The following is a 144,179-nucleotide window of genomic DNA, read 5'->3' on the forward strand; positions in this document are numbered from 1 at the left end:
AAGATTTTAGAAGGAAAAATGCAAAGTTTAAAAATACCTACCTCTAGGGACTTTCCTCATGGCTCAGGGGTTAAGAATCCGCCTGCCAATGCAGGGGACACAGGTTTGAGCCCTGGTCCGGGAAGATCCCACATGCCGCGAAGCAACTAAGCCCATGAGCCACAACTACTGAGCCTGTGCTCTAGAGCCCGCGAGCCACAACTACTGAGCCCATGTGCCACAACTACTGAAGCCTGCGTGCCTAGATCCTGTGCTCCACAACAAGAGAAGCCACCGCAATGAGAAGCCCACGCACTGCAACGAATAGTAGCCCCTGCTTGGCGCAACTAGAGAAAGCCCGCGTGCAGCAACAAAGACCCAATGCAGCCAAAAATAAATGAATAAATTTATATTAAAAAAATAGCTACCTCTAAGTGATTTGTGGGGAGACATACTTAGAAAATTAAATATTTTAGAGAATTACATAAATTATATGACTTCCCTAAATTATACAATGTGTGCCTTGCTTTTATAATAAAAGATCCATGAAAAGTAAGTTAACTCAATAACTTAATTTAGTTAAAGACTTTAGTTCAAGATTTGCACAAATATGACCTCAGAACTCTATTTTCAAATTTTTCCTAAACGGTTATAAAAAAAAGTGGCAGCAACAACAACAAACCCATGACATTGCTACTTTTATTATCCTCACTTTATAGATGAATAGATGATAGAACCAAGACACAGAGAGGTTCAGAAAGCAAGATCAGTCTTCCAAGATCACAAAGCAAGCAAATGGTAGAGCTGGGATTTCCACTGAAGCCTGTACTCATCATGCTATATGTACTGCCAGTACTGGTTTGAAGGATAGTAAGCCCAGAAACTAAACAGGACTTGGCAATCAGAGGACTCGTCTTCATATATCAGCTCATTTACTACTTACTAGCTGGTTGATCCTGGTTAACTTACTTGTATAAAATATCAATTTCCCAATCTAAACAATAGGCATAATAATGCTAATTTTAGAGCAACCTGGTGAATATTACATGTGAAAGTCTCTAGCCATTATAGAAGTCTGATAAATGTTAGTTGAATCTGACTATAAATTAAGTGCAATTATTGCTCTCTATCATCTTACTTGGCCATTTTACTAAAGAAGATATAAAAGTATTTTTTAAGCTAAATATTGGACATTTATATTTGAAGAGGTGATAAATGCATATGGTATCACTTAATCATCTTTAAATTATATTTACAGGTGGGGGAATCAGTATACTTTTACCCTGGCTTTGCTTTTCTTTTTTTACTTCCAGTTATTTATATTTTTATCATTTCTGTATTCAACCATAATCCTCACTTTTTTGGTTTTAGTTTCTACCAATAAAAAGAATTAATACTTGGGCTTCCCTGGTGGCACAGTGGTTAAGAATCCACCTGCCAATGCAGGGGACACGGTTTTGAGCCCTGGTCCAGGAAGATCCCATGTGCCGCGGAGTAACTAAGCCCGTGAGCCACAACTACTGAGCCCACGCTCTAGAGCCTGCAAGCCACAACTACTGAAGCCCGCGCACCTAGAGCCCATGCTCCACAACAAAAGAAGCCACAGCAATGAGAAGCCCGTGCACCGCAACGAAGAGTAGCCACCACTCACCACAGCTAGAGAAAGTTCTCATGCAGCAATGAAGACCCAATGCAGCCAAAAATAAATAAAGAATTAATTTTTAAAAAATGTTCTCAAGAGAAAAAAAAAAAGAATTAATACTCATTGCCAGTCAGTTTGCCATGGTGTTTCCAGGCACCTCTTGGTTGGCTGAAGTTTGTTGTCTAACAGTTTAAAAAATAAATGATCTACTTTATTTTCCAGCTTTATTGAGATAGACTATAACATTGTGTTAAGTTTAAGGTGTACAACAGGATGATTTGATATATGTATATATTATGATCTAACAGTCTTATGAAGAAGAATTGATGGTAAATATATTCTTTGGGTTCTTGCATTTTCAGACAATTTTTTTCTAATGGCCTTTATGATTTGCACAATGGTTTGGCTAGGAATGCAATGTTTGGGTCACCTTTCTTTTGGCCTCTGAGGGAACTGCTCCAACGTTATTTAAGAGTTGAATGTTTCTTTGTAGATATCTGAAACCAGCCTGCTTCCTTTCTTGTCATAGATTATATGATATTATGCCTGCAGGTTCAAAGGATTCTTTACTGTAGTATACAAAAATTTTAGTAAGATACATCTCAAAGTTTACCATTCTGTGCCCTCTCCCCCTTTTTTTGGTTTGGGATACAATATGCTCTTTCAGTCAGTAGATTCAACTCTTCTTTCTGGCAAGTTTTCTTGAAATTAACCCTAAGTATTTGTTATCTTCATTATTTCAGCCCTCTTTATTGTGAACATCAATTATGTACATATTATCTATCTTTTGCCCATCTTCCACATTCACTATTTACCTTCTAAAATATTTTGTCCGTTTATATTTTATGTTATTCGCTTTTCTCAGTTCTGTTCTTTATATGACTTACTGCATTTTCACCTGCTTTCGATATGCTTCTTGGCCTTCATTTCTATAGTATTTTTATCTTTTCTTCCTTGAGTTCCACCAGCTCATGTTTCATCTCCTTTTGTTTTCTCACCAACCTGAGCTCTTGCATATCAGTTAATGCTTTTTTTTAATTTTTAAAAGATTTGTACTGGGCTTCCCTGGTGGCGCAGTGGTTGAGAGTCCGCCTGCCGATGCAGGGGACACGGGTTCGTGCCCCGGTCTGGGAAGATCTCACATGCCGCGGAGTGGCTAGGCCCGTGAGCCATGGCCGCTGAGCCTGCGCGTCCGGAGCCTGTGCTCCGCAACGGGAGAGGCCACAACAGTGAGAGGCCCGCGTACCGCCAAAAAAAAAAAAAAAAAAAGATTTGTACCAATAAGTTTGACTGAATTTTTAATTTGTTTCCTGGCAATTATTTTTTCTAGTTTCCTTATCCTCTATTTTTGCTATTTTTATCCTTTTATTCTTACATTATTTTTGTAATGGCTGTGTTGGTTCTTTTTTTTAAATTTAATTTTTACTTTATATTGGATTATAGTTGATTTACAATGCTGTGTTAGTTTCAGGTGTACAGCAAAGTGATTCATTTATACATATACATATAGCTATTATTTTTCAGATTCTTTTCCCATACAGGTTATTACAGAGTATTTGAGTGGAGCTCCGTGTGCTATATAGTAGGTCCTTGTTGATTATCTATTTTTATATATAGTAGTGTGTGTATGTTAATGCCAACCTCCTAATTTATCCCTCCCCAACCTTTCCTCTTTGGTAAACATAAATTAGTTTTCTAAGTATGTAACTCTATTTCTGTTTTGTAAATAAGCTCATTTGTATCATTTTTTAGATTCAACATATAAGTGATATTGGTTCTTTTTTATTTTTATTCATCTTCAAATTATGTACATTCTTCTTAGATCAGCTATTTGCTGGAAGTTTATGTAAGGAATGGCCAGGCCATTATTCCATAGCAGCAGACATTTTCTGTATGCCTTAAGATCGGCATATGTGAATTCCTTGAGCATTCTTTCCCTCCTAAGATCAACGAGGATTAGCGCTGCAGGGCTGATAATAAGGCAGAGGGTCTCTGTTACAGTTGCCTCATTGCTGGTGCACGTCCTGTGCGTCTGGTGTTGTGTGGTTTATCATTCAGTCCTGCCTCCTCTGCTTCTCAGAGCTAGTTTGTGGATAGACAAGCTCTCACACCAGATCTCTCACCCTTTTCCTTATGTCATGATCAAGAGGTTGCTTGTTCTGAAATTACTTTTTTTGCGGGGGGAAGAGTGAGTTAGTTCTGACATTATTTTCTGAGAATGTGGAACATTAGGAATTTTCCTCTCACATCTTCCTTCATGCCTATTTGACCTTCACTCTTTTCGGTAGCCCTTCTGCTTATGTCCTGATTGGGGGTTTTATTTATTTTCAAGCACGGAGCTTGCATTTTGTTTCTTGTTCTACTTGCTGGTTTGGGGTGATTTCTGAGAAGGAAAAAGGAAAAATCCAAATTTATTGAAACTAGAAGTCTGGCTATAAACATAAGTGATTGCTTCTTGTTTGCATTCAGAAAATAATTGTGGTAAATCATTATACATCCTGAAGATTTGGGGGAGTTTTGGCTTGTTCTCAAACTGTTCCAGAAGGAAGCGGCTACACGTAACATCTATCTGCTTTTGCTTTTCACTAGTCCCTTCTACTTGTTCCTTGGATAGTAATTTCCTGGTTTCTATTCATTTATTTTCTGTCTTCTCTCACTTTCTTTTTATTCTATACGTTTAGATATAGTGCTGATTTCATGTTGATGAGTTCAAACAGAACAACTTAGAATAAAGATAAGATGGGTTGGGGAAAGCTACTGAAAATGAGGCACAAAGGAAGCAGGGGGGCCTTGACTTCTGCCACTTCCAAACAAGGACAGAAGATAAATCTGAGTTTTCTTCAATGGGAGCCTTGGAGATTTGCACTCAGGTAAACTGTGCTTGAATGGTCACAAAACAACTCCAATTTTGGAAGTATAGAAACAGAAAATCTCAACATCAAGAATTGATTTTTACAAAAATGTCAAAATAATCATTGAAGGACATCAGACTGTTAGGTATTTCACATACATTTGCTATTTAGATACTCTTGGATGGGCACTACATAATGTAAACTGACGCAAACAAACTGTCCAAATCAAAACCCAGAAATTGAGGGAAATTACCTGAGTATATATATATTTTAAATAAAATAAAAATCACACCTATTTTTAATCTTGAAATAATTATCTGAACTTCTTCATTCATGTTGAAGTGAATTTGTGGGCTACCCTGGGAAGCAGGTGATTTTGGGAAGGTCATCCTTTGCAGCCGGGGCAGACCAGGAGGAGGTGATGGCTGGAGTGTTGCTGACCTCACACGGTTGGGCAGCAAGTCCTTCCATGGAGGGAGTTCTGGGCAGTGCATCTCTGTGTCCACTACAATAAGAAATCTGGGGGCTTCCCTGGTGGCGCAGTGGTTGAGAGTCCGCCTGCCGATGCAGGGGACACAGGTTCGTGCCCCGGTCCGGGAAGATCCCACATGCCGCGGAGCGCCTGGGCCCGTGAGCCATGGCCGCTGACCCTGCGCGTCTGGAGCCTGTGCTCCGCAACGGGAGAGGCCACAACAGTGAGAGGCCCGCGTACTGCAAAAAAAAAAAAAAAAAAAAAAAAAAAAAGAAATCTGAACCTGCCCTGTCTTCTAGCAAGGACCCTGGCAAACTGGCAATGCTCTTAGCTGGCTTTTTACACTTTGTGATTTCTTTATCTTTGGGTATATCTTGATGCATAATCACCCTCTGGCCACCTTTTCTCCTGCTTCACTCTTTCAGAGCTCAATGTCACCAGCATGGAACAATGGACTGTTTGCTTTTTCTAGTAATTTGGTTGAATTCTGTCTTTGACAAGGAATCATATTCTCCTCACACTGGCTTAGCTGTTCTTGCTGTTACTGACAACTCCTGATATTTTCAGCACCATAACTCTTATCTTGTGTTATTGCTGATTTAATTCTCTCTTCCTGGGTTTGCTAAAATCCCTAACACCTGGTTGAGTGAAATACAGTAACTAGTTATAGCATGAATAAATTATAGTGTATGGTTAATAAAAACTCCTTAACTTCCTAGAGCCATGATCAAGAGGCAGTACAGAGTAATGTTTAAGAGCACAAAACCTGTGGCCAACTGTGATCCTGGGCAAATTTCTTACCTCTCTGTAACTCAGTTTCCTTATCTGTAAGGAGAGGATACTAACAGAATCCACTTCATAAGTTTGATGTGAGGACTAAATAAATTAAATATGATGCATTTAGGACACTACTTGGCCTGATATGTGTTGTTGTTGCTGTTATCATTATTCTGGCAGAATGGAAGGAGAAATGGAAACTACAAGTTTGGTGAGTCTTATCATGGATGTAAAATAAAAATCAATTGCTTACCGGCTCCTGCAAAATAAGAGACAGATGTCCATAAGGACATGGCACCCAATAACATCAAAGAATTAGTTTGGTCATAGATAAGTGAAAAATTTTTATAAGTAGATAAAAAATAGTTTTGGGGGATAGATTATTTGATGAACTCTTTCCAGTCATCTGTTAATTAACACAACTACAACTCACATATGACAAAGATAGTTTTAAGCAGAACTTAGTTTTCAAGTCCTTTAATCCTACAATTTATCATCTTCTTAAATTTATCTCATGATTTCTCTTTTAACCTTAAAGTTATTCTAATTATGAAATATTTCAAGTGTACATAAAAATAGTGAAAGTAATATAACTTCCTTCTTTTAAAATATCCATCATTACCATATCAACTTTTGCTATATTGTCTTTAGGTTTCTCTCAATCTCTGTTATTATCTCTTTCTCTCCTGTAAATTCTGCCACCTAAAGAACTTGTCTTATTTCAATGAGGCCGAACACCTTAGGACTTATACGGATCTCATTGGTACTCCTTCTTCGTCCCTAAGATTTTATGGCATCATTTTAATGATTAAGATTGCATAGCATTGTTGTTTTCCTTCCCAACCTAGCTGAAAGTTTTAATTAGCGAGTAATATTTCAAGTCTTGTTTAAAACCCCTTTGCTTCTGAATAGAACTATAAATTCCTTCACTTGGGGGAGGAGGAAGGATCCTGTTTGGGGGGGGGTTCAGTGGTACTTGTATCTATTTCTGCCTTAAATATCTTTACCTCACTTGAATGCTAGTACGTACTCTTCACCTCTGTGATAAACTCTGATATAATAATGTAAAGAAAAGTAATAATCACCTTTGGTCACTTAAGAGATGAAAAGAAGAACTTCATGTTGCTATGGATACTGGAGTCTTGCTGGCTGCCTCTCATCTTTAAAACACTAATATTGTAACATTCTAGCCTAAACTTCCCCTATTACAGTAATGAATTAGTTAAAGATATAATTATTTCAAAGCTACAAGGCAGGAAAATGCCACGGTTCCTGCAATTCATCACATATTTGATATAAAAGCTCGACAGTCAAAGTGAAAATATTAACTTTAGATTCAATAATTTGCAAATATGCTTAGGGCTGCCTTGAAGACAAATACAAAGAATTTACTAATCAACCCATTTGAAAGTTAGGCATGCTTCTTCTAAAATATATGGGCTCTTTACAGTAGAAGAAATGGGCTACATATTCACAGGTTGAGTCAATGATATATTTTTTTGGGGGGGTAATGGGGGAGGAAGAGAGGAATGTCAGAGAAAAAGTATTTGGATCAATAGATTGTAGGTCTCAGTGCAGTTGAAGAACTGAGGGAATAAGATGCTTGAACGGGTGCTCGGAATTAAGATTTTAGAGGGATTGCTTATTTGCAGTGACAAGGTCTAGGATTCAACCATGGGAGTAAGTGGCTGAGGTTTTATAAAGGACATGACCACTGGAGAAGAGGAATTCTGAGAATTTAGTGATAAGGATGTTGGAAGAGTAATATAAACAGATTAAATCACTAAGGGATAGTGTTAGATAGAGCCAGGAACTAAAATCTTCCAAGAATGAAGGTAAATGAGACTACAACAAAGTAGTATAGGATTATCTGATATTTTATACATGAAAGAACTGAGATCCAGAATTGTGAACCGATTACCCAGGGTTATACAAGTTCTTAACGCAGCCATACAACTCAAACTCAAGCAATCTGTCTCCAAGCTAAATGTTTTACCCACCATATCACACTATCAATCATGATAATTTCTGTGAATTCAACCCTGAATGAAGACAGGAAATATCAGGAGGCAGTAAGTTTGTTAAGCGTTGGGTGGGGTGATGATGAATTAAGTTTTTTGCAACTTGAATTTGAAGTACCTGTACCTGCGGACACTATAGTGAAGAGGGCTGTTAATTAATTGGAAGTTACACATTCAAGTAGAGAGGTTTCGTAGGCAATCAGAGATCTCAGAGATATTGCTTTGTGAGCCATCAGTCTATAATGGCATTTGAAGCAATACATTTGGACGAGATAAAACAGGGAGTGAATGGAGAGAGAGAAAAGAAGGCTAGCAAGAATTGGATACAACATATAAGAAGCAAACAGAGAAAATGGAATAATACAAGAAATTGAGAGATGAGTCTTGAGGGGATATGGGGATATATGTATACATATAGCTGATTCATTTTGTTGTACAGCAGAAACTAAGACAACATTGTAAAGCATTTATACTCCAATAAAGATGTGGAAAAAAAAAAAAACAACCTAAGAAGAATTTCAAGTAATAGAGAGTGATCAATTGCACCAAATGCCCCAAGGAGATAAAATGGGATAAGGAATGGAAAGAATACTTTGGATTTGTCACTAAGAAGGTCATGGGACCACATAATTGAGTTATTATTTAATGATGAATAATATTTAACAATGAATAATAAATGATTAAGCATTGGAATTTCAGGGATCAAGCAGAAAGTAGAAGAGATCAGTTATGATCAACACAGCTCTGCTGAATCACTGTCCATGAAGTCTATGGGAAAAGCTCTACCAGTCTTACCATCAAAGAAGTGTCACAACGAAGTGTCAAATGTTTGCAGATAATGAATTACAGAGGTATTTTCTGGAACAATTGTCCAAAAGATATTCCCTTAAATAATGGTTCAGTGGTAAGATAATTCGGGAGACTGATATCTAATTCCTCTTGGAAATGGACAATTTATTTTAGCCTATTCAAGGCTCTGAGAAGTCCTAAAGCAAAGCAACTCAATTTTGGTTAGTTCAGCTTTTCCCAGGAAAGAACTTTATCATCATCATCATTATTTGCAAAGTACCTTTTAACATTCTAAGATTGGCAATCTGCAGAACACATCTGGAAGAATGCCGATTTATAGTTATCAGGCCAGAATGCACTGTTGAAAAGAAAATACTTCGTCATTAACTTATTTTGGGTATGAAAATTATGACTAAGAGACATAGAGTACTAGAGCAACCACTAAATTTAGTATATTTTCTTCCTAATTGCACCCAAGAACTAAACATTAATGTTTTCATTGGTTATCATTGTTATCACAATTTAAATTCTTAATAAATCAGTTTTAGGTCAATAAGATTATAAATACTTTAGTCACTTTAAGTCACTTCAAGTCATTTTCTGCATATTAAGTTTACAATAATGATTGTGTTGGAAAACTCATTAAAGCGCCTTGATTTAAGCTCACAATAACAGACTGATCAATTCAGATAAAGGAAAACTAAGCCTCGACCCGCCTAGAATTTTGATCAGTTTTTGCCATCAGGGGGAGAATACACTCTTCATCTGAGGCTGTCTGAGACTTCCTCTGGGATTTATAGGTGGTCCCTAGTTCCTATATTAAAGAAAAAATGACATCAGAATTATTTGTGACTGACATTCATCAAGTGATGAATTGATTGGCACATTACTAATAGCATATCTAATTAAGAACATTCTTGGTGATGACAAATGACATAATTATTGAATTTAAACTGCCAAAGAGAGAAATGGCCTTAAAGCCCTTATCAAAGGGAGATGTTTTTAAACGCTTTCCTTTGGAGATGAAGAGTTATTTGAACAATGGAAATTAACTTAAAACATAAGAAATTTTGTGATTATAAACTTCTGGTTATACATTACTTTGTCATACACTACAGATTAGGTAGGTTGTTGTGAACGTTCATTTCTCTTCTCTTAGCAGTGTTAACAGAAATATTTTAGGGAAAATCTGGGTAATTTTTTTTTGTTTCTAAGAGACATGAGATAAGTAAGAAGACACAGTAAACATTACAAATGAATGGGATTTTAAAAGTGGAACCCATCTTTGAAAGAGTAAGTTCTTCTTTATTTAATCCATCAAGAAATACTTATTGAATGCTTACTATGTATGAAACTCTGTTTGAGACCTGTAGTGTTAGAGAATACAGCAGTAAAATATTCAAAGTCCACATGCTTATGAAACTTCCATTCCAGTAAGGGAAGCAGACAAGGAAAAAAATATAGGTAATTTCTATAATAATAAATGTTGTGCAAAAAGTTAAGTAGGGTAAGTGAGGGAGGATAAAGAAAACGTTTAGGAACATCCTTCTCTGAGGAGGTGATATCTGTGCAGAGATCTGAATGGCGAGGCACGGCAACAAGAAGTTGTAGGGAAAGAGCCTTTTTGGCAGAAGGAAACGTGTGGGAAAAGGCCCAGAGGCCCATAATCTCAGAGTATGTGAGGAAAAGTAAGAAATCCACCATGGTTGAGCTTAAGTGAGCATATAGGGGTGTGGTAAGAGGTGAGCTTGGAGAGGTAGACAGGGCCAGGTCATGATGGCCATGGTCAAGAATATGGAGTTTGTTCTAAGCTTGAGTGGAAGCCATTGGTCAGTTTTAAAGCTGAGGAAAGGGTATGATCTGATTTATATTTTTAAAAGACCCCTTTGAGTGCAGAGTGGAGACTGGACCACAGGAAAAAGCACAGAGAGAGAGGAAGCATGTAGGGACCAAGATGGTAACAGTGAGAAGTGACCAGATTGGGGATCTATTTCAGAAGTACAGGTGACAGGCCTAGCTGCTGGATTTTGGTATGAGGCCTGAGGAGAGAATAAACAAGGATTATGGCTCTGTCTGGGCCTGTGCAATTTGGTCCATGATGCAGAAACAGAGAAGATTAAGATGAAAGCAGGTTTACACCAAATGTTAAAAGAAAAGTGATTTCATTAACACAACTAGGGAGTCCCTAAAAATTCCTTAAGGATGTTTTTGTAAAGTTAACTCACTTTCACAAAGAAACCCCACTAGAATTTAATTATGATAAATGTCTTCACTGGAGTAACAGGTGGCAAAAATGTATATTCAGGTTAGAAGCTGCTATTTGCAAGGACTTTTTTTACTTTGGGAACATAAGCAAGAAAGACTAACTAGCTCATCATAAGGTATAGATTTATATCTCTTAGTATCAGAAAGGCTTCAAAGTCTTTTGTGTATATCCTCTCAGCAAGCTAAATTGGATAGCATTTTCAGTAAATATAAAAGAGTTTACTTATACTTAAAAAAAAAACAAAACTATTCTCCTCCACGGACATACAACAAATCAGCAGCTAGGGACTGTTACCTGCCTTTAAAAATAAAAGTAGCTATATTCATGCTGAATGCTATATGAGTAAGAATAACTTGCTAACCTCTCTTTTTACCAAAAACATGACAAGAACAAATTAAAGAAACAGTGACTGGAGTTAGGCACAGAGACAGAATTTTTGGCAGTAAATCAGTCTTACAAACAAGTAGATGCTAGCAAGAGCCACCTAGACTAGATTATAAGGAAACATTTTTATATGGCAGGTTGATAAAGAAACAAACTTTATCTCCTTAGAAATCTTTTCCTGTAATTACTCATACATGAGAGAGGAGTGGGGAATAATTCAGTTTATCTGAAAATACACCCAAACTTTCTTCAGTAATGCCAACAGCTTCAGGACAAGGTTTGAGGGACATTATATTTGTTGAAATAATCTGTAAAATACTGTATGGAGATTGCTTAGTGTATAAGCAAATTTCAGCAACTCTTTTATATGGTAAGTTTTGAATGTCCCTCTCATGATTAAACCAATAAATTGAAGTATTTGACTTAAATTGAAGTTTTGACTTAAGAGATGGACAATTTTTTGTTAGGTTTGCCAAGTCCATGCCAATGTTAATTTTTTTCTCAGTTCTATGAAGTTTGGGTATATGACTACCTCCCATAGGACATGACACAATAAAAATAAGTATCTAACTTTTCATGGGCTTACGGCTTTAAAAACAAGTAAACAAATCCTGCATGATCATAGCTTTTTGTTGAATCCATTGCATGTTATTTGTTTCCAAATTGTTTTTGTAAGTGCAACTGAATTATGAAGTGTTAAATTCTTTGAAGGTTAAGAAATTGTTGGAAAGCGGAATGCAAAATTTTCTGGAATGACCACCTCAGAGACTGAAGACATAAGGTCTGTTGCTTTTCTCTAAATTTACTGCAGGCAGTAAACGTTAATCAGATCACCTTGCTTAGCTCTGGTCAAAAATGTGCAGTATACACATATTTTGAAGAAAAGAACTACAAGAAAGAGAGAAAGTAGATTTTCACTGCAAAGTGTTCCCAGTAACAGGGGACACTGCCACAAATTGTGATTTCAATTTTCCGAAACGCCCACTGGCCAAGTCAGTACGGAAACAAATTTGTTTTCTATGCTGTGTGAATTCACAACTCCCATTAGACTTGTAGAAGCAATCTCGGCTCTATTACACAGTGTATGATCCCAAGAATAGTCAGCCACTCCAAATTGAATTAATATTCAAGAAAATGTTCCTATTCATCACATTATACATGTGATTTATTCCTTTATAGCAATTCCATGTTTATTGCCTTGCTTTTATATCCATTGTAAATGTATAATAGCAAACTACTGGTTTAATTCAGCATAAATTATTGGATAAAAATCTAATTGCACTTTGATTATATAAGAGAGTAAGCCAGCTCAAGATTGTGTTTCTTTACATACAACCATCTTTAGTGTGGTGTTAAGTGCCTAATTAATTCATACATTTTATGCAATGAATTAAACAATCTTCTTAGTTGTGTCTGTGCCTTATTACATTAAGTGCTTTAATAATCAGAACTAGATTTTCAAAAGAGTGCTGTCAAATTCTCATTACAGAAATTTGTTCCCACCTGATTTTTTCAAAGCTAGCATAACGTTCTACAGATCTGAATGGCCAGGTAACTCCATCTGGGCAGCCTTCCTCAGCAAGGCTCAATGAAGTATTTAGATTGACCTGTTGGCAGGCAGTACTGTCTGTTGTATGGTAGCACCTCTTGGGTGAAAAGTTAGGCCAGAGGTGATTTTCTCTTTTCAAAATATAAAGAATGGTCTACCCCTGTCTTCTTTGCAAATATCATATGCAATGAGGTATTTGGCTTGAAACGTGAACATTTTGATTCTCATTTGAGGCCATAAAGCTGAAAACTTGACAACCCTGATAATTACTGCCAACCAAGGAACCTTGCCATGCTTTAGAAGATGTCAAAGGGCAGGGCAGCCAAAAGACTTGAAAAAAGTAATCTTCGAGGTAGAGTCAAGGGAAGCACGAAGGTGGGTTGTATAACAATCTGGTTCTGCTTTCTAGTATTAGGGAAAGGGACCTTGCAGGAAGAAAGCCCAGAGGATGGGCATAGGAAATCACCCTGTGAGGATCTCTAAACACAGTTTAGAGTGAGCCAACTCCTGATTACAGTTCTAAGGAATATCTGACTGCTTATAAAAGGCTTAACTAAACTAATTGAGGGATGTGATGGAATTAGACTGGGAAGCTGTGCGCTATCCTATCTTTGAGAGTTGCCAAGGAAACTCAGAGGATTGAATAGGGTATCTATGGGGCAGGTTTTTAAAATGAGACCTGGAGGAGGTAAAGAAGGGGGAGGAGTAGAAAGAACAAACAGCTGGTATTAAACAGCAGCTAAAGGCAAGAGGACCGGAGGCTCAGCTCGTGGATAAAGCTGACTGGGCCCTGCTACTCATGGTGAGCCTTTGGAATTTATACATGAGAGGAATTCAGCAAGTCACTGGCTGGTTTCAAGTAAATTCTGGACCAAAAAATATGCAAGAGCAGGGCTGCATATGAAATACAATAAGGTAATCATACTCTATTGTTATTATTGATTGTACGTCTCCATTATTTTTCCAATCATCTTTCACGTGTATTCATAAGAATACTGCATTTGAAGCAGACAAAAAGAAAATTCCTAGAAACAGGTCCACATTTCAATCAACCAAGATAATGAAAGATAATTTAGTACATCTATTTTGCTTTATCTTTCTCCCCAAATTTGATATCAAAGTGTTTTACTGTAACAGAGTGCATATCTAGCCTTCAACAATTTCCTTTCCTCAAATTAGTACTGCCAAATACCAAACCCAAACCCCCTTCCTCTCCCCGATTCCCCCAGAGCCATGATGTGTTTTGTGTGGAAGTGTGTATATGTTGAATATTTTTTTCTGGAGTTTAAGTCAATTAAAAAATAAATCTCACTTCTTTTAACATGGAATAATTATTTGTGACTATTTAAAAATCCAATCCATTTTCCTGAGACTTATTTTCAAAACAGCTTTTCATAGGTGTGTAAAATTTTAATTAACTACTGTGCAACAATGCCTATTTAGAGCCTTTGTAAAAGAATTTGATTTTAGCGCTTCCCTGGTGGCGCAGTGGTTGAGAGTCCACCTGCCGATGCAGGGGACACGGGTTCGTGTCCCGGTCTGGGAAGATCCCACAGGCCGTGGAGCGGCTGGGCCCGTGAGCCATGGCTGCTGAGCCTGCGCGTCCGGAGCCTGTGCTCCGCAAAGGGAGAGGCAACAGCGGTGAGAGGCCCGCGTACCGCAAAAAAAAAAAAAGAATTTGATTTTAAGCAGCTAGTCCTGAAAAGCATGCAGCCAAATAGAAAAGTTGATGCTGGGCTTAAAATGTGCCCTCTTTGCCATCATCTTCTTATTTTGAACCTACCTATGCCAATTTGGTCATACACAGTGCATGAGTTCTTTTGAACAGATACATCAATAGTATCCACTAATGAAGTTTTGAACTGGTGGAGCACTACTTATGCTACCATAATTTGGCAGCGTGCTGACAAATGTTTAACAACTATCTTTGAAAAATGTATGTGTGTGTATGCATGTGTGATAAAAGATGTGAAGAACACTTTTCACAAATAATAATAAAATATATACTTTTCATTATGGTAGATTGCATTGAGCTAATTGAATCTCATGGAATGCCTCATAGATTTGGGCCACACTCTTGCATCTGCAGCCAACCTAGGGTTTCAATTAACGAATGAGTAGATCCCTCATGAATATTAGTTACTACTTTTGCTTTTGTTAATGAGTATTGCAGAAGTGAAACACTGAAGACTTATGTTGGAAGCTCATTTGACCATCTGTGACATGTTACTTTGCTGAATCAGATGTGTTTTCAAATACTGGAAGAATAGTTCTTTAATTTTTTGTCCTATTTATAGTGTAATGGCTACAGATGTGAAAAACATTTAAGTTTAATCTGCATTATTAACATTCTCTGCATCATTTTCTTAAACAATAAAATAGTAAATCAAGCCCTGATTTACAGGAAATTACTGATAGAAATATGGATAACAGAAACACTTCTTATAGTAGACATCTTTGAAGAACAGTCTTCCTGATTAGAAGGCAAGTGGGCCAAGCTACAGACCACTTATTGTTTTCAGTCTCAGGATTAATGCACAAGCTAAACAATACATACATAATATCACACTGTATATGTTAAAGTATTTTAATGTGCATTACAGCTATTGTAACACTGTCGTTTAATATCACAGAGATTTATAGGTTGTTATGTGTCAACATGTTTGTAATTAACTACACATGCAAAGAATGGGGTACAAGGTCCCACTTTATAAAAAGTGAAGTGCTGCATATTGTGGAGAGTAATGCAATAGTAATATGTACTTTTGTAAAAGAAAAAAATAAAATATGGAAGCATATAAAGTAAAAAAGTGAAAGTTACTACCTCCTTGCCCAGTGCTCTAATCTTATTCCTCAAAGGTAACCACTTTTAATAGCTTATGTGTAGCCTTTAAATTTTTTTCTGCCCACATAGATATTTTGATTAGATTGTATTACAGTATGCTTTACTTATTTTATTTATTTATTTATTTATTTATTTATTTATTTATTTATTTGCCTGAACCACGTGACACGCCGGATCCTAGTTTCCCAACCAGGGATCGAAGCTGTGCCCCCTGCAGTGGAAGCACGAAGTCCTAACCACTGGACCACTAGGGAATTCCCAGGTTTACTTATTTTTATTAAGATAATACTACATTATTTTTATCTTTAAAGGGACATGTAATATTGTTATGCAACATGTGTTTTTTCTGTTCATATTATATTCTTCTTGGTCAGTATATATAGCCCTACTTTATATTCCATAAGAGCTGTGAAATATTCTATAGCAGTAATTATTCTCCTACTAATAGAAGTTTAATCATTGGAAGCATTCTCTTACCAATAGAAGTTTAGGCTTCTTTCAAGTTTTTAAATTTTTTATATGCCTTTGGCTTTTGCAAAAAAAATACAGCAATAAATATCTTTGTGCATATATGTGTAGTGTGTGAATTTCTATAGGAGATAGAATCCTAGAAATAAAACGTGCAGGCTTCCTCAATCACTGATTTTTGTTTGTTTGTTTTACTTGAATGCATATATATTTACATATCTGGGTATCAGTAGGTTTTATATTAAAAACATAACACAAGTTTGGGATTACCAGATATAAACCACTCTACATAAAACAGACAAACAACAAGGTCCCACTTGTACAGCACAGGGAACTACACTCAACATCTTGCAATAAACCACAAGAGAGAAGACAAAAAAGTACACAAGGTGTGTTTGTGTTCTTAGACTTCATCCAGACAAATATCTGTTAAAACATTTCCAAGGAACCAACCTTCTCTCTTACTACTTCTAATGTCCAACTCTTCTCAGATATTGTTTCTCAGATCCGTAAAATTTACCATCAAACATCAGAAATGGACACACTATAGTGAATTGACATTAACACCATTCTTCAGATATCATCCTGATATATTTCCAGACTATTCTGCTAGGGGAGGGGAAGCATCACAACACGTAAAACTTTCAATCCTAAACTAGTTGGTTAGTAACTTAGTTTGTCTCAAAAGGATTCTCAAAAAGCCCACAACTGGTAAGATATTCCCTAAATTACTCCTCTTAAATATGGGTTTTAAATTGCAATAGAATCTATACAGTAAAATGTCAGAAAAATAAACAAAAAGAAGGCAAGAAAGAGAGTGTACTGCTTTAGAGATATTAATGCACTTATGTGCCTTTATCTCTGATTATGACATTATCCAGAAGTATCAAGGATTATACAGATTGCCAACATTTTTTAAGGCATGTTAAAGATTTCATTTTATTATTTTTTTACTGAAGTATAGTTGATCAACAATGTTGTGTTAGTTTCAGGTGTACAGCAAAGTGATTCAGTTTTTTATATATATATATATATATATACGTTCTTTATCAGATTCTTTTCCCTTATAGTTTACTACAAAACATAGGATCACATATTTCTTATTTTGCAATTACTGATGCCATGTTGGGATCAATTCTAGTTTTGTATACAAATATTTGCCAACCCACCATCCCAGGTAGTTAGCAGATATGCTTCAAGGGTACCCCATTTGTTGAGTTCATAGAGTTCCATATTATTTGGCTTTTGAAAACTCTGGTTCAAAAGCTTTGATTCTGGAACTCACATTTGCTATAGATGCTTTCATTAATGACTTATCTGACCATTAATTTTAATAAATAAGTGAAATGATTTTTTAAACTATGTTTATTGTTAACAAATCAGAGTAAAATGAATTCTCTTTTTTAAGATTTTTTAAAAAAAAGATTTATTATTTATTTACTTAATTTATTTTTGGCTGCATCGGGTCTTAGTTGCGGCACGCGGGATCTTTCATTGCAGTGTGCAGGCTCTTTGTTGTGACGCGCGGGCTTCTCTCTAGTTGTGGCATGTGGGTTTTCTCTTCCTCTTTAGTTGTGACGCACAGGCTCCAGGGAGCATGGGCTCTGTAGTTTGTGGCACACGGCCTCTCTAGTTGAGGTGCGTGAGCTCAGTAGTTGTGGCATGTGGGCTTAGTTGCCCCATGGCATGTGGGATCTTAGTTCCCTGACTAGGGATCGAACCTGCATCCCCTGCATTGTAAGGAAGACTCTTTACCACTAGACCACCAGGGAAGTCCCTAAAAGGAATTCTTATATTTCAGGGTCCATTAGCATATCTTCAGGGTGAGACTGTCAGTGTCCTACTTACTTGGGAAAAAAGAATGTGTGTCTATAAGGAATACTTTTAATTAAAGTGGAGAAAAACATTTAAAATTGTTCCAGTAGCAGAGATTATTGTTTGTTCACAGACTAGATTCTGTAATAAATTCTGTGATTTGCTGAGTTATGAACAGGTACGTGTCTATTATTCTGGTGGTAACTTTCAGAGTTGGAACACAATAGCAGAGTATTAAGCCATTCAGAATTGAGGCTACTGCTGGAGTCTGGGGCAGGTGGATTCTCAAGTCTTAGAGAATTTTATACCACCTAAATGCATGACTATCTGGTCAGTTTGTTCTTATAAAACATGTACAAATGTCACAAATATATGGCATATTTCTTTTTATTAGATATGTTAGCATTCTTATTTGCAGTTACGATAAATGATTTGCAACATAAACTTGCTTCACATATATTCAGTGGTGTTATTCAAAGCTTAATTACATGTTTTAATTTTTTATAAGGCATTCTTTTCTGCTACCTTGAAATACTCAGACTGTTTAAACCCAACTAAGTAGAAACTAAGTCTGGCTGAGACATCTCTGATGCGACCTCTTTTGGGTGACAAGGAGTGGGAAGTGTGCGTGTGTGTGTGTGTGTGTGTGTGTGTGTGTGTGTTTACATGAAGCTACTGTGTATCTACTCAAATTGGTGACTTTGAAAATCTGAAGATGTTACGATCTCTAATATGACAATAAAACTCACTAGTTAGTGCACACTCTTAAGAAATGGACCAGAGTATGAGAATACAGACACCTGGCACCATATGATATGAAATATTCACTGAGGGGATAGTCTGATAAGGTTAACAGAAAGAACTTCAAGAATTCTAGAAATACAGTTCACAGGCACCTTCAACCACTGATCATGTGCTTATTTATTTTGCGATCAGGGAATCATCCTGGTTTCAACTCTTACCAAAAACTTATTAAGTTTTTGGTTAGAGGACAAAGAATGCTCATGGGATCTGGATTGAGCCTTACTGATCTCAGTTTCTATCAGTTTATAGTTTAGAGGGAGAGTCAAGAGGCTAAATTCTTGAGCCGCTTTTCTTTCCACAGCTGGATGAGCTCAAACTTCTGATCTGCAGGCCTTACATTGTACTGTCAATACAGAAATGAAAGGAAATCACTCGGGCTCTCACTGAGCTGGGAAATCTGTACAGCCAAGCAAGGAGATAAGAGAATTACGACCTAGGAAGACCAGGGTGACTCTTCATCTTTACTGAAAGGTCATCTGTATTTGCTTTATAAGTGCAGCAGCCAGACAGTTAGTGAGACAGAAGCTCCTGAAATATGCTTTCTCACTGTTTAAAACATTTTATTCTTTTTGATCAAAACCATTTACGTGTTTAATTTTGAGGACAGTAGACTGTAGGTTTTAGGAAGGTTATGAGAATATCTGAATTGCCCCCCAGATTTCTAGGACCTGGCACAAAGTAGGTGTTCAATGATTACTAATGGGTGAATGAATGATGGAAAGGAACTGCATCTTTCCACGAGTGAAGTGTTGAATAAGTATTATCATTGTGGTTGGCAGTCTCTAGGCTGGCCCTACTGATCTCTGCTTCCTGGTATTCACACCCGTTTGTAATCTCCTCTCGTTGATTGTGGGCTGGATCTAGTGACCTGCTTTTAGTGAATAGAAGACAGCAAACGTGATGGAATATCACTTCCGAGATTAGTTTATAGAAAGACTGTGACTCCTATCTTGCTTGCCCAGTCCTACTCCTCAGAGCCCTCATTCTGGGGGATGCAAGTTAACATGTCACGAGTAGCCCAGTGGAGAGGTGCATGCAGCAAAGAGCCGATGCCTCTGGTCAGCAGCCACATGAGTGGGCGTGCACGCACAGCCTCCCCTGTGGAGGCTTGAGATGACCACAGTCCCCGCCAGCACCTTGACTGCACCCAATTAAAAAGTTGTGAGATAATAAGTGTTGTTTTAAGCTACCACATTGCTGGGCAATTTATTATAAAGTAATAGAAAGTCAATACAGTTGAATTGATTAGCTATATTGAATTCATTAGTTGTAAAAACTCCATTTAACTGCATAACTCCTGAAAGACATTGAGAGTCTGTTGAGAAATATAATTCTTCTATTTCAAACTTATTTTAACGGCCATATAGTTAAAAACCAAATTACTTCACTCAAAATCACAAATTACTTCAAATAGTTAAAATAGGGATATTTACTCTGAATTTCTTCATCAAGAATAAGAAGTAGAAACATCTCGATCTTCTCACTGTCACGTGAGTAACATTCAGATCAAGGTGAATAATATACTTATTTAGACATTTATCACCTTCAACGAACTGAACTGCACCCAGACATTCAGATGGAATCCTCATGCAGGGCGCTGTGGTGAAGGTCGCGGTTGGTGGTATCAGACTGCCTGAAATGGGCTGTAAAAATAAGTGAAATATAACATAGGAAGGAGTTACAGAGATCCCATGCTCTGATGGTGAATGAAAAATCCACAATTTCACTTTTTCATGGAGTTTTCTCAAGGAAGTTCCATTTTTCATGGTCTTTTCAAATACTTGGTCCCTTGTTTTGATGACATTAGTGCATTTCTACATTCACAAAATAAGTGGACAAGCTGTCCACATCAGTGCCTCTTTACAACTTTAAAGAAAATTATCAAAATTATGCAGGCATATAGTTCAGAGTTGCACTGTCATATGAGGTAGCTCTAGCCTTCAGTAGCTACTGAGCACTTGAAATATGGCCAGTCCTAATTCAGATGTGCTGCAAGGATAAAACACACCCTGGGTTTTAGACTTAGTACGGAAAAAGAGACTTAATGTCTCTTTAATAAATTTTTTGGTAATGATTACTAGTTGAAATATTCTGGATAGACTGGGTTAAGTAAAACATATTATTAAAGTTAATTGTACGTGTTTCCTTTTACTTTTTCTTAAATGTGGCTACTAGAAAATCTACACTTACATATGTGGCTCTCATTATATTTTATTAAAAGTACTATCATACTCTCTGAGTTTAAGGAAAATAGCAGTATGCCTCCCTCTTCTCCACTGTCTCCACAATCTTCACTTTACGCATTTTTACCTCTTTTAGGTAATTCATCTGGGTGATTTGGTAATTGTGACTTCTTCTCTAAATAACACACTTTTGTTGCTACTTTTTGATTTTTCAGTCTCAGGCATTATCTCTTCACATCCAGTCCCCACTCTGTTCTCCCTCAGTCCCCAAGGATTATTTCCCAACCCATAGCAGTATTTGCATCATATGAGAGCCCCATTCACAACTGTGGCAGATGGGAAACCATGACTGAATGTCTTTTCTATACAATTTTTTGTTTCCCTAGGACTGATGAGTCTTCTTGCTTTTCATTTGCCATTTTTTCTATGTACTTATTAATAGTGTAAGCCTCAGACCTTCTGCCAGTTTTCTAGATCTCTTCTTAAGATGCCAGTTGTGGGGCTTCCCTGGTGGCACAGTGGTTAAGAATCCACCTGCCAATGCAGGGGACACAGGTTCGAGCCCTGGTCCAGGAAGATCCCACATGCTGCAGAGCAACTAAGCCCATAAGCCACAACTACTGAGCCTGCGTGCCACAACTAATGAAGCCTACACGCCTAGAGCCCGTGCTCTGCAACAAGAGAAGCCACTGCAATGAGAAGCCTGAGTACTGCAACGAAGAGTAGCCCTCGCTCGCCGCAACTAGAGAAAGCCCGCGTGCAGCAACGAAGACCCAACGCAGCCAAAGATAATAAATAAAAAATTTCAAAAAGCACAGACTCTTAAAAAAAAAAAAGATGCCAGTTGTGTCTGGTATTCTCTCAGAAGTCCCTCTCAGAGCCATCAAACTTACTCCCAACAGCACTGGGTTTTCTGTCTGGTGCACAGCTACCATCTGGGAGTCTTTCTTCTGCACCATCCTTGGGATTCCCCGTATCATGCTCCTCTGTTGGATCAACTCTTTTCTATACCAGGACTTCCTCTTTCTTGGTTTAGTTCCTCATTCTTGGTAGACTACATTTTCCAAAGTTTTTCAAGGAAAAGGAACAAGAGAGGTAAAGTTTTGAGATTTGTATGTCTGAAAATGTTTTTACACTGATTGGGAGAGTTTGACTGTGTAGAATTATATAGAACTTTCCTTTTGAATTTTGAAAGGCTTGCTTAGAATTTTCTAGCTCCAAACTGCTGCTATTGAGAAGTCTGAAGTCATTATGAATCCATACACTTTGTGACAATATTTTTTTCTTTCTCTGGAGGCTTAAAGGATCATTGTTTTACCCCCCAGCATTCAGTCATTTCTATGTACTGTGGCTGCACTGATTTGGTTCTACTGTCAACTAATGGCTGTTGCTTCTTCCTGGGATGCCGCTACCCCCAGATCTATTTGGCTGCCTCCCTCTTCTCTTTCTCAGTGACACCTACTGTGATCACTCTCAAAATAGCACTCAGACTCCATCCCTGCACCAGTATTTCTGATCCTCCTTACCCTGCTCTGTTTTTTTTTTCTTTTCATGGCACATACCACATTATGTCATGAGGTCTATTTCCCACTTCATTAATTTTTAGTTTAGCCTAATCTGCTGTTTAATACATCTATTTTATTTCAATTATTATATATTTATTTCTAAAAGTTATGTTTTTTCAAACATATTTGGTCATTTTTGATGGTCTCTTACTCCTAACTTATCTTTTTTATTCCTCTTTTATATCTTTTAACATAGTAAATATATTTACTTTATATTCAGTATCTAATGATTTCAGTGTTTGAAGTCTTTGTCTGGTTTTGTTGCTTGTTGTGGCTCTTGACTCCTATTTCCTTGTGTGTGTTCGTTGGTAATTATAAATTCTTAATTTTTACAATTCTATGTAGGAATTCTGGGAGGACTGGGTGCGGAGAGAATGAGCACTTACTTCTGCTAGGGTCCTGAGCGTACTACATCATCTGTTTAATGCTATTTAATGAGATACTTCTTGGCATATTTCAGGACCACAGAGACATGTGATTCTAGGCCTGTGTGGGCTGGTTTGTCCTTGCTAAATCCCACAGACTTTTTTTTTTTCTGTTAACTAAAACAGAGATTAGACAGTTTTCTTTTTAGTCCACCATTGCTAAAATGGTTTTCGTACAGATCAATTTGTTTTCATACACATAGTACTACCAAAGTCCCAGCTTTATGGAGGGTGGGTTCAGATGTTTTATCTGGCTCTGCACAGGTGCCTGAGGCTCCAGGCTACCTGCACGAATCCCATCGATGTCCTCAGGTAATGCTGCACACTCAGTCTTTCATACCTGCTGGGGTTTCCTGCTTCTATTTTGCTCCTGGCTGCAGGGGATAGACTGAACTTTTTTTAGACACTAGTCCATCAATTAAAAATATATTCTGGGCTTCCCTGGTGGCGCAGTGGTTGAGAGTCCGCCTGCCGATGCAGGGGACGCGGGTTCGTGCGCTGGTCCGGGAAGATCCCACATGCCGCGGAGCGGCTGGGCCCATGAGCCATGGCCGCTGAGCCTGCGCGTCCGGAGCCTGTGCTCCGCAACGGGAGAGGCCACAGCAGTGAGAGGCCCGCGTACCACAAAAAAAAAAAAAAAAAAAAAAAAAAAAAATATATATATATATATATATTCTGTATGGCATTTTTAACACTTCACACGTAAAGAATTTTAGGATTATTAGTGTACCATAATAATGGAAACAAAACACTGGAAAGAGAAATACAAGACGTTTCTTAAAAGCTATGAATATTTATCATACATATATAATGTAAAGCATAATGTACATAATATCCATGCTCCCACCAACCAGCTTAAGAACTAGAATGTTTTCAATATATTTGAAGCTCCCTGTTTGCCTTCCATGATTAAATAACTCTCCCTCCCTAATAGAGGTATCAGTTATCCTGAGTTTTGTGGTGACATTTGTTTTTCTTAAGAATTTCTATACTACTGTGAGTATCCCTTAAAAATAATGTTTACTTTTGCTTGTCTTCAAACTTTACATAAAAATCATACTGGTAAAATTTATCTGCAACTCACTTTTTTTTTTATTTGTTGAAGATTGTTTGTGAGATTCTATAAAAAGCTTTTTACTTCCTCAAAAATAAACTAACCATTTATTCACAGAAATGTCATGTCAATGATAAAGCAGCATAAAACAAATAATTACTAGAGGCCTCGGGAATTTCTGTGTTTTCCTTTTATTGGAAATGAAAGTTCAGTTGAAAAGCTTAATATTGACTAACTCTTCCCCTAATTAGAAAAGAAATATTTATCATGATAACATGGAAAGAAATGCAAATTCCTCTGTTGCAGCAGTTTTATATTGTGTTTGTTATTCTTCTTCCTACAAACCCAATGCCAACCACACAATTCCAGATGAGTTAAATAATGTTTAAGTTTAACTTAGTTTTAAGTTTATAAAACTAAGCAGGAATTGAAGTAATAAATAACACCATCGAGCTGCTTGTTTGTTTCTACACACACACACACACACACACACTCAATGTTAAACTGTTAAGAATTTTGAATGGGATAAAATGTGTTTGCTTTCTAAACAGGCTTAGCAATCTAACATTTCCTTTCTTTGTTTACTTCTGTTTTGGGGGAAAGGCTGAAAAAATTCCTTAAAGAATTATACATCTTAGAAAATCCACCCTCCCCCCCTTCCCAGTCTATTATCAGATATCCGTGAGTTAATTTCAGGGATGATAAGAGCCAAATGCAGAGAACACAATCAAGAGGGAAACATTACTGGGAAAAATGTCATCATTTCACCAGAAGAGAGAGTGTGAATTCTCAACATTCTGGAGAATTTCTATCGCATCTTCTATACACTAGTGAGTGACTAAGACTCAAGCAAAAAGAAAACAGAAAGGGAGTGCTAATTCCTTTTTTGTTCTGCTATAGGCAAATGCCATGCCTTTTCAAATATGTGACTAAGGTCTATCTACCACTCATCAGACCAGGAGAAAAGGATTTTCATGAAAAACAGAGGCCAGATGTCATAAACTACAATGAGGTATAGTCTGCCTTAAACAAAGTAGGTACTTAATAAATGGTTTTTTGCTTTAATTAAATTTCGAGTGTCCATTCATATTTTCACCTACAATTGCCTCTTAAACATACACCCTAATACAAATTCTGTACCATAAACATTAAAACATACTTTATAATTCTCCCTAAATGCCATTTAATAAGGGTCCTATCTTTACAGAGCTTCCTTAGCATCAAATTTATCCATGAGTATTTCTGGGGTATTGGTCATACTTTCAATTGTTGGAAGTTATAATATTTTCCTGTGGATGTTATCATCTTGACAGTGCTTCTGAAACACACAGTATCCATATTATTTAGCACTACTGTATATTGCCTTCTATTTTTCTGTTTTTATTTGTTCATGCTTTCACTTTTCAGTCAGATACTCAGTTTCCCTCTGCTTTCTAACTTATATGCATTAGCTACTTTCACTAAAATATTGTTGGTCACCCTATCACCTCCCCCCCAATATTTACTGAGCACCTACTATATGTCAGACATTGTTTTGAGGGCTCAGGGTACAAGGGTAAGAAAGAATCTATCTTTGACTTAGTATTTACTAGCGATTAGGGTCTGCAAAATTACATATTAACATGAATACAACTGTCCAATTGAAATACCCATGGGTTCTACCTGGCAGAGAAAGTAACCCTAAATTTTATGGTTTCATTGCCCTATAGGATATAATCAGTTTTGTGTCTAACATAGTAAATTCATTTCAGCATGCCTTTTCTGAATGATATATAAGCATTTATTCTACAAATTCTTCTTGGAAAAAGCTTTATCATCTTTACTATTTTCTTATTAATGAGGTAAAAATTTAATGCTAATTCAGGATTGGTATGAGAGTCTTGATTTTGACTTTCTGAAAAGTATAATTTGACCTGAGGATGAAAGAGAAAACTTTTCTGAAAAAGGAAGGTTTGAGTTCAAATCTAAACGACAAGAAGGAGACAGCCATGTGAACAACTGGGACACAATCCTCTAGGGAGACAGAACAGGATGTCTCAAAGCCTGAAGCAGGAATTAGTGTGGAGGGTTAAAGGCTCAGAGACCTGTATGGAGCAGAAAAGCAGAGGAGTAGGAGATGAGTTCAGAGGACTAGTCATGCGGCAATTATGTAGGGCTCTGGGGACTATGAATAATGACTTCAATAAATGTCTCCTAAAATTATATTATCAAGGAAATCTCAATTCATATGTGCTTGCTTTCACACCTAAGGTAAGTTCTTCAATCCCTTAAAAAAATTGAGGTGGGGGGAAAAACATAAGGATTTGCACAAACAAAAGAAAGAGAAAAATAGAAAAAATATTTCCAATTAAGAAAATGTATTGAATCACGCCCTCTGAGATAATGCTTTCATTTAAATTGAGGACTCAGGTGGGTGCAAATATTCCTATAGGTCCCCTTTTCTTCCTTACTTTTCTCAGTAAAGAAGAGAAACTCCAGAGGCCAAATTATCAGAGACTCATGGAGGAGAAAATAAAAGCAGGGTTCTGTGACCAATTCTGTCCCTGATTGATTGTGTTTTTAATGGTGTTTTAGCTTCCTCATCTCTACATTGAGCATGAAATTGCCTAGAGATCTGTGTGATTCCTCTGTGGAAAGGTTTAAGACAGATAAATTAGCTGTAAATCATCTTGAATTTCTAAGAGAAATAGCCCAGACTCTGTGGATTAGGGTTTGTCTTTTTCCACCTTGCTTTGCCTCACACAGTGAGGGGAAAAACAAAGACAAAAAAGGGCAACTCTAGTTCCTTATTCTTCCCTCCTTGTGACCAGAGGGTTCTGTGCTGTTAACATTTCACTTCTTAATTTACGAAAGTTCATAATATTGTGTCTGTTCTATATGGTTTTCTTTCAGTCATTTGTCTTATTCTGCTAAGAAAGAAAATGCAAAGAACTAACGTAAGATTATGGGGTATTTTTACTTGTTTTTCACTCGCCTTATTATTGGGTCCTGATCTTTTGGCAAAGTTTATTTTCAGTTTCTATTTTGTTTTCCCAGTATTGTGGAAAGGTCTCAACTGTCACCCAGATGGCAGAAAGCCACCAGAAAATCCAAACTGGGGAAATCCTAGAGTTGAAAAGAAGACTTTTTGTTTGTTTTTTTTTAAGAAAACCTTACCAAAGTAAACACGCCCAGGGATACTCTTGTTTGCTGGTAAGGAGATCTGTAGAAAATTCTGAGATAAGGGATGGCAAAAATAAGAAAATGCAGGCATAATTAATTATCAGAATATCAACTGATGTTACAGATGTGTCAAAGCCCAGCTTCTGGATGACATACATATTAGCAAACTATTCTATGTCTTGCGCGCCTTTAATTTTATTTTCAAGAATTCCCATGACAATGTTCAGATATCCACAACCACACTGACACATTTCATGCCAAAACTGGTTTAGGAATTCTGCAGATCAAAGGAGGAGGGGATGCTGCAGTGGAGAACAGGCACTTCTAAAACATCTCGCAAGGGTAAGTTCAGAACTGCATGGTCTTTTGAATGCCGTCTGGGTGTTGACAAGAAGATTCAAATAGATTCTGTAAACAGTGCAGCCTTGGGAACGGCACACATCTTGAGAAGTAATTTGAGTGGCGTATATTTAAGACAATCCATTCATATTTGAGCAAAACCAAGCAATTTATATTTCCTGGATGTCAGCTTGAACGGGAGGCTGGAAGAATGGTGATGCGTCACTCTCATTTTAGATAAAAAAATCACGGGTAATCATGTATCTACACATCAATTTATGTCACAGAAATACGCCACATAATAGGACCTCCATATGCTGCTGTTGATGGTATAAATTGTTACAAACTTTCATGGAGGACAATTTTGAATTTACATCCAAAAGCTTAAAAATATTTATGATCTTGGACTCAATTTCTCAAGAAAATAGGAAGATAGATGTTCAGGATTGTATTACTTATTTATTATGCTGCCATTGTGTTTACAACGGTGAAAATCGGGAAAGAGCCTATCAAACCAGAAATAGAGGAATGATAAATGTGTTTCATTCACACTGTAGAATACTTTGAAGCATACACAAATGATAATAAAGATTTATAATTATTGACATGGAAATATATTTTTACATTTTAAATGATAAAATCAGGCTACAGAATTTTCTCGATACATACGCAAGGCTTACTAAGCTATAACCCCTAAATTAATCCAGGAGCAGTATCCCTCTTATAGACTCCAGACCCAGAATGGAATACAATCTTCATTCATGTCTCTCTCTATTTTTAAAGAAATACAAATACTAGGACCACAGCAACTGTTATTAACATATGGGATCCCCAAATCTCAGGAGTCTCCTGCTCTTCTATTAAGCATAATTTTCTCACTCGTGCAACCTATTCTTATATCTTCCCAACCTCTACCACAAAATTCACAGTCTCTCACAGTATACTCAGGACACTTCCTGTCTCCTGGTGTCTAGCACCTAAGGGGAGAAGTTCCTTCGGTTCTGAATACTCCCATCAGACCGATTCTAGCTTTTGTGCTTTGTTCATTTTTTAAAACCCTATTTAGATCAAAAGAGGGACAAGAATAGGTCTATACCTGATCAGTCTCCTAAAAAGACAGGCCTGGGGCTTCATAATCAATAATGGAATATATTTTTCTTTCTGGGAGCATAGCAAATATTTGTTTGCAGTTATTTAATTGAAGTTTTTAATGGCCAAGATATGCCTTCACTAAAATAAGTGCTAAGAAATAAAATGGTACATCAACAAATTTAAGAGTATAGAAATTATCTCAAGCATCTTTTCTGACCACAGCAGCATGAAACTAGAAGTTAACCACAGAAAAAGAAATGAGAAAAAAAACGATTACATGGAGACTAACAACATGCTACTAGAAATAAAATGGTAGTGTTTAAAAATAAACTCTTCAGAAAAATATATGGATGCTTTCCACACATGAAATTTAGGAAAACTAAGCATGGATTTAAAGCCATGAAAGGAACAAAATATTGTCTTCCCTGCTAACATAGGTCCTTAGTTATCCTACAGATCTCACGTGCCATCCCAGGAAATATTTAAGCCCATTTCAATGTTGATACGTCACTGAATTGCTTCTGTGAACATAAAGCCCAAATATTACAATGCTTTGTTCCAGTTGAGTTCTAATATGCATGAAAAATTAAACTCTGCTACAGCACATGAAGATTTCAAAAAATATTTATGACTGGATCAGTCTGTTGAGAATAACAAAACATGTGAAATGTGCAAATTACCTATCCTCTGGTTAAAAACTGTATGTGCCTTTAAATTTATTGGAGGATTTAGGCTACAGACAAATGTAGGTTTTCAACATATCTGATCCATAGTAGAGTCCAAAATTTTTATTCTGTTTTTTTTTTCCCATAGGTCACTGTGTTCAAGGTATAGTGCATATGTTTAAAAAATTATGAAATAAAATTATTGACTGTAAACTGATTTCAAGCTTTATTTAGTTTGGAGTGGAACTGTGGTGTGATTTGCAGCTCAACAAACTCGAGGAATTCTCTGACTCCTTTATTACAAGCCAGATACTTTGAACTCTCTTCCTTGTAAATAAAATGGTGTTCCAATACCTCTATTTTAGGGTTATTATTGGGATTAAATGATATAACATGGGAAAGGGGTCTAATACAGTGTTTGACACTTAGTAGATTCTCAATAAATGCTAGTACCGTGTCGTTTTTTATCATCGACTTCAGTTAAGTTATTCCAACAAATATGATCACTTAAAATATATGCAGGGGAAAAAGACTCATTTGGATAAGCTTGAAGATTCAAGCCCCAAGTGCAGCAATAAATCAGAGTTTGAGAGGGTTATTCAGGATTCTAGCAATTTCATGGATCTCTGAAGGCAACAGATTCCAGGATGGAGAACCCACCACATGGAGAGTGTACTCTCCCTCTAGGGTCCCGTGCACAAACAAAGGTTTGCATACAAATGAGATAACTCACATTTTTTGAGCAATCTTCACAATTTTCCTATAAATCTAACTCTATTCTAAAACAAACACTTTTTAAAAATACACTCTGAGAAAATGACCCTAACTGAGAATACACATACACACACTTACACACACTTACACACACTCCTGAAGGTGGAAAAGTTTAACAGTGAAAATTTGGAAATAAATCATGTCTGAAGAATTATGAACATAACTGAGTGATCCACAAATTATAGGAGATACCATATTGTCATTAAAGATTCAAAAAATGTGGAATATCTTGATATATAGAAAATCATTCATAAATGAGATGTGAAAAAGTAAAACACATAATAGCATGTTTACTCTGGTTATAAACATTTCAGAAGATAGCCATATTCACATTAAAAATAATTTTAATGTGAAAATGTAATAATGAGTTAGTGGCATTTCAAATTTGTGGACATTTTCTGTGGATATATCAAGTAAAATATTCTTAAATATTCCCTTATTCACATGGAAGCAATCCTCTCCTCATTCAGACTAGTTACTCTGAACAATTGTTTTTCCTCAACCTAATTGTTAGATTCTCGAGAGGAAGTACCCTCTTTTATTCTATGATACAGTCACCCACAGCGCTTACTAGCTCCAGGCCTGGAATAAAGTAAGAACTCAGTGAAAGGTCATTAAATAAAAATTTAAATATAATCTGTTTGTTAACCTTAAAACCTTTTCTAGACTTTTTTGTTCAATATCATAAACATTTTTTAAACTTTAAATTTTATTTTTATAATATACAAACAGAAAAGTACTCAAATGTGTTCAGCCTGGTGAATGTGGTAGATGTAATTATTGCTTACCAAATATGCACGAATTCTCCCCTTTTTTCCCCCACAACCTTCATGGGAGAAGGATGCTCCCCAGCCTTTGATGTTGGGCCTGGCCATGTGACAGGCTTTGGTCAATGAGATGTTTGTAGACATGCTGTGAGAAGAAACTTGCAATAGGCCACACAGTTGGGTTTGACTTTTGCATTTTTCCCATTACATGAGAAAAATGTAACTTGGGTAGCCACTGGTTCCTAGCAATGAAAGACACATGAAACAGACCTGGTCCAACCCTCTTCTGGAGCCAACTTGGACCCAGCTGAACCTCACCTAAATCAAGCACTAATCCATAGATCCAAGAGAGGGAAATAAATGATTATTGTTTGGTGACACTGAGTTTGGGAGTAGCTTGTTACACAGCTTTATTATGACAATTACTGATTGATGCAATTGATGTTGCACTGAATCTGTAACAATTTAAATATAATGATATCTTTGTGTTGAGTCTTCCAATTCATAATTGTGATTTATCCTTCTGTTCACTTAGGTCTTCTTTAATTATTCTCAATACTTTGTGGTTTTCTGAATGATTATCTTAAAAATCATTGATTATGCTTAGATTTTTTTTATGTTCTTGAAAATGGCATATTTGAAAAAATTCTAATTGAATATTTTTGACTGGAATATAAAAATTATACTATCCAGCAATCTTGCTAAAATTTTTTAGAGTCTAATCCTTTATTTGTAGGTTATTTAGGATTTTCTATGTACAATCATGTTGTCTATAAATAACGAGAACTTTATTTTCTCCTTTGCAACCTTTATATCTTTCATTTCTTTTTCTTGTCTTTTTGCATTGACTGGACCTTCGACAGAATGTTTAATAGAGGTGGAAAGAGTAGGTATCTTTTATTTATTCATGATCTGTCACCGGTTGGGTACCCTCAGAAACAGATCTTGAGATGGAGATTAGTGTGCAGAAAATGTGTTAGGAGTGGTCTTGGGATCTACCCACGTGGATGGAATGGAGTCATAAGGAGGATTGGACTGAGAAAGAAGTTGGGCTATGACGTGATCTCAGACAGTGCCTCAGCCAACCCATGAGGAGCTCTGAAGCAAGGTATCTCTTTCAAGTTCCTCCAAGTAGGGGAAGAGTACCAGGGTTTATATCTCTGTATTAACCAGTGATTGGTTGAGGACTCCCCAGGTGAGGAAGGTGATGTGACTTTGGATGAGGTGACTCTCTTCCGTCAGTACAATTTCTAAAGGACGTGGACAGCTAAGGGCTCTCTGCTGGAAGTACTTCCAGAGGCTGTAACGGAATGTATAATTGTCCTTTTCCCATTATTTCTGAATTTCAGCTGAAGGTCCCAGTTGAGCCTAAGCAATGGCAAATCACATATTTTAAAGAATGACATTTCCATGAGGGCTGGCTAAATGTTACATAGGCTGTTTGAAGTAGTTTGTGTCTACTACTTCAAACAGCCTATGTAAGAGAATGAGAGAAATTTAAAGAGAAAAGTTTTCTATGTCATATTCTTCACTCCCTTAAGACAAGAGACTTTCTAAAGAGATTAGTTTTTATTGTTGATGTTTTGTTTGTGCTGGTTTTTATTTCTTTCAAGGGAAGAGAACGGAATTTTATTCCCCAGCTGGATGCTTATTAAACTGCATAAATGTATTGTTATGCCTTATGCTACCCTTGCTGAACTTCAGAGCATTTGGAAAGGTATATTGACATAGAGACTGGTACCTGCATTTGGTCTGGGGAATTTTGAAGTCTGAGGTAGGTTAGAGCTGTCCATTATAGCAGGAGGAGCAAAGAAGGCAGTTTTGGTATGAGTAGCATGAATGCAAATTTCTACGGGTCAAGTGAATCCATTGAAAATAGCCACTTCAGCCATCTAGGCAGGATCCTGTAGAAGGAGCTGGTTTGTGGAGTGTAAAGGTCTTAGGTCAAGGAGTCTGCAGGTTCACCACGGAGATGAGGGTGGAGGGTGCAGAGCTGAGAGGGGTCATGAGAAGTCAGCAGGAAAGGTCATCACCTGTGTTAGCAGATGGTGCCCTGCAGAGGTCCTAGAGGGAGTCTCCAGACAAACCTCAACTGTTCTCTAGGAAAGAGCCTGCATTTAGAACCTGCCATAATTGAGGACACAAGTGGCTTATAACAGCACCAGACAAGTAAGACTTTGACCTTTTCCTTTAACTCTCTCTCCACCAACTATTCTCACCTTCCAACTCTCTTCCACCCCCATGACCCTGGCAGTGCCAGTACCAGGTCAAATAGGAGAGGAAGAATAAGAGGCCAACAAACTTTCTCAAGCCACAGATCTGACCTGAGATGATGGAGTGGGGGCATAAGAGAGTAGGGGTGTCATTGTGGGAGTAGATACTGAATTAGATATGGTATTAAAATTTTGATTTAGTGTTAAACTGTAGTTTTCTAAACAATTACTGAATCTATTCACGATATTGCCAAAAGGTAGAAAAGGGTGATCTAACTTACTGCTTAAAAACAATGAGAGAAAAATACAGCCCTGATTCTCCACTAAAATCAGACAATAACAACAAAGTAATAATTAGTAAAATTAATCACAAACCTTTTTTCAGGGTTTTACCTTTTATGGAACACTTCCATGTGGTCTAACTTATATACATGATATTCTTGGTCTTCCTCAATACAACAACAATCAATATTGCTTTTCTTTCCACTACAGGATACTGAAGTAATCTGTAGCCTCTTCTAGAATGTTCTTCCTTCTATTTTAGCCTAGGTAATTCTTGCTATTTCAGAGCCCAGGTCAAATGTCTTTGCCTCAAGGAAGCCATCTCTGTCACCCTCCAGTCAGATTTACTTATACTATGCTTTCATAGCACCCACTGTTTCCACTTCATAATACTCTTCACAGTTTTCCTTTAAAAATTATGTAATTAATTAGTTAACACCTGAGGGCAGGGCCCTAGCGGATCTTACTCAGTATTGATTTTCTGCTACCTACCACAGAGCCTTCCTCATAGCAGGGGCTCAACAGATATTAGCTGAATAAAAAGAGAAATGATGGAGGATAGAACCAATATGTCTTGAGATTCCTTGTTCCTAAGAAGAGTTTCTTTGGATTTTGCGGTTGGTAAAGTTGCAGGCCAAAATGTCTTCATGATAGTGGACATTTGTGGCTGCATTTGATGTTTTACTATGGCCTATTAAGAGACACTGAACTGGGCTTCCCTGGTGGCGCAGTGGTTGAGAGTCCGCCTGCCGATGCAGGGGACGTGGGTTCGTGCCCCGGTCTGGGAAGATCCCACATGCTGCGGAGCGGCTGGGCCCGTGAGCCATGGCCGCTGAGCCTGTGCGTCCGGAGCCTGTGCTCCGCAACGGGAGAGGCCACAACAGTGAGAGGCCCGTGTACCGCAAACAAAATAATAAATAAAATAATAATAATAATTTAAAAAAGAGACACTGAACTGGGTTGGGAGGATCACCACTTGCCATGAGGTGGGTACAGGAAGGAGGGAGAATGTAGATGACTGAGGAGGGTGGGTCACAGGTGGACTTGTTATTTTATTTTATTTTTTGTTAGACAGCATCTCTATTCATTAGTAAGTCCCTTCCACCTTCATCCTTATAAAGATAATGGGATAATGATATATATATTTTTAAAGCAGGTTCTTTGGTCCCTTTGAAGGAAAGTGTTATGTAAGTCCATGGTGTTATTTTTGCCTAATCAAAGGGGAAAGTGTCAGGCTAACATCAAGGACAATGCTTTTGATAATTTTTTAAAAGGTTATGCATGCTACCTTTTATCCTGCAGTCAATTAGACATCTTCTTTTTTAAACATAAAGCTGAGAAGCTGATATTTCTCTTTTTAATGACATTTTCTTATTATGAAAAATTGAGCATATTTTCTCATGAATTATTAGAAAAGATCAACCACCTATCCATAAAAACTTTTAAGACCACTATATCCCCTCCCTCCTGGCATTTTACAACATTTAAATTAGCTTGGTAATATTTTAAAATTCTACTCAGTTTAGAGTGTTTCCAAAAATACATAAATAAAGGTTTACCCTGAGGCTTCCAATTAGGCTAAAGCAAGTTTCATTTCACTGAAATGTTACTTCTTCTTTGACTTTTGAATATGATGATTGTTAAAAAATCTTTCTAGAGTCACATTATCATCCACTCATTTTCCTTTCTAAACAAGTTGGCTTTTTAATCTTCATTTGTTGATGGCTACTTTTGAACTGATCAACTAAGTGGTACCATAGAATACAAGAAGGAAGGCAGTTAACTGAATTAAATTTCAGGATACGTAGAGCAAATCATTATGTCGTACACCTAAAACTAATACAATATCATGTCAATTATATCATAAATTATTTCAGGAAGCCTCCTAGAAGTTTAAAATATAAATGTGGTCAATGCCCTGTGTGTAAACTAAATGCAGCACCTTTAAAAAAGAATTAAATTATTTATTTTTATTGACAATGACATTGATCCTAGTGGCCAATAATTACATGACCAATCATTATAAATTATGATATAATATTCATTTATTTAATCATGAATAAGTTTATAAGCCAAAACATATGAGAAGTTTATGAATAAAGGGAATACTTTCCCTCCGTTAACCTGGTTTAATTATAATTATGAGCCAAGTCTTTCTTGTGAAGGTAATCAAGGCACACTACCAGACCTGTCAGAATTCCAGAGATGTACCTGGCTTAGATTCAGGCTGAAAAGTTTGGTCTCAACCATGAATTTTCACAATGAGCAGAACAGGGATCAGCATCATATTAACTTAAATATTAAAGGTATTATGACTTTATAATGTGTTCCCCAAGCTGCTAATACTTAATGGATGGATTAAAGTCATTATTTAGAAAAAAACTGATCTTGTGAATAATATTTAATTTCCCACTCAAGGATATGGTATTGCTCCTTATTTATTCAAGGCATTTATTTTTATCTCTAATGGAGTTTTTGGCTTGAGCCTAAGCCAGTTACTCTTTTGGAATTCTGACCGTTTTGGTGGTACCTGAGAAATTAATGGGCAGTCTGCCTGAGGCTTAACTGCATGAGAGAATGAGACTTCTGCTAGAAGAGAACTGATTCTCAGAGAAGAGGGTGTCAGGCAACTAGTGAAATCAGTAACAAATCCTTGGACATAAATGAGGAACAGTCACGACTGAGAGGTCTGCACAAAGCACAGAATTTATCTCCTGTTCCAGCCATGTTCCCTTCCCTCAATTCTTTATTCACATCTAAATTTCCCAGAGGAGACACTCTGAAATTAAAAAGGGAAAATACTGTGTTCCTAGAAACTGCTCCAGTCATCAGATCACAAGCATATTTCTTTGGCACTCCTCTAATAGATTATAATCCCAAATGGAAGAGGGGTCTTCTCTAGTCTTCACCACAGAACACAGTGCACCACTGAACAGAGGACTCAGTGGGTAAGTAAGACTTGAATCAGTGGACGACGAAGTTGCTGGGCAACTCAGTGGAGGTGGCAGCTGTGCCTGGCAGGAGGGACAGAAGGACATTTGGGGAAGTGTTATACCCACCAAAGAAAGCCAGAGTACCCAAAGGAATGGTGGAGTTCAACAGAAGTGCAGTAACAGAAGAAGGGGCACCTGGAGGAAATGGAAGTGGGAATCTAGGACACTCACCTAAGGAAGCAGTTCCTGGAGGAAAACTGCTCGACTGCTGGTACTGGGAAGTGTTGAGGCACTTTCATTTAGCCTTTGGGGTAAGGGAAGAGCATCTCCAAAAGGAGGCAGAGCAGGAAGGGAAACTGCCATATGGTTGCTGGCTTCTCAGCTCCTGTGACACATTTCCTGGGGACTTCTGGATGGAGTGGGTGGAAGGAGGGGGACATTTTGCAGGAGAAAGAAATTCTGAAAGAGCAGGTGGGACAAGTGCCTGTGAGTGTGGCTTATTGATGTTGGTGAAATATAATGTTAATTTTGGGGTTGGCATCTTCTGGGGAAATAGGCCTTGGTACTCTAAGCAACTTTCTTCATAAAGTCTCAAATATCACGTAGGTTGGTTGGTTTGATTTTTGATAGCTACAGTAAGTTGGATTTTTTTTTTCTGGTTTTGTATTTTAATTATAGTCCAAAACAAACAAAAATTTGAAAAAAAATTATTGCAGCACATTGCAATAAAAAATAAAGAGGAGTCAAAAATTAATGTAAAGGTGAAAATTGAGTAGGAAATGAAAAGAGAATTATATTTTTTAAAAAACACAACAAAACTATGAGGTTTCACTATATGTTAACTACCACAGTTGGATGTAAAATAAGTTTTGAATATTCTGGTAGTCAAAGCAAAGAGAAAATTATGATAGGTTGTATAATACCTTTACATTTTTAGGTGATATTACCTTCATTTAAAATTACTGTTTAACTCTTTTTAAGTGTTTTCTCTTACAAGCAACATACAGACACATTTCGTTTAAAGAATTCAAACAATACAAAATGTGTACAATAAAGTAAGAATTCTACTCTCCTTCTCTGTCAGAAATACTTTTAACATATGATATATGTCCTTGCATTCTTTATTCTACATATTTTTTGGCTGTCAATACATAAAAGTGAAGTCCTAGAGAGATCTGTATGAGAAGGCTTCCCTGTAGGGGTTCTAATTTGAGTGAGCCTTGTCCTTGAGGGTTGTAGTTCATATGTATGAAAAAAGAAAAGGAAGATGATGACTAAAATGCTAATATTTTCTTTGCATATAGAAGAATAATGATTTAGAATTTTTCAAAGGTCCCTGTATATTTCAAATATTCTACATTAACTACGTATTACATTTTAAATTTAAAAAAACCCAAAGTGTCAATTTAAATAAATAATACCAGTCAGTTTCTAAGGGCACAGATGCAAAAAGACTTTAAGGCAGAGGCTTAAATTTTAGGCCAGTTGGCAATGCTTGGATGGTAAAAAATCTGTTAGAAGTTTGCATAAATTTCTTGGCAGTACTACTATGCTGAATACAGCTAGTTTCTCCTTCAGTTTTATGAATAACCTGATTTCTTAATAGTCAATTCACAGTCCCAGTTCAGGATTTATTTTTTTTCTCCATACTCAGATTTAGTTCCACACAAATAGATTATCCAAGCACTGAGGGCCCAAAAACCAACTTCGAAGTCATGGAACTGGAGATATTCTTTTATAAGTCTCCATTAACTCTGTATAGATCATATAATATCATCTATATCCATTTGTTAAAGTTAAATTCTTTACAACATATGTTTGCTGAGCATCTACTATGTGCTAGACACTTTGCTAGACACCAACAATATCTAGCAAAAATAGATAAACATATCTTGTTTCAAGCCTGGTGATAAAAATCAGTTGGATGAGTGAAGGTTAATACTTTGAGGGGCTCTGGCATAGACAGAAGCAAAAAAAACTGAAGAAAGAGAGCTCATATGAATTCTAGTAAGGTAAAATTGCCTGTAGCCTGGTTTATTTCTCTTTCTTAGTAACTAATATTATAGATTCTTCATTACAGGACTGGTAAAAATATTTTAAAATTAACAAGGTAGGCTTTATAATTTTCCAATGTGTTTGAAGTCCTAAATGTTATGCTTTATAGCTAGGCTTTGGATGTAGATTTTTCCTCTGTTAGTAACTGTTCTCTAGACTTTGAATCAAAATTTTCTCTAACAGTTTCTTTTTTTTTTTCTTTTTACTGATGAGCCTAAATTTGAAGCATAATTTCACCACCAAAGCCTCCTAGGCTCCATTCCACACCGCGATATAAGCTAAGGTCTTTCCGACAGCTCCATATTGTGGGTTGATATTTGTATAGCTCAAGTTTGCTGCATAGGTTCACAACCAAGCTGTGATTTGCATGCAATCCAAGTAGGGAGCTTGCTCCTTTGAAAAGAATTAAGATCCAGCTGAGAATTAGCTGATAAATACAAAAGATCTGCTTAACCAAGTAAAGTACTTAAAGGACGGTGAATACTTGTAAGAGTTTTATCCTTTTAATATTCATGAGGACTGATCCATGCAAGAGTTCTCTTAGGAGCTCCCCAAAATACTAATTACATGAAAGTAGGGATATTGGATCTGCTGCAGCTATTTTTTGGTAGATTACTTTGTAAAGAAGTTAACCCAGAATGAATGTTCTAACGCCTACTCAGAGTTCTAGCAACAGCAGTTCTTTTCCAGAAATCTGAGCTCTGAGGAAAGCATTTTCTAGACTTGCAAAGCACAATGGCTTGAAGAAATCCAATGAAACTCACTTTGTTTTGGGAAATATTTGCCGAGTTGCATTGCACTAGAACTATAAGATTTATGTGAGTTATAACAGGCTTGAACACCTGAAGAAATCCTTAGCGTAGATCTCTTTTTCGAAGTTCTAAGAAATGAGTTGGTTTTTTTTATTCTTTTAGTTTCATTAATTTTACAGTGTAAATGTGCTGATTCACTTCTGTCTTGGCAAGGGCTTGATGAAACATTTGTACTAATGTCATTTAAAATTGTGAACTTGTTCATCGTCTGTGTATTTTAAGCTTTACATCCAAATAACCTTTAACTTTGAAAACTTGAGGTGGTAGTGAAAATTAATAACTTGTAGCTTCTTGTTTAAGTTCTGAGATTTAATAAGTAGGAGAGATAAGGAATTACTCTTTACACCATCGTGACTGACTATTCTCAATCACTATTGAAAGCAGAACATATAGAAACAGAGGAAGGAAATAAACTTCTAAATAAGAGCTAATGGGGACTATGGAAATTTGTAGGATCCAGAATGTTTAACTGAGGTTAACTGGTTTCAGATTAATTCCTTCCCCTGTAAGTGATAAATAATTTGAATTTATGGATGAACACTGATATAAGTTTAGATATTACAAATGTAGTATGATTTCCTAGATAAATGAGGAGGTTTTCTGTAGTGAGCTGACCATCGGTCTGAAAGTGTGGTAAATTACTTTCAGGAAAATAGGGTCACTGGCCCATCGCAACATTTGAGCAAGCAATTTTAGGGGCCATGTTGTGAAAAGAAAGAAAAATCTTCAGAATTAAAATTTAGGTTCTAGGCTGTAATTTAATTGCCAGTCTGGCTTGGCAATTTGTTAATGGGCTCAGTGGGAATGTTTTAAGAATATGGATGAGAAAAGGGTGGTGCCTAGGGAACAGAAAGAAAATACCAGATGAGGTACAAGGAACCCAGGATTCAGTAACAGTAATGGAAGCTTAATCTTAAGAACTCATTAAGAATCTTATCTAAGTTCCTATTAACAGGCTTTGGAGACTGCCCAAACTCTTACATAGAAAGGAGGAAGGATAGATATGAATTACAATTGACAGTAAATAACTGATTTAAACATGTGTTGGCTGATACCTGTAATTACTACTTTAGATATTTTCTGTTGGTTACTTATTTTTTTAAAGCATGTATTCAACCATGATAAGTTAAATTCCATATGTGAGGTGATACGGGGAGGACCTATGATACCACAGCGTCATTTATTACTGTGGCTTTTCCCTAGCGCTTTTATGTGATCTAAATTCTGTGGCATGTTGGCAACAGTTCATGCCTCCTCTCACAGAGTGTGTGCCTGTGATGTTTGAGAGATAATGTGGTTTCGGGTTGTGAAATCTTACTTTCATCATGAATTTATGCTTTTCACCCACACCCACACACCCCTATCTCCAGTCATCCCAAACTGGGGACTGTTTCTCCAGGAACTGCTGACTTTTGTTTATAGTTTCCGTTGACTTCAAGTATCTTTGATAATTCATTTTCACAAAGTTTCAATCTGAATCAGGCTCAGACAAAGAAAGACTCTACTGCCTAGAGACTAGGAATCCTAAAGAGAGCTCTGAGTCTGGCCTGAGGGAAAAAGAAATTTTAGGGGCAAGAGAAGGCGAGGGGGCAAATAACAGGTACTGTCTGAAGGGGACTACCCCCGAGGGATCAGGCCTAACAAATGTAATCAAACATAAGTTTCCGTCATTCACAGGATGTGTACATGTGAATTTTCTCCTAGGGGTTTTCCTCTCCCTACTTTTTTTGTTACCTTTCTTACATGGCCTTTGTAGGTGTTGCTGTGACTGCCACATTATTGTTCTATGCTGAACTAAACAAGTAACACAAATTCCATGTTGATGTTTAGCTCATACCCTTCATTCCATCACTCTGTAGAATAGTCATGTAATTGAACAGAGTGTGTATAACTCTCTTATTTCCCCTCCTCACATCTTCCTTGCATTGTCCCAAACTCCTCCAGTTCTTGAACCATTTTAAATCTTTCTCTAAACCATTTCTAATCTTTCTCTTTAACCATTTTAAACCTTTCCTGATATAGGTCACTACCAGTGCCAGCAACTCAACAAAATAATGCTTTCACTATATATCACTGCTTTGTTTAAAAGCCTACTGACACTCCCTGTTACTTATAAGATTTGGTCTATTTTTCTTTTTTAAAATTCAGCCCTCCTGTGCTTACTAAAACATCTTTCTAGTCCTCTCTCCTACGACTTCTGTGGTTCTCTGACCTAGCTGATAATTAAAACCCCCTGGCAAACTTTTTAAAAGAGCAGTTCCCCAGGGCCTGACCTCTAGAGCTCGGTTTAAGTGGCCTGGGGTGTGGCCTGAAGGACAAGTATTTTTCTCTTGCTTTTAACTTATGTATTTCTAATTTGGAGCCAGGCTTGAGAACCACTTATCCAAGCTAGTGGTCCCAGACCAGTAGCATATGCATCACCTGGGAACTTGTTAGAAATGCAAATTATTGGACCCCACCCCAGATCTCGTGAATCAGAAACTGGGGGTGAAACCAGCAACCAGTAGTTTAACAAGATCCTGACATACTTCAAAGCTGTGCTGTCCAATATGGTAGCCACTAGCCACCTGCGACTATTGAGCACTTGAAAAGTGGCTAGTCCAAACTGAGATGGGCTATAATGTCAAGTACACAATAAATTTAAGACCTAGTACAAAAACAGGATGTAAAAGTGACATAAATGATATTTTAAATTAATCAAATGTTGAAATGATAACATATTGGGCAGGTTAGGTTAAATAAAATGTATCATTAAAATGAATTTTACCTATTTCATTTTTTAATGTGCCTGCTAGAGAAATTACATATATAGCTTGCGTTAAATTTCTCTTGGACGACACTGATCTAAAATTTGAGAACCACTGATCTATGCTATCAATATTTTCTATACAGACTTTTTTTCACAATAGTTTAACCAAAACACAGAGTGGCTTTTTGATTCCACACGTCCGCACCTTTCATGCATCATTCCCATCATTAGACCATCCTTCTTACCCCTCCATACTTGAACGACTCTGCCTGCCTCTTCCAGGCTGAGCTTTTCAGGTCTTTTTATTTCAGAAGTATCTCCTAGCCACTCTAGCCTATGACAGCTCTCTTTCTCTATTTTTGTAGTTCCCGATTCCAGAACGTAAGGGAGATTCATAAAGGGAACAATTATGATTGGAGAATTCATAGAAAGGGGGCAGCTGTGCTCAATCTTCAAGGATGGTGGAATCACTAAAAGGTGAAAGAGGAGGGTACCAGGCTGTCAGACTGAGGTAGCGAGGTCAGGAGTTCCTGGACATCAGAACCCATTCTCCCCCGCCCCCCGATTTGCATCCCCCATAGTGCAGGTCAGGGTGTGTCCCACAAGGTAGGAGCCCAACAGATATGTGGCTGGTGAAAGTAATGGACCTTAGAGGCTAGAGTGAGGGAAGGACAACTGCTAGAAAAGTGGATAAAAGCCACAGGATCCAAGAATGAGGCCTCTTTTTGAAAAAAAAAAAAAAAAAAATCTCTTCATGTTTCCATTTACTGAGATGGTGACAGAAAATTCAAAGGGTAATTGGTTTCAGTAACTTGTAGAGTTTTGTGATGATGGGAATAGGGTGGCAGTAGAGAGCGCATTTCATTGTAGTTCAGTAATACTTTAGGGGATTTTTCTTACATGTTTCCTATGTTCTATTTTACATCGGGTACAATTGGGTGTAAGAGAGACTAGATGACATCAAAACACTACTTTCTGCTCTGGACTCTACTGCCTACACCATGCAAGGCAAACCCATAACAGTGGAGGAGAGGTAATCCCTTCTCTATTCTATTTAAAATTCCACGATACTCTCGCCTTGCAGCATTATTCTACTTTCTCAGCATTCTCTTTCTTGTCATTTCCCACCATCATGTAATATAAAAACAGAGAAAAGAACGATGCTGTTAGGGTTGTGAAATGGGAGATTCTAAAGTAGAAAAATAAACACTAACCATGCTTCTCCCTATACGTAACTAGTTTGCTAACTCTCAGACCACTCTAGTACATGAATTCATTTCATTCTTTCTCTAATCATACAATTTTATAAAGTTAATGTTTAACATTTCTCAGAGAGAACCGTTTAAACCACCAGACATCCCAGATGCTTTAACAGTTGCTTCAAGCACTTCAAAAAGTTCTTGCATGAAAACATGGATTTGATCTTTGTAGGCTCCTCAGGGAAACAAGCAGTACTTTCTGAATTGATCAGAACTTTCTGCCTCCAGAATCATTTAATCCTCATTAATAGGAAGAGAAATATCTACTTGCGAATACTTCCTAAGACTCAAATAGTGATGTTTTAAATTCAATCAAGATACATGAGTCCCAAGACAACGAAGTACCTAGGTATGATACTATCAAGTTAAAAATTACCCATTTCTCATCACCACCTTGAAAAAAAAGCTAAAAAAAAAATGAACCTACTTGCAAATGAACCTGTAAAATACCACCAGCCAAGCATGAGATTGGGATAAAGCATTTCATCAAAATGTCTATAGATCATTTCTTTAAGGTGTAGATGAGTATCTTGCAAGTTATCACAAGGTGCACATTTTCATAGTCACAGTGGGGAGAAATATGATAATATCTTGCTAGATGTTTTATGTGATGAGGAAATGTGATCAATAAAAAAATCTAAAAGGGTAGATTTGAAATGCAGAAATCAATTTTAAGTGACGAATGAAAGATGAAATAAGTTATGTAGTTTCCAAAACCTGTGTGCTCTCTTGGTCTATTTAACTTTTTATACCTTTTTTACCCAACTGTCATTTTGGTTTCCATTTCCCAGGAACACTCTATGGTATTGCCAAGTTGTATTACTGACATAGGTTTTCAAGATCAAGAATGGCTCTATCAATTCTCTTTTCTTTTCCAAAGATGACTGAAAGTTGTAAGTCTCTCTGCCACCCTCCATCGCCCCCCCCCACAATTTTCTGTAAATAGAATTTTACTCCATTAGAAAGTAGCAAAGGTAAGAAGGTAGAGGGGATATCTGTATATCCTCATAATATTCACCAGAAATAATAATAAAAACTGTACTTATAAATCTACTTCCTTATGTGAAACAACCTTTGGGGTTGCAAATTGGCTCTGGAACCCCTGGTCACAACTAGTTCAGGTAGCTGCCACTTCAGAGACTCACTGTCCTAACCAGCTTTCCTTACCCAAATCCAAAGAATCACTAAATGCAGAAAATCTGATATCTGAACACTGTTCTCAGACAGTGGAGCTCACCTTCCTAAGAGTAGCTGCCCTCAGGTTCTCTAGGGGGTACCCAGTTAATCTTCTGTTGACTCTGAGATCTATTTCCCAAACTTCTCCTTCCCCGGATTGAATGGCAAGGAATGACGTTCCCCAGGCTCTTGGTAGGTTCATTTATCCAACTGGAGGCAAGATTGGGGTCAGGAGTAGGAAGATGGCAGTGGTGTTTTTCCTTCTTTTTTTTTTTTTTTTCTGATTTTCATGGCATTTATGGCAGCATCTCTTCCATAGTTCTGATTTCTGTCAGGCAGCCCCTCTTCCTGTAGTCCCAGGTCTTTCTAGTCAATGCCTGCCACGTCTACATCCCACAAAATAGCCTGGCTTGTGGGCTCTTATAATACCACTTCCTCTGATTGTCTCTCCAGGCCTAGGAATGATAGCTTCTTCCTGTTTTTGCCAAACTCTGGGTGGCCTCACCATCCCCTCACAGGTGTCTCTGTTTTCCACCAGCTGTTGCAGGAGATTCTCTAGCCCCTTCTAGGTCCCCTTACTGGCCTGGTGTACCCGTCACCCTGCTACTATGAGTTTTGACTGCTGAGAGCTCAAAACTAGTCCCTTTCTATGAGACTCGTCTGACGGGAGCTGACAGAGCAGCCACAGCCAATACTGATGGTTATGAAACACTGACCCTCTTTGTCAAGGAAGGGACAATTGTGTGGTGGCGTTTATGATCCAGAGCCTTCCCTCTGTATCAGGCCAAGGCTGTGCAGGACTCGAGCCACATATCCTTGCTTGGTTCTTTCTTTTCGTCTATCCCGATTTGCTCTCTCCCTCACAAGCTCTTCTTAACGAGCACACCTTCAGAAGAATCACATGCTTGTCACCCAAATCCTTGTCCCAAGCTGTCATTTCTGGGTGATCCAAACTGAGGAAGCTGCATAATTAAACCCCTCTGTTTGGAAGTCTTAGAGTAGTTTGTGTTTTCCTGACTGTGTCCTGAATGATACAGACAGCTAAAGGAACACTCAGCATCTCACTTGCTAGAAAAAAGCACAATGATAATACACGCTTGGGTATTCTAGTACAAAAGCCATCTCATACCCACTACTCATTTGATTGTCTTCACCTCTCTCTGAGGTACAGCTTCCCCTCATTGTCTCCCTCTAATCTCAATGGTTTTCTTTTCATTCCTTTAATATGGTATATTTTTCCCACCCCAGAGTAGTTTCCAAATGCTCTTAATTTTTCTGGAATGGGGTAAGGGATATTAGGTGAATTGTGTACACGACAACTCAACCAGGAGATAGAACTGGGTCATAAAGATTTTCTGAGACCCAGGACAGTGAGTTTTCTGTTGCCCCACATCCTTCTAATTAGGAAGCAGTGATGCAGAAAACAATTTTTAAAGAGGAAATTAACACAATCAAGTAACAAGGTATTGGAGGTTACACTGCTAACTTACTGTTTTGTATTGAGAAGTAAATTATCTCTCCTTGATGCTCCTTTAGGGACATTAGATCTCTCTGACAGGAAGAGCAGGGGCCAACATAAAACTTGGCCTCCTAGGGGAATTCTCACTGGCATCCTTATCTTCTCCTCCAGGCAAGGGAATATACCCACCAGTGTGATTCTGTGAGATCCCTGACAAGTGAGCTACTGGGTGGTGATCATACTTCCACTGAGGATGGCAGCCAACCACTGCCTCCCTCTCCACCCCAACTTCCATCATCATTCTGCTTACTCTCAACTTCAAATGGGTGAGCTCTGCCACGCCCCTGCCCCTTCATGGTTCTTTGATCTCTGTAACTCCACTGGCTTTCACATTCACTTACCCTTGTCATGATTTGGAGGTCTCTTCCTTTGAAACATTAAACTTCAATAACTCACCATCAAACCACAATCTCATATCTTTCCAGCTCTTACTTCATCACCCTAGCATACTCGTTAGTCTCATAAAATTAAATTTACTTGGTTTTTTTCCAATTTCTCATCAATTTGTCACCTTCACTTTGATCCTGACCTTGCTTAGACTCTATGATCTATGGTGTTCAACTATAAAGAGCACAGTAATCTATGGAGTTGAACTATCCTCTTGACAATATCCTCAGCTCCCATACTCTCTTTCCATCTCTACCCTCGTGGCAATATTCCAGCCTAGAAATCTACAATTTCTCTTCTCAGCTCCTATACCCAGGTAACTGAGTACTACTGAGGAAGCCAGTACTCACCATGGCACTATCAGCAGATAGACGTCTCCTATTTCAGTTGGACAATTGCAATCATTAAGTATGAAATTACCTAAAACATATGTATGCTCACACATCATTCCAGTCTGATGATGATATGTCCCTCCTGTTCAAAGTCAAATGAGCCCAGACAAGATATCCCCTCCCATGAGCTCACTGAGAACATGTACCATGTTTTATCCCTATTTTATTAATATTAGAACGTGGAACATGGTAGGTAGTAAGTGTTCTATTTAATGATTCACTCTCTTCTCTGCATTTTTCCGTAAGTTGTATCATATTTATTTATGTCTACCTACCTTACTAAGCTGTGAGTTCCTTCAGGACAGGGATTGTTTCTTAGTCATATTTTATCCCTTGTACCTGGCAATGTCTACAGCATAGTAGGTATGAGTGAACAAGGTGAGAGGAAATTAATACTTTAGTGACACAGTCATCTTTGTGTATTTAAATAATATTAGCTGTGTTGATAAATGGATATCTAAATGAGGAAATTAGTAACCTAAGTCCAAGTGTACAGTTATGATAGCTCAATGAGTTCTAAGTTGCTTTATTGCCAAATAAATTTAGATAATTATTTTCATCTCAAATTCAAGTCAATTCATTAAAAAAACTAATGAGATGATTTTTAGCCTGAGAATGATCTGAGAGCCCCACATTTTCTTTTGCCTGGGTTCCCTTTAACACCACTTGATAGAACTGAAGACACCTATGCACAGGTGTAAGTTCTCACCATGAAATCTACTTTATCTTCTTCTCTTTGATTATTTAGTTTAGTTGCTTATATAGTTTCCTTTAGGATACCCTGCTTGCTGTGTTTTTTCTTTCTTATTATCATAACATAAATCATCAAAGAATTATAACTCCTACTACCTAATCCATTATTTCAGTCTACTTACTGCTGGCCATTGCTCAATCATGCACACATAATCAGTGCTTAATCATGGCGCACACGTACACACACACACACACACACACACACACACGCACGCGCACATGATATAGAGAATAAAATTAAGATTTTGGCCCCGGACCTTCAAGATGGTGGAGGAGTAAGATGTGGACATCACCTTCCTCCCCACAAATACATCAGAAATACATCTACATGTGGAACAACTCCTACAGAACATCTACTGAACGCTGGCAGAAGGCCTCAGACTTCCCAAAAGACAAGAAAATCCCCACATACCTTCGTAGGGCAAAAGAAAAAACAGAGACAAAATAATAGGGACAGGACCTGAACCTCTGGGAGGGAGCTGTGAAGGAGGAAATGTTTCCACACACTAGGAAGCCCCTTCACTGGTAGAGACGGGGTTGGGTGGGTGGGGGAAGCTTCTGAGCCACTGAGGAGAGCACAACAACAGGGGTGAAGAGGGCAAAGCGGAGAGATTCCCACACAGAGGACCGGTGCTGGCCGGCACTCACCAGCTCGAGAGGCTTGTCTGCTCACCCGCCGGGGCGTGCGGGGCTGGGAGCTGAGGCTCGGGCTTTGGAAGTCGGATCGCAGGGAGAGGACTGGGGTTGGTGGTGTGAACACAGCCTGAAGGGGGTTAGTGCGCCACAGCTAGCTGGGAGAGCGTCTGGGAAAAACTCTGGACCTGAGACGCAAAAGACCATTGTTCTGGGGTGTGCGAGGAGAGGGGATTCTTTCTCTGTCTGACCAGAGAAGGCAGAGCACTGCTTAAACGAGCTACAGAGACAGGTGCGAGCTGCCACTATCAGTTCGGACATCAGAGACAGGCATGAAATGCTAACTCTGCTGCTGCAGCCACCAAGAATCCTGTGTGCAAGAACAGGTCACTATCCACACTCCTCCCCCAGGAGACTGTGCAGCCCGCCACTGCCAGGGTCCCGTGATCCAGGGACAACTTCCCCAGGAGAACACATGGCGTGCCTAAGGCTGTTGCAATGTCACACCAGCCTCTACCTCTGAAAGCTCGCCCCGCATTCCAATTATAACTACCATACCCCTCCCTCCCCCCAGCATGAGTGAGCCAAAGCCCCCTAATCAGCTGCTGCTATAACGCTGTTGTGTCTGGGTGGGTTAGAACAGAAGCCTTAGGGCAACCTACGCGAAGAAGTGGGGTCAAAACCAAACCTGAACTCCAGGAGCTGTGTGAACAAGAAGAGAAAGCAAAATCTCCCCAGCAGCCTTAGGAGCAGCGGATTAAATCCCCATAGTCAACTTGAGGCACCCTGGATCTGTGGAATACCTGAAAAACAAGAAATCAAACCAAAACTGAGACGGTGGATTTTGGAAGCAACTGTAGACTTGGGGTTTGCTGTGTGCGACTGACTTATTTCTGACTTTTACGTTTATCTTAGTATAGTTTTTAGCTCTTGTTATCATTGGTGGATTTGTTTATTGGTTTTATTGCTCTCTTCCTTTTTTTTAAATTACTGTTTTACTTTAATAATTTTTTATTATTTTATTATTTTTTTTACTTAAAAAAATTTTTTTTCTTTCCTTTTTTCTCCCTTTTCTGCTGAGCCGTGTGGCTGACAGGGTCTTTGTGCTCCAGCCTGGTGTCAGGCATGAGCCTCTGAGGTGGGAGAGCTGACTTCAGGACAGTGGTCCACCAGAGAGCTCCCAGCCCCCTGTAATATCAACTGGCAAGAGCTCACCCAGAGATCTCCACCTCAACACTAAGACGCAGCTCTACCCAACAGCCAGCAAGCTCCAGTGCTGGATGCCCTATGCCAAGCACCTAGAAGGACAGGAATACAACCTCACCCATTAGCAGAGAGGCTGCCTAAAATCATAATAACTTCACAGACACCCCAAAACACACCACCAGACAAAGCCCTGCACATCAGAAAGATAAGATCTAGTCCCATCCACCAGAAACCAGGCACCAGTCCCCTCAACCAGGAAGCCTACACAAGCCACTGAACCAACCTTACCCACGGGGGAAGACAACAAAAACAATGGGAACTACGAACATGCAGCTTGTGAAAAGGAGACCCCAAACACAGTAAGTTAAGCAAAATGAGAACACAGAGAAATATGCAGCAGATGAAGGAGCAATGTAGAAACCCACCAAACCAAACAAGTGAAGAGGAAATAGGCAGTCTACCTGAAAAAGAATTCAGAGGAATGAGAGTAAACATGATACAAAACCTTGGAAATAGTATGGAGAAAATATAAGAAATGTCTAACAAGGACCTAGAAGAACTAAAGAGCAAACAAACAATGACGAAAAACACAGTTAATGAAATTAAAAATTCTCTAGAAGGAATCAATAGCAGAATAACTGAGGCAGAAGAATGGGTAAGTGACCTGGAATATAAAATAGTAGAAATAACTACTGCAGAGCAGAATAAAGAAAAAAGAATGAAAACAATTGAGGACAGTCTCAGAGACCTCTGGGACAACACTGAACGCACCAACATTTGAATTATAGGGGTCCCGGAAGAAAAAGAGAAAAAGAAAGGGTATGAGAAAATATTTGAAGAAATTATATTTGAAAACTTGCCTAACATGGGAAAGGAAATAGTCAATCAAGTCCAGGAAGTACAGAGAGTCCCATACAGGATAAATCCAAGGAGAAACACACCAAGACACATATTAATCAAACTATCAAAAATTAAATACAAAGAAAAAATATTACAAGCAGCAAGGGAAAGCAACAAATGGCATACAAGGGAATCCTCATAAGGTTAACAGCTGATCTTTCAGCAGAAATTCTGCAAGCCAGAAGGGAGTGGCAGGACATATTTCAACTAATGAAAGGGAAAAATCTACAACCAGGATTACTCTACCCAGCACGGATCTCATTCAGATTGAACAGGGAAATTAAAACCTTTACAGACAAGCCAAAGCTAAGAGAATTCAGCACCACCAAACCAGCTTTACAACAAATGCTAAACGAACTTCTCTAGGCAGGAAACACAAGAGAAGGAGAAGACCTAAATAACAAACCCAAAGCAATTAAGAAAATGGTAATAGGAACATACATATTGATAACTACCTTAAATGTAAATGAATTAAATGCTCTAACCAAAAGACACAGACTGGCTGAATGGATACAAAAACAAAGCCCATGTCTACAACAGACCCACTTCAGACCTAGGGACACATACAGACTGAAAGTGAGTGGATGGAAAAAGATATTCCATGCAAATGGAAATCAAAAGAAAGCTGGAGTAGCAATTCTCATATAAGACAAAATAGACTTTAAAATAAAGACTACTACAAAAGACAAAGAATGACACTACATAATGATCAAGGGATCAATCCAAGAAGATTTAAAAATTGTAAATATTTACACACCCAACACAGGAGCAACTCAATACATAAGGCAAATGTGAAAACAGTAAAAGGGGATATCAACAGCAGAACATTAATGGTAGGGGACTTGAACACTCCACTTTCACCAATGGACAGATCATCCAAAATGAAAATAAATAAGGAAACACAAGTTGTAAATGACACATTAGACCAGATGGACTTAGTTAATATTTATAGGACTTTCCACCCAAAAACAACAGAATACACTTTCTTCTCAAGTGCTCATGGAACATTCTCCAGAATAGATCATATCTTGGGTCACAAATCAAGCCTTGGTAAATTTAAGAAAATTGTAATCGTATCAAGCAACTTTTCCAACCATAAGGCTACGAGACTAGATATCAATCACAGGAAAAAATCTGTAAACAGTACAAACACATGGAGGCTAAACAATATGCTAGTAAAACACCAAGAGGTCACTGAAGAAATCAAAGAGGAAATCAAAAAATACCTAGAAACAAATGACAATGATAACACAATGACCCAAAACCTAAGGGATGCTGCAAAAGCAGTTCTAAGAGGGAAGTTTATAGCAATACAATCCTACCTCAAGAAAGAAGAAAAATCTGAAATAAACAACCTAAGCTTACACCTAAAGCAATTAGAGAAAGAAGAAAAAAAAAAGAAATCCAAAGGTTTCTTTGGCAGAAAGAAAGAAATCATAAGATCAGATCAGAAAGAAATGAAGGAAACAATAGCAAAGATCAATAAAACTAAAAGCTGGTTCTTTGAGAAGATAAAAAAAATAGATAGGGCTTCCCTGGTGGCGCAGTGGTTGAGAGTCCGCCTGCCGAGGCGGGGGACACGAGTTCGTGCCCCGGTCCGGGAAGATCCCATGTGCCGCGGAGCGGCTGGGCCCGTGAGCCATGGCCGCTGAGCCTGCGCGTCCGGAGCCTGTGCTCCGCAACGGGAGAGGCCACAACAGTGAGAGGCCCGCGTACCGCAAAAAAAAAAAAAAAAAAAAAAATAGATAAACCACTAACCAGACTCATCAAGGAAAAAAGGGAGAAGACTCAAATCAACAGGTATGAAATGAAAAAGAAGTAACAACTGACACTGCAGAAGTACAAAGGATCATGAGAGATTACTACAAGCAACTCTATGCCAATAAAATGGACAACCTGGAAGAAATGGACAAATTCTCAGAAAGGTATAATCTTCCAGGACTGAACCAGGAAGAAATAGAAACATGAACAGACCAATCACAAGTAATGAAATTGAAACAGCGATTAAAAATCTTCAACAGGGCTTCCCTGGTGGCACAGTGGTTGAGAGTCCACCTGCCAATGCAGGGGACGCAGGTTCGTGCCCCAGTCTGGGAAGATCCCACATGCTGCGGAGCGGCTGGGCCCGTGAGCCATGGCCGTTGAGCCTGCGTGTCCAGAGCCTGTACTCTGCAACAGGAGAGGCCACAACAGTGAGATGCCCACATACCACAAAAAAAAAAAAAAACAAAAAACCTTCCAACAAACAAAAGCTGAGGAACTGATGGCTTCACAGTTGAATTCTATCAAACATTTAGAGAAGAGCTAACACCTATCCTCAAATGCTTCCAAAATATAGCAGAGGGAGGAACACTCTCACACTCATTCTACAAGGCCACCATCACTCTGATACCACAACCAGACAAAGATGTCACAAAAAAAGAAAACTACAGGCAAATATCACTGATGTACCTAGATGGAAAAATCCTCAACAAAATACTAGCAAAGAGAATCCAACAGCACATTAAAAGGATCATACACCATGATCAAGTGGGGTTCATCCCAGGACTGTAAGGATTCTTCAATATATGCAAATCAATCAATGTGATACACCATATTAACAAATTGAAGCATAAAAACCATATGATAATCTCAATAGATGAAGAAAAAGCTTTCAACAAAATTCAACACCCATTTATGATAAAAACTCTGCAGAAAGCAGGAAGAGAGGGAACTTACCTCAACATAATAAAGGTCATATACGACAACCCCACAGCCAACATCGGTCTCAATGGTGAAGAATTGAAACCATTTCCTCTAAAATCAGGAAGAAGACAAGGATGCCCACTCTCACCACTATTATTCAACATAGTTTTGGAAGTTTTAGCCACAGCAATCAGAGAAGAAAAAGAAATAAAAGGAATCCAAATCAGAAAAGAAGAAGTAAAGCTGTCATTGTTTGTAGATGACATGATACTATACATAGAGAGGTCTAAAGATGCTACCAGAAATCTACTAGAGCTAATCAGTGAACTTGGTAAAGTGGCAGGATACAAGATTAAGGCATAGAAATCTCTTGCATTCGTATTCATTAATGATGAACATTCTGAAAGAGAAATTAAGGAAACACTCCGATTTACCATTGCAACAAAAAGAATAAAATACCTAGGAATAAACCTACCTAAGGAGACAAAAGACCTGTATGCAGAAAAGTATAAGACCCTGATGAAAGAAATTAAAGACAATACAAACAGATGGAGAGATATACTATTTTCTTGAATTGGAAGAATCAACATTGTGAAAATGACTCTACTTCCCAAAGCAATCTACAGATTCAATGCAATCCCTATCAAACTACCAATGGCATTTTTCACAGTACTAGAAGAAGAAAATTTCACAATTTGTATGGAAACACAAAAGATCCCGAATAGCCAAAGCAATCTTGAGAAAGAAAAAGGGAGCTGGAGGAATGAGGCTCCCTGACTTCAGACTATACTCCAAAGCTACAGTAGTCAAGACAGTATGGTATTGGCACAAAAACAGAAATATAGATCAGTGGATAGATCAGGATAGAAAGCCTAGAGATAAACATAGGCACATATGGTCACCTTATTTTTGATAAAGTAGGCAAGAATATACAATGGAGAAAAGATAACCTCTTCAATAAGTGGTGTTGGGAAAACTGGACAGCTACATGTAAAGGAATGAAATTAGAACACTTCCCAACACCATACACAAAAATAAACTCAAAACGGATTAAACACCTAAATGTAAGGCCAGACACTATCAAACTCTTAGAGGAAAACATAGGCACAACACTCTTTGACATAAATCACAGCAAGAACCTTTTTGACCCACCTCCTAGAGAAATGGAAATAAAAACAAAAATAAACAAATGGGACCTAATGAAACTTAAAAGCTTGCACAGCAAAGGAAACCATAAACAAGATGAAAAGACAACCCTCAGAATGGGAGAAAATATTTGCAAATGAAGCAACTGACAAAGGATTAATCTCCAAAATATACAAGCAGCTCATGCAGCTCAATATCAAAAAAACAAACAACCCAATCCAAAAATTGGAAGAAGACCTAAATAGACATTTCTCCAACGAAGATATACAGATGGCCAACAAACACATGAAAGGATGCTCAACATCACTAATCATTAGAAAAATGCAAATCAAAACCACAATGAGGTATCACCTCACACCAGTCAGAATGGCCATCATCCAAAAATCTACAAACAATAAATGCTGGAGAGGTTGTGGAGAAAAGGGGACCCTCTTGCACTGTTGGTGGGAATGTAAATTGATACAGCCACTATGGAGAACAGTATGGAGGTTCCTCAAAAACTAAAAATAAAACAACCATATGACCCAGCAATCCCATTACTGGGCATATACCCTGAGAAAACCATAATTCAAAAAGACTCATGTACCACAATGTTCATTGCAGCACTATTTACAATAGCCAGGACATGGAACAACCTACATGTCCATCGACAGATGAATGGATAAAGAAGATGCAGCACATATATACAATGGAATATTACTCAGCCATAAAAGGAAACGAAATTGAGTTATTTGTAGTGAAGTTGATGGACCTAGAGACTGTCATACAGAGTGAAGTAAGTCAGATAGAGAAAAACAAATACTGTATGTTAACACATATATATGGAATCTAAAAAAAAACATGGTTCTGATGAACCTACGGCCATGACAGGAATAAAGACACAGACGTAGAGAATGGACTTGAGGACACAGGGAGGGGGAAGGGTAAGCTGGAACGAAGTGTGAGAGTATCACTGACATATATACCCTACCAAATGTAAAACAGCTAGTGGGGAGCAGCTGCATGGCATGGTGAGAATAGCTTGGTTCTTTGTGACCACCTAGAGGGGTGGGATAGGGAAGGTGGGAGGGAGATGCAAGAGGGAGGGGCTATGGGGATGTATGTATACGTACAGCTGATTCACTTTGTTAAATGGCAGAAACTAACGCAACATTGTAAAGCAATTATACTCCAATAAAGATGTTTTTGAAAAAAATAAGAATGCAAAAAAAAAAAAGATTCTGGCGCATTTACAATTGCCTTGTATACAAACTTCCCAGGTCTTTTCTAGATTTAAATAAGCCACAATCAAACCTCTAGATACTGCATTTGCTTATCTGAGGTCTCCACCCAGACCACTCAATAAATGTTCTTCAGGAATCTGACTTTTTTTTTTTACTGCAGAATAATCTCACCTTGAACTCCTACTTTACCACAAGCCTCTCAAGAATGTCAGATGAGAACAGAGCTCTTTTCCTCTTGTAAAAATCCAAGCTTCTGGTGACTTGTGAAACAAGAAACTATGCTCTTAGCACAAGGGCACTTGATGATTCCCCAACATAGTCCATCCTTGATTATTCAGGAGTGTAGGTATGTACTTCTGAGTTTTCTACAGTATATAATTCTAGGTTGAATTTTCCCTTTTGCCATGTACAGCTCTAGATTATCTCCCCTTATATCGTTTGTGTGTGGTAAGGGTTTACAAGCTTTAAAAACATTAACCTAGTAAAAATAAATTAGAGAGCAAATATGTTGCCCCCAAATCATACAGGACACTCAAAACCGAAAGTAAGGTGTTTGGTGCACTTCCCAGATTCCCCTTCAGGACGGAAGCACTCATTCTCCTAATCTAGAGGTCTATGGCCTGCTGAGCTCTCACAGCAGTCTCTCTCCAGGAATTGCCCTTGAGTGAAAAAGAGCTGTTTTGCCCAATGTTATAAGTAACCCACATCCAATGACTTCAGTGTAGGAAGTTACAAAACTGACCTCTTATCCTCTCCCGCCCCCCGACCTAATACACACACAATTTGGGTAGGTCATTCCAGTTTCAGAGCTCCCCACGTGATCAGCTGAGACCTCTGTTGCAACTGTTTTCAGTTTAATTTCTCCCTCTGCCAAACCCTGTTTCCTTTACACCCTTATGGGTGTTACTCCTGAGAGTATCTCCAAAAAACCACCTGGATGCAATTCTCCAGTTCCGGGTCAGTTTCTTAGGGAATCCAACCAAAGGTTGTTAATGCAATGAGAGATCCTAGAAAGGAGACTCTGATGATTTTGGAGCTGGGTCACCTACCAGTAGGCTGGCAATAAGGACCCTGTCACTGGTGATAGGTAGATTATGGGTAGCCCCTGGCCTACTGTAGTGGTGAAATTGTTAAACTGTCATAGGTGGTAAACTGGTTGGAGAACAGGAAATATCCCAGGCATTATAAAGTTGAGGGAAAAACATTAATTGTAAGAAAAGGGGAACCAAACGGCTCTTCCCAGCAATGTCTTTAAAGGGTAGCAGAATATGCCACTCCAAAATACTGTAGGAGTTCAGGACATGCCACCCTAAAATATGCCACTTTGGTATATTGTTTATTTTGAGCTGTAAGCACTTGAAAAACAGCAAATGCAGGAAGAGGCTTTCTCTGAACTCCCCTTATTTGCCTAAAGACAGATCCTCCAAAAGGGATTCAACTGTCATAGATCCCCTCCCTGGGAATTACATCCACCAGGGGAGATAGACTCATCACAGGAGAGAAGAATAGACGGTGACACTACACCCAGACAAACTTTGTCACAAAATATCATACCTGCCATCTATTCTTCTAAAGCCTCGTTCACCTTTCCTAAAAATTATTTATCTTCCCTAAGAGTCCCATATTCCCCACCCTTTTCTCTATTAAGATGGCATTTAAGTCTAGAATCTAAGTTGCCTTGGAAAGTTACTCATTTTTCCCTGAGTATCTACCATGTATACACGTTAAATTTTTGTTTGTTTTTCTTTTCTTAATCTGTCTTTTATTACAGGAGTCTCAGCAAAACTTCAAAAGGGTAGAGGGAAAATTATTTTTTATTCCATACTCATTGGAGAACAATAATGAAAGGTTGAGGGTGATTAATCATCAAGTTAGGGCAAAATATGAAAGTTTAATGGTCTCCCGGGTGGCTGGCTGTATATATATATATATATATATATATATATATATATATATATATACACACACACACACACACACATATATACACACATATATATATACATATATACACATATATATATACACGCCTCCTGCTGTGAAAGGGCAGAAAACCTTGAAGAGTTAATTATAAGGGTAGTGGATCTCTGGACAAAGTTGAGTTCTTCACCCCTGCAAGGCAAGTCTATTGTGCTAATGTTAGAGTTTGGTTAGGCAGGAATGAGTTCCGGAGACTTGTGATGGGGACATCTAAGTTGACACTAAGGAACATGGCCTAGGTTTTTCTGGACAGTCTGCTTCTGTATCAATGGCCCAATTCTCCCCATTGAAAATTATCATTCCCTCTTTGCTTGAGAAACAATTCAAAAGCCATTGTTTTGCAAAGAAATATGCAGCTTTCTCCCTTCCAATCTACCTACACCTTTTCTCCTGGCCACCAAACAATGAAAACTATAGTCAAGAGACAAGATGATGTGGTCTGGGAAGTGATGGGTCTGTTAAGGGAGGAAAGGACTTAGAAAACACATACTGTCAGGAGCTAGGAGGGTAGTCTGTTGACTTGGATGTGACACAGGACATAATATGCTGGCAAGGACTCTGGCAATCAGTGCCAGTGTGTTACTTGTAGGCTTTTAGAAGCCTGGAAAAAAGGGATGGCCCTTACTAATTGAGCTAGAAATCCCAAACTGCCATGCAAACAGTGGAAAGAGAGATCAAAAGGCTTAGAGAAGTGAACATGCTAGAGTGGATATGTTACATAAGGTCCGAATGTGTACCAGCTGCCTATGTTCTGTGGGAGGGCCCAGAGAACACACTATTTACCAATCTGATAGGAAATGTGCTGGTGAGAGAACAAGCATCACTGAATAACTTAGTGTCTTTCAGCAGAAGACCAATGCTCATGGTAGGTTTCTTCATAGCAATGAGGATGACTGGACCCCAACATAAAAAGGCAGGTGGTGGGGGCTTCCCTGGTGGCGCAGTGGTTGAGAGTCCGCCTGCCGATGCAGGGGACACGGGTTCATGCCCCGGTCCGGGAAGATCCCACATGCCACGGTGCGGCTGGGCCTGTGAGCCATGGCCGCTGAGCCTGCGCGTCCGCAGCCTGCGCGTCCAGAGCCTGTGCTCCGCAATGGGAGAGGCCCGCATAATGCAAAAAAAAAAAAAAAATGCTTTTTCTTATGATAGACTACTCTTTTAAACTTTGGATATTGGGGTAAACCATCTGCTAACTGTACAGACATAAAATTCTTAGTGCTGGGCTTCCCTGGTGGCGCAGTGGTTGAGAGTCCGCCTGCTGATGCAGGCGACACGGGTTCGTGCCCCGGTCCGGGAAGAATCCACATGCCGCGGAGCAGCTGGGCCCGTGAGCCATGGCCGCTGAGCCTGCGCGTCCAGAGCCTGTGTTCCGCAACAGGAGAGGCCACGACAGTGAGAGGTCCGCGTACCGCAAAAAAAAAAAAAAAAAAAAATTCTTAGTACTGACTTTGGACTGTGTAGAACATTTGCTTGAGGAACAAACCTTTTCAGGGATCAAAGAGTGAAGATGATACCAAAGAGTGGAGGTAGAGAGGTTAGGTGGCCAAGGCCCAGTGGCATAGCTCCTAAATACATTTGTACTCTAGTTTTACTAGTTCTTTGTCTCGAGTGAAGATCAGCAGCAATCGCAACTGTAAGAAATCCATCAATGAGCAGGTTTCTTGCCTTCCCTTGTGGGAGGGGTGAGAGCGGATGAGAAAGCACACAAAACAAACCTCTCTGGCTCATTTCCTACTGATTTCTAACTTCAGTTGTCGGGCAGGGTTTGCCCTGCCCCAAGTTCCATCTGCCCCCAGGCACTCAAGTAGGCTTCATAACTGCAGTATAGCTCTACTTTTCTCTACTCTCTAGGGCTCATATTCCTCGAACACAGAAGAATAAAATATAACTATGATCAGTGGCCCGCAATTCAAATGAGCCTAGCCTAATTACTTGGAAATACACCTTCCTTTTCTTTTGGGGCTAACATTAATTTGAACCTGGTCAAACCATGTCAGGAAACATTTTAAAAAAAATAATAAAGCCCTACCAGAAATAACTAATTATTGTATATACAAGAGAAGTTGAGCCTTTTTTTTTTTTTTTTTTAACCATTTCATGGAAATTCTGACACTTGTTTTAAGGATTAAAATAAATAGGGAATTGTGCCAGTCCCATTTGTTGCTGTTTCCTCGTGCTAGGAACAACTGTAGGTTCTGAGGAGAGTTCATGCTGTTTCTATATCCACGTTGCTAAGGTGATTTGGGGGGCTGAAAACACACTAGCAACTCACTCTTAATTTGTTTACAAAAGAATATGAATGGGTTTCACCTCCTACAGTCAGGAGCACTTCAGCTTCTGCCTAACTCTTTGAATCCAACTGTAGGGTGCAAGGTCATTACCAACCAAACCGCTCACAAATTAAGTAAAAACTCCTTCAGTTGTTAAGATACAATTATTCTCAATTCTCAGTACAATCTGTTAAATAGTCCCAATTAAGTAACTATTTAGAGCGCAAAGTGAAAAACAGAATCAACGTGAAACTAAGCGAAAAAAAAAGATCTTTCAATTCCAAAATGAAATGTGCCTTGCTCAGAGCAAGCACCTTAACCCCCAGTAAATCAAAATGGTTTAGCAGAACAGTTGGCTTGCTGGCTTCTGGGTGTGTGTGAATGTGTAGAGGAATACATTGTCATTTGTTCAAATAATCAGTTATTATTTCATACAATTGTGTCCTTTTGAACCTAGGAGTGCCGAGTGGGGCAGAGAGGGTGGTAACCGCCTGGGTTAACCTAAGTACGTAATACCAGAGAAACACAGTAAGGGACTAGAATACCGGCCACTGTTTTCCTGCTAATGGGATCTGTTTTATTGCTTTGTACAGTTCCTCTCAAAGCCTAGGCTTGTCTTTGTTCAAAACTGCATCAGAAACAAGGCTAATCATGGATCACTGATTCTGCTTTATGAGACAGATGGCAAAAAGAATCTTACCATGATGTAAGAAATAAAAATCATACCATGATATAGGAGAATATTATTATAAGAGGCAATATAGTGAAGTGGTTATGAACATAAACTCCAGTGCCCAACTGCCTAGATGTACCACTTTCTACGACATGATCTAGGGGCAAATGACAACTCATGTCCCGTTTCATCCTCTGCAAAACAGGAACAATAAAAGTAACTACATTATAGATGATTAAATTATAAATGATTTTAATCTGTTAATGTAAGTTAAGTGGAGAGTAAATATTATGACAGTATTTGTTATTTTTAATACAGATGTAACAGTTTAAATTCTTCAATTAGTATATAGAGAAAATTACCAAACACTTTAAATTCCAGAGCCAGTAAGTTTTTTTCTTAATAGGAGGAAAGTGCATTTTATATGGTTTTGACACAAATTTCTACCAAGACGTTTTGTTTCCCAACTCTTTAATCCGATGCTCTAACTATAGATTGACTTCTCAAACTACTTGATTTGCTAGAAGCTGAGTTGTATTGCCCACAGTAGATTAAAAACCTAGGAAAATCCACTAGGATTTTCACCTGCCTAGGATGACCACTTCACCTGCTCTTGCATTTAAGCTATTTTAATTGAGGAAAGGAATACAGATTTTATAGAATCTAAGAGATGAAAGAAATCTTAAAAGGCAAAACTCTACCCAATATAGGTGCCCTCGCTCACTCGTGTATTTATTCTGCTAATTTTTTAGTATTCCTTAAGGGCAAGGACCGAGCCTTATTTTAATTCTGTATATCTTGCCATTGATATAGTGCCTGCACTGAGGCAATGCTTATTTGGAATGGAATATATTTATTCCTCCATTAAGCACATATTGAGTATCTAATAAATGCCAACATGCGGATAAGCTATGGTGTTATAAAGATAAATAGAACAGAGTCTCTGCTCTTAAAGTGCTCACCATATCAGCATATTGTATAAAGTAACTAAATAGTATGTATTAAGTGCTAGACCAGGTGGATGGACAGGGTGTGGCAGCTTGTACATGAACTGCAGTGCTCTCCTTAAACTTTGGGAAGTGGGAAGGACACCCTCGGTCTCACACTTGCTCTCCAACAACCTGGCCTGTACCCTAGCAATGGTCAGCTCTGTAGAATTGCAGTGGGTAATTCCTAAGCATGACTTGACACGTAATGGGAGACTATGAGGATTTTGACAAGTCCCAGTTTCTCAGAGTTTTGAAATTCCCATATAATGTTGGTAAGAGTCAAGGAATGGCTTCCCCAAGTTTGGCAGGCTTGAAAGCCTGAGACGGTGGGCCTCAGAGAACTGTCCTTCAGCATCGGCCTTCACCTCTCCTAAGTGGTCCTTGAGGGTGTGCTTAGTACCAGGAAGCTCACTCATGGGTAAGGCAGCCCTTTCTACCATCAAAAGATTCTTATGTTAAACCTTTATCTTCCTCCTTGTAACTATCAATCATCAACACTGATTCCGCCATCTAAACAAGATATAAAATTAAGCCCTCTACAATATAACACATATTCAAACAAGAGAGAATGTCCCAATTATTATATCCCTTCATCTTTTATTAGATTAAATATTCCCAATTCTTTCAAACTTTCCTCATTGTAATTTCCATAGACTTCATCATTCCATTTTCTCTTTGAGGCACTCTATCGGTCAGTGATCCTCTTAAAATTATGGAACTTGGGACTGGACACTCTGTAGGGCTTCACACAGTACTGAAATAGGTTCATAGGAGGCCCAGGTTGCATCTTACATAACAGAACACAGAAGGTTTGCAGAAGGAAAATGGAAGCACTTTGAAAACTGTGAAGTCCCTTACAAATGCACAGTATAACTAATACTTTGTAGATTTTCTCTGGTGTTCTTTAAATCACATACATCAAAGGAGTTAAATGACTTTGTTCAGAGCCAGTGGCTCAGCAATACCTGTAATAAGGGAAAGTAACCTTAGTTATTTCTTAATTAAGACTCTTGTAGCATAAGGAGGTGTTGGGAAATTAATTTGACAGGCTAAATTAATGTGCATTACTTTAACAATTAACCCGGATTTATTCTGGAGAAGCTAAGCAAGTATTGATTCATTTCTCCAGCCTTCTATGAGTAATCACATTCAAAGTAAACAACATCAATTATTAAGAATCTGCTTTTGCATGGTAACTAACTTTATACTGAAAGAGTAAATGTCAAAACGCATTGGAAGAGAAGGCTTGAATTGAATATTTGATAACTTTAAGAAAATCTCACCAAAGCTAACTTATTTACAGTACATGTCTTAGTTTCTTTTTATATTACTTTTCAGAGAATTGTCACCCACATTTTAGTGCTAGAAGGAAACTCAAGGATCATCTGGCCCAATTCAAGAAAATATGTGGAGTTAAAGATGTTATAATTGTGAAAGTGGGATATTTAGTAATCAAACTAATTTTATATCACTGGTAAATTATTTTTTAGTTGGAACAATTAACACTTAGACATTAATACTTAATACTCAGTCATTATACAATATAATTGTGACTAAATTGTGGTTAAGGACCAATCCTAGTCGACCTTTACTACAGAGAAGAGAGCAAGGGAACAGTGATAGGTTAATTGTCCATTTCCTCGTTCTGATATTTGCAGTTAAGGGTCAGTTCTACTGGCCACTAAAAACACATCAAAATGATTTGTTGATGTAAAATAGGGTTGCAGTGTTGGGTGATAAATGTGGGGTTTTAATTTCTTTTTGTTTGTACTTTTCTGTATCATCTAATTTTTTTTGCATTGAATATATTTTTAATTTGAAAAATCACATGCATTAATATTTTAGGGAAATATATTTTGTTTCTGATCCTGTGATATAAATAGAAAATTAGGAGGTTACAAATGATTCATTATTAAAAGTCTAAGTAGATTATAATTTATTTAAGGACACTTTTTATTTTGGTATTTGGCCCTGTGGCCTGGTAAGAGTTGCACTCAAGGTACTCAGGTGTTAGTGCCTATGACGAAACCAGAGCCTTTGCATTGATTTTTCCCTCCCAGATTCAAGTCCTTCCCAGCCCCATTTTTCATCTCCATTTACAAATCAAAGAGGTAGAGAAGGGGCAGCAGGCTGCATGCAGGGTTGGTGGCTGCTGTGCACATTTATTTTCCAAGATGATGAGAGAGTAAATACAGATGGCTATATACAGAAACATTTGCAACAGTATTGTGGAGGAATTTTGGCTGATTTAATTATTGGTTTTTTTCCCCTATCTATATATTCTAATTTTTCCATATGGTAATACTATTTAATCTAAAAGTCAGTGAGAATTCTGTAAGATATGATTGAGAGCAGCAGTTCTATATACTGCTTATAAATGGCTTTTTAAATAGCTTAATTTTTATTATCTGCAATGTAGGAAGGATGCAAAATTTTAGAAGAGGTTGACATTAGTGATTTGCCTGTGATTACACAGCAAGGAAATGGAAGGACTCTAAAATAATTTTCATTAAATAAATACCTTTTCCTGACATGTTTATTTATTTTTAATCTTTTGCATATAGTCTTAAAAAAGATGATGCAATGCCATAAGAAATGAAAAGAGAAAGGCTGGAACCACTTAGCATTTAAGAATAAAATGCATTATACACTGTATTTTTTCATCAAAAACCAACATTTGCTCATTTTTTTCTCTAGTAAACATCCAATGCTAAATTGCTTTGCAAGAACTGAATTTGGAACAGTAAGATTTGAGGGATTAAAAACGTATTTTGCAAATTTATATTATAAACAGGAACAAAGCCGATACTGGCAAATGCTCAGGGCCAGAAAACACAGAGGAATGACAATGAATTTTGGAAGAAATGAAATCGGGTGGCTTGAAGAACATTCCTTTTTCTGGTTTTGATATGTAAGCTGATCTAAAGTTTTTTAAATAGATTAAGTTGAGCCGATTTACATTTATCGATATGATGAATGTTTTGTCCTTTGTAACAGAATTATGTTTACTATGTGACTTTCACTAAGTAGTCTCTTTTATTTTTTAATTAAACTTTTTCTTTTATATTGTAACGTTTTTGTGTTTAAGAAGACATATATGTAAAACTATTATTATCCTATTTTAATACTTTATTCAATGCTTAGTCCCCTTCCTAGTCAACTTTAGATAATTTCCTTTTATTTCTACCTATTATCTTTGCAGCACTCAATGAGTATATACTGTTTACTTTTTTCCCATTTTTATTTCTCAAATTTTGTTTCTTGTGGGTTTTTTTTTTGTATGTTACTTTGACAGAGCAAAGAATGTTTATATACTAAGTTTTCTCTCTCATTCTCACCTGTTATAGTCTTAGATCTATAATTAGTTGACCCTTGAACCACATGGATTTGAATTGCAGGGGGTTCACTTAGACGTGTTATTTTTTCCCTCTAAATTATACTACAGTACTACACCATCCAGAGATGGGTGAACCTGTGGATGTGGACCTGGCTTCGGAGGGCTGACTGTGAAGTTATACACAGATAGTCGGCACACCTAACACCTGCATTGGTCAGGGGTCAATTGTATATTTAATCTTCATTACTAGTTCTTTGTCTGGTTTCCTTAATCATCTCTTTGTTAAATGAAGTTCATCTCTTAGCAGATTCCCCAGGAAAGACTCGTGGGTAGTGTTAATATTTGAAGAACAGCTTGGCTGTGTATAAAATCCTTTACTTACCCCTTCTTTCTTTAAGTTTATGGAGTGTTGCACTGCTTTCTTGCTTTGGTTGTTGATGACAATAAGTTTCATGCCAACCTGAATTTCTTTTCCTTCTGATTTTTTTATTCTGCTTGGAAATCCAGAGGGTTCTTTCATTTTTAAAGTTCAATGATTTTACTAGGATATATCTCACAGTCAATTGTTTTGGTTTGATTTTTGGGAATAAAAGATGGATCTGGGCTTCCCTGGTGGCACAGTGGTTGAGAGTACGCCTGCCCATGCAGGGGACACGGGTTTGAGCCCTGGTCTGGGAAGATCCCACATGCCACGGAGCAACTAATCCTGTGCACCACAACTACTGAACCTGTGCTCTACAGCCCGCAAGACACAACTACAATTACTGAAGCCTGCGCACCTAGAGCCCATGCTCCGCAATAAGAGAAGCCACTGCACTGAGAAGCCTGTGCACCACGATGAAGAGTAGCCCGTGCTTGCCACAACTAGACAAAGCCCACATGCAAAAATGAAGACCCAATGCAGCCATAAATAAATAGATAGATAAAATAATTAGTTTAGCAAATGCAAAACTTTAATATATTGAATATGCTGTGCAATGTTTGTCACTCACTGTCAATAAAATTTGTTGAAATACTAAAGGTACCTGGATATGTAGCAGATGCTATACAAAACAGTTTAATGAAAGTAGACACTGTGTCTTCTGTAAGTTCAGTTTTACGGCCATTACTCAATGCTATATTTCTGAATATTCACAAAAGAAATTAGTTTATTGGCTTAGTATCAAGAAAAAGTGGTGCTTCTTCTGATAGTCTGATTTGATTTTCAACTTGTATATAATAAACTGTGCTATCATTCCACTCCTGTTTTTCTCAATTAAAAATTATAATATAAAAAGTTAATCTGAATTATAATTGTATTACTAAAACCAAACCTTTGTTCTTAAATAGAATTTAAAATAACTAGAGTTGAATTTGTGATCTATCCAAAGTTAATGAATAGGACTTTCTGGCATGCATTTAAAAAATATTAACTCCATATTCTCTCCATTTTTATGTCCCTGTTCTTGTTTTAAGTTAGCTCTTAGTAGCACATAAGACTCCTAGAAAACCTCAATAAATGTAAGCTAGCCATATGTTTTTCATATTTCAATATGTTTTATAGAGCTTTGTATGTTTTTTTCAGTCATTTAAAAAATGCATGGTGTAGATAGATGGAATTATTGAGTCATATAGACTCACTTTTGAAATGTGAATATGTTGAAGTAACATTTACTGGAACCAAATTATTCCACACTCTCTTATAGGGTGGCTTTCTGCACAGCACATTTGTATGAGAAAAGCAGGAATGTGGAGACTGGGTAATTTTCTAAAATGTAAGAATATTTTAGTTTTTGTTTTGTGAGTAATAATTAAAAAATAAAACCCAGCCAACGACGAATATAAATTTTAGCACAACAACTTTCCCAGGTCAGGAAGACTGGTAGCGATTGTTTTTCAATTTCCATTGCATGCTCTCTCCAGACTGATTTCTTCAAAGTGGAGGTATTCCACTTTTCCTTGGGGCAGGAAGTATGTTATAGGGGGAAATTTTTTTTTTTGGCTACTGAAATAGAAATCTGGATTCAACTTCTAATTTTGTCACTTCCAAGCTTCATGACATTGAAAAATTTACTTAATTAACCCCTTTAAGTTCCATTTCTGTTTTCATAGAAATGAACATAATACCTCCTTTACTTAGTGGTTTTGGAGATTAACTGAAAATACATGAAAAGTGATTAACGCAGGTTACATATGTGTTGGCTTACTTATCCTTTCTGCTCTCTGTGCATCCTTAGGAATAACTTTCAAAAGAGCTGACTCAGCAAACATGAGTTCCTATGTTATAGAGCTTGAGTTTATTATTACTTAAACCTGAAATGAAAGCAGCCTTATGGATGGTCCCCAATTCAGAGTTCCTTGCATTAATATTTTCATTGATCTATCCGCTAAGCAGAAGATAAACCCTCTAGGGGAGACTGTGTGACACCAAGCAGTGGCACTTATTATGATATTCCTGTATCTAATTAACTGGTTGTAGGAATAAGACATGTGTGTATCTGTGGTTTTGTGAGCCTGGAGTATATTAGAGAATCTAAAGTTCATGAACTAAGGTAAGAAATCAGAATGTAAGACATAATACTTGAGGATAAAACAAAAACAGAAAAACCCACACACTCTTAGTAAAAAACTGGTTGCTCTATAGCATCACAAAAACATCCACCTGAAATGGCTTTACATCTGTCTAGTCAATTATCGACTGTTTCATAGTCATGGTTCTAAAAAAAAATCACCAAATCTGTGGCCGACTCAAAACACTGCAACAGACTTCAAAGGCTGACATCCACCCATTCTCCTTCTGTAACCAACGCAGAATGTACTTTTGTATCCGACGAAAAAGTGCCTCCATCATAGTAGATATTCAATAAATATCTGTAGAGTATTTATGTCAGTTTCTAAGACTGACATCACTATGGTCATGCCTCAGTAACAAACATGTCTCAAAACAAACTCTTCCCTAAAACCCTACACAATATCAGCAGTTTGTTTTGATCAAATGAGATTGTGTCTGGCTAGCATTACTCTTCCTTACTTAAGAAAATGATAGATTAGCCCTGGGTTTTTATTTGAATTTTGAGTAGTGGCCTCAAACCTATCTGTTTTGATGGAGGCAGCAAAAATGCAGATTATTTTCAAGCATTTAAGAAACACCGAGATAATCATTCAAAGTTAGCATGCATTTCTCAAGAAAAGTCCAATCAATATAACTTTAATTTCTTTGCTGCTTCTGTTAATTCCACAAACATTTATTGAACATCTACTATGATGGAGTCACCATTCAAGGAACTGGACAGATATAGACTAATAATACATGCTTCATTCCTTCAAAGTCTTAGAAGATAGCAACAGAGACAGAATACACACGTAACTGTAGCAAAATATAAGGAGGGAGTGCTATAATTGAAGTCTATACAGCATACTAAGATAATAAAGAGGAAAGATTTGCTACCTTTGTCTATGGTGGTAGCTGTTTTGGGAGTGGAGCTTCACTGAGTAAATATCATTCGAGTTGCACCTTGAAAAGCATGTAGAAGTTGAGCAACAGAGACAATTGGGGATGATAAAATAGTACCTTCAAAGACTCAGAGCTATGAGCAAGTTTGGGATATTTATTTAGTGAGTGGGAGGAATTATGGATGCAATGATGAGTGAATGAGGAGGTGATAGTGAGAAAGCAGGCAAAGATATGATGGAGATAGTTTGTGGAAAGCCTCTTGTGAATACAGAATTGGAGAGGGGCAAGATTGAAAGCCAGGGTCCATAACTGACATGGCACAAGTCCCGAATAGTTTAATGAATGCCTGAGTTGAACACATGGAAGACGGGATGATGAGCTGGAGAGAGAAAATGATGTGACTACACAAGTCAAGAATTGCTGGAAAGGAATAAGGGTGTATGGCAAAATAAGTAATTTAATATAAGATATATTAAATTTGAGATACATTTGAATCACCTGGGAGAAGTTATTGAGAAAGCAGTTTATCTTAGGCTCAGGGCAGGAACTGGAGATATATTTGTCAGTTGCTGGTATGTAGGTGTGTTAAATTTGATCCTCTAAGAAGTAGTTGTCAAGATAGGATCAAGTATGCAACAGAACTATTGGGGAAACACTCATGAAGGAGAAGAAAGACAGGGAGATCCTTTAGACCACAATGCTGGTTTGACACCTGTGGTAAGAAGAGGGGGAAGGAAGGAGGTTTGTGTGGGAAGAATCTCAGACGACAGCACAGTCCCAAGAAAGTTTTCTCCAGGCTGAATGGCGTCCTAGAGCCAAAAGGGAGTCCTGTGTGCTGTAACGCTCAGCCCGCACTAGAATCTAACCACACTCAATCACTGGCTGGGAGCAGCCCACGGAAGCACGGCCTTGGTAGAGATGTGGTGGCTGACCTATAAGGGCAGCAGTTAGGGCTGTTAGTCAACTTCGCTCCTCACAGTAGGAGACTTGAGCAGCACATTTTCTTGGCTGCTGCAGTAAGTGAAAGGAGACTGCGTGAATAATATCACTCAAGGAGAGGAGTGAGCATGAGAAGAAAAGAAGTATGTGGGAAAGACTCTCCAAGTACCATCCTCAAGTGATTGTGAAGATGAATCAATCAAGAAGATCTAGGGGCTTCCCTGGTGGCGCAGTGGTTGAGAGTCTGCCTGCCAATGCAGGGGACGCGGGTTCATGCCCTGGTCCAGGAGGATCCCACATAACGCGGAGTGGCTGGGCCCGTGAGCCATGGCCGCTGAGCCTGCGCGTCCGGAGCCTGTGCTCTGCAGCGGGAGAGGCCACAACAGTGAGAGGCCCGCGTATCAAAAAAAAAAAAAAAAAAAAAAAGATCTAGAATTGATCAGAGTAATTAGAGCCAGGATCTAAGAGTTGAGAGATTCAAAAACTATGTCAACAGCATTAAATGCTGCACAGATGATAAATGGGATAGAGAAGTGAAATAAATAATTGGATTTAAGACTTGTGGGTCACTGATGACCTTGGGAAGAGCAGGGTCAGTAGAGGGATGTGATTATAGCAGATTATTAAACTTCCTAATGAAATCTACAGTGAAAGAAGGACAGAGACTAGCTTACCAGCTTAAGAGGAACCAAGGAGAGCAGAAGATTTTCTTTAGAATGAGAGGAGAGAAGCATATTTATTGAAGAAGAAAAAGCAGTCAAGGAAGAGGGGAAATTTGATGATGGACAGAATCAGTTTGGAGATGAATACAAGAGGGGTTGAATATGGTGGGTGACGATGAGTGTTAATATATATATAACGCTGTAGTTGGAGGAGAAAATTCAAATAAGTTAATTACCTGGAGTATTCATTTTGTTTTCTAGAAAGGAGTACTTTTTCTCCTATGAATGAAAGTGAAAGTTTGAGGAGTACAAAAACATAAAATGGTGACCTTAGTGAACAGGAAAGATATCTGAATAGAGGCAGATGAAAGCATTGCCCAGCAACACTGAGGACCAAGTTGAGGTTGGAAATGGTAAATATGTGATAAGTTCAAGCAATCCAGTTATGCAATTTTTCTCCAGCAGTGTTTGGCAGCTTTGAAGTATCTGTTGAGCAAGCAGATGGTTAGATTAATCATAGGTTAGGGACTGGTGACTCAGATGAGCTGCAAGGACAAGGGGTTGAGGGACTGGAGGATATAGGCAAGATTCATTGAAATACTGGTCCAGGCTAAGCAGGGAAGGAAGAAATGAAGCTACTAATCTGGGAGATAAAAGTAATGCCATAAATGATACATGACGCTGAATGAATTTTGTTCTTATAGGCAAGGTGTGTAAATGCATTTTTGATAATAAGTAGTAGAGTAAGATGAATTAACTATATTCTGGATGTAATGATAATGCATGGGTATTAAGCTGAATGGAACCATAAACTCTACAATTAACTCTCTTTAGTTCAAGATTTATGCCTGTAATTTAAATAAAGATATACTTATCAAAATGACAAAGGAAGAATCAATATTTAAAGTCATATTTTATGATAGAATGAAATAAAACTGTTTTTCTTAGTCTTCCTCCTCATAGTAAATGGCACTATCATTCCTAAGTGTTTAATCCAAAAAGATAGACACCATCCCTAAGTCTGTCTTCTCTCTCTCACATTACATATTCCAACATGGGCAGATTTTATCAGTTCTACCCTGAAAATGTATCACAGATTTTCCATATCTTACTATTTTTATACCACAATCCTAGTCCAAGCCCCCATCATCTCTTATCTAGGTCATTGCAAAAGCCACCTAACTGCTCTCCACACCTGGGTTTTCTCCCCTCACTCTATTCTCCACTGAGCAGTCAGAGCCATTCTTCAACAATGTAAGTCAGCTCATACCACTCCTCTGCTCAAAAGTCTCATTACATCTTGCAAAATCTCACACCAGTACCGTGTCTACAGTGCCCTGTATGAACTGGTTCTTGGTTGCATTTTTACTTCGCCCCCTACTACCTTCCACCTCACTCACTGTTTTTTGCTATACTGGCCTCCTTGCTGTTTCATTAATCATTTTTAATATTTTTTATGTGTTAAAATAATACATTTAAATTATGTTGGGTTATATAAAATACATTATTAAAATTGACTTGACCTGTTTATTTTACCTTTATATCGTGTCTAGAAATTTTTAAATTGCATATGTGCCCTACCTTATACTTTTATGGGACAGCACTGGCTGTTCTCCCTGTGTGGTCACTACCTCAGTGTGTCTTCTGCCAAGTGACTGACTAGTGGTGGGACAGGGCTGTTCTGGGGAAACAGAATCAGCAGTCAGGCAAAAGACCTAAATGTGGTACAGAGAAGAACGAGGGCAAAGTGAAACTCTCTAAGCACTTCTGTATCTGTCCATCACAGTATTTCCCTGCTAAGACCTTCAGAAATAGTGACCTCTATTTCTTCCTGTTTTCTGAATCTTATGAAAGTTCCTCTTTGGGCTAGTCTAACTCAGAACCATACACGGAAGGAGATGGTGGGAAACACAGTTCCCAGATAAACCAGCTTGTTGATGGAACATTGCAGCATGGCTTCTAAAGGAGGATTCCCTGGTCTGTTAGGGGTTTGGAAACCATTTCATAGGAAGAACTCTCTTATGGAACTGAAGATAATCATTCTGGGGTGAAGAGAGGATTCAAAAGTGGCATGTCACAAATGTTAGAAACACTGTTGTGTAGAAGAGGGTATTAACTTCACAAGTATAAGATCTCCAAATTTTCTCCACTTACCTCTATGGAAATATATAAATACTTTTACTGATTAAAAATTTCTCTCGTCTGTTTCAGTACTCTTCAAGAGTGAACATGCAGGAGTTAGTGAGACTCCAATTTCAATTCTACATAAAAGACAACTTTCTAACACCTAGAATTGTGAAGGGTTAGAGTAGACTGTTTCTAAAGGTGGTGAGCTACATGTCAACTGGAGGTATTCACACAGAAATAGGACGGCCATTTCTCAAGTGTACTAAAAAGGGATGCTTGAACCTCTCAAAAGGTTGGATTCAATGACAACTTAGGTCTTAGGTAAATCTAAAATTTTATGCTACACTAAATTTCATTCACCAGTATTCAATCATTTCCAACAACTGCTTAATTAAACCTGGGCTTTTCATTCTAGTCATAGGAAAATCTTTATTGCTTTTCACCAGGAGAGAGGCCTAGGAGTTAAAATCCCCATTCCTTGATTTTTTTCATAGCCTTGGTCTCCTGGCAAAACGTTTGTAGACTCTACATCAGAAGCACATCGTGGAGAAGCAGGAAGAACTGCAATCCTACAGCCTGTGGAATGAAAACCACATTCACAGAAAGACAGACAAAATGAAAAGGCAGAGGACTATGTACCAGATGAAGGAAAAAGATAAAACCCCAGAAAAACAACTAAATGAAGTGGAGACAGGCAACCTTCCAAAAATATAATTCAGAATAATGATAGTGAAGATGATGCAGGACCTCAGAAAACGAATGGAGGCAAAGATCAAGAAGATGCAAGAAAAGTTTAACAAAGATCTGGAAGAATTAAAGAACAAACAAACAGAGATGAATAATACAATACCTGAAATGAAAAATACACTAGAAGGAATCAATAGCAGAATAACTGAGGCAGAAGAATGGATAAATGCCCTGGAAGAGAGAATGGTGGAATTGACTGCCACACAACAGAATAAAGGATGAAAATAAATGAAGACAGCCAAAGAGACTCTTGGACAATATTAAACACAACAAAATTCACATTATAGGGGTCCCAGAAGAAGAAGAGAGAGAGAAAGGACCCGAGAAAATATTTGAAGAGATTATAGTCGAAAACTTCCCTAACATGGGAAAGGAAACAGCCACCCAAGTCCAGGAAGCGCAGAGAGTCCCAGGCAGGATAAACCCAAGGAGAAACATGTTGAGACACATAGTAATCAAATTGACAAAAATTACAGACAAAGAAAAATTATTAAAAGCAACAAGGGAAAAATGGCAAATAACATAAAAGGGAACTCCCATATGGTTAACAGCTCATTTCACAGCAGAAACCTCTACAAGCCAGAAGGGAGTGGCACAATATATTTAAAGTGATGAAAGGGAAGTGCTACAACCAAGATTACTCTACCTGGCAAGGATCTCATTCAGATTCAGTGGAGAAATGAAAAGCTTTACAGACAAGCAAAAGCTAAGAGAATTCAGCACCACCAAACCAGCTCTACAACAAATGCTAAAGGGACTTCTCTAAGTGGGAAACACAAGAGAAGAAAAGAACCTACAAAAACACACCCAAGGGCTTCCCTGGTGGCGCAGTGGTTGAGAGTCCACCTGCTGATGCAGGGGACGCAGGTTCGTGCCCTGGGGCAGGAAGATCTCACATGCCACGGAGCACCTAGGCCCGTGAGCCATGGCTGCTGAGCCTGCGTGTCCGGAGCCTGTGCTCTGCAATGGGAGAGGCCACAACAGTGAGAGGCCTGCGTACCACAAAAACAAAGAAACAAACAAAAAACACACACCCAAAACAATTAAGAAAATAGTAATAGGAACATACATATCAATAATTACCTTAAACGTCAATGGATTAAATGCTCCAAAAAAAAGACACAGGCTCACTGAATGGATATGAAAGCAAGATCCATATATATGTTGTCTACAAGAGACACACTTCAGACCTAGGGACAAATACAAACTGAAAGTGAGGGGATGGAAAAAGATATTCCATGCAAATGGAAATCACAAGAAAGCTGGAGTAGCAATAATCATATCAGATAAAATAAACTTTAAAATAAAGAATGTTGCAAGCGATAAGGAAGGACACTATATAATGATCAAGGGACCAATCCAAAAAGAAGATATAACGATTATAAATATACATGCATCCAGCATAGGAGCACCTCAATACATAAGGCAACTGCTAACAGCTATAAAAGAGCAAATCGACAGTAACACAATAATAGTGGGGGACTTTAACACCTCACTTACATCAATGGAAAGAACATCCAGATAGAATATTAATAATGAAACACAAGCTTTAAATGATACAAGACAGGAGATAGATTTAACTGATATTTATGGGGCATTCCATCTGAAAACAGCAGATTACACTTTCTTCTCAAGTGCACATGGAACATTTTCCAGGACAGATCACATCTTGGGTCACATATTAAGCCTTGGTAAATTTAAGAAAATCTAAATCTTATCAAGCATCATTTCTGACCACAACACTATGAGATTAGAAATAAATTAGAGAGGAAAAATATAAAAAACACAAACACAAGAGGCTAAACAATACGTTACTAAATAACGAAGAGATCACTAAGGAAATCAAAAAATACCTAGAGACAAATGACAATGAAAACATGAAGATCCAAAACCTACGGGATGCAGCAAAAGATATTTCAAGAGGAAAGTTTATAGCACTACAATTCTACCTCAAGAAACAGGAAAAATCTCGAACAATCTAACCTTACACCTGAAGGACCTAGAGAAAAAAGAACAAACAAAACCCAAAGTTAGTAGAAGAAAAGAAGTCATAAAGATCAAAGCAGAAATAAGTGAAATAGAAACAAAGAAAACAATAACAAAGATCAATAAAATGAAAATCTGGTTCTTTGAGAAAATAAACCAAATTGATAAACATCTGGCCATATGCATCAAGAAAAAGAGGGACAAAACAAAGATGTCACAAAGAAAGAAAACTACAGGCTAATATCACTGATGAACATAGATGCAAAACTCCTCAACAAAATACTAGCAAACAGAATCCAACAGCACATTAAAAGGATCATACATTATGACCAAGTGGGGTTTATCCCAGGAATGCAAGGATTCTTCAATATAGGCAAATCAATCAATGTGATACACCATACTAACAAATTGAAGGAGAAAAACCATATGATCATCTCAATAGACGCAGAGAAAGCCTTTGACAAAATTCAACACCCATTTATGATAAAAACCCTCCAGAAAGTAGGCATAGAGGGGACTTAAACATAATAAAGGCCATATGTGACAAAATCACAGCCAACATCGTCCTCAATGGTGAAAAATTGAAACCATTTCCACTAAGATCAGGAACAAGACAAGGTTGCCCACTCTCACCACTATTATTCAACACAGTTTTGGAAGTTTTAGCCACAGAAATCAGAGAAGAAAAAGAAATAAAAGGATTCTAAATTGGAAAAGAAGAAGTAAAGCTCTCACTTTTTGCAGATGACATGATAATATACACAGAGAATCCTAGAGATGCTACCAGAAAACTACTAGAGCTAATCAATGAATTTGGTAAAGTGGCAGGAGTCACAATTAATGCACAGAAATCTCTTGCATTCCTATACACTAATGATGAAAAATCTAAAAGAGAAATTAAGGAAACACTCACATTTACCATTTCAACAAAAAGAATAAAATATCTAGGAATAAAACTACCTAAGGAGACAAAAGACCTGTATGCAGAAAATTATGACACTGATGAAAGAAATGAAAGATGATACAAATAGATGGAGAGATATACCATGTTCTTGGATTGGAAGAATCAACATTGTGAAAATGACTATACTACCCAAAGCAATCTACAGATTCAATGCAATCCCTATCAAACTGCCATTGGCATTTTTCACAGAACTAGAACAAAAAATTTCACAATTTGTATGGAAACACAAAAGACCCCGAATAGCCAAAGCAATCTTGAGAAAGAAAAACGGAGCTGGAGGAATCAGGCTCCCTGACTTCAGATTATACTACAAAGCTACAGTAATCAAGACAGTATGGTACTGGCACAAAAACAGAAATATAGATCAACGGAACAGGAATTGAAAGCCCAGATATAAACCCATGCACACACGGTCACCTTATCTTTGATAAAGGAGGCAAGAATATAAAGTGGAGAAAAGAAAGCCTCTTCAATAAGTGGTGCTGGGAAAACTGGACAGCTACATGTAAAAGAACGAAATGAGAACACTCCCTCACACCATACACAACAATAAACTCAAAATGGATTAAAAACCTAAATGTAAGGCAAGACACCGTCAAACTCTTAGAGGAAAACATAGGCAGAACACTCTATGACATAAATCACAGCAAGATCCTTTTTGACCCACCTCCTACAGAAATGGAAATAAAAACAAAAATAAACAAATGGGACCTAATGAAACTTAAAAGCTTTTGCACAGCAAAGGAAACCATAAACAAGATGAAAAGACAACCCTCAGAATGGGAGAAAATATTTGCAAATGAAGCAACTGACAAGGAATTAATCTCCAAAACACACAAGCAACTCATGAAGTTCAATATCAAGAAAACAAACAACCCAATCCAAAATTGTGCAGAAGACCTAAACAGACATTTCTCCAAAGAAGATATAAAGATGGCCAACAAACACATGAAAGAATGCTCAACATCATTAATCATTAACGAAATGCAAATCAAAACTACAATGAGATATCATCTCACACCAGTCAGAATGGCCATCATCAAAAAATCTAAAAACAATAAATGCCGGAGAGGGTTTGGAGAAAAGGGAACCCCCTTGCACTGTTGGTGGGAATGTAAATTGATACAGCCACTAAGGAGAACAGCACGGAGGTTCCTTAGAAAAATAAAAATAGAACTACTATATGACCCAGCAATCCCACTACTGGGCATATACCCTGAGAAAACCATAATTCAAAAAGAGTCATGAAAAGAAAAACATGGAAGCAACCTAAGTGCCCATCAACAGATGAATGGATAAAGAAGGTGTGGCACATATATACAATGTAACATTACTCAGTCATAAAAAGGAATGAAACTGAGTTATCTGTAGTGAGGTGGATGGACCTAGAGACTGTCATACAGAGTGAAGTAAGTCAGAAAGAGAAAAACAAATACCGTATGCTAACACATATATATAGAATCTAAAAAAAAAAAAAAGGTCTTGAAGAACCTACGGGCAAGACAGGAATAAAGATGCAGACCTACTAGAGAATGGACTTGAGGTTACGGGGAGGGAGAAGGGTAAGCTGGGACAAAGTGAGAGAGTGGCATGGACATATATACACTACCAAACGTAAAATAGATAGCTAGTGGGAAGCAGCCACATAGCACAGGGAGATCAGCTATGTGGTTTGTGACCACCTAGAGGGGTGGGATAGGGAGGGTGAGAGGGAGGGAGCTGCAAGAGGGAAGAGATATGGGGACATATGTATATCTATAACTGACTCACTTTGTTATAAAGCAGAAACTAACACTGATTCACTTTGTTATGAAGCAGAAACTAACACATCATTGTAAAGCAATTTTACTCTAATAAAGATGTTAAAAAAAAAATGAAAAAGTGGGAGAGGACGCAAATCAATAAAATTTGAAATGAAAAAGAGAAGTTACAATGGACACCGCAGAAATACAGGGTGTCGTAAGAGACTACTATAAGCAATGCTGTACCAATAATATGGACACCCTGGAAGAAATGTACAAATTCTCAGAAAGGTATAACCTTCTAGGACTGAACCAGGAAGAAACAGAAAACATGAACAGACCAATCACAAGTAATGAAATTGAAACTGTGATTAAGAATCTTCCAACAAACAAAAGTCCAGGACCAGATGGCTTCACAGGTGAATTGTTTCAAACATTTAGAGAAGAGCTAACACCGATCCTTCTCAAACACTTCCAAAAAATTTCAGAGGAAGGAACACTCCCAAACTCATTCTATGAGGCCACCATCACCCTGATGCCAAAACCAGACAAGGATACTATAAAAAAAAAAAAAAATTACAGGCCAATATCACTGATCAATATAGATGCAAAAATCCTCAACAAAATACTAGCAAACAGAATCCAACAACACATTAAAAGGATCATACACCATGATCAAGTGGGATTTATCCCAGGGATGCAAGGATTCTTCAATATATGCAGATCAATCAATGTGATACATACACCATGTTAACAAATTGAAGAATAAAAACCATATGATCATCTCAACAGATTCAGAAAAAACTTCTAACAAAATTACATGCATTTTTGATTAAAACTCTGCAGAAAGTGGGCATAGAGGGAAACTCCCTCACCATAATAAAGGCCATATGTGATAAACTCACAGCAAACATCATTCTCAGTGGTGAAAGCTGAAAGCATTTCCTCTAAGATCAGGAACAAGACAAGGATGTCCACTCTCGCCACTATTATTCAACAATTTTGGAAGTCCTTATTGCGGCAATCAGAGAAGAAAAAGTAATATAAGGAATACAAATCAGAAAAGAAGAAGTAAAACTGTCACTGTCTGCTGATGACATGATACTACACATAGAGAATCCTAAAGATGCCACCAGAAAACTACTAGAGCTAATCAATGAATTTGGTAAAGTTGCAGGATACAAAAATAATGCACAGAAATCTCTTGCATTCCTATACACTAACAATGAAAGATCAGAAAGAGAAATTAAGGAAACAATCCCATTCACTATTGCAAAAAAAAATGAATAAAATACCTGGGAATAAACTGACTTATGGAGGTAAAAGACCTGTACTAAGAAAACTATTAGACACTGATGAAAGAAATCAAAGATGACACAAACAGATGGAGAGATATACCATGTTCTTGGATTGGAAGAATCAATAGTGTGAAAATGACTATACAAGCAAAGCAATCTACAGATTCAATGCAATCCCTATCAAATTATAACGGCATTTTTACAGAACCAGAATAAAAAACCTTATAATTTGTATGGAGACACAAAGGACCACAAATAACCAAAGCAATCTTGAGGGAAAAAAACAGAGCTGGAGGAATCAGACTCCCTGACTTCAGACTATACTACAAAGCTACAGTAATCAAGACAGTATGGTACTGGCAGAAAAACAAAAATATAGATCAATGGAACAGGATAGAAAGCCCTGAGATAAACCCATGCACCTATGATCAACTAATCTATGACAAAGAAGGCAAGGATATACAATGGAGAAAGGACAGTCTCTTTAATAAGTGGTTCTGGGAAAACTGGACAGCTACATATAAAAGAATGAAATTAGAACACTCTCTAACACCATACACTAAAATAAATTCAAAATGTATTAAAGACCTAAATGTAAGACCGGACACTATAAAACTCTTAGAGAAAAACAGAGGAAGAACACTCTGACATAAATCACAGCAAGATCTTTTTTGACCCACCTCCTAGAGTAATGGAAATAAAAACAAAAATAAACAAATGGGACCTAATGAAACTTAAAAGCTTTTGCACAGCAAAGGAAACTACAATCAAGATGAAAAGACAACCCTCAGAATGGGAGAAAATATTTGCCAATGAATCAACGGACAAAGGATTAATGTCCAAAATATATAAACAGCTCATGCAGCTCAATATTAAAAAAACAAACAACCCAATCAAAAAATAGGCAGAAGACCTAAATAGATACTTCTCCAAAGAAGACATACAGATGTCCAAGAGGCACTTGAAAAGCTGCTCAACATCACTAATTATTAGAGAAATGCAAATCGAAACTACAATGATGTATCACCTCAAACCCATTGGAATGGGCATCATCAGAAAATCTACAAACAATAAATGCTGGAGAGGGTGTGGAGTAAAGGGAAGCATCTTCCACTGTTGGTGGGAATGTAAATTGATACAGCCACTATGGAGAACAGTATGGAGGTTCCTTAAAAAAATAAAAATAGAATTACCATATGACCCAGCAATCCCACTATTGGGCATATACCCAGAGAAAACCATAATTCAAAAATATATATGCACCCCAATGTTCACTGCAGCACTATCTACAATAGCCAGGTCATGGAAGCAACCTAAATGCCCAACGACAGACGAATGGATATAGAATATGTGGTACATATATACAATGGAATATTACTTAGCCATAAAAAGGAAAGAAATTGGGTCATTTGTAGAGACGTGGATGGACCTAGAGACTGTCATACAGATTGAAGTAAGTCAGAAAAACAAATATCGTATATTAACGCATATATGTGAAATCTAGGAAAATGGTACAGATCAAGTGGTTTGCAAGGCAGAAATAGAAACACAGATGTAGAGAACAAATGTATGGACACCAAGGGGGGAAAGCGGCGGGGTGGTGGTGGTGGTGGTGTGATGAATTGGGCGATTGGGATTGACATGTATACACTGATGTGTATAAAATAGATACTAAGAACCTGCTGTAAAAAAAATAATAACAAAATAAAATTTTTAAAAAGAGTGCATCTTAATCTTTTTCCAGCTCTCTTTATTCTGATAAATATAATTTCTTTTATTAATGCTTCACTGTTGTTAATTGACATAAAATATATATTTTTATGAGTAATGTGTGCTCATTAAAGATAACAAAATATAAAAAAGAAAATAACATCGCAATGTCCACAATCCAGAAATAAACCCTCCTAAAATGTTAGTGTAATTTTTCCCAGTTTTTCAAGCAGATATGTAGACTATCTGCATAATTGGAATCATCTTATATACACAGTTGTATAACCTTTTATTTCACTTAACATTAGGTTGTAAGCTTTTCACTATATAAATCAACCTTCTTTAAAGATCTAAATAGTAATGATTGTATAATATTCCATTATGTGGACATTACAAAATTTATTTAAATATTTCCTTATTGTTGGATATTTAGGTTGTTTCTAGTATCTAACTTTTACTATTTAAATGCACAAATAACTCTTTCCTTAGTTCAGTACCTACCAGTCATCACTGACTTGTATTAGCTCCTCTGAATTACTATTACTCATCCTCTAAATTCTTCATTTATAATGTATATTCCTTTCCACTTCCTCTGCAACATGGCATAAAATGATTAAAATTTTTTTTCAGGTAACTCTAGATGCTTGTATTATGCCCTTTATTTTGATTATTTTAAAAACAGATGATATTAAGTTTCCTTAAATATATTGGTCAGAGTAGGTGACACAATAACCAGCTATTTATTATGTCTTGAGACTCTACTATGGTCTTTGTTAGGGCAATATGTCCTAAAGTGTGCCCCCGAAAAATGTAATTTAGTTCAAGGATCTTAGGAGAGATTAGAATCTAATAAGTCAATTTCTTAGATAGTCTTGAAAAAGAACAAAGGTCCCTCACTGGTTAAAATGTCATAAGATTAAGGAATATAATTGGGGCCTTAGCTGGGACTTTTCCCAATTCTAAATGTGGCTCAAGTAAGGAACTATTTCTCTTTTTGATGTTAAGGAAAAGAGTACATAAAGAGAAATGAAAATCTGGATGAGAAGAATTATTGAACAGAGGTTCTTGATAGTTACAAGCATATCTGTTATTACCAGACTCTGGACTTACAAGTTATGTAAACTTCTCTTGATTCCTAACAAAATGAGCACATTTTTTATATAAATAAATAAATATATATATCCTAACAATATATATATATATTATATATAACAATATATATTAACAATATAATCAATAATTTAAAAATATATACTAACAATAAAACAAACAAACGAAAAAGGAGCTTAATGTGACAGTGTAAACTTCAATAACACAATCAAGGAAAGAAACATAGATTCTGGAGGGGCGTGAAAGGTTTTGGAGAAGAAAGCCAGCATAAGTGGGGTTCAAAGTGCTTCCAAATCCAGAAGTCAGTTTGGTGCATTAACTAAATCCTGATATTCTCACTATATTCCCAGATATGCAGAAAAGCAAACTATAATTTACACTATCTTTTCTTGGATAGGGCCATGGTGGAAATTGCTACCAGCAATTACAGGTAAAATGAGGAAAGAAAAAAAGGAAGTTGATGCTCTCAGAAATAAAATTCCCACAGCTGCACTATGAACTTGGAAATTGGTCCAAAGCATAATGGTACTCTCTCCTTCCACCTTACCTCCTAAGGGAATGGGGTGCATCCCCAACCAGACTTACTAGAGATTTGGTCTAGGACATTGAGCCAAATCTCAGAAGAGAGACATCAGAACCCAGGCATCCTCCAACCCTAGCCTTAAGGAAAGTCTTAGGGAAAGTCTACTGAATGCAGAAATGAACACACCCTCAGATTCTCACACTACCTCAGAGGGAAAACAAAAGAGTTAGTGAGAGAGAGAGAGAGAGAATATGAATGAATGAGAATAGAGAGAAGTTACTTCAGTCACTGCTGCACAGTGTCAAATAAATGAAAGGTCTGGACATGGTCCTTCAAGTAGGAGGGAAAAGAAAAATAATGACATGGCAACTCCACACACTTGCTAAAATTATAAATAAGTAAAGAGATAATCAATCCAAGAAAAGAAAGACAGCATATACTTATGTTTATAATGGACATCTTTTTGGTGGTGGAACTCAAGAGCAATTAAAAAATATATTTTGTGTGTGTCTTTTCTTACATTGTTTGGACTTGTTTCTATGCACAATATATCCTTTTAGAAAATATGTGGGTTTTTTTTTAATGGAAGCAAATATTTAAAGACGCTAGCTATTTTTCTTTTTCAATTAAAGTATACAAAACATTTGTCACTGCATTTCTATGCCCTCTCCAGAATATGGGGGCCTAAATTAATCTCCAGGTAGCTGAAGGTGGCGGAAATCTTTCTCACAGTGACTCAGTTGTAAGCATCCAACAGTTCTGACACCAGGAGAACAAATAAGCAGGAATCCCTTAACTCAGATCCATAGCAGGATCAGGCTACCATGTGTTCCCTGCTCTGAATGCTGCATCCATTATAGGCTTCTGTTTAAAAGCCTGGATAGTGAGAACTTGTTTTAATTAGCCTCACAAGTTAGGAATCACTGAGTGCTCAATCTTTTCATTTCCAAACTTGCACCTAGCCTTGAGCCACTCCTGACTATACTGCCACCACTGTAATCCAACCAGCTTTTCCAATAGCGGTATTTCAGGATCCTCATTTGAGAATGCAAAGCACATTTCTCATGCCACACTTTTGCTCTCATTGTTTCTTTCTCCAAGAATATCCCCTTTCCACGTCTGCAGTTAGTGAAATGCACCAGACTTCCCGAGCTGAGCCCATGGTTCTATTTCCTTCAAGACTGTGTAACTGCAAAGGGATTTCTCCCTCTCTGAACAGTGGAACAATGCATTGCTTATTGGCTATGGTGGCATTCACTGGCTCTTAATTGCACTGGTATTTAAGTCTTCATTATGCTTTAACTTCCATACACATTCTCTTGGTTTTCTGTACTAGATTGTGTTCTCCCCCAGGGCAACTAACCACGGTTTGCTAAGAGTCCTTTACCTGCTCCCTCAAATGGAAGAGCTATTTCTGGGCTGGACAAATCTCAGCAGAGGGACAGATCCATTTTCAGGATGTCAGATGCCTGGAGCTCTGGGTGCCAGGCGCTGGCTCAGAAAGGAGGAGCAGGTTCACTGGCTGAAGCAATTATACTCCAATAAAGATGTTAAAAAAAAAAAAAAAAAAAAGACCTGAGGCTCAACCGCATGAATCTAATTGGTCCATAAATCTCAAAATCTTCAAGACCAAACCTTTCTCTTTTTATAGACTACAACCCTCCCTCAAAGCTGCATGTGTCCTTTTTTATTTATTTGTTCTAATTCCCCCAGGATAAAACTGTAATGTGGTATTTAGCAGCACTGACTTGGGAGGTAGATGCCTGGGCTTAAATTCCAGTGGTACCACTTGGTAGATGTGTGAACTTACACAGCTTGTTTACTGCCTCTGTCTCCTACTTTCCTCCTCTGTGAAACAAGGAAAATGATAATAACTACCTATTTGGCAGCTGCTTTACTGGGGTAGGCACAACAAGCTATGGATGTGCAAAATGAAAGATGACTAACTCTACTGGAGTTAAAGAAGTTCTAAAGAAGTTATCACAGAAGAATTGATGCTCAAATTATTATTCTCATTGATCACTGAGTTGATGTTAGGTTAAAGTACTTAGCAAATTGCAAATGCAATGTATTGAATACTATTATTACTATTGGTTTTGTCCTTGGTGATGGGAAGAGCTAGGAATTGGAGTGGGAAGAGATCCTTCATAGGCTGATTTGTCCAGGACCTGCACACACTTTTGGCTGGGTTTGGATTCCAGAGCCTCATGTGACCCTTTACATCGACGGTGCCAACACAGTACTTTGCAGAAAGTAGGGGTAAACCATGCTTGTTGAATACATCTATTATTGACCAAAACAAGCCAAACAAGTGGGATACATAGATTTGGAACAGGAGAGCCTGCCTGCCTGCCTGCTTACGTACCTACCTACCTACACACACACACACACACACACACACACACACACACACACACACACTCACTCTCTCTCTCTCTCTCTCTCTCTCTCTTCTCTTCTATCTATCTCTCTTTGGACTTTGTGAAAATCTGAAAAGACATGCTTTCACATTGAACTTAATTAGATTTTTTTAGACATCTTGCCATGAGAAATAAATAAAAAATACAACAGGCTTGTATTATCAAAACTCACAGATTTCTGAAAACATATTTTCACAGCTGATGAAAGCATTTGAGCAAATACCTTCACTTTTTGACTTATACCATATGAAACAGTTTGTTACATTTTCAGTTATTAAAATATATAATTCTTGAAATGTACTGAGTATTTTTCTCCTACATTTTACTATTCCATTTGCTTAAATCTAGAAAGGTAGCTCTAAACAGGCCTAATTCTTATAAACCAGGAAGGCAAACATAGACTATCTTTCAAAGTCTAGCACAGTTCTAGGCATACAGTTGGGGTTCAAGAAATATCTGATTAAAAATACACTGTTACACATACATACCCTGGATGCTATTTGGAAACAAAAGAATTATAGAACATTAGAGTTGTGAGGGATTTTAGATGTCATCTGATCCAGGTCCCTCGTTTTATAGCCTAAAACTGACAGCTCTGAAGTTATACAATGAAGGATTGACAAAACTTGTCCTCACACTCAATTCTCAGGCCTTTGATTGCAGTGTTACCTCCCTAAAATTATCTCAGTTTTGTGTGGAGAAACTGACATATCAGAAAATACTTGTAATCCAACATGACACTGCTGTACTGGAGGAATATATGACATATTGAAGTGCAGAGTAAAGGATTTCTGACTCTGTTGTGAGTGTGGGAATAAATGAAGTGGATTCTGGGTTCCTCACAGAAGAGGTGATGTTAATGGTGCCTCTTAATGATCAGGAGAAGTCTGATGGGTGAATTATGGGGAATAGGGTGAGAGTGAGGTGGGTTGGAAGGACATTCTAGGCAAAAGGAATGGAAAGTGCTAAGGCTTGGAAGCATGAAAGAACAAAGTGTAATGGAGAAAGGCAGGTCAGAGAGCATTTTATATGAGGAAGGAACTTTCTGTAGATTAAACTTCAAAGGATGGTGTTATTATGACCAGACCATAATGGACTCCATATAACATTTTTAAAGACTTTGATCTTTAAAAAGTGAACAATTTTAAGGGAAAAAAAAAAAAAAAAAAACAAGCTTGGTTAGGTTGTGTTACAGGAGGATTACTCTGGCTGCAATGAATGCATTCTGAAAGGCAGGACTGAAGTCCCGGAAACATATCAAGAGCTACTTAAACAAGTCAGGAAAAAGATGATGAGTGTTTGACTTAAAGCAGTGGTAATGGGACTGGAAAGGAAAGGCAGGTTTAAGAGGCCCTTGGGATATACCGTATGCTAACACCTATATATGGAATCTAAAAAAAAAAAAAAAGGTTCTAATGCACCTAAGGGCAGGACAGGAATAAAGATGCAGACGTAGAGAATGGACATGAGGACACGGGGAGGGGGAAGGGTAAGCTGGGACGAAGTGAGAGAGTGGCATGGACATATATACACTATCAAATGTAAAATAGATAGCTAGTGGGAAGCAGCCGCATGGCACAGGGAGATCAGCTCGGTGCTTTGTGACCACCTAGAGGGCTGGGATAGGGAGGGTGGGAGGGAGACGCAAGAGGAAGGGGATATGGGGATATATGTATACATATAGCTGACTCACTTTGTTATACAGCAGAAACTAACACAACATTGTAACACAATTATACTCCAATAAAGATGTTAAAAAAATAAATTAAAAAAAAAGAGGCCCTTGGAACATAGAGTTCACAGGACTTTGGCACCTATTAGAAGTGAGTAGTGAGGTAGAAGCCATAGGCCAGCATCATGCCGTCGATGTCCTGGAGGATAAAGAGACTGAGGGAAATTGCTGAATTTGGTGTGAAATATACTTGGTTCAAAATGCATATCTAGACAGAACTCTCAAGTAATCAGTTAACACTTCCAGCAGAAACTCAGGAAGAGAGTCTGGGTAGAACATAGTGACTTAGAAATCTGGGTGGGGGATGTAGATTTTTGAGGTGAACAGGTTGTGATTAAAGCCATTAGAATGGATGCGCTGTTAAGGGAGAGTGTGAAATCAAGGTGATTTATGGTTACTTTTAGAAAAATACCAATCTCCAATGATGTAACAGAGGAAGAAGATACAGAACTAGAATATTCTAAATTATTAATAAAAATCATCAAAAAGCAGCTTTATGATACCTCAGGCTAGAAGTTTACATAATTCAATGTTGAAAAGAAGTCAAGTATTGCAGTAATCTGTGTGCAGTCTTAATCACATACTGGATACATATTATGAAATACCAATTATTTAGAGTAGCTTTTGAAACGGGTCCCTTTCTAGCAGCGCACAATACTACAGTGAGTCACATTCCAAGGAATCATCTTCTAAAAACAATATCCCTGGTAATCATTAAGATGTCATCTTGAAAGATACAACCAATTCGTGCCTGTCTTCATCCTTGCCTATTGACAATCTGAGAGCACTGGACTACTGCATCCAACTTTGTATTCCCAGGGGCCATTATGAATAGTTTTCGAGTGATCACAAAGAGCGGGTGATTGAAAAACTACTGCAGCAGAGTTTTACACAGTGAAACAAAGAGTATTAGATTACCCGGAAAGAAGAAGGAAGAAGGTGGGATTTGAAGTGAACAAGATGAAAGAAAGGCATATTTGCAGATAGCCTGAGGATAGTTGACATCATTGGGAATGTTCCTCGTTCTATGAAGTTCCTTAATTTGTAAGTCTTAACTGAACCAAAGGACAGTTCCAAGAAAAGATACTTTTGCTATCTCTGTTTTTAATCCCAAGAAATCTCAAGATACCTCCAGACCTCTGCTGCAGTATTTCTCATTCAAGACTTCTTCACTCCTATCACTGGTCCCAGGAGTATCCCGTGGTGATATGATTGTGATGACTAAATAGGAAACTGATGCCATTGTTTCTGCCACTGTCTTCTCCAATGCATAGAGACTTCTCTTTCATGTGTTGCAGTGGACACTCTTTGTAGATCAGAAAAACTGGACCGAGGAGGCTCATGTTTAAAAGTAACCTAAAGGGTGTCATTGGAGACAACTGTAACCAGGCATATTGACTATTTTCATTGTTGCCATTGGCCTGTGTCTCAGGACCTTGAATGGTGGAGACATTATTACACAGAGATGTTCAGGATGGTGTAACTACAAGTCTTCATTTCAATGCTTTCATAAGTATTAAATGCATACATTAATAATTTTCACTTATCACAGGTAAATTTAAAATTGATCCACAAAAAATCATCTTTTTCAAGATTTCAAAGGACATAGAAATCTGTGAAGTAAAATACTTTTTACTTCTTAAATGCCTCTTACCCTCCTAATTCTAGTTTCCAGTATTATTTGCTATTAATGGAGTTTCATAAACATCATTTTGGGGTGTGTCGATAAATTAGTATGCAAGTAGTTTTTTAGGGGCGTATATATTAGCCACAAATTTTCTATGTAGTAAACATATTTACATAAAAATTATTTTAAATAAGTCCAACTAATTTGTTGAAATAATTCCAATGAGTTGGAACTGCTAGGACTAAGGATATCCAAAATTTATATTTTGAGCCAAAACTGCAGATTTTCCCCTAATTGTAGAGAGTCCTCATGAATTTTGTCCCCCAGTGTTTGAGAGTTCTGTTTCCTAAAACTATACAAACATTAGATTTTTGATCTTTGACAATGTGATATTACAAAGAAATTACTCTCCTTCCGTTATCGTTCAGCTGAGTCATCTTCATATATGCTTAATCCTGACTAGTCATTTGTTTGATTTCATTTTCCTCTGTGGCTTTTTTTCCCCTCTTGGAATATTAGTGTTTTCGTTACTGGTTTTTAAGAGCTCATTTATGACTAAGGATGTTAACCTGTTAACCATTTGTCATGCACTGCAAATGAAATACCATTTTTTTCTTCTTGTATAGAAGTTGTGTACTGAAATATAACCACGTTCTGTTTTTTTTAAATGCCATCTTGATTAAGTCAAGGCCAAACCCAATGTTAGTGCTAAATATTGTCTGCACTTCTGTTTCCTCTCATATTATTTAACTTATATTTTGACAGCCATTTATCCTAAATTATAATAGTATAATGTGCCACAGCAATATTGTTCTCATTGGAAAAGACTTGGCATCTGTGGATCTGAAAACATAAATTATGAAAGTTCTGTCATAAAAATGTAGTTTTGAGCAGTTTGGTGGTTGAGGATATTTTGATTGTCTCTTATTTTTACCATGTTGACCATGATTTACACTTTGATGCTACCAGAGCCCATGTTAACTAGTAAAAATAGAAGATAATTGAGAGTCAACTCTTAAATCAGAATAAAATCCAACTATTTTTCAGATTGTTTAAAAAGATTCCCACAGGTATGCCCACAATTTACAATTGCTAGGCACATATCAGTATAAAATGATGCTATATAAAAACATGTGGTCTAGAATGATTTTCCTCATTAAAATGTCACAGAACCTCATCAAGCTCATCAAAACTATATGGCTTAACATTTAACCTAGCAGTTTCATGATATGAAATATTACATCTTTTTGACATGTTTCTTAAAAAGATAGAAAAGTTGGAGAAAATTTCAATTGGGTGGGATGTCAGGAAATAAAATTCAATCAAAGACTCTTGAAAATGTTCAAGTCAGGATAAAACTGCAGATTATACTGCTCCAAAAGCTATTTTAAGTCACAGATAAACCTGGCTTTTAGCATTGGCAATTGGGTAATTTAAACTGCCTTAAGTGGTGACAAAAGAAAAAAAGAGAGGAAAATGCTGTATACAGGCCTAGAAGGCAATATTTTAAATTCATTAAAATGTGATGACAAAAACTTCATATATTTTTCAAGCTTTAACAAAATTACAAGGCACTCCTGCCCACATCTACAAGATGGCGGAGGAGTAAGACGTGGAGATCACCTTCCTCCCCACAAATACATCAAAAATACATCTACATGTGGAACAACTCCTACAGAACACCTACTGAATGATGGCATTAGACCTCAGACTTCCCAAAAGGCAAGAAACTCCCCATGTACCTGGGTAGGGCAAAAGAAAAAAGAAAAAACAGAGACAAAAGAATAGGGGCGGGACCTGCACCAGTGGGAGGGAGCCGTGAAGGAGGAAAGGTTTCCATACACTAAGAAGCCCCTCTGCGGGCGGAGACTGCAGGTGGCGGAAGGGGAAAGCTTCGGAGCCGCGGAGGAGAGCGCAGCAACAGGGGTGCGGAGGGCAAAGCGGTGAGATTCCCGCACAGAAGATCGGTGATGACCAGCACTCACCAGCCCGAGAGGTTTGTCTGCTCACCCGCCAGGGCGGGTGGGGGCTGGGAGCTGAGGCTCGGGCTTCGGAGGTCGGATCCCAGGGAGAGGACTGGAGCTGGCTGCGTGAACACAGCCTGAAGGGGGCTAGTGCACCACAGCTAGCCAGGAGGGAGTCCAGGAAAAGTCTGGACCTGTGTAAGAGGCAAGAGACCATTGTTTCATGGTGAGCGAGGAGAGGGGATTCAGAGGACCACCTAAACCAGCTCCAGAGACGGGTGTGAGCCACGGCTATCAGGGCGGACCCCAGAGACAGGCATGAGACGCTAAGGTTGCTGCTGGAGCCACCAAGAATCCTGTGTGAGAACACAGGTCACTATCCACATCTTTCCTCCTGGGAGCCTGTGCAGCCGGCACTGCCAAGGTCCCGTGATCCAGGGACAACTTCCCCGGGAGAATGCACGGCGCGCCTCAGGCTGGTGCAACATCACGCTGGCCTCTGCCGCCGCAGGCTCGCCCCAAACTCCGTACCCCTCCTACCCCACCAGCCTGAGTGAGCCAGAGCTCCCGAATCAGCTGCTCCTTTAACCCCGTCCTGTCTGAGCGAAGAACAGATGCCCTCAGGCGACCTACATGAAAAGGCAGAGCCAAATCCAAAGCTGTAGCTCAGGAGCTGTGCAAACAAAGAAGAGAAAGGGATATCTCTCCCAGCAGCCTCAGGAGTAGCAGATTAAATCTCCACAATCAACTTGATGTTTGCTGCATCTGTGGAATACCTAAAAGACAACAAATCGTCCCAAAATTCAGGCGGTGAACTTAGGGAGCAACTGTAGACTTGGGGTTTGCTTTCTGCATCTAATTTGTTTCCGGTTTTATGTTTATCTTAGTTCAGTATTTACAGTTTATTATCATTGGTAGATTTGTTTATTGATTTGGTTGCTCTCTTCCTCCATTTTTTTTTCTATATATATATATAGATAGATATAGATATATTTTTTTTCCTTTTTCTCTTTTTGTGAGTGTGTATGTGTATGCTTCTTTGTGTGATTTTGTCTGTATAGCTTTGCTTTTACCATTTGTCCTAGGGTCTGGTCTTTTTTTGTTGTTTTTTCTTTTTTTTTAGTATAGATTTTAGCACTTTTATCATCGGTGGATTTGTTTTTTGGTTTGGTTGCTCTCTTCTTTCTGTTTTTCTTTTTTGTTTATTTTTAATTTTTTTTATTTGTGAATTTTAGTTAATTTATTTTTTATACAACAGGTTCTTATTAGTTATCCATTTTATACATATTAGTGTATGTATGTCAATCCCAATCTCCCAATTCATCACACCATCCCCCCCTCCCCTGGCCACTTTCCCCCCTTGTTGTCTTGATTACTGTAGCTTTGTAGTACAGTCTAAACTCAGGGAGTCTGATTCCTCCAGCTCCGTTTTTATCCCTCAAGACTGCTTTGGCTATTTGGGATCTTTTGCACCTCCATACAAATTATAAGACTTTTTGTTCTAGTTCTGTAAAAAATGCCATTGGTAATTTGATAGGGATTGCACTGCATCTGTAGATTCCTTTGGGTAGTACAGTCATTTTCACAATATTGATTCTTCCAATCTAAGAACATGGTATATCTCTCCATCTGTTTGTATCATCTTTAATTTCTTTCATCAGTGTCTTATAATTTCCTGCATACAGGTCGTTTGTCTCACTAGGTAGGTTTATTCCAAGGTATTTTATTCTTTTTGTTGCAGTGGTAAATGGGAGTGTTTCCTTAATTTCTCTTTCAGATTTTTCATCATTAGTGTGTAGGAATGGAAGAGATTTCTGTGTATTAATTTTGTATCCTGCAACTTTACCAAATTCGTTGATTAGCTCTAGTAGTTTTCTGGTGGCATCTTTAGGACATTCTATGTATGGTATCATGTCATCTGCAGACAGTGACAGTTTTACTTCTTCTTTTCCAATTTGTATTCCTTTTACTACTTTTTCTTTTCTGACTGACATTGCCTGGACTTCCAAAATTATGTTGAATAATAGTGGCGAGAGTGGACATCCTTGTCTTGTTCCTCATCGTAGAGAAAATGCTTTCGCTTTTTCACCAATGAGAAAGAAGATGTTTGCTGTGAACTTTTATTATGTTGAGGTAGGTTACCTCTATGCCCACTTTCTGGAGAGTTTTTATCATAAATGGGTGTTGAATTTTGTCAAAAGCTTTTCCTGCATTTACTGAGATGATCAAATGGTTTTTATTCTTCAATGTGTTAACATGGTGCATCACATTGATTGATTTGTGTATACTGAAGAATCCTTGCATCCCTGGGATAAATTCCACCTGATCAAGCTGTATGATCCTTTTAATGTGTTGTTGGATTCTGTTTGCTAGTATTTTGTTGAGGATTTTTGCATCTATATTGATCAGTGATATTGGTGTGTAATTTTCTTTTTTTGTAGTATCTTTGTCTGGTTTTGGTATCAGGGTAATGGTGGCCTCACAGAATGAGTTTGGGAGTGTTCCTTCCTCTACAAGTCGTTGGAAGTGTTTGAGAAGTATGGGTGTTAACTCTTCTCTAAATATTTGATAGAATTCACCTGTGCAGCCATCTGGTCCTGCACTTTTGTTTGTTGGAAGACTTTTAATCACAGCTTCAATTTCATTACTTGTGATTTGTCTGTTCATATTTTGTATTTCTTCCTGGTTCAGTCTTGGAACTTTATACCTTTCCTAGAATTTGTCCATTTCTTCCAAGTTGTCCATTTTATTGGCATAGAGTTGCTTGTAGTAGTCTCTTAGGATGCTTTGTATTTCTGCAGTGTCTGTTGTAACTTTCCCTTTTTCATTTCTAATTTTATTGAGTCCTCTCCCTCTTTTGCTTGATGAATCTGACTAATGCTTTATCAATTTTGTTTGTCTTCTCAAAGAACCAGCTTTTAGTTTTATTGATCTTTGCTATTGTCTTCTTTCTTTCTATATCATTTATTTCTGCTCTGATCTTTAGTATTTCTTTCCTTCCACTAACTTTGGGTTTTGTTTGTTTTTTTTCTAGTTCCTTTAGGAGTAAGGTGAGATTGTTTATTTGAAATTTTTCTTGTTTCTTGAGGTAGGCTTGTATTGCTATAAACTTCCCTCTTAGAATTCTTTTGCTGCATCCCATAGGTTTTGGATCATTGTGTTTGAGTTGTCATTTGTCTTTAGGTATTTTTTGATTTCCTCTTTGATTTCTTCAGTGATCTCTTTGTTATTTAGTAACAGATTGTTTAGCCTCCATGAGTTTGTGTTTTTTCCATTATTTGCCCAGTAAATGATTTTAAATCTTATAGTGTTGTGTTCAGAAAAGATGCTTGATGTGATTTCAAATTTCTTAAATTTACTGAGGCTTGATTTGTGACCCAAGATATGATCTATCCTGGAAAATGTTCCATGCACCCTTGAGAAGAACGTGTAATCTGCTGTTTTCAGATGGATTGTCCTATAAATATCAATTAAATTTATCTGGTCTATTGTGTCATTTAAAGCTTGTGTTTCCTTATTAATTTTCTGTTTGGATTATCTGTCCATTGGTGTAAGTGAGGTGTTAAAGTCCCCCACTATTATTGTGCTACTGTCGATTTCCTTTTAGAGCTGTTAGCACTTGCCTTATGTATTGGGGTGCTCCTATGTTGGGTGCATATATATTTATAACTGTTATATCTTTTTCTTGGATTGATACCTTGATCATTATGTATTGTGCCTCCTTGTCTCTTGTAACATTCTTTATTTTAAAGTCTATTTTATCTGGTATGAATATTGCTACTCCAGCTTTCTTGTGATTTTCATTTGCATGGAATATCTTTTCCATCCACTCACTTTCAGTCTGTATGTGTCCCTAGATCTGAAGTGGGTCTCTTGTAGACAGCATATATATGGGTCTTGTTTTTGTATCCATTCAGCGAGCCTATGTCTTTTCGTTGGAGCATTTAAGCCATTCACATTTAAGGTAATTATCGATATGTATGTGCCTATTACCATTTTCTTAATTGTTATGCGTTTGTTTTTGTAGGTCCTTTTCTTCTCTTGTGTTTCCCACTTAGAGAAGTTCCTTTAGCATTTGTTGTAGAGCTGGTTTGGTGGTGCTGAATTCTCTTAGATTTTCCTTGTCTCTAAAGCTTTTGATTTCTTCATCGAATGTGAATGACATCTGTGCCGGGTAGAGTATTCTTGGTTGTAGGTTTCTCCCTTTCATCATTTTAAATATATCACCCTTCTGGCTTGTAGAGTTTCTGCTGAGAAATCAGCTGTTAACCTTCTGAGAGTTCCCTTTTATGTTATTTGTCCTTTTTCCCTTGTTGCTTTCAATAATTTTTCTTTGTCTTTAATTTTTGTCAGTTTGATTACTGTGTGTCTTGGCATATTTATCCTTGGGTTCATCCTGCCTGGGACTCTCTGTTCTTCCTGGACTTGGGTGGCTATTTTCTTTCCCATGTTAGGGAAGTTTTTGACTATAATCTCTTCAAATATTTTCTCCGGTCCTTTCTCTCTCTCTCCTCCTTCTGGGACCCCTATACTGTGAATGTTGTTGAGTTTAATGCTGTCCCAGAGGTCACTTAGGCTGTCTTCACTTCTTTTCATTCGTTTTTCTTTATTCTGTTCCATGGCAGTGAATTCCACCATTCTGTTTTCCAGGTCACTTATCCGTTCTTCTGCCTCAGTTATTCTGCTATTGATTCCTTCTAGTGTATTTTTCATTTCAGTTATTTTGTTGTTCATCTCTGTTTCTTTGTTCTTTAATTCTTCTAGGTGTTTGTTAAACATTTCTTGCATCTTCCTGACCTTTGCCTCCATTCTTTTTCCGAGGTCCAGGATCATCTTCACTATCATTATTCCGAATTCTTTTTCTGGAAGGTCGCCTATCTCCCCTTCATTTAGTTGTTTTTCTGGGGTTTTACCTTGTTTCTTTATCTGGTACATGCCCTCTGCCTTTTCATCTTTTCTGTCTTTCTGTGAATGTGGTTTTTGTACCACAGGCTGCTGGTTGGTAGTTCTTCTTGCTTCTGCTGTCTGCCCTCTGGTCCGTGAGGCTATCTAAGAGGCTTGTGCAAGCTTCCTGATGGAAGGGACTGGTGCTGGGTAGAGCTGCGTGTTGCTCTGGTGGGCACAGCTCAGTAAAACTTTAATCCACTTGTCTGCTGAGGGGTGGGGCTGGGTTCCCTCCCTGTTGGTTGTTTGGCCTGAGGCAACCCAACACTGGTGCCTACCCAGGCTCTTTGCTGGGGCTAATGGTGGATTCTGGGAGGGCTCACACCAAGGAGTACTTCCCAGAACTTCTGCTGTCAGTGTCCCTGTCCTCACAGTGAACCACAGCCACCCCCCCCACCTCTGCAGGAGACCCTCCAACACTAGCATGTAGGTCTGTTTCAGTCTCCTATGGGGTCACTGCTCCTTCCCCTGGGTCCCGATGCTCACACTACTTTGTCTGCCCTCCAAGAGTGGAGTCTCTGTGGCCCCAGTCCTGTCGAACTCCTGCAATGAAATCCCACTAGATTTCAAAGTCTGATTCTCTAGGAATTCCTCCTCCCGTTGCCGAACCCCAGGTTGGGAAGCCTGACGTGGGGCTCAGAACCTTCACTCCAGTGGGTGGACTTCTGTGGTATAAGTGTTCTCCAGTTTGTGAGTCACCCACCCAGCAGTTACGGGACTTAATTTTGTTGTAATTGCACCCCTCCTATGTTCTCATTGTGGCTTCTCCTTTTTCTTTGGAGGTGGGGTATACTTTTCGGTGATTTCCAGTGTCTTCATGTCGATGACTATTCAGCAGTTAGCTGTGATTATGGTGCTCTTGCAAGAGGGACTGATAGCACCAATTTTTAAAATTTTTTAACGATTACATTTTATTTAATAACTATTTTATTTTATTATTATTTCTCTTCTTTCTTTCTGCCTTTTCTTCTGAGCATGTGGCTGACAGGGTCTTCATGCTCTGGCCGGGTGTCAGGCATGAGCCTCTGAAGTGCGACAGTGGAGCTCAGGACACTGGTCCACCCTCTGGACCACCTCCCAGCACCACATAATATCAAACTGCGAAAGCTCTCCCAGAGATCTCCATCTCAACGCTAAGACCGAGCTCCACTCAATGACCAGCAAGATACAGTGCTGGACACCCTATGCCAAACAACTAGCAACACAGAAACACAACCCCACCCATTAGCAGAGAGGCTGCCTAAAATCATAATAAGATCACAGACACCCCAAAACACACCAGCAGACATGGTCCTGCCCACCAGAAAGACAAGATTCAGCCTCATCCACCAGAACACAGGCACTAGTTCCGTCCACCAGGAAGCCTCCAAAACGCACTGAACACACCTTAACCACTCGGGGCAGACACCAAAAACAACGGGAACTACGAACCTGTGCCAGCGAAAAGAAGACCCCAAACACAGTAAGATAAGCAAAATGAGAGACAGAGAAACAGCAGATGAAGGAGCAAGGTAAAAACCCACCAGACCAAACAAATGAAGAGGAAACAGGCAGTCTACCTGAAACAGAATTCAGAGTCATGATAGTAAAGACGACCCAAAATCTTGGAAATAGAATGGAGAAAATACAAGAAACGTTTAACAAGGATCTAGAAGAACTAAAGAGAAAACAAACAACGATGAACAACACAGTAAATGAAACTGAAAATTCTCTAGAAGGAATAAATAGCAAAATAATGGAGGCAGAAGAACGGATAAGTGACCTGGAAGATAAAATAGTGGAAATAACTACCGCAGAGCAGAGTAAAGAAAAAAGAATGAAAAGGATTGAGGACAGTTCTTAACGACCTCTGGGACAACATTAAACACAACATTTGAATTACAGGGGTCCAAGAAGAAGAAGAGATAAAGAAAGGGACTGAGAAAATATTTGAAAGATTATAGTTGAACACTTCTCTAATACGGGAAAGGAAATAGTTAAGTCCAGGAAGCACAGAGGGTGGCATTCAGGATAAATGCAAGGAGAAACATGACAAGCCACATATTAATCAAACTATCAAAAATTAAATACAAAGAAAAAATATTAAAAGCAGCAAGGGAGGGCTTCCCTGTTGTGGCACAGTGGTTGAGAATCTGCCTGCCAATGCAGGGGACATGGGTTCAAGCCCTGGTCTGGGAAGATCCCATATGCTGCGGAGCAACTAGACCTGTGAGCCACAACTCCTGAGCCTGCATGTCTGGAGCTTATGCTCTGCAAAAAGAGAGGCCGTGACAGTGAGAGGCCCGCGCACTGCGATGAAGAGTGGCCCCCACTCGCCGCAACTAGAGAAAGCTCTCGCAAAGAAACAAAGACCCAACACAGCCAAAAATAAATAAATTAATTAATTAAAAAAAAAAAAGAAGCAGCAAGGGAAAAGCAACAAATAACATACAAGGGAATCCCAATAAGGTTAACAGCTGATATTTTCAGCAGAAACTGTGCAAGCCAGAATGGAGTGGCAGGACATATTTACACTAATGAAAGGGAAAAACCTACAACCAAGATCACTCTACCCAGCAAGGATCTCATTCAGATTCAACAGGGAAATTAAAACCTTTAGAGAGAAGCAAAAGCTAAGAGAATTCAGCACCACCAAACCAGGTTTCCAACAAATACTACATGAACTTCTCTAGGCAGGAAACAAAAGGAAAAGACGTACAATAACGAACCCAAAACAATTAAGAAAATGGTAATAGGAACATACATATCGATAATTACCTTAAATGTAAATGGACTAAATGCTCCAACCAAAAGACATAGACTGGCTGAATGGTTACAAAAACAAGACCTGTATATCTTGCTGTCTACCACTTCAGACCTAGGGACACATACAGACTGAAAGTGAGGGGATGAAAAAAGATACTCCATGCAAATGGAAATCAAAGGAAAGCTGGGGTAGCAATTGTCATATCAGACAAACTAGACTTTAAAATAAAGACTATAACAAGAGACAAAAAAGGATACTCCATAATGATCGAGGGATCAATCCAAGAGGAAGATATAACAATCGTAAATGTTTATGCACCCAATATAGGAGCACCTCAATACATAAGGCAAATGTTAACAGCCATAAAAGGGGAAATCAACAGTAACACATTCATAATAGGGGACTTTAACATCACACTTTCAGCAATGGGCAGATCATCCAAAATGAACATAAATAAGGAAATACAATTTTTTTTGTTTTGTTTTTGTGGTACACAGGCCTCTCACTGTTGTGGCCTCTCCCATTGCAGAGCACAGGCTCCGGATGTGCAGGCTCAGAGGCCATGGCTCATGGGCCTGGCTGCTCTGCGGCATGTAGGATCTTCCCGGACCGGGGCACGAACCTGTGTTCCCTGTATTGGCAGGTGGACTCTCAAATACTGTGCCACCAGGGAAGCCCAGGAAATACAATTTTTAAATTATACATTAAACAAGATGGACTTAATTGATATTTATAGGACATTCCATCCAATAACAACAGAATACACTTTCTTCTCAAGTGCTTATGGAACATTCACCAGGAGAGATCATATTTTGGGTGACAAATGAAGCCTTGGTAAATTTTAAAAAATTGAAAATATATCAAGTATGTTTTCCAACTACAATGCTATGAGGCTATGTATCAATTACAGGAAAAAATCTGTAAAAAATACAAACACACAGAGGCTAAACAATACACTACTTAATAACCAAGTGATCACTGAAGAAATCAAAGAGGAAATCAAAAAATACCCAGAGACAAATGACACGTATACACCACAACCCAAAACCTACGGGATGCAGAAACAGCAGTTCTAAGAGGGAAGTTTATAGCAATACATTCATATCTCAAGAAACAGGAAAGATCTCAAATAAACAGCCTAACCTTACACCTAAAGCAATTAGAGAAAGAAGAACAAAAAAAACCAAAGTTAGCAAAAGGAAGGAAATCACACAGATCAGATCAGAAATAAGTGAAAAAGAAATGAAGGGAACAATAGCAAAGATCAATAAAACTAAAAGCTGGTTTTTTGAGAAGAAAAACAAAACTGATAAGCCACTAGCTGGACTTATCAAGAAAAAAAGGAAGAAGACTAAAATCAATAGAATTAGAAAGAAAAAGGAGAAGTTATAACTGACACTGCAGAAATACAAAGAATCGTGAGAGATTACTACAAGCAACTACATGCCAATAAAATGGACAACCCACAAGAATGGACAAATTCTTAGAAAGGTATAAACTTCCAAGACTGAACCAGGAAGAAACAGAAAATCACAAGCATTGAAATTCAAACTGTGATTAAAAATCCTCCAAGAAGGGCTTCCCTGGTGGCGCAGTGGTTGAGAGTCCGCCTGCCGATGCAGGGGACATGGGTTCATGCCCCGGTCCGGGAAGATCCCACATGCCGCGAAGTGGCTGTGCCCGTGAGCCATGGCCGCTGAGCCTGCGCGTCTGGAGCCTGTGCTCCACGATGGGAGAGGCCACAACAGTGAGAGGCCCTTGTACCACACACACAAAAAAGAAAAATCCTCCAAGAAACAAAAGCCCAGGACCAGATGGCTTCACAGGCGAATTCTATCAAACATTTAGAGAAGAGCTAACACCTTTCCTTCTTAACCTCTTCCAAAATATAGCAGAGGGAGGAACACTCCCAAACTCATTCTATGAGGCCACCATCACCTGATAGGAAAACCAGACAAAGATGTCACAAAGAAAGAAAACTACAGGCCAATATATCTGATTAATACAGATGCAAAAATCTCAGCAAAATACTAGCAGAGAATCCAACAGCACATTAAAAGGATCATACACCATGATCAAGTGGGGTTTATTCCAGGAATGCAAGGATATGCAAATACATGCAAATCAATCAAAGTGATAATCTATATTAACAAATTGAAGGAGAAAAACCATATGATCATCTCAATAGATGTAGAAGAATCTTTTGACAAAACTCAACACCCATTTATGATAAAAACCCTGCAGAAAGTAGGCACATGGGGAACTTACCTCAACATAATAAAGGCCATGCATGACAAACCCACAGCCAACATCGTTCTCAATGGTGAAAAACTGAAACCATTTCCACTAAGATAAGGAACAAGACAAGGTTGTCCACTCTCACCACTATTATTCAACATAGTTTTGGAAGCTTTAGCCACAGTAATCAGAGAAGAAAAAGAAATAAAGTGAGTCCAAATCGGAAAAGAAGAAGTAAAGCTGTCACTGTTTGCAGATGACATGATAGTATGCATAGATCATCCTAAAGATGCTACCAGAAAACTACTAGAGCTAATCAATGAATTTGGTAAAGTAGCAGGATACACAATTAATGCACAGAAATCTCTTGCATTCCTATACACTAATGATGAAAAATCTGAAAGAGAAATTAAGGAAATACTCACAATTACCATTGCAACAAAAAGAGAAAAATACCTAGAAATAAACCTACATAGGGAGACAAAAGACCTGTATGCAGAAAACTATAAGACACTGATAAAAAAAATTAAAGATGATACAAACAGATGGAGAGATATAGCATGTTTTTGGATTGGAGGAATCAACATTGTGGAAATGACTCTACTACCCAATGCAATCTACAGATTCAGTGCAATCCCTATCAAACTACAAATGGCATTTTTCACAGAACTAGAACGAAAAATTTCGCAATTTGTATGGAAACACAAAAGACCCCGAATAGCCAAAGCAATCTTGAGAAAGAAAAATGGAGCTGGAGGAATCAGGTTCCCTGACTTCAGACTATACTACAAAGCTACAGTAATCAAGACAGTATGGTACTGGCACAAAAACAGAAATATAGATCAATGGAACAGGATAGAAAGCCCAGAGACACACCCACACACATATGGTCGCCTTATTTTTGATAAAGGAGGCAAAAATATACAATGGAGGAAAGACAGCCTCTTCAATAAGTGGTGCTGGGAAAGCTGGACAGCTACATGTAAAACAATGAAATTTGAACACTCCCTAATTCCATACACAATAATAAACTCAAAATGGATTAATGACCTAAATGTAAGGCCAGACACTATAAAACTCTTAGAGGAAAACATAGGCAGAACACTCTATGACATAATTCACAGCAAGATTCTTTTTGACCCACCTCCTAGAGAAATGGAAATAAAAACAAAAATAAACAAATGGGACCTAATGAAACTTAAAAGCTTTTGCACAGCAAAGGAAACCATAAATAAGACGAAAAGACAACCTTCAGAATGGGACAAAGGATTAATCTCCAAAATTTACAAGCAGCTCATGCAGCTCAATATCAAAAAAACAAACAACCTAATCCAAAAATGGGCAGAAGACCTAAATAGACATTTCTCCAAAAAAGATAAACAAACACATGAAAGGATGCTCAACATCACTAATCATTAGAGAAATGCAAATCAAATCTACAATGAAGTATCACCTCACACCAGTCAGAATGGCCATCATGAAAAAATCTAGAAACAATAAATGCTGGAGAGGGTGTGGAGAAAAGGGAACCCTCTTACACTGTTGGTGGGAATATAAATTGATACAGTCCCTATGCATAACAGTATGGAGGTTCCTTAAAAAACGAAAAGTAGAATTGCCATATGACCCAGCAATCCCACTACTGGGCATGTACCGTAATTCAAAAAGAGTCATGTACCACAATGTTTATTATAGCTCTATTTACGATAGCTAGGAAATGGAAGCAACCTAAGTGTCCATGACAGATGAATGGATAAAGAAGATGTGGCACATATATACAGTGGAATATTACTCAGACATAAAAAGAAATGAAATTGAGTTATTTGTCGTGAGGTGGATGGACCTAGAATCTGTCATACAGAGTGAAGCAAGTCTGAAAGAGTAAAACAAATACTGTATGCTAATACATATATATGGACTCTGAAAAAAAAAATGGTTCTGAAGAACTTAGTGTCAGGAGAGGAATAAAGATGATGACGTAGAGAATGGACTTGAGGACACAGTGTGGGGGCAGGGTAAGCTGGGATGACTGAGTGGCATGGACATATATGCACTACCCAATGTAAAATAGATAGCTAATGGGAAGCAGATGCATAGTACACAGAGATCAGCTCGGTGCTTTGTGACCACCTTGAGGGGTGGGGTAGGGAGGGTGGGAGGGAGTCGCAAGAGGGAGGAAATATGGGATATATGTATATGTATAGCTGATTTACTTTGTTATACAGCAGAAACTAACACACCATTGTAAAGCAATTATACTCCAATAAGTATGTTAAAAATAAAAATAAAATACAAGGCACTCCTATAATAGGCCAGATGATTGAAAGGGTTATTGAGATAGACTTATCTCATAACTTACAACATAACACATATGATACGTATTATTTTATTCTTTTAGAAAGTTAAAACATATGAAATATTTGGCAGGAGTTCTTTATCAGAACAGAGTCTCTTAGAACTAAAAATGAATGCTTTTCTCCACATACAAACTCGGTGGCTTCATAAAAGTATCCATGGAAACCATTACCTGTTAGAAGTTCTAATATGCATACACAAGGTTATTTTCTTTTACATTTTACTTCAACAAAAATGCGAATAGAATGGAAAGTATTAAACTATTAGCAAACTTTGAAGCCTTACATAATAGTTTTGGACAAAAAGCCCATTCTACATTTATAGTTTCTATTTGGCACAAGACCCAATTACTTTTCAGTATATGTTCATCGATAGATAAAATAAGGATTATTAGATGTCCTATTATACTTCTGGAAAGAAGTTTACAATTTTATTTTTTAGCTTCAGAACCAGGATTAATGCACATTCAATTTAAATAATATTTCATCATTTTTCAGTCAAATAAAACATGCAGTTAAAAAAAGGAGGTTCTTTCTAAAGCCTCTTCAAAGGTAGATTTCACTTGGATAAAGTGGGGAACTTGAAGAAAAGGAGCTAGAGAGAGCTGATGCCTCCAGAAAAGCCAAGGCCATGGCATTTATTCAAAGAATTTCTGTAATTGGCAATTCCATAGAATGAAAGAACTGTGGAAATAAATGAAATTCACCCAAATGAGAACAAGCAAAGACTATTTATTCAGGGCTTGCTTTGGCAAGGGAGTCAGCTACAGTTGCTTTCATTTTAGTAGAGACTCAAAGACAGGCAGAATGGCAAAGCTTTAGAGTGGAAAAAAGGGGAGGCTTCCGATCTGCCCTGACTGGAGGCTGATGTTGTGGGGAAGCAGTAGGCAGGCTAACTAGAAGTAGGGCATCCTACAGGATTGGTTAGGGTGCATATCCGGTTTTCTCCAGGGGGTCCTAATTTCAAAGCAGGGACAGAAAGTTGCTTATTAATCAAGTCCTGATCACCTGGGGCCAATTGCTGCAGCAGTTGTGGTTTGGCTTCCTGGACTGGTTGCTGCAGATTGTGGGTCAGAGTTCTGTTTTTACAGATCGTCTGGCTGTTGTCCGTTTGAATGGTTAGTCTCTCCAAACCAAAGGTTGGTTAGTGACTTCACCAACTAGCTAAAAAACTCAGTCCTAGGGTAGTCTTATAAGGAAAAGTGAGCTGAGGATAGGAAAATGAGTAATAATGAGAGAATGGCAGCAGAAAGAAGAGAAAATTAAAGTAGAAGGGTGACCTGCAGTCTGGGAATAGGTAGAGGTGGGGAATAGTAAGAAACAGAAGCAAACAGGTTAAGTCTTTTTTGTGTCTCTCTTCCGAAAGAGGGTATTCTCATGCAATAGTGGACTTAACGCTGCAGGTCCATGCATTTTAAATGAATTAAGAAATATTCAATTAAATGGAGATATCAGATACATAGGATAGGCAATAAAAAATTTAAGGAAATATGAAAGCCCTTTGATATTTTAGTTGATATGTTTTAACACTGTGAGCTAGTATTTGTGTAACAGGGCTATTCTTTCAAAACTAGATTATGTATTTTTCAGGTCAGCCCTGGAGATCAAAATGTCTTTATTCAAGGGCATATGGGCAAGGAAACAAGCACATCTATCACGGAGTATTGAATAGTCTTTTACCTCTTATGCATCATATCTTCTGCCCAAACTTCCCACAGATTGCTCTGGTCCTGCCAATCTACATCATTCTCTGTTCCTGAGCCCATCTGTGCTGTGTTGGCAGCTGAGAGTTTGCACACTATATCTCCCTCTGATGTGTTTTTAAAAACCCCAAAACAAAGAACACGTTTATTAAGTTTACTTTTGCATGTGAAAAGTTGCCACGTTACAGGTGATTCTGGAGTGGTGGGAAACCAAACATGCATGGGAGGGGCCTCAAGTCAAAGGCCAGAATATGGGATAAGGGCCAGGGTGACTCCAACGACTTCCAGGAGAGATAAAGGCATCAGCACACTACACCTGCTCAGTTCTATTCTCTACTCAGAGGAGCAGAAAATAATTATTTTCATTGTATTTCATTTTTTTTTTCATTTTGAAAGCATTCTTTCAATTTTTCAGGATTTTTTGGGGAAAACCTGGTTCTGCTTTATAAATGTCACATGAGTCATACGGGCAGTAAAACAACAGAGGGAATTAGCAATGAGATATGCTATTTGGTTAATCATTCACAATTGATTTTTTTTCCCCCTTAATTTACTCAATACTGGTAATTAGTAATATTTTTTTACCTACCTCATAAAATCTGGGTCTTAAATTTCAGGACAATCCATGGTTCAAGGGGCACTTTATTTGTGCCCTTTCCATTTATGGGTATCAAAGACTTTGAACACACAGGCTCAGTCTTGTGCATTTTCTATACAAATCCTGAGGAGGCCTGTGAACGTGGATGTCTATTTATTCTATCTAGTAGACAGAGTTGGAATTGGCCTGGCTCACAGAGCATCCAAAGTAGTTGCTTTTATATATTCACCAGTCATCTGTCTTCCTCCCAAACCTTACCTATGACCAGTTTTCTGTTATGATTTTTTTTTTTTTTTTTTTTTGCTGTACGCGGGCGTCTCACTGTTGTGGCCTCTCCCGTTGCGGAGCACAGGCTCCGGACGCGCAGGCTCAGAGGCCATGGCTCACGGGCCCAGCCGCTCCGCGGCATGTGGGATCTTCCCGGACCGGGGCATGAACCCGTGTCCCCTGCATCAGCAGGCGGACTCTCAACCACTGCGCCACCAGGGAAGCCCTGTTATGATTTCTTGATTGTCATGTGTGCTAAACCCCAACACAATTTCAGCTAGTGGCTCTGCTCTCCTTTGTCGTGTACTTTACTGTGAGAGGTGAAGGAAAACTCTGCTCTTCAAATCTCTAGCCACTGGATCACATCATGTTCAGACAGAGCTCCCCGAAGCCACAATTCAGGCCCCTCTGTGAGAGACAGCTACTGACCTATATCTCTCAGCAACTTGGATCCCACGGCCAGTAAACCAAGCCTCAATGCAAGTGATTTTCAACCAGTCATGAATGTGACTTCATAGCTTCCCTTATACATGGGATGGAGGTAGACCTCCAGTTTGCATTGTCTGTTCATCTTGGTCCCATTTATCCTTTGCCTATTACCATTTTCCTATTAGCCTGCTGTATAGAATTATCACAGTATTTGTGTTTATGAGGATGACAAGGACATGTCTAAGAGAATGAGGGGAATGGCCATGCACTCCGTACACACTGTAGAGACAAGATTCATAGGGACAAGAATTCAGATCTTGGCTCAGACAGCGATTAGCTATATGATTTTAGATGAGTGACAACTTGGATCCCTTTCTTCATCTGTAACATATGAATTATAATTCTCTCATCTTAAAGATTTTGTAAGGATTTAATGAGATAATAAATGTAATATAAGGTAAAGCTATGTAATGTATATAAAATAGTAAGCACAGATTAAGTAACGAGTACTGTTAGTTCTTTACCTCCTTTGGTAGGAAAGAAGACCTCCTGACATTTGTATTTATTACCATACACACATTCTTTTTAAGATTCTATAGCTGTATAGCTACATTATACATGTAGAACTGATTTTTGTTATTCACTGTTAGGGCCTATAAAGTCCCTGTGAACACTGAATTGGCAAATAATGAACGCTTGCTCTTAGGGGAAATACAGGGTTAGGTTCCTGCAAGCCTCTAGTCACATGTTCATCAGTTGACCAAAACATAACCTGTTGTTATAAGTATTTTCGCTTAAAGACCCCTTATTTAATATATATTGTCGGTTCATTAACACTGAACTCACAGCCACAGCACTATAGCTCATGCCTAAAAAAGCTTACCTAACACACATATTTTCTCTGTAAGGCACAGTACAGTCTTCTTACACTTAGGAACACTGGATAGCACTTCAGCACTAGGCTTGGGGGCCATTTTAAATAGTGAAATCACCAACAGAAGGCAAAAAAAAAAAAGCAAAAACGAACGTAGCACTAAATAGACGCAAAAGGATACTTACAGTACTAGAGCCAAAAAAAGAAGGGAGAGTTTGACATCTGCTGGGCTGCTCAAGTTTTTTTACCACTCTCCACAAATGACTGCAGAGCAAGCATCCTTGCATACTGATTTGGGGATTACAAATACATTTTAGTGAGTAGGCAAATTCACAAATCTGGAATCCACAAATAACAAGGACCTAATATATTTATAAAAGTATACATATATACATTTTATGACAGGCAAGTTTCCCTTTTGCTACTGAATGTACATGAATATTGTTGTCAACCAAAGGCGTTTATACCAAATACTGAATTTATACTGAACTAACATGATGGGATGCTTCTTTACGCCATTTCACTGGCGGGACTCTGACTTTCAGTTCATCTATGGGTGTACACTCAAAGAAGTGGCACAGGACCCTATGCTCAGACGGTCCCCACGTTTGTTTTAATAGCCTTCACTATTTTTAAATTCTGAGCATTTTTGAACAAGGGGCTTCACATCTTCATTTTTCACTGGGTCCTACACATTATCTAGCTAGCCCTAATTATGACCACCCATGAAGGCCATTTTTAATTTTCTGATTTCTAGTAGAGCTATGACAGCCCACAAATGCCACAACATCAGGGCAAGGGGACTCTAGGATTCAGAGACAATGAGGAACAATTCACAGATAGGAGGAAACTAAGGAAAGGAATTCTTTAAATCTGATATGAATTCCTGAGCTAACTCTCATGCTTAATACGTATAGAACTGACTAGAATGAACATAGCAAATACTTTGAGAAGTTACTGTACAGATCACTCTCCAGGTTCCAGACTGGCCCACAGTGGTGCACAGAAGCCAACCAGAATAGAACCGCAGACTTTGAAGACTAAACTGATACTGGAACCACAGAAGACAGGTCAAGACCCACAGCTTCAATATTACCATGCTAACTGCTTACTAAGACAAAACAATTCAATATTCTCCAGAAGATTTTAATAGGACCCAGAGTCTCATAACACAACAGTCAAAATATTGAGGATTGGGCTTCCCTGGTGGCGCAGTGGTTGAGAGTCCGCCTGCCAATGCAGGAGACACAGGTTTGTGCCCCGGTCTTGGAAGATCCCACATGCCACAGAGCGGCTGGGCCTGTGAGCCGTGGCCACTGAGCCTGCGCGTCCGGAGCCTGTGCTCCACAACGGGAGAGGCCACAACAGTGAGAGGCTCGCGTATCGCAAAAAAAATAAAATAAAAATTGAGGATTCAGGAGAAATTTCAACAACCTTCAAGGGAATGCACATTTATGTGACTGACTTCATTTGACTCACAACATGTATAATTAAATCTTTTAGGACTTTCATACCAGAAAACTTAAATGGTTCAGTAACAAATATTTATTGAATGCCTGGTCCACCAACAAATACATATTTTATTCAGATTTATCATCGTTTTCCTAGATTAGTTTCTATTCTTTTAATTTGTTACTCTTTGAAGGTTGGTAAACTCTCTGAAGCTTCTGCCTTTGCCTAATTGAGAAATTTTGCAGTTTTAAGCTTGTTAAGTTTGTCAATGTTCAGGATACAGAGGTCCTTTTTTTTTTTTTTTAATTCGTAGAAGGATACTCTATGAAAAGGAGGACCTTGGTCCTCTCAGACTGATCAAGTGTGTTAACTGCTTGTACCTTTCAGAGGAAAATTCCTGAATTACACATTGTGCCACTGAAGTCAATAGGATTTACCTTACTACTTTAAACTTGTATTCTTTCCTGATCTCCTTTTCCTACTCCTCAAACTCTACCCAAACAGGTATTTAATGGTTGTTGGGCTCTATTAGTCTACCAGAAGCCTCTTGATCCAAGTGCAGATTAGTTTTCTTTTCTGTGCCCCTGTCATTGGTGTTCTTTTCCAATATGGGAGGGTATAATGTTCCTGGACACATTTCTCTTTCTAGTCAACATCACTGCTTTTTCCATTCTCTACTGACAAGTCTATTTCATTTTCTCTTATTTTTTCTTTTTACTTCTTTCCTAAGCTCTCCTTTGTTTTTTTATTTTCTATATGTGATGAGTGGCTCAAATTTCATAGTTTTTTTTATTATAGGCAATGAAATTGTAAATTTCATGTCAGAACTTGAAACGGTCCGCCAGGTTTATTCATTTAATAAATATTGAGGACCTAGTAGGTACCAGACACTATTGGAGGGATTGTGTGCATCAGTGTATGAAACAAAAATCCTTGTTTTCATGAAGCTTAAAATCTTGGGGTCTTTGTGTTTTTTTTAAGTTTCTTTTTTTCTTTTTTTTTTGGCTGTGTTGGGTCTTCGTTGCTGTGTGGGGGCTTTCTCTAGTTGCAGTGAGTGGGGGCTACTCTTCATTTCAGTGAGAGGGCTTCTCATTGCAGTGGCTTCTCTCGTTGCAGAACATGGGCTCTAAGTGCATGGACTTCAGTAGTTGTAGCACATGGGCTCGGCAGTTGTGGCACATGGGCTCAGTAGTTGTGGCTCATGGGCTCCAGAGCATAGACTCAGTAGTTGTGGCACACGGGCTTAGCTACTCTGAGGTATCTTCCTGGATCAGGGACTGAACCCATGTCCCCTTCATTGGCAGGTGGATTCTTAACCACTGAACCACCAGGGAAGTCCCTAAGCTATTTTCATTGTTGGTCTCATGATTGCAAAGAGAAAATTTTTTCATATTATTATTTGTTTAATTCACAGACTCTTTTTCCAGATGTTTGAGGTTGCAAAATGATACTGATATGAGAGAAAAGAAGATACCACATACTAAAGATTTTTTTTAATTAATAACAAAATGTAATCTATATTTTAACATAAAAAGTCTGGACTTTTTGAAAGGTTTTATTGAACTCAGACGTTCTTATAATTAATTATTTAAACTTTTTATCTTCTTCACATAAATAAGTAGAGCACATAGGAAACAATCTCACTTAATATCACATCAAAAAGAATAAAATACATAGGAATAAACCTACCTAAGGACATAAAAGATCTGTACTCTGAAAACTATATGACTCTGATGAAAGAAGTTGAATACAATACAAACTGATGGAAAGATATACTGTGTTCTTGGATTGGAAGAATCAATATTTTTAAAATGACCATACTACCAAAGGCAATAACAGCTTCAAAGCAATCCCTATCAAATTACCAATAGAATTTTTCACAGAGCTAGAACAAATAATTTTAAGATTTGTATGGAAACACAAAAGACCCTGAATAGCCAAAATCATCTTGAGAAAGAAGAACAAAGCTGGAGGAATCATGTTCCCTGACTTCAGACTATAATACAAAGCTACAGTAATCAAAACAGCATGGTACTGGCACCAAAACAGACATATAGATCAATGGAACAGAATAGAAAGCTGAGACATAAACCCATGCACTTATGGTCAATTAGTCTACGATAAAGGAGACAAGAAGAAACAATAAAGAAAAGACAGTCTCTTCAATAAGTGCTAGGAAAACTGGACAGCTATATGTAAAAGAATGAAATCAGAACATTCTCTAACACCACATACAAAAATAAACTCAAAATGGATTAAAGACCTAAATGTAAAACTGATACTATAAAACTCATAGAAGAAAACAGGCAGAACGTTCTTTGACATAAATTGTAGCAATATCTTTTTGGATTCACCTTCTAGAGTAATGGAAATAAAAGCAAAAATAAGCAAATGGGACCTAATTAAACTTATAAGATTTTGCACAGAAAAGGAAACCATAAATAAAACAAAAAGACAACCTATGGAATGGGCGAAAATAGTTGTAAATGATTTGACTGACAAGGGACTAATTTCCAAAATATACAAACAGCTCATATAGCTCAATATCAAAAAAAAAACAAAAACCAAACAACTCAATCAAAAAATGGGCAGAAGACCTAAATAGAAATTTCTCCAAAGAAGATATATTGATGGCCAACAGGCATATGAAAAGATACTCAACATCACTAATTATTAGAGAAACGCAAATCAAACTACAATGAGGTATCACCTCACACCTGTCAGAATGGCTATCATCAAAAAGTCTACAAGTAATAAATGCTGGAGAGGGTGTGGAGAAAAAGGAATCCTCCTACACTCTTGATGGGAATGTAAATTGGTGCAGTCACTGTTGACAACCATATGGAGGTTCCTTAAAACACTAAAAATAGAATTACCATATGACCCAGCAATCCCACTCCTGGGCATATATCCAGAGAAAACCATAATTTGAAAAGATACATGCACCCCAATGTTCACTGCAGCACTATTTACAATAGCTAAGACATGGAAGCAACCTAAATGTCCACCAACAGAGGACTGTATAAAGATGTGGTACATATATACAATGGAGTATTACTCAGGTATATAAAATAATGAAATAATGTCTATGCAGGAACATGGATGGCCCTAAAGATGATCATACTAAGTGAAGTAAGTCAGATAAAGACAAATATCATGTGATATCACTTATACATGGAGGCTAAAAAGATGATACAAATGAACTTATTTACAAAACAGAAACAGGCTCACAGACTTCTAAAACAAACTTATGGTTACCAAAGGGGAAAGGTGCGGGGGGAGGGATAAATTAGGAGGTTGGGATTAACATATACATACTACTATATATTATAAAATAGATAATCAACAAGGACCTACTGTATAGCACAGGGAATTCTACTCAGTGTTCTGTAATAACCTATATGGGAAAAGAATATGAAAAAGAATGGATATCTGTATATGTACAACTGAATCACTTTGCTGTACACCTGAAACACATTGTAAATTAACTATAGCCCAATATAAAATAAAAATTAAATTATAAAAAGAATATCTATTAGGATGATGGCAGAAATCCTTTCACAATGTATACATATATCCAAATCATTGTGTTGTACACTTTAAATATCTTACAATTTTATTTGTCAGTTACACCTCAATAAATCTGAAAAAATAAAATATAAATACATGAATCAAAAAAAATTTTTAAGGTAAAGAAAAATCAATCATTTAGATGCCTAATAAGCATCTTAAACCCAAAATACCTCGATGAACTTTTGTTTCTTTCATAAGTAGAAAAGTGGGATGGGGGTAGCACATAATATGAATATAATTATAAAGTCTTAATTCTAAATTTGGGATTAATGGAAATGTAAATTTAGTGTTTTGCTGTGGTAATTTTATAATTTTGTGATAAGTGCCTCCTGTAATTATATATAATACTTTTGCTAGATGCTCACTTAATTACACAATATTTTAAAACAGTCTTCTGTCACTAAATATTTTTCTTCTGTTATCTCTTTTGGAATTGTACAGAAAATAAGCTTATGACTATAAAATTATTAAATTTGATTAAAAAAACCCATGAAACACCTCAGGGAACACAGAATATGAAGCCTTGTTTAAAACAAACAAAAGCTACCATTTAATACTAAATCCAGTTGATAAAGAAATGAATCAAAATAAAGATACCAGAAGAGGAAAAGTCCTGGGAAAAAGTCTGTGTGCGTATTGTGTCTGTTTTATAGAATATAATAGCTAAATACCTGCAGAAATAAAAATGGAAATATTATTAACCTCACAATAGGAAAACAATATTATGAAAGACAAAAATTAGATGGGAAGGTTAGAGAACATTGGATGAAAAGTAAGAATGTTAATTTTCTTATCTTTCAAACTGTCTAAACCTGAAAAAAAAGTTTAACAAATGACTCAAATTTCTTAATGTTTTTCATAATCTTTTTTCCTAACCTTAGAAGAATCTTTCAGAGATTCTCATGATATATATCTCCTTTTAAAATTTGTTTAAAATTAGAATTGATACTTTTATTTAAAAATAAATGCAGAATTTTCAGTTTTGCTTTGACATGTAAAGTTCTTAAAAGTAGTCACTACTGTCTCTTCTATAAGAAAAGCTGGAGAAACTAAAAATTCATGACTTTTCTTGGATCCACTAGAGAACTGAGGTTGCAGAGTAAATCACTACCTCAAAATCTGGAAAGACAGTTGAATACAGAGAATCACAGCTGAGATCCTCTTACCTGGAGCAGAAGCTGCTGCAGTAGAACACTTAAATGGCAATTTTTTTTTTTTTTTTTTTAACATCTTTATTGGGGTATAATTGCTTTACAATGGTGTGTTAGTTTCTGCTTTATAACAAAGTGAATCAGCTATACATGTACATATGTTCCCATATGTCTTCCCTCTTGCGTCTCCCTCCCTCCCACTCTCCCCATCCCACCCTTCCAGGCTGTCACAAAGCACCGAGCTAATATCCCTGTGCCTTGCGGCTGCTTCCCCCCAGCTATCTACCTTACTACGTTTGTTAGTGTGTATATGTCCATGACTCTCTCTCGCCCTGTCAAAACTCACCCCTCCCCCTCCCCATACCCTCAAGTCCGTTCTCCAGTAGGTCTGCGTCTTTATTCCTATCTTACCCCTAGGTTCTTCATAACATTTTTTTCCCTTAAATTCCATATATATGTGTTAGCATACGGTATTTGTCTTTTTCTTTCTGACTTACTTCACTCTGTATGACAGACTCTAGGTCTATCCATCTCATTACAAATAGCTCAATTTCATTTCTTTTTAAGGCTGAGTAATATTCCATTGTGTATATGTGCCACATCTTCTTTATCCATTCATCCGATGATGGGCACTTAGGTTGTTTCCATGTCCGGGCTATTGTAAATAGAGCTGCAATGAACATTTTGGTACATGACTCTTTTTGAATTTTGGTTTTCTCAGGGTATATGCCAAGTAGTGGGATTGCTGGGTCATATGGTAATTCTATTTGTAGTTTTTTAAGGAACCTCCATACTGTTCTCCACAGTGGCTGAACCAATTCACATTCCCACCAGCAGTGCAAGAGTGTCCCCTTTTCTCCACACCCTCTCCAGCATTTATTGTTTCTAGATTTTTTGATGATGGCCATTCTGACTGGTGTGAGATGATATCTCATTGTAGTTTTGATTTGCATTTCTCTAATGATTAATGATGTTGAGCATTCTTTCATGTGTTTGTTGGCATTCTGTATATCTTCTTTGGAGAAATGTCTATTTAGGTCTTCTGCCCATTTTTGGATGGGGTTGTTTGTTTTTTTGTTATTGAGCTGCATGAGCTGCTTGTAAATTTTGGAGATTAATCCTTTGTCAGTTGCTTCATTTGCAAATGTTTTCTCCCATTCTGAGGGTTGTCTTTTGGTCTTGGTTATGGTTTCCTTTGCTGTGCAAAAGCTTTGAAGTTTCATTAGGTCCCATTTGTTTATTTTTGTTTTTATTTCCATTACTCTAGGAGGTGGGTCAGAAAGGATCTTGCTGTGATTTATGTCATAGAGTGTTCTTCCTATGTTTTCTTCTAAGAGTTTGATAGTTTCTGGCCTTACATTTAGGTCTTTAATCCATTTTGAGCTTATTTTTGTGTATGGTGTTAGGGAGTGATCTAATCTCATACTTTTACATGTACCTGTCCAGTTTTCCCAGCACCATTTATTGAAGAGGCTGTCCTTTCTCCACTGTACATTCCTGCCTCCTTTATCAAAGATAAGGTGTCCATATGTGCGTGGGTTTATCTCTGGGCTTTCTATCCTGTTCCACTGATCTATCTTTCTGTTTTTGTGCCAGTACCATACTGTCTTGATTACTGTTGCTTTGTAATATAGTCTGAAGTCAGGGAGCCTGATTCCTCCAGCTCCTTTTTTCGTTCTCAAGATTGCTTTGGCTATTCGGGGTCTTTTGTGTTTCCATACAAATTGTGAAATTTTTTGTTCTAGTTCTGTGAAAAATGCCAGTGGTAGTTTGATAGGGATTGCATTGAATCTGTAGATTGCTTTGGGTAGTAGAGTCATTTTCACAATGTTGATTCTTCCCATCCAAGAACATGGTATATCTCTCCATCTATTTGTATCATCCTTAATTTCTTTCATCAGTGTCTTATAATTTTCTGCATACAGGTCTTTCGTATCCTTAGGTAGGTTTATTCCTAGATATTTTATTCTTTTTGTTGCAATGGTAAATGGGAGTGTTTTCTTGATTTCACTTTCAGATTTTTCATCATTAGTATATAGGAATGCCAGAGATTTCTGTGCATTAATTTTGTATCCTGCTACTTTACCAAATTCATTGATTAGCTCTAGTAGTTTTCTGGTAGCATCTTTAGGATTCTCTATGTATAGTATCATGTCATCTGCAAACAGTGACAGCTTTACTTCTTCTTTTCCGATTTGGATTCCTTTTATTTCCTTTTCTTCTCTGATTGCTGTGGCTAAAACTTCCAAAACTATGTTGAATAAGAGTGGTGAGAGTGGGCAACCTTGTCTTGTTCCTGATCTTAGTGGAAATGCTTTCAGTTTTTCACCATTGAGGATGATGTTTGCTGTGGGCTTGTCATATATGGCTTTTATTATGTTTAGGAAAGTTCCCTCTATGCCTACTTTCTGGAGGGTTTTTATCATAAATGGGTGTTGAATTTTGTCGAAAGCTTTCTCTGCATCTATTGAGATGATCATATGGTTTTTCTCCTTCAATTTGTTAATATGGTTTATCACATTGATAGATTTGCGTATATTGAAGAATCCTTGCATTCCTGGAATAAACCCCACTTGATCATGGTGTATGAGCCTTTTAATGTGCTGTTGGATTCTGTTTGCTAGTATTTTGTTGAGGATTTTTGCATCTATGTTCATCAGTGATATTGGCCTGTAGTTTTCTTTCTTTGTGACATCCTTGTCTGGTTTTGGTATCAAGGTGATGGTGGCTTCGTAGAAGGAATTTGGGAGTGTTCCTCCCTCTGCTATATTTTGGAAGAGTTTGAGAAGGATAGGTGTTAGCTCTTCTCTAAACGTTTGATAGAATTCACCTGTGAAGCCATCTGGTCCTGGGCTTTTGTTTGTTGGAAGATTTTTAATCACAGTTTCAATTTCAGTGCTTGTGATTGGTCTGTTCATATTTTCTATTTCTTCCTGATTCAGTCTTGGCAGGTTGTGCATTTCTAAGAATTTGTCCATTTCTTCCAGATTGTCCATTTTATTGGCATAGAGTTGCTTGTAGTAATCTCTCATGATTTTTTTTATTTCTGCAGTGTCAGTTGTTACTTCTCCTTTTTCATTTCTAATTCTATTGATTTGAGTCTTCTCCCTTTTTTTCTTGATGAGTCTGGCTAGTGGTTTATCTATTTTGTTTATCTTCTCAAAGAACCAGCTTTTAGTTTTATTGATCTTTGCTATTGTTTCCTTCATTTCTTTTTCATTTATTTCTGATCTGATTTTTATGATTTCTTTCCTTCTGCTAGCTTTGGGGTTTTTTTGTTCTTCTTTCTCTAATTGCTTGAGGTGCAAGGTTAGGTTGTTTATTCGAGATGTTTCCTGCTTCTTAAGGTGGGCTTGTATTGCTATAAACTTCCCCCTTAGAACTGCTTTTGCTGCATCCCATAGGTTTTGGGTCGTTGTGTCTCCATTGTCATTTGTTTCTAGGTATTTTTTGATTTCCTCTTTGATTTCTTCAGTGATCACTTCATTATTAAGTAGTGTATTGTTTAGCCTCCATGTGTTTGCATTTTTTAAAGATCTTTTCCTGTAATTGATATCTAGTCTCATGGCGTTGTGGTCGGAAAAGATACTTGATACAATTTCAGTTTTCTTAAATTTACCAAGGCTTGATTTGTGACCCAAGATATGATCTATCCTGGAGAATGTTCCATGAGCACTTGAGAAAAATGTGTATTCTGTTGTTTTTGGATGGAGTGTCCTATAAATATCAATTAAGTCCATCTTGTTTAATGTATCATTTAAAGCTTGTGTTTCCTTATTTATTTTCATTTTGGATGATCTGTCCATGGGTGAAAGTGGGGTGTTAAAGTCCCCTACTATGAATGTGTTACTGTTGATCTCCCCTTTTATGGTTGTTAGTATTCGCCTTATGTATTGAGGTGCTCCTATGTTGGGTGCATAAATATTTACAATTGTTATATCTTCTTCTTGGATCGATCCCTTGATCATTATGTAGTGTCCTTCTTTGTCCCTTTTAATAGTCCTTATTTTAAAGTCTATTTTGTCTGATATGAGAATTGCTACTCCAGCTTTCTTTTGGTTTCCATTTGCATGGAATATCTTTTTCCATCCCCTTACTTTCAGTCTGTATGTGTCTCTAGTTCTGAAGTGGGTCTCTTGTAGACAGCATATATAAGGGTCTTGTTTTTGTATCCATTCAGCCAATCTGTGTCTTTTGGTGGGAGCATTTAGTCCATTTACATTTAAGGTAATTATCGATATGTATGTTCCTATTTCCATTTTATATATTGTTTTGGGTTCGCTACTATAGGTCATTTCCTACTCTTGTGTTTCGTGTCTAGAGAAGTTCCTTTAGCATTTGTTGTAAAGCTGGTTTGGTGGTGCTGAACTCTCTCAGCTTTTGCTTGTCTGTAAAGGTTTTAATTTCTCCATCAAATGTGAATGAGATCCTTGCTGGGTAGAGTAGTCTTGGTTGCAGGCTATTCTGCTTCATCACTTTCAGTATGTCCTGCCACTCCCTTCTGGCTTGTAGGGTTTCTGCTGAGAGATCAGCTGTTAACCTTATGGGGATTCCCTTGTGTGTTATTTGTTGTTTTTCCCTTGCTGCTTTTAATATGCTTTCTTTGTATTTAATTTTTGACAGTTTGATTAATATGTGTCTTGGCGTGTTTCTCCTTGTATTTATCCTGTATGGGACCCTCTGTGCTTCCTGGACTTGATTAACTATTTCCTTTCCCATATTAGGGAAGTTTTCAACTATAATCTCTTCAAATATTTTCTCAGTCCCTTTCTTTCTTTCTTCTTCTTCTGGAACCCCTATAATTCGAATGTTGGTGCGTTTCATGTTGTCCCAGAGGTCTCTGAGACTGTCCTCAGTTCTTTTCATTCTTTTTTCTTTATTCTGCTCTGCAGTAGTTATTTCCACTACTTTATCTTCCAGGTCACTTATCCGTTCTTCTGCCTCAGTTATTCTGCTATTGATCCTATCTAGAGTGATTTTAATTTCATTTATTGCATTGTTCATCGTTGCTTGTTTCGTCTTTAGTTCTTGTAGGTCCTTGTTAACTGTTTCTTGCATTTTGTCCATTCTACTTCCAAGATTTCGGATCATCCTTACTATCATTATTCTGAATTCTTTTTCAGGTAGATTGCCTATTTCCTCTTCATTTGTTAGGTCTGGTGGGTTTTTATCTTGCTCCTTCATCTGCTGTGTGTTTTTCTGTCTTCTCATTTTGCTTATCTTACTGTGTTTGGGGTCTCCTTTTTGCAGGCTGCACGTTCGTAGTTCCCGTTGTTTTTGATGTCTGTCTCCAGTGGCTAAGGTTGTTTCAGTGGGTTGTGTAGGCTTCCTGGTGGAGGGGACTAGTGCCTGTGTTGTGCTGGATGAGGCTGGATCTTGTCTCTCTAGTGGGCAAGTTCACGTCTGGTGGTGTGTTTTGGGGTGTCTGTGGCCTTATTATGATTTTAGGCAGCCTCTCTGCTAATGGGTGGGGTTGTGTTCCTGTTTTGCTAGTTGTTTGGCATAGGTTGTCCAGCACTGTGGCTTGCTGGTCGTTGAGTGAAGCTGGGTGCTGGTGTTAAGATGGAGGTCTCTGGGATATTTCCACCGTTTAATATTATGTGGAGCTGGGAGGTCTCTTGTTGACCAGTGTCCTGAAGTTGGCTCTCCGACCTCAGAGGCAGAGCCCTGACTCCTGGCTGGAGCACCAAGAGCCTTTCATTCACACAGCTCAGAATAAAAGGGAGAAAAAGTAGGGAGAATTAGTAGAAGTATGAGTAAAGAAAGAAGGAAAGGAGGAAAGGAAGGAAGGAAGAAAGAAGCAAAGAAGGAAAGAAAGGAGGGAGGGAGGGAGGGAGGGAGGAAGGAAGGAAGGAGGGAAAGAAGGAAAAAAGACAGAAAGAAAGATGATACAGTAAAAATAAAATAAAGTATAATATAGTTATTGAATTAAAAAATATTTAGAAAAAAAAAAAGGGGGGACGGATAGAACCTTAGGACAAATGTTGGAAGCAAAGCTATACAGAGAAAATCTTACACAGAAGCATACACATACACCTTCACAAAAAGAGGTAAAGGGGGAAAAATCATAAATCCTGCTCCCTGAGACCACCTCCTCAATTTGGGGTGATTCGTTGTCTAAAGGAGGGAAGGAAGGAAGGAAAGAAAGAAAGAACGAAGGTAAAGTATAATAAAGTTATTACAATTAAACTTAATTATTAAGAAAAATAATTTTTAAAAAAAAGTCATGGACGGATAGAGCCCTAGGACAAATGGTGGAAGCAAGAGTATACAGACAGGATCTCACACAGAAGCATACACGTACACATTCACAAAAAGAGGAAAAGGGAAAAAAATCATAGATCTCGCTCCTAAATTCCACCTCTTCAATTTGGGATCATTCCTTGTCTATTCAGGTATTCCACAGATGCAGGGTATATCAAGTTGATTGTGGAGCTTTAATCCGCTGCTTCTGTGGCTGCTGGGAGAGATTTCCCTTTCTCTTCTTTGTTCTCACAGCTCACAGGAGCTCAGCTTTGGATTTGGCCCTGCCTCTGCGTGTAGGTCGCTGGAGAGCGTCTGTTTTTTCGCTCAGACAGGACGGGGTTAAAGGAGCCGCTGATTCGGGGGCTCCGGCTCACTCAGGCCGGGGGTTGGGGGATGGGGGAAGGAGGGGCACTGCGTGCGGGGCGGGCCTGCGGCTGCAGAGGCAGCGTGACGTTGCGGCAGAGGCCGGCGTGATGTAGCACCAGCCTGAGACCCGCCGTGCGTACTCCCGGGGAAGTTGTCCCTGGATCCCGGGAACCTGGCAGTAGCGGGCTGCACAGGCTCCGCAGAAGAGGGGTGTGGAGAGTGACCTGTGCTCGCACACAGGCCCCTTGGTGGCGGCAGCAGCAGCCTTAGCGTCTCCCGCCCGTCTCTGGGGTCCGCGGTTTTAGCCGCGGCTCGCGCCCGTCTCTGGGGTTTGCGCTTTCAGCCGCGGCTCGCGCCCGTCTCGGGGGCTCGCGCCCTCAGCCGCGGCTCGCGCCCGTCTCTGGGGTTCGCGCTTTTAGCCGCGGCTCGCGCCCGTCTCTGGAGTTCCTTTAAGCAGCGCTCTTAAACCCCTCTCCTCGCGCACGAGGAAACAAAGAGGGAAGAAAAAGTCTCTTGCCTCTTCGGCCGGTGCAGGCTTTTCCCCGAACTCCCTCCCGGCTAGTCATGGTGCACTAACCCCTTCAGGCTATGTTCAAGCCGCCAACCCCAGTCCTCTCCCTGAGCTCCGTCCAAAACCAAAACCCGAGCCTCAGCTCGCAGCCCCGCCCGCCCCGGCGGGTGAGCAGACAAGCCTCTCGGGTTGGTGAGTGCCGGTCGGCACCGATCGTCTGTGCAGGAATCTCCCCGCTTTGCCCTCCGCACCCGTCGCTGTGCGCTACTCCGCGGTCCCGAAACTCCCCCCTCTGCCTCCCGCAGTCTCCGCCCGCGGAGGGGCTTCCTAGTGTGTGGAAACTTTTCCTCCTTCACAGCTCCCTCCCACTGGTGCAGGTGCCGTCCTTATTCTTTTGTCTCTGTTTTTTCTTTTGCCCTACCCAGTTACGTGGGGAGTTTCTTGCCTTTTGGGAGGTCTGAGGTCTTCTGCCAGCCTTCAGTAGGAGTTCTGTAGGAGTTGTTCCACGTGTGGATGTATTTCTGGTGTATCCGTGGGGAGGAAGGCGATCTCCGCGTCTTACTCTTCCGCCATCTTCAAGGTCCCTAAATGGCAATTTTGGTAAATTTCTGGAAGAAGCTGAGTGTGGTCTAGCTTGAGAATGAGAAACTCCTGGGGGCCTTAGTCTTAGGGGGATTCTCCACATTTTCTTCAGCTTTTCCTACAGATATTCTGTGAGGTTATCACAGTAAGGATCTGAGAAAGACCCTCCTGGCGCTGGTAGGGAGAGGGGAAGATTAATTATTATGAAATACCTCCAGAGCATTCTCCATAACTAAGGCAAGACCTAACTAGAGCCTTACCCCAGCTGAGGGAAATCAATTTCTCCACATCCAGCTGCCTCCAAACTTCTGTCTCACCTAAGGTCTAGGCTTTCTAACAGCCTCAAGTGTTAAAAGAAATAGATCAGGAACCTGCAGCCAGGAAAGGGAGTAGAGGAAGCGGGAAAAAACCTATACCACTGGAGAAACACCTGTGAAGGTCAAAGGCTGAGACACAGACTAACTAAAATACTGACATTTAATTGAATGATTATAAAGCACTGCCTCTCTCCACACTACCAGGACTCTAGTATGTTAACAGTAGATTGTAGCTGAAAAAGCTGCAAGACACAGACTCTCTCTGAAGAGGAGGAGTTGAGAAACCCAACAGCAAGAGAGAAAGCAAAACCAAGGACCACAGAGGAATCTGGAGCCTCTGGCACATAGAGCTACAGCAAACATGAAACACAGCCCAAAGCCTAGTCACATTAACATAAATACTTATACTAAAGGCTTATTTACCTCGGTTTCTATTACCTGGTGCAACATGTCTGACTTTCAAAAAATAATTACAAGGCAAGAAAAAACACAGTCTGAAGAACAAAGCAATTATCAGAATCAGATATGACACAGATGTTGAAATTATCAGACAGGGAATTTAAAATAACTATGATTAATAAATTAAGGGGTCTCCTGGAAGAAGGTAGACAACGTGCAAGAATATATGGGTAATGTTAAGCAAAGACAGAAACTCTAAGAAAGAATCAAAGAAATGTTAGACATGAAAAATTGTAAAAGAAATGAAGAATATCATGAATGGGCTTATCAAAATAGACTTGACATAACTGACGTAAGATTAAGTGAGCTTGAAGATAGGTCCACAGAAAGTTACCTGCAAACTGAAATGCAGACAGAAAAAAGGATGGAAAAAAGACCCCCCCAAACCGAACATCCAAGAACTGTGGGACAATATCAAGAGGTGTAAGAAACCGCCAAATTGTCCTAAAGTGCCTGTACTATTTTGCATTCCCAGACAGTAATGAATGAGAGCTCCTGTTGCTTCACATCCTTGCCAGCAATTGGTATTGTCTGTTTTTTTTTTTGAATGTTAGCTATTCTAATAGTTCTGTAGTGGCATCTTATTGTTTTATTTGCAATTCCTTATGGCATATGATGTTGGGAATCTTTTCATACCCGTGTTTTCCATTTTATGTCTTATTTAGTGAGATGTTCAGATCTTTTGTCCATTTTTGTTTTTATTGTTGTTTAAGATTTATATATTTTGATATGTCTTTCATCAGATATATGTTTTACTGTTTTCTCTCACTCAGTGGCTTTTCATTTTCTTAACAGTAATTGGAAGGGCAAAAGTTTTAAATTTTAATAAAATTCAACTTATCAGTTTTTCTTTTATGAATCATTATTTTGGTATGTATCTAAAACCTCTTCACCAATCCTAAGGCAACATAGTTTTTTCACTTGTTTTCTTTTAAAAGTTTTATAGTTTTGCATTTTACTTTTAGATTTATAATCCATTTTGAGTTAATTTCTTGTGTATGATGTAAAGTTTGTGTCTAGATTCATCTGTTTACATATAGACATCCACTTGAACCCATGTCCCCTGCATTGGCAGGCAGATTCTTAACCACTGAGCCACCAGGGAAGCACTTTCTGAGAGTTTTTAACATGAATGAGCATTGAATTTTGTCAAATGCTTTTTTCTGTGTTAACTGATGTGATAATATGATTCTTTTCTTCTTTACCTGTTAATGTGGTGGGTTGCATTTCAAATGTTTAACCAGCCTTATATATTTGAAATGAATCTCACTTGGTTATGGTATAAAATTCTCATTATACATCATGGATTTGCCAGTATTGCTGATTTGATTTGCTAGTATTTTGTCAAGGATTTTTCCATTTATATTTATGAGAGATATTGGTCTATAGTTTTTCTTTCCTGTAAAGTCTTTTTTTTTTATTACTAGGGTAAAGCTGGCCTTAACAGATGAGTTGAGAAGTGTTCCCTCTGCTACCATTTTCTGGAAAAGTTTGTGTGAACCATTGATGTTATTTCTTTCTTGAATTTTTAGAATTGGTAGAATTCACCAGTGAAACCATCTGGGTGGTGTGAGGTGGTATGAGAACACTCTGTACTATCTTTGAAACTTTTTTATAAATTAAAAATATTGTGAAATAAAAAGTTCATTTAGAATATAGACTCAGATGTCACCAAAAAAAAGTACACCTCTGTGTATCTATCTATATAACACCTGCTATTTGTATGCATGTGTGTAGTGATGTGCAGGATGATGTTCATACATTAACGATAATTATTTCATGGTTGAGCCTTTGTATATTTTAAGCTTTCTTATGTTTGATTTCAATATAATGAATATGTGCATCTTTATCAAAACAATAATGTCATGCTAAAATACTGACGGGTGGCTATTAACTGCTAATTGTGAGGAATCCCGTGGTGAAGTGTGTTAAGTTCTTGGTTTATTACTCACCATCTAATGGACTCTCAGAATGATTACTACTATTATTTTGTTGCAATTACTTTATGTTCTGACTCCTGCTAACCTCTCCAGTCAATTTATCATCATTTCCCACCCCCAAATTGATGCTTTAGTATACCATATCAAAGACACAGTATGTGGTGATTAAGAGTTTAAACTATCTGGTCCAGCATACTCAGGATTACAGCTCACCTCTGCCTCTGTGAGCCCACAGGCAAGTTCTTTAACCTCTCTAGGCCTCAGTCCCTTCATTGGAAAAATGGAAATTATATTATTATCCGCCTTACAGGGTTTTTATGAAGATTGAATGAGACTCTGCATCTAACACAGTTCTAGCACTTAGTTAATAAAAACTGTTTTACAACTACTGTCACTACCATCATTACACCACACCACCATTAATCTCCACTATCACTACTACCACTGCTGCTACTCCTACTGATGTTTTCACCACCACACCACCTTCTTCATCATTATTTATGCAGGCCTTTTTGCTTAGAGTATTCATGTTTTTATTTCCCCAGTCCATTATTAATTTTTCTACTGGTACGCTGGTAAACATTTAACAAGAATTCTAAGAAAAAAAAAAACCCTCTAATTTGTAAAGGTTGCCAATTCCCATTGTATAAATACTTTCATCATAGCTGATTTCAAGTTACCAATTTGACATCATTAAATGTAAAGCTAGGAAGAGAAGCAGTAGCAACATTATATAGTATTTCTATCATACAGATTCATTAGTTGTAAGTAGCCTTAAGAGTGTAGGTAATAGAAAAACATAATGTATGGTAACAATTAGGAAGTGATAAGTTTCAAATACTTATTACCTTTGTACATGATGTAATTTACTTATTACTTTATATAATTTAATTTTTAATGCAGGCTGTGTTTAACGACCAGTTTGCAAAATTCCTAAAAATTTAATAGTCAATCCTCATGAGCCAGTACTAGTCAGCTCCAATGTATCGCTGAACATTTTTTTTGTTCTTTTTGCGGTACATGGGCCTCTCACCGTTGTGGCCTCTCCCGTTGCGGAGCACAGGCTCTGGACGCGCAGGCTCAGCGGCCATGGCTCACGGGCCTAGCCGCTCCGCGGCATGTGGGATCTTCCCGGACCGGGGCACGAACCCGTGTCCCCTGCATCGGCAGGCGGACTCTAAACCACTGTGCCACCAGGGAAGCCCCCCAAGTATTCTTTCTTGAATCAATTAGGTAGAGAATCATCTATTTGAATATTTTCCAATATATTTATATAGAATTTTCTATAGTAGTATCATGATCTCCATGCTCTTCTGTGTACAGATATAAGGCTACTTCCGTTCCCCTTCCCTCTCATGATCTCTCATCTGTTGTCTCTATCTCAATAGTGTGTGTATGTTCATCTCTTTCTTTCTTTTGATTATCCCTGATAGGATTTCCTTACTTTATTGGTATTTTATAGAGAGAGCCAATCCTTAAATTTATTAGTTCTCTTCTTTTTGCTTTCCATTCATCAATTTCTGTTTTTATCTTTAGTTCCTCTATTCTACTGTACTGTTGTATTTATTTTTGCCTTTTAAAAACTTAGTTGAAAGTTTTAGTTGAAAGTTTAGTTGAAAGTTTTCTAATTCACTCATTTTAATCTTTTATTATTTTTGTAAAACATTTAAATCTATCAATTTTCATCCAAGTAGAACTTTTTATTGTAACCTATGTGTGTTCTGTGATATGTTTAATGCCACATAACTTATGACCAGCATAATATTTGTCCTAATATCTAAGATACTTTGTGTGTTTTTGTGGTGGTGGTTTTATTACAGAATTTCAATACCAGAATTTCCAGGCATCATTCCCTTTTCATTTACTCTGCCTTATATTAAGTGAGTTGTTTAATCTCGGTTCTTATTCCAACTCAATGTTTTTTTCATATTATATTTTGATTATTTCTTGATGATACGGATGAGTTGTATTTTGATAGTCCCAGAAATGTGTTAGAACATACAAAGCTAGAAGCCAAAATGTAGTCCTTAAGGTCAAATTTCAAATCTAAACAAATTCACAAGTTTTTCAGTGGTTGGAAAAAGATGTTTTCTTGCTTCTTTTCTCACTAAGAAGATAGGGTTTATAGGTTTTTAATGTATGATGTTTATTTTTCTCCTCACAAAACATGCTATTCAAGCCTGAATATTTAGCAGACTTTATTGACAAATTATAGTTGATCCCTATGTATACTTACTCAAAGTTTTTCCTTAATTTTGAAAATATTATATGAATTTAACTGATAAAAAATATATCTGAGTCATTGACAGAAAAATGCTTATTTAAATTTCTGAATTTACATGCATAAATAAAAGGGAAATATTTTACTAAAAAATGCAGAACACAATATCTACTTCTACATTAGAGTCACAATAATTAAAAGTGATTTTATGATATTTAATGAATTGGAAAAAATGAATTTGCTTCTAGTTCTTTGTCTTGTCAATACCTTGTGGCATTATCAAACCTGTTGATTTTCTAGTATGTTGTTTATCCCATGTTTTTGAACTTTAAATGTTGTTACAAATGTTCTCATTATTTTGAATTTGAACACAGAAAAATCCAAACATTGAATTACATAATTCTACCCTTTCTGTTCACTTATTATTGAAGCAAATACATATAGAGGCAATGATTCATAACCTTCCCATGGATCAGGTTGATACTTCTTAAATGAGAAAAACATATATAAATTTATTGCATATATGCACATCAAAATCCTAGTAATTCTGAGTGCAGTAAAGCAACTAATGGAAAAAAAGCCTTTAAATGGTTAAAGAGATTAAGGTATTTGTGAGTAATGCTAGATTCTGCTTTGTCTATACTTTATTAGCTACAGGTAGTAACTTCTGCTTAAAATTCATGAGGCTGGTTTTGTTTGATTTTTTCCTTGTAGCTTTGTAAGAGTTCCTGTTCTAGCCCTTTAAATAATTAATGTAGAGATGGTCTTTCATTTGTGAGCAAGAATATTTGCTCACTGCCTTGAGGGCTGAGGAATGAAACACTCGGTGTTTTAAAGATTTGGTTAAGAAATAAATGCTTTCAGTGAACTCATCTTTTATGAATTGTTTCAGACTATTAATTTATATAATTAGTACATTATATGATCATGTAAGCTGTAGATTTCCTTTGCATTCTTGAAATAAACTCTTAAAATATCTAATGTTCAAAGAGCAGTTTTAATGAATTTATATCTTTATCCATTTGACAACCAAAAAGCTTAATAATTGGTAGGTTTCAAGATGTCCTTATGAGATTGTAGAATGTTATAGATCAACATAGTCCATGTTAACAAATTTCATGAGTAATTTAACATGCTCGCTATTGTCAAAAATAATGATAGATATCAATACCTTGGGTATTTTACTTTGTATCAAATACCTGCTTCTACTCTGGAAAACAAATACTCAATTGGATAATTTAATCCATTTATCTTACTCATTAGAAATGAATTAATCAGAGATGCACCAGCCTATCTAATAATCACAAATAGCCCAAAGTTTATGTTCATGTTCTCCTCTGCTTCAAGAGTTCCCATCCGAGATGAAGCTTATTAACTTTTCATCATCACATTCTTATCAAGCTCTCACCTTTCTTTGAACTTAAATATGTCTAAAAGGCTCAACTTCAGATACAGAAATTCCCTTCAGAGGCCAACTCTAGGATCAGTAGCAAATGTCTAAGCTTGTAGCGTTTCCATACCAATATATGCTAACCACACTTTGTCATAATTAGTTTTTGGAAATTTTCAAGTTTTTTGCATCCTTAATTCAACTACAGGCATACCTCAGAGATACTGCCGGTTTGGTTCCAGACCACCACAATAAAGCAAAAGCTAAGTCACATGAATTTTTTGGTTTTCCAGTGCATATAAAAGTTATGTTTATAACATACTGTAGTCTATTAAGTGTGCAATAGCACCATGTCTAAGAAAGCAATGTACACACCTTAATTTAAAAATACTTTATCGCTAAAAATTGCTAACCATCTTCTGAGCTTTAGCAAGCTGTAACCATTTGCTGGTGGAGAATCTTGCCTCAATGCTGATGGCTACTGACTGATTAGAGTGGTGGTTGCTGAAGTTTGGGGCGACTGTGGCAATTTCTTAAAATGAGACAACAATGCAGTCTGCTGCATTGACTCTTCCTTTCATGAATGATTCCTTTCTATCATGCAATGCTGTTTGATAGCATTCTGCCCATGGTAGAACTTCTTTAAAAATTACAGTCAATCTTCTCAAACCCTGTTGCTGCTTTATCAATTAAGTTTATGCAATATTATAAATCCTCTGTTGTCATTTCAACAATCTTCACACCATCTTTACCAGGAATAGATTCCATCTCAAGAAAACACTTTCTTTGCTCATCATAAGAAGCACCTCATCCATTAAAGTTTTACCATGAGATTGCCCCAATTCAGTCACATCTTCAGGCTTCACTTCTGATTCTAGTTCTCTTGCTATTTCCACTACATCTACAGTTACTTCCTCCATGGAGGTCTCAAACCCCTCAAAGTCATACATGAGGGCTGGAATCAACTTCTTCCAAACTGCTGTTAATGTTCATATTTTTCCTTCTTTCCAAGAATCACGAATGATCTTAATGGCATCTAAATAGTGAATCCTTTCCAGAAAGTTTTCAATTGACTTTGCCTAGATTCATCAGTGGAATCACTGTCCTTGGCAGCTATAGCCTTACAAAATGTATTTCTTTAATAATAAGACTTGAAAGTCAAAATTACTTTTTTTTTTCCCAAAATTACTTCTTGATCCATGGGCTGCAGAATGGATGTTGTATTAGCAGGCATGAAAACAAACATTAATCTCATTGTACATCTCCATCAAAGCTCTTGGGCAACCACATGCATTGTCAATGAGCAGTAATACTTTAAAAGGAATCTTCTTTTTCTGACCAGTAGGCCTCAATGATGGGCTTAAAATATTCAGTAAAACATACTGTAAACATGTGCTGTCATCCAGGCTATGTAGTTCCATTTATAGAACACAGGCAGAGCAGATTTAGCATAATTCTTAAGGGCCCTAGGATTTTCAGAATGGTAAATGAGCATTGGCTTCAACTTCAAGTCACAGCTGCATTAGCCTCTGACAAGAGAGGCAGCCTGTCCTTTGAAGTCTGAACGTAGGCATCAACTTCTCCTCTCTAGCTCTGGAAGTCCTGGATGACATCTTCTGCCAGTATACAGCTGTTTTATCTACTTCGAAAATCTGTTGTTTAGTTTAGCCATCTTCATTAATTATCTTAGCTAGATCTTTTGAATAACTTGCTGCAGCTTCTACATCAGCACCTGCTGCTTCACCTTGCACTTTGATGTTATGATGGAGATGGCTTCTCTCCTTAAACCTGATGAACCAACCTCTGTTAGCTTCAAAGTTTTCTTCTGTAGCTTCCTCACCTCTCTCAGTCTTCACAGAGTTGAAGAGAGTTAGGACCTTGCTCTGGATTAGGCTCTGTTTTAAGGAAACGTTGTGGCTGGTTTAATCTTCTATCTAGACTACTACAACTTTCTCCAAAGAGCAATAAGGCTGTTTTGCTTTCTTATCATTTGTGTATTCACTGGAATAGCACTTTAATTTCCTTCAAGAACCTGTCCTTTGCATTCACAACTTGGCTGTTTGGTGCAAGAGTCCTAGCTTTCAGTCTGTCTCTGCTTTTGACATGCCTTCCTCACTAAGCTTAACTACTTCTAGTTTTTAAAGTGAGAGATATGGGGCTCTTCCTTTCATTTGAACACGTAGAAGCCATTACAGGGTCATTAATTGACCTTATTTAAATATTGTTGTGTCTCAGGGATTAGAGAGGCCCAATAAGGGGACAGAAAGCCGGTTGGTGGAGCAGTCAGAACGCACATAACATTAATCAATTAATTACACTGTCTTATATAGACATGGTTCGTGGTGTTCCCAAAACAAATCACAATAGTAACATCAAAGATCACTTATCACAGATCACCATAACAAATAATAATGAAAAAGTTTGAAGTATTACAGGAATTATGAAAACATGACATAGAAACATAAAGTGAGCAAATGCTGTTGGAAAGATGACACTGATAGACTTGCTTGACACAGGGTTGCCACAAACCTTCAATTTGTAAAAAAAACAAATATCTGCAAATCACAGTAAAATGGAATGTAATAAAGTGAGGTATGCCTGTACAATAGTAAATCTTATTGTTGACGAAATGTAGTTAGCTGGATTTTGATGAATTTGAACTCTTGAAAATATTAAGCTATTTGGATTTTATAAAGAGTCTTTGCTTCATGAACCGAGTTCCACATTTTTATCACACCAGGTACCTTCACAGAACTCAGCACAGCTTGCATTTATATAACTATTTTAAATTATTTAATGCATGTATGCATATTCCAATAGACCAAGAGCTACAGGACAGACTTTCATTTCTAATGCTCACCATGACATCTCCAGCATCTTGTGTAGTCCATGGATTCTAGTAGTCATTTGATAAATACTTGCTGAATCAGTGACTGAATTGTATGCGTTGTTGCTCTTCCAAACGAGGATTTACATAGTTAATATATATTATCCTTGGAAATTTTGACACAGTCTTCCCCTATATTTTGATGCCCAGTGTTTCAGTCACTATTTTCTTTTTCTGAAATAATTTTCATCTAGTTTTTATGATGCAAATTAAATCCATCTGAATTTCCCACCTTGCAATGCACCACAAAATGTGTTCCAGACAAGATTTTATGAATTTCACAGAAAGGATATAAGCACATGCCTTCACCCTACATTTTATTTAAGTGAAATTTTAGATACTGATTGCTTAATTATATGCTCTCAAAACATTCTGCATTTCTTTCTGTGGGAAATTTTCCAGCAATAAACAGAAGAGATTCTTTTGGCTGCTTCTATGATATATAATTAGAAGTTAATAAATTAGATGTGCTGTTGTGTTAAATAAGATATAATTAAAAGGGACTACACATTTTAGGTAGAATATGAATCCATGTTTCATAATGGGATAACAAATCAAATTCCACTTTTTAAAATAATAATGCTAATATAAACACAAGAATTATTTAAATTTAAAAAATTTTGGTTCTCCTGATTTTAAGGTTCTGCAATTAAAATTGTCTTAGACAAAAATTAGAATTTTAGTTTGTGGAAAATATACTCTCAGATAACAGGTTATAATAAAACTTTAAATCTAATGTCTCTATAAGTTTTTATAAAATTTGAAAATATTTGACTTTCTAGTTTGTCAGGCTATTTGGAAGCACATTACTTCCATTTTGGCTAAGAAACTATGCAGCGGTCCTCACCATCAGAATGGAAAAAAGATTCTTCTGAGACAGTCTTTGAGCTTTGTAAGTATATTCCGGATTTAGAGAAATGCTAAACTCAGTTATAGCATACAAGGGCATAAAGATGAATTCTTTTTTTCTTCTGACCTTAAGAAATTCATACTCTCTGTAAAGAGTTACAAATTGGGTCCCTTCACTGATTTTATCTTGAAAAAAATTTGACAAAATATTATTATGATGTTGCTTTTCAAGTGTGAAGGAACAGTTGCCCTAATTTTCTTTATGAAAATTATGTCTGTGACTGTTAGTACTGTTTGATAGATCATTAATTTTGAAAAATTGTTTCACTACCTTTGAAAAATAAGGGGTCTCAGAATGGGCCATTAAAATGGTCCTGAGAAGATAAACCAGCTAGTATTTAAGAACTTCTGGTATGGGCCAGGTTGGGAATAACATATAAGTGCATAGTACATGTCAACTTTAATTGAATATTGGTGGGTAGCTTCTTGATTCATAGCACTGAGGATTTTGAAGCTGTGTCATAGTATCTTTATCTGCCCTTGGTAGGTATTAGGGTGAAAGCAAAAAAATAAAGAGAGAAAGAAGCAGAAGCATTCAGAAACTGGTGTAGGAAATTTCAGGTCCTTGTCTCCCTTTAGGATATCTAAAGTAGAAGCAATAATCAGACTCCTACCTAATCAGCATGTTGAGTAGGGACTCCAGCATCTCCTCTGAGTATTCTTATAGAGACTGAAGTTTGAGAACTCACTCTTCTTTAAACATGGCAATACATTTGCTTAGAAGAGTTGTTCTCTAACTTGACTTCACATTACAATCACCTAGGGAGTTTTAAAAACTACTGAGGCCTGGGTTCCACTCCAGACTAAATAAATCATCATCTTTGGGACTGAGGTTCTGGCATTGGTATTTTTTAAAAACTCTCCAAGGTGCAGCTAAGATTGAGAATCATTAGAAATTTCATGTAATGGGAAAACCAGATGGTGACTGAGCACATCTACTCTCTTCTTTCTCTCCCAAGTTCCCACTGGAATGTAGAAAAGTGTTTAAATAATAATAATATTTACAACAACAACAATAATAATGATGATGATGTATACCAGCTCTGGAAAGGAAGTGGCATCAGAGGTCCAAGCATTCTAAGATATTTTATAAGACAAAAACAGGTAGAATTAATTGATAACGGAATCTATTCAGAAGAACCCACAGTACAAGATACTTCAGCTACAAACTCAGATTCAATGAATACAAAGATAAAAGAATCACATTCTTAACAAATGGGATGACTGGGTCCATCCTAGTTCCTGTTTATTACATAAAGGGGCTGTGAGCAGAGACTTGAAGAAAAGAGCAGAAATACAGTTGTTACCAGACCTCTTCTAAATACACAAAATAGGGGAGAGCGGAAGATAGGGGACTGGGGAGAAAAGAGAAAGGAACTTCTGCCTAGAACTGACTAAAACTTTCTACCCCGAGTGTGAAGCCCTCCTTATAATGCCAAATATAGGGCACTGTGCTTCTCCTTCTGTATAGAGAAACCTTTCCATATTCACTCCTCATTTACACAGAAACTGAAGGTATCCCTCCCATAAATGGAGAGGCGTTGGGAGAAATGGATCCATACAATTTCCAGAGTTGTGTTTAAAAAATTAGTCCTTCACTTATTTCTATGAAGGTCAGTGAAGGATATCCATACTAGTTAGAAAGAGTTCTTTCAAGCAGTTGAAGCCTTAAACAGTACAGGGCTTTTTGGAAGGCTTTTAGCCAGCCCACAGAATCAACAGGAAGTCTGGAGAACAGGCTCAGAGAATGGGCAAGAACCTTGGCATGCTGTGCCTCAGGAACAGTCAATATATAATGCTGCTTCTAGTTCTACCCCCACTCAACATGCATCACCATACCACCAGACTCAACTTCTCTGACACTAATGCAAATTATTCTTCTATTGCATAGGTGAGCCCATCCTTTCTCCTGTTTTGAGATTTCCTTGAGTCAAAAATGTTTTAAGATAGGGAAGCCTAAAACAGAACAATGATCACAATCAAAACCAAAATCCATAAATGAGAACAAAAATAGAGCATACAGAACAACTGACCTCAGAGGCAGAAAAACTTGAATTTACAAAACAAAAGAGAACCTTAAAAATTTTCTAATTAACACACTTAAAGAAATTTGATAGTATTTTTGTCTATAATGCAAGTAAGAAAATACTATGAATAAGAAAAAAATACAGAAGAGTGATTCCCTAAAGATTACAGAAGAAATAGTACCTGAAAATTTAAAAATGAGGGCTGAACTAATAAATCTAATGGACTAACTAAATAGTAAACTGAACATGCTTTATGACCAAGTTTGTGATCTAGAAAATGAAAGAAATCTCTCAGAATTTACACTACATACAAAAAGTTATTGAAAATTAAGGAAAAATTAAGACTGAGAGATCAGACCCAGGGTTAGAAAATTTATCTAAGTGGAGTTCCAGAAGGAGAATGCATAGAGAAAAGAAAATAATAATAAAAAAAGATTTAAAAAAACCCCAAAGAACAACTCCCAATGTTTAATAAACAGAAAATCTTTGGATTAAAAGAGCCCACCAAGGACACCGTAGAACTGATCACAAACCATTTATACTTCATCAATTCCTGGTGAGATCAGGACACTAGGGAAAATGAGAAATTTCTAAGAGTACCCAGAAAAATTTAACAGCTTATCCACAGAAGAAGAGAATCAGAATGATGTTAGTTTTCCTGTAAGCAACATTGGAAATCGTGACAGTAAATAAAGATCTTCAAATTTTTGAACCCAGCCACTATGGAGAACAGTATGGAGGTTCCTTAAAAAACTAAAAATAGAACTACCATATGACCCAGCAATCCCACTACTGGGCATATGCCCTGAGAAAACCATAATTCAAAAGGACACGTGTACCCCAATGTTCATTGCAGCACTGTTTACAATAGCCAGGACATGGAAACAACCTAAGTGTCCAACTACAGATGAATGGATAAAGAAGATGTGGTACATATATACAATGGAATATTACTCAGCCATAAAAAGGAATGAAATTGGGTCATTTGTAGAGATGTGGATGGACATAGAGTCTGTCATACAGAGAGAAGTAAGCCAGAAAGAGAAAAACAAATATTGTATATTAATGCATATATGTACAATCTACAATGATGGTAGAGATGAACCTATTTGCAGGGCAGGAATAGAGACACAGACATAGAAAATGGACATGTGGACATGGTGGGGGGTGAGGGGAGGGTGAGACGAATTGACAGATGAGGTTTGACATGAATACACTGCCATGTATAAAATAGCTAGTGGGAACCTACTGTATAGCACAGGGAGCTCAGCTCAGTGCTCTGTGAGTGGGATGGGAGGGAGGTCCAAGAGGGAGAGGATATAGGTATACATATAGCTGATTCAGTTCACTATACAGCAGAAACTAACAACATTGTAAAGCAATTGTACTCCAATAAAAATAAAATAAAATAAAATAAATTTGTATTTTTTTATTTCTTTTTCTTCTCTGATTGCCATGGCTAGGACTTCCAAAACTATGTTGAATAATACAGGTGAGAGTGGACATCCTTGTCTTGCTCCTGATCTTAGTGGAAATGCTTTCAGTTTTTCACCATTGAGAATGATGTGTGCTGTGGGTTTGTCATATATGGCCTTTATTATATTGAGGTATGTTCCCTCTATGCCCATTTTCTGGAGAGTTTTTATCATAAATCGGTGTTGAATTTTGTCAAAAGCTTTTTCTGCATCTATTGAGAAGATCATATAGTTTTTATTCCTTAATTTGTTAATATTGTGTATCACATTGATTGATTTGCGTATATTGAAGAATCCTTGCATTCCTGGGATAAATTCCACTTGATCATGGTGTATGATCCGTTTAATACACTGTTGGATTCTGTTTCCTATTATTTTGTTGATTTTTGCATCTATGTTCATCAGTGATATTGGTCTATAATTTTCTTTTTTTGTGATATCTTTTTCTGGTTTGGGTATCAGGGTGATGGTGGCTTTGTAGAAGAAATATGGGAGTGTTCCTCCCTCCGCAATTTTTTTGAAGAGTCTGAGAAAGATCAGTGTTAGCTCAGCTCTAAATGTTTAATAGAGTTCGCCTATGAAGCCATCTGGTCCTGGACTTCTGTTGGTTGGAAGATTTTTAATCACAGTTTCAATTTCATTACTTGTGACAGGTCTGTTTATATTTTCTAATTCTTCCTGGTTCAGTGTTGGAAAATTGTACCTTTGCAAGAATTTGTCCATTTCTCCATGGCTGTCCATTTTATTTGCATATGGTTGTTTGTAGTAGTCACTTATAATCCTTTGTATTTCTGTGGTGTCAGCTGTGACTTCTTTTTCATTTCTAATTTCATTGATTTGTGTCCTCTCCCTTTTTTTCTTGATGAGTCTGGCTAAGGGTTTATCAATTTTGTTTATCTTCTCAAAGAACAAATTTTTAGTTTTACTGATCTTTGCTATTGTTTTCTTCATTTCTGTTTCATTTATTTCTGCTCTGATCTTTAGGATTTCTTTCCTTCTACTGTCTCTCGGTTTTCTTTGTTCTTCTTTCTCTAGTTGCTTTAGGTACAGGGTTAGATTGTTTATTTGAGATTTTCTTGTTTTTGAGATGAGACTGGATTGCTATAAACTTGCCTCTTAGAACTGCTTTTGCTGCATTCATAGGTTTTGGGTCGTTGTGTTTTCGTCATTTGTTTCTATGTATTTTTTTATTTCTTCTTTGATTTCTTCAGTGATCTCTTGGTTATTTAGTAGCACACTGTTAGCCTTTATATATTTGTGTTTTTTACAGTTTGTTTCCTGTAATTGATTTACAATTCACAGCATTGTGGTTAGAGAAGATGCTTGATATAATTTCAATTTTCTTAAATATTCCGAGGCTTGATTTGTGATACAAGATGTGATCTATCCTGGAGAATGTTCTGTGTGCACTTGAGAAGAAAGTGTATTCTGCCACTATCGGGTGGAATGTTCTATAAATACCAATTAGATCTATCTGGTCCCTTGTGTCATTTAAAGCTTGCATTTCCTTATTTATTTTCATTTTGGATGATCTGTCCATTGGTGTAAGTGGGGTGTTAAAGTCCCCTACTATTATTGTGTTACTGTTGATTTCCCCCTTCATGGTTGTTAGCATTTGCCTTATGTACTATGTTGGGTGTATAAACATTTATAATGGTTATATCATCTTCTTGGATTAATCCCTTGATCATTATGTAGTGTCCTTCCTTATCTCTTATAACAGTCTGTATTTTAAAGGCTATTTTATCTGATATGAGTATTGCTACTCCAGCTTTCTTTTGATTTCCATTTTCATGGAATATCTATTTCCAGCCCTTCATGTGTCCCTTGGTCTGAAGTGGGTCTCTTGTACACAGCATATATATGGGTCTCATTTTTGTATCCATTCAGTCAGTCTGTGTCTTTTGGTTGGGACATTTAATCCATTTACATTCAAGGTTATTATCAATATGTATGTTCTTATTGCCATCTTCTTAATTGCTTTGGGTTTGCTTTTGTGGGTCTTTTTCTTCTCTTGTGTTTCCTGCCTAGAGAAGTTTCTTTAGCATTTGTTGTAAAGCTGGTTTGGTGGGAGTGAATTCTCTTAGCTTCTGCTTATCTGAAAAGCTTTTGATTTCTCTGTCAAATATGAATGAGGTCCTTGCCGGGTAGAGTAATCTTGGTTGTAGGTTTTTCTCTTTTGTCAGTTTAAGTATATCCTGACACTCCCTTCTGGCCTGCAGAGTTTCTGCTGAAAAATCAGCTGATAACCTTCTGGGGATTCCTTTGTATGTTATTTGTTGCTTTTCCCTTGCTTTTTAAAAATTTTTTCAGTTTCTTTTTTTTTTTTTCATTTTAACAACTTTATTGGAGTACAATTGCTTTACAATGGTATGTTAGTTTCAGCTTCACAACAAAATGAATCAGTTATATATATACATATGTTCCCATATCTCTTCCGGCTTGCGTTTCCCTCCCTCCCACCTTCCCTATCCCACCCCTCCAGGCGGTCACAAAGCACTAAGCTGATCTCCCTGTGCTATGGGGCTGCTTCCCACTAGCTATCTACCTTACGTTTGGTAGTATATACACTCCCTTGCTGCTTTTAATATTTTTTCTTTGAATTTAATTTTTGTTAGTTTGATTAATATGTGTCTTGGTGTGTTTCTCCTAGGGTTTATCCTGTATGGGACTCTCTGGACTTGCATGACAGTTTCCTTTCCCATGTTAGGGAAGTTTTCTACTATAATCTCTTCAAATATTTTCTCAGACCCTTTCTTTTTCTATTCTTCTTCTGGGACCCCTATAATTCGAATGTTGGTGCATTTAGTGTTGTCCCAGAGGTCTCTGAGATTGCCTTCAATTCTTTTCATTCTCTTTTCTTTATTCTGCTTCTTGGCAGTGAATTCCACCATTCTGTCTTCCAGCATACTCATTCGTTCTTCTGCCTCAGTTATTCTGTTATTGATTCCTTCTAGTGTATTTTTCATTTCAGTTATTATGTTGTTCATTTCTGTTTGTTTGTTCTTTAGTTCTTCTAGATCTTTGTTAAACATTTATTGTATTTTCTTGATCCATGCCTCTATTCTATTTCTGAGATTCTGGATCATCTTTACTATCATTACTCTAAATCCTTTTTCTGGTAGGTTGCCTATTTCCTCTTCATTTATTTGGTCTTGTAAGTTTTCACCTTGCTCCTTCATCTGTGACATATTTTTTTCTCTTCTCATTTTTCTTTTGTTGATGGGTAAGATTGTTCCTGTCTTACTGGTTTTTTGGTCTGAGGCTTCCAGCAGTGGAGTTTGTAGGCTGTTGGGTAGATATGGGTCTTGGTGCCAAGATGAGGACCTCCGGGAGACTTCACTCTGATGAATATTCCTTGGGGTCTGAGATTCTCTGTTACTCCAGGTTCAGACTCGGAGTTCCCACCACAGGAGCTCAGGCCCTACCCCCAGCTCATGATCCTGAAAGCCACGTGGTGTAGGGAAAAAAAAGAAAGAAAAAAAGGAGCAGAACAATAACAAAGAGTAAAAAATAAGATTAGAAAACTAACAGATATGATAGAAAAAACTTAAAGAAATAAAAATATAGATGAAGCAACTGGAAGGTAAAACAGAACCACACCAGCAAAAAAGAGGAGAAAAAAAGAAAGGTGGAAAAGGTCTTGGCTGTGGTGGGCGGGGTTTAGGTGGTGGGCGGGGACTATGCTTAGGACCCACTGGGCTCAAATAGGCCCTGGGGGGTGGGGGGTCGGGCTTAGGCTCAACACAGCAGGTGGAGCCCAGGAGTGCCTCTGGCCTTGGAGGGCGGAGGACCAGGTCTGGGACCCCAGCAGGCTCCCTGGGCCCAAGTGGGCAGGGGAAATGCTAGGTGCATTCTCCCCCACCCCCCCCCCACCAATCCTCCGATCCTTGAGGGTCCCTACCCGTTGGCCTCTCTTCTTCTTCCCCCACCTCCCTCCTATGCCCCTAGGACCCACATGGCTAGAGGGGGCCCTGGAAGTCAGGGGACCCAACCTGTATGCCCAACAGGCTTCCTGGGGCCAAATGGGCAGGGGAAACACTACGTACACTCCCCACCCCCCAACTTCCAAGACTCTGAGGGTCCCTCCAGGTGTGGGAATCCCTCCCCTCTCCCAGCTACCCCTCAGGGGCGCCAGTCCTGTCCAGCCTCCACTTTTCCTCCCCCCTCACTCCCCCCAACATCCTACCCAGTTGCTCAGGGGTTCCTCCCATCTTCTTGGGCATTGAGGTCCCCCACCAGTGTGCGGCAGCTGCCCTAGTTGTGGGGAGACATGAACTCCACGTCCTCCCATGCCACCATCTTGACCTGTAGTCATTTTAAATACTTATCTGAAATTTCCAACATCTGGGTCATACCTGAGTCTGCCTATGATGCCTGATTTTTCTCTTCAAAGTGGTACCTCCTTTACATATCCCTTGTGATTTTTTTTTTGAAAACTGAACATCTTATGTAGGACAATAGATACTTAGGCAAACAGCTTTTATGCTTGGAAATAAGCACACCTTTCCTACTGTTAAGGACAGTGATTCTCAATCTGGGGTGACTTTTCTCCCTCAGGGGACATTTGACACTGGAGACACTTTTGATTGTCACGATTGGAGGGGTGGGGTGCTACTGGCATCTAGGTGGTAGAGACTGGTGGTGCTGCTAAACATCCTATAATGCATAGGACAATCTCCAAAGAATTAGCCAGAGCAAAATATTATAGAGCTGGGGTAAAGAGACCCTCATTTAGAGTAAAAAAAATCATTGTCCGGAGAGAAAAACTGATTTGGAGGACCAGCACCCAGAATAGACAGTGAAAGGGTCTGGAGATTCTGTCACCCTGGGTTCTGGTTCCAATATGGATCTACAACTAAGCAAGTGCCTTGATCAAAGATTCAGTTCAGACAGGATTTAATATGGACTATTTTCTAAATAAAAACCAATTAGAAATAACCACTAATGCATTTCCCAGAGAGGAAAAAAGAGAGAAGGGCTACAGATATTGGTCAAACACAACCTGCATTTTTTTTTTTTAGTCAGTACATGGGCCTCTCACTGTTGTGGCCTCTCCCATTGTGGAGCACAGGCTCCAGATGCGCAGGCTCAGCAGCCATGGCTCACAGGCCCAGCCACGCTGCGGCACTCGGGATCCTCCCAGACCAGGGCACGAACCTGCGTCCCCTGCATGGGCAGGTGGACTCTCAACCACTGCACCACCAGGAAGGCCAACACCTGCATTTTAACATAAACCCATGATCATGAGTGTAACTACTCTAAAGATTTCCTTTAAGTGTGTGCCTTCTTGTGAAGTTTATATTTGCAATCTAATTTGATGGTTTGTTTCAGACTCAGATTAACTCCCTTAAAGAGTTTCCTCAGCCATGTCATAAATACCTGTCCCTCAGGAAAAAAAAAAAAAAGGTGGGAGAGCCAACTTCAGGACACTGGTCCACAAGAGACCTCCCAGATCCACATAATATCAAACGGCGAGAATCTCCCAGAGATCTCCATCTCAACAAGAGCACCCAGCTTCACTCAACGACCAGCAAGCTACAGTGCTGGACATCCTATGCCAAACAACTAGCAAGACAGGAACACAACCCCACCCATTAGCAGAGAGGCTGCCTATAATCATAATAAGTCCACAGACACCCCAAAACACACCACCAGACGTGGACCTGCCCACCAGAAAGACAAGATCCAGACTCATCCACCAGAACATAGGCACTAGTCCCCGCCACCGGGAAGCCTACAGAACCCACTGAACAAACCTTAGCCACTGGGGACAGACACCAAAACAACGGGAACTACGAACCTGCAGCCTGCAAAACGGAGACCCCAAACACAGTAAGATAAGCAAAATGAGAAGACAGAAAAACACACAGCAGATGAAAGAGCAAGATAAAAACCCACCAGACCTAACAAATGAAGAAGAAATAGGCAGTCTACCTGAAAAAGAATTCAGAATAATGATAGTAAAGATGATCCAAAATCCTGGAAATAGAATGGACAAAATAGAAGAAACATTTAACAAGGAACTAAAAGAACTAAAGATGAAACAAACAACGATGAATAACACAATAAATGAAATTTTAAAAACTATAGATGGGATCAATAGCAGAATAACTGAGGCAGAAGAACAGATAAGGGACCTGGAAGATAAAATAGTAGAAATAACTACTGCAGAGCAGAATAAAGAAAAAAGAATGAAAAGAACTGAGGACAGTCTCAGAGACCTCTGGGACAACATTAAATGCACCTATATTTGAAATATAGGGGTTCCAGAAGAAGAATAGAAAAAGAAAGGGACTGAGAAAATATTTGAAGAGATTATAGTTGAAAACTTCCCTAATATGGGAAAGGAAATAGTTAATCAAGTCCAGGAAGCACAGAGAGTCCCATACAGGATAAATCCAAGGAGAAATATGCCAAGACACATATTAATCAAACTGTCAAAAATAAAATACAAAGAACACATATTAAAAGCAGCAAGGGAAAAACAACAAATAACACACAAGGGAATCCCCATAAGGTTAACAGCTGATCTTTCAGCAGAAACACAGTAAGCCAGAAGGGACTGGCAGGACATATTTAAAGTGATGAAGGAGAAAAACCTGCAACCAAGATTACTCTAGCCAGCAAGGATCTCATTCAGATTTGATGGAGAAATTAAAACCCTTACAGACAAGCAAAAGCTGAGAGAGTTCAGCACCACCAAACCAGCTTTACAGCAAATGCTAAAGGAAGTTCTCTAGGCAAGAAACACAAGAGAAGGAAAAGACCTACAATAACAAACCCAAAACAATTAAGAAAATGGGAATAGGAACATACATATCGATAATTACCTTAAATGTAAATGGACTAAATGCTCCCACCCAAAGACACAGATTGGCCGAATGGATACAAAAACAAGACCCATATATTTGCTGTCTACAAAAGACCCATTTCAGACCTAGAGACACATACAGACTGAAGGTAAGAGATGGAAAAAGATATTTCATGCAAATGGAAACTAAAAGAAAGCTGGAGTAGCAATTCTCATATCAGACAAAATAGACTTTAAAATAAAGACTATCAGAAGAGACAAAGAAGGACACTACATAATGATCAAGGGATTGATCCAAGAAAAAGATATAACAATTGTAAATATTTATGCACCCAACATAGGAGCACCTCAATACATAAGGCAAATACTAACAGCCATAAAAAGGGAAATCAAAAGTAACACATTCATAGTAGGGGACTTTAACACCCCACTTTCACCCATGGACAGATCATCCAAAATGAAAATAAATAAGGAAACACAAGCTTTAAATGATACATTAAACAAGATGGACTTAATTGATATTTATAGGACATTCCATCCAAACACAACAGGATACACATTTTTCTCAAGTGCTCATGGAACATTCTCCAGGATAGATCATATCTTGGGTCACAAATCAAGCCCTGGTAAATTTAAGAAAATTGAAATTGTTTCAAGTATCTTTTCCGACCACAACGCCATGACACTAGATACCAATTACAGGAAGAGATCTGTAAAAAATACAAACACATGGAGGCTAAACAATATACTACTTAATAACGAAGTGATCACTGAAGAAATCAAAGAGGAAATAAAACAATACCTAGAAACAAATGACAATGGAGACATGACGACCCAAAATCTATGGGATGCAACAAAAGCAGTTCTAAGAGGGAAGTTTATAGCAATACAATCCTACCTTAAGAAACAGGAAACATCTCGAATAAACACGCTAATCTTGCACCTAAAGCAATTAGAGAAGGAAGAAAAAAAAAAACCCCAAAGTTAGCAGAAGGAAAGAAATCATAAAAATCAGATCAAAAAGAAATGAAAAAGAAATGAAGGAAACGATAGCAAAGATCAATAAAACTAAAAGCTGGTTCTTTGAGAAGATAAACAAAATAGATAAACCACAAGCCAGACTCATCAAGAAAAAAGGGAGAAGACTCAAATCAATAGAATTAGAACTGAAAAAGGAGAAGTAACAACTGACACTGCAGAAATACAAAAGATCATGAGAGATTACTACAAGCAACTCTATGCCAATAAAATGGACAACCTGGAAGAAATGGACAAAGTCTTAGAAATGCACAACCTGCCAAGACTGAATCAGGAAGAAATAGAAAATATGAACAGACCAATCACAAGCACTGAAATTGAAACTGTGATTAAAAATCTTCCAACAAACAAAAGCCCAGGACCAGATGGCTTCACAGGCGAATTCTATCAAACATTTAGAGAAGAGCTAACACCTATCCTTCTCAAAGTCTTCCAAAATATAGCAGAGGGAGGAACACTCCCACACTCATTCTACAAGGCCACCATCACCTTGATATCAAAACCAGACAAGGATGTCACAAAGAAAGAAAACTACAGGCCAATATCACTGATGAACATAGATGCAAAAGTCCTCAACCATATACTAGCAAATAGAATCCAACAGCACATTAAAAGGATCATACACCATGATCAAGTGGGGTTTATTTCAGAAATGCAAGTAGTCTTCAATATATGCAAAACAATCAATGTGATAAACCATATTAACAAATTGAAGGAGGAAAACCATATGATCATCTCAATAGATGCAGAGAAAGCTTTCAACAAAATTCAACACCCATTTATGATAAAAACCCTCCAGAAAGTAGGCATAGATGGAACTTTCCTCAACATAATAAAGGCCATATATGACAAACCCACAGCCAACATCGTCCTCAATGGTGAAAATATGAAACCATTTCCACTAAGATCAGGAACAAGACAAGTTTGCCCACTCTCACCACTCTTATTCAACATAGTTTTGGAATTTTTAGCCACAGCCAACAGAGAAGGAAAGCAAATATATGGAATCCAAATTGGAAAAGAAGAAGTAAAGCTGTCCCTGTTTGCATATGACATGATACTATACATAGAGAATCCTAAAGATGCTACCAGAAAACTACTAGAGCTAATCAATGAATTTGGTAAAGTAGCAGGATACAAAATTAATGCACAGAAATCTCTGGCATTCCTATACACTAATGATGAAAAATCTGAAAGTGAAATTAAGAAAACACTCCCATTTACCATTGCAACAAAAAGAATAAAATATCTAGGAATAAAACTACCTAAGGAGCCAAAAGACCAGTATGCAGAAAATTATAAGACACTGATGAAAAAAATTAAAGATGACACAAATAGATGCAGAGATATACCATGTTTTTGGATTGGAAGAATCAACATTGTGAAAAGGACTCTACTACCCAAAGTAATCTACAGATTCAATGCAGTCCCTATCAAACTACCAATGGCATTTTTCACAGAACTAGAACAAAAAATTTCACAATTTGTATGGAAACACAAAAGACCCCGAATAGCCAAAGCAATCTTGAGAACAAAAAACGGAGCTGGAGGAATGAGGCTCCCTGACTTCAGACTATACTCCAAAGCTACAGTAATCAAGACAGTATGGTACTGGCACAAAAACAGAAAGATATATCAATGGAACAGGATACAAAGCCCAGAGATAACTCCACACACATATGGTCACCTTATCTTTGATAAAGGAGGGAGGAATGTACAGTGTTGAAAAAACAGCCTCTTCAATAAGTGGTGCTGGGAAAACTGGACAGCTACATGTAAAAGCATGAGACTAGATCATTCCCTAACACCATACACAAAAATAAGCTCAAAATGGGTTAAAGACCTAAACGTAAGGCCAGAAACTATCAAACTCTTAGAGGAAAACATAGGCACAACACTCTATGACATAAATCACAGCAAGATCCTTTCTGACCCACCTCCCAGAGAAATGGAAATAAAAATAAACAAATGCGACGTAATGAAACTTTAAAGCTTTTGCACAGCAAAGAAAAACATAAACGAGACCAAAAGACAACCCTCAGAATGGGAGAAAATATTTGCAAATGAAGCAACTGACAAAGGATTAATCTCCAAAACTTACAAGCAGCTCATGCGGCTCAATAACAAAAAAACAAACAACCCAATTCAAAAATGAGCAGAAGACCTAAATAGACATTTCTCCAAAGAAGATATACAGACTGCCAACAAACACATGAAAGAATGCTCAGCTTCATTAATCATTAGAGAAATGCAAATCAAAACTACAATGAGATATCATCTCACACCAGTCGGAATGGCCATCATCAAAAAATCTAGAAACAATAAATGCTGGAGAGGGTGTGGAGAAAAGGGAACACTCTTGCACTGCTGGTGGGAATGTGAATTGGTACAGCCACTATGGAGAACAGTATGGAGGTTCCTTAAAAAACTACAAATAGAACTACCATATGACCCAACAATCCCACTACTGGGCATATACCCTGAGAAAACCATAATTCAAAAAGAGTCATGTACCAAAATGTTCATTGAAGCTCTATTTACAATAGCTCAGAGATGGAAACAACCTAAGTGTCCATCAACAGATGAATGGATAAAGAAGATGTGGCACATATATACAGTGGAATATTACTCAGCCATAAAAATATATGAAATTGAGCTATTTGTAATGAGGTGGATAGGCCTAGAGTCTGTCATACAGAGTGAAGTAAGTCAGAAAGAGAAAGACAAATACCATATGCTAACACATATATATGGAAGTTAAGAAAAAAAAATGTCATGAAGAACCTAGGGGTAAGACAGGAATAAAGATACAGACCTACTAGAGAATGGACTCGAGGATATGGGGAGGGGGAAGGGTAAGCTGTGACAAAGTGAAAGAGAGGCATGGACATATATACACTACCAAACGTAAAATAGATAGCTAGTGGGAAGCAGCCGCATAGCACAGGGAGATCAGCTCGGTGCTTTGTGACCGCCTGGAAGGGTGGGATAGGGAGGGTTGGACAGAGGGAGACGCAAGAGGGAAGAGATATGGCAACATATGTATATGTATAACTGATTCACTTTGTTATAAAGCAGAAACTAACACACCATTGTAAAGCAATTATACTCCAATAAAGATGTAAAAATAAATAATAAAAAATATTTCTACACAGCCAATTTTTGAAAATTTATATTCTAAACTTCTAGACTTCACTCACTGTAAAGTAACTTCACTATGAAGCAATTCATTTTTCTTGGTCTATTGGTAAGAGATTTGAATGCTCAGTTTCCACTTATATTCCTTCCTCACCTCTTCAGTAACATCCCTACTCTAGGTGTCTATGTGTCTTGGCTCTTGGCCTGCCTAGAAGTCAGCATTTCCATAAATCATCAATTGGGAAACAAACAAACAAACAACTCTCATAGTTTTCTAGATGCTTT

Source organism: Phocoena sinus, chromosome 4 (assembly GCF_008692025.1).
Source record: "Phocoena sinus isolate mPhoSin1 chromosome 4, mPhoSin1.pri, whole genome shotgun sequence".
NCBI lineage: Eukaryota > Metazoa > Chordata > Mammalia > Artiodactyla > Phocoenidae > Phocoena > Phocoena sinus.